The 144179-nt window shown below is 40.3% G+C and overlaps 4 protein-coding genes, 1 long non-coding RNA gene and 2 pseudogenes across 11 annotated transcripts; 1 reads left to right on the top strand and 6 right to left on the bottom strand.

The window, feature by feature from the left end:
* Positions 1-5407: 5407 nt before the first annotated feature.
* On the bottom strand, positions 5408-6512 carry LOC105068136 (alpha-actinin-1-like; annotated as a pseudogene).
* Positions 6513-15676: 9164 nt separating this feature from the next.
* Positions 15677-16833, bottom strand: LOC105067803 (olfactory receptor 2G3). The gene has a single exon (XM_010953448.3). The coding sequence runs from the start codon at positions 16831-16833 to the stop codon at positions 15889-15891; it is 945 nt and encodes a 314-aa protein (XP_010951750.1). The 3' UTR covers positions 15677-15888.
* An 8745-nt stretch (positions 16834-25578) lies between these two features.
* On the bottom strand, positions 25579-26889 carry LOC105068127 (olfactory receptor 2G2). The gene has a single exon (XM_010953900.3). It carries the CDS (start codon positions 26809-26811, stop codon positions 25882-25884), a length of 930 nt encoding a protein of 309 aa, XP_010952202.3. The 5' UTR covers positions 26812-26889; the 3' UTR covers positions 25579-25881.
* A 4858-nt stretch (positions 26890-31747) lies between these two features.
* Positions 31748-40574, bottom strand: LOC105067796 (olfactory receptor 2G2-like). 6 transcript variants are annotated; one of them, XM_074361063.1, is made up of 4 exons: positions 39122-40574; positions 36962-37062; positions 33075-33148; positions 31748-32998 (listed from the first exon to the last, which is right to left on the bottom strand). In XM_074361063.1, exons 1-3 carry the CDS (start codon positions 39930-39932, stop codon positions 33101-33103), a joined length of 960 nt encoding a protein of 319 aa, XP_074217164.1. In that variant the 5' UTR covers positions 39933-40574; the 3' UTR covers positions 31748-32998; positions 33075-33100. The 6 variants fall into 6 exon arrangements, 2 of the variants coding, with proteins under 2 accessions (XP_074217164.1, XP_074217165.1); XM_074361064.1 differs by having other exon boundaries at positions 31748-32994; XR_012505736.1 differs by lacking the exon at positions 31748-32998 and having other exon boundaries at positions 33112-33148; positions 38342-40574.
* A 1804-nt stretch (positions 40575-42378) lies between these two features.
* LOC141577123 (uncharacterized) lies at positions 42379-141769 on the top strand. Its single transcript, XR_012505739.1, has 3 exons — positions 42379-43408; positions 125762-126247; positions 138954-141769. It is a non-coding gene; the product is annotated as an uncharacterized LOC141577123 (long non-coding RNA).
* GCSAML (germinal center associated signaling and motility like) lies at positions 48859-80273 on the bottom strand. Of its 2 annotated transcripts, none has more exons than XM_074361060.1 (5): positions 80151-80273; positions 62680-62739; positions 59327-59376; positions 52101-52129; positions 48859-51202 (listed from the first exon to the last, which is right to left on the bottom strand). In XM_074361060.1, exons 1-5 carry the CDS (start codon positions 80177-80179, stop codon positions 50960-50962), a joined length of 411 nt encoding a protein of 136 aa, XP_074217161.1. In that variant the 5' UTR covers positions 80180-80273; the 3' UTR covers positions 48859-50959. The 2 variants fall into 2 exon arrangements, with proteins under 2 accessions (XP_074217161.1, XP_074217163.1); XM_074361062.1 differs by lacking the exon at positions 80151-80273 and adding an exon at positions 66094-66229.
* On the bottom strand, positions 93776-95764 carry LOC105076133 (putative olfactory receptor 2W6; annotated as a pseudogene).
* Positions 141770-144179: the final 2410 nt, after the last annotated feature.

Below are 144179 nucleotides of genomic sequence, written 5' to 3'. Positions count from 1 at the left end.
ATGTCAGGTTCTCAAACCAAACCCTTAGATATGCAAAGAGACAGAAATGTGTGACTTATGCTTAAGGAATTAAATGAAAATATGTTCAAATGATTAAAGCAACGTATGTTGCCAGTTAATCAACAATTAGGAAAAATGAAAAGAGAAATAGAATCTACAAAAAAGGAACCAAATGTTAATTCCAGAACTAAAAATGACAGTGATTTAAAGGAGAAGTTAACTAGTTGGTCTCAACAATAGATTTGAGATGGCAGAAGAATCAGTGAATTTGAGGATTTATAAATAAAAATTATGTAACTCAAGGAATAGTGTGAAAAAATCTTGATAGAAATATTGATGAGAAATATCAAGCATTTAAAAATATGTATAAATGAAAAACTAGAGAAGAGATCAAAGGGGCAGAAAAAGTATTTGAAGAAATAATGGCCAAAATTTTCCAAATTGGGTTTAAAACATTACTTTATATACTAAAGAAGCTCAGTGAACATCAAATAATATAAGCACAAAAGGAAACACATCTAGACTCATTATAGCAAATGGCTGAAAGACAAAGTTAAAGACAGAATCTTAAAAGCAGTAATAGAGAAAGGACACATTATATTTTGGAAACAGCAAGATTAGCTGATTTCTCATCCGAATGGAGGCCAGCAGGCAGCAGAGGTACTTACTCAAAATCCTGAAAGAAAAAACTCAAATGTTTAATCAAGATTTTTATATTCTGTGAAACTACTATCAAACATGGAGATGAAATTAAAGCATTTTAACATAAATAAAAACTACAGGAGTCCATTTCTAGCAGATCTCCATCACATGAAACAGTAAAAATAAATATATCAGGGCAAGTAAGTGAGAGTGGCAGAGTTGAATGAATGAAATATTAAATAGAATGGTCACAGTAGACGTTACTGACTGATGGCATTCAAAAACAGATGGAAATGAGCAAGGGATTGAGCTATAGAAGCATCTGGAATGGGTCCAACTTTGAAAATCAATCTAATTAATATGCTACATTAACTAAATAAAGAAAAAAACATGATCATCTCAATGCAGAAAAACCATTTGACTCAACACATTTTCATGACAAAAACATGCAACAAACTAGAAATGAAAGAAAACTACCTCAAAATAATAAAGGAAATTGATAGCTAATTTCATACTGAGTAGTGAAAGACTGAAAACTTTCCTTTCCAGATCAGGAAGGAGACAAGGATACCATCTTTCACCACTTCTAATCAACACAATATTGGATGTTATGGCCAGAGTCATTTAGGGAAAAGAAAAGAAATAGAAGATATCCAAATAGGAAAGAATGAAGAAAAATTATCTCTTTTTGCAGATGATATAACTTTATAAGTTAAAAACAACAAAGATTTTACACACACACACATTCACTCACACACACAGACCTGTTAAAAATCTTAGAAGGAAACACAGGGGAGAAGCTTTTTGACATTGGATTTGATGATACATTTTTGTATGTTATACCAAAAGCACAGACAACACAAGAGAAAACAGAGAAACTGGACTTCAAATTTAAAAACTAGGGGTAGAACTACTGTATCATAGCATTGGTATATGGACACATTGATGGATAATAGAAAATTGGTCTTCAGAGTGGTTGTCATGGTTCATACTCCTGTCAGGGACATATAAGAATTCTTTTTGCCTCACATCCTTGCCAACTCTGTATGCTATGTCTTGTTCATTTCAGGCATTCTAGAGTGTGCTTAATTATATCCATGGTTAAATTTGTATTTTCATGGCTTCTAATATTAAGACATTTTAAATACATGTGCGTGTGTGCATTGCCCTTTGAATTTTTTAGTTTTTAATAGTATGTTCAGACCTTTTGTCCATTTGTTTCTTTCACTGTCTGAATTTGTTTTTGACTTGCAGATTTTGTATAGTCTGAATATAAGAACTTTGTCAGTTACATGTATTGAAATATATTCACACACTCTGTGGTTTTCCCTTTTAATTATTTTATTTTTTAACATTTTAATTGATTTATAATCATTTTACAATGCTGTGTCAAATTTCAGTGTAGAGTACAATTTTTCAGTTATACATGAACATATATATAATTCATTGTCACATTTTTTTTCTCTGTGAGCTACCATAAGATCTTGTGTATACTTCCCTGTGCTGTACAGTATAATCTTGTTTATTTATTCTACATTTTGAAATCCCAGTCTATCCCTTTCCACCCCCCGCCCCCTTGTCAACCACAAGTTTGTATTCTATGTCTATGAGTCTGTTTCTGTTTTGTATTTCTGTTTTGTTTGTTTGTTTGTTTTTAGATTCCACATATGAGCGATCTCAAATGGTATTTTTCTTTTTCTTTCTGGCTTACTTCACTTAGAATGACATTCTCCAGGGACATCCATGTTGCTGCAAATGGCGTTATGTTGTCGGTTTTTATGGCTGAGTAGTATTCCATTGTATAAACATACCACCTCTTCTTTATCCAGTCTGCTGTTGATGGACATTTAGCCTGTTTCCATGTCTTGGCTATTGTAAATAGTGCTGCTATGAACACTGGGGTACAGGTATCATTTTGAAGTAGGGTTCCTTCTGGATATATGCCCAGGAGTGGGATTCCTGGGTCATATGGTAAGTCTATTCCTAGTCTTTTGAGGAGCCTCCATACTGTTTTCCACAGTGGCTTCACCAAACTGCATTCCCACCAGCAGTGCAGGAGGGTTCCCTTTTCTCCACAGCCTCTCCAGCATTTGTCATTTGTGGACTTTTGAATGATGGCCATTTTGACTGGTGTGAGGTGATACCTCATTGTAGTTTTGATTTGCATTTCTCTGATAATTAGTGATATTGAGCATTTTTTCATGTGCCTATTGATCATTTGTATGTCTTCCTTGGAGAATTGCTTGTTTAGGTCTTCTGCCCATTTTTGAACTTGTTTGTTTGTTTTTTTTCTTATTAAGTCGTATGAGCTGCTTATATATTCTGGAGATCAAGCCTTTGTCGGTTTCATTTGCAAAAATTTTCTCCCATTCCGTAGGTTGTCTTTTTGTTTTACTTATGGTTTCCTTTTCTGTGCAGAAGCTTGTAAGTTTCATTAGGTCCCATTTGTTTATTCTTGTTTTATTTCTATTGCTTGGGTAAACTGTTCTAGGAGAAAATTTTTGAGATGTATGTCAGATAATGTTTTGCCTATATTTTCTTCTAGGAGGCTTATTGTATCTTGTCATATGCTTAAGTCTTTGATCCATTTTGAGTTTATTTTTGTGTATGGTGTAAGGGAGTGTTCTAGCTTCATTGATTTACCCTTTTAATTATTTTAAACAGTTTTTTCAATTTTCTCTTTATGTTTATGATTTTGGGTTTTCCAGTTTATATTTTACACCTCAGGCTTATAAGAATAGTTTCTTTAATAGCTTCTAAAAGTTTTAACAGCCTAAATGTCCATCAACAGGTGACTGGATAAAGAAGATGTGGTATATTTATACAATGGAATACTACTCAGCCATAAAAACCGACAACATAATGCCATTTGCAGCAACATGGATGCTCCTGGAGAATGTCATTCTAAGTAAAGTAAGCCAGAAAGAGAAAGAAAAATACCATATGAGATCGCTCATATGTGGAATCTAAAAAACAAAAACAAAAACAAACAAACAAACAAAAACAAAGCATAAATACAGGACAGAAATAGACTCACAGACAGAGAATACAGACTTGTGGTTACCAGGGGGGTGGAGGGTGGGAAGGGATAGACTGGGATTTCAAAATTGTAGAATAGATAAACAAGATTACACTGTATAGCACAGGGAAATATACACAAAATGTTATGATAACTCACAGAGAAAAAAATGTGACAACAAGTGTGTATATGTCCATGAATGACTGAAAAATTGTGCTGAACACTGGAATTTGACACAACATTGTAAAATGATTATAAATCAATAAAAAATGCTAAAAAAAAAAAGAAAAAAGAATACATGAATAGATAAAGCAATGTGTATAATGTTGAAAAGTTAAAATATAAGTATTGTTAAGCAGCAAATAAATGAAATATATCTCTTACTCTTGTATGAAACTATTTTAACTTAATGTCAATAAAGTTTAAATTAGTAAAAAAATAAAAATAAAAAAAATAAAAGTTTTATTCTTTTTCTTCTACATGTAAAGATACAATTCACCTGAATTCTATTCTCTATATGAAATGAGATAAAGATCACATTCCTCTCTTTTTTTCTGTATGACTATATACAGTTGGTGCATCCAAAGTTCGTCTTTTGCCCAACTTGTTCGTAGTACCAAAATTGTCCTAACCCAGAGGCCACTACATGCATGGGTATGTTTCTGGAGATGCTGTTCTATTGAATTTGTTCCTCTGCCTGTCTCTGTATAAAATCCTTTGTCTTAATTACCGTAACTTTACCATATGTGTTAGTATATATATATATAGGAGAGCTCATCCTCCATTCTTGTTTTACTTCTTTAAGAGTATCTTTATTATTTTTGGTCCTTTATATTTCCATATACATTTTTTTGATTAGATGGTCATTTAAAGAAAAGTGCTAGAACTTTTATTATGAGAGATTGCATTGAATTTGTGAATTAATTTGTGAAGAAGTCACTTTTTTAAGTTTGCCTACTAATCTGTGAAAATGTTTTATCCTTCATTTAATTTATATGTCCTTTAATTATTTTCAATCACATTTACAGTTTTTGAGGTAAAATGCTTTTTTTCTGTCCTAACCATTTTTAATAAGCAACATATTTTTTTTAAATGGGTGCTTAAAAAGAGGGTAAGTACACTTCTGGACTTAAAAAAGAGAAGACAAGCTACATAAATTCTCTTCTGTAAAAAAAAGCCATTTCAAAAGATTTTCTTTAATATCATAAAATATTTTCATGGACAAGTGAGCTAGCAAACACACATGCACCAATGTACCTTTTGACAAGATTATCCTCTACCCCCACCCCCACCTCAAGGTGGGCATGAGATTGGAGAAATGAATAAATCAGATGGTACAGACAGAAAAAAATCGATAGAAAGGATGGAATATAACACTGTGCTTAGTTATTTTCCTGTGTCACAACAAAATTAAACATTTTGGTGCAAATAGTTAATTTTTCCTCTTCCATTTAAGTCTGGTGGAGGAGAAAAAATTTTCTGTAATAAAATACGTGGTTTTGGGGTTTCTTACTTTTTTTTAATGTAAGGTATTTGTTTGTTTTTTGTTTTTTTCAGAAAATAATTTTGTAAACTGTTACTTCGCGGGCAGGGAGGCTCGATGCCATATGGGTCCCGGGTCGCCCCCTTGGAGGCTGAGCACGGAAACGCAACCCCCCGGGCGGAAGAGGCGGCAGCGGAGGTGCAGGGCGGGGCTCGCATAGCAGATGCGGGCGAGGGCGCCGGCCCGGCGGCGCGGGTTAGAGGTCACTCGCCGTACAGCGCCGTGGAGGGCATGTAGTCCAGAGCACCAGGCACGGCGTCAGGGCCGATGCAGGGGGCCATTCGTGCGATGCAGTACACGGCCTGGCCAGGCGGTGGCCCACGGCTCAGCTCGTCCACCGGCCAGGATCTTGAAGGAAGCCACGATTTGGTCTGCTGTATCTGCGTCGGCCGTCTCACGGGACATAAAGTGGGTGAAGGCCTGGAATGTCACTACCCCCAGGCGGCTGGGGGTCCACAGTGCTCATGATGCAGGTAAATCCTGCCTCTCCGGGAGAGGTGAGTGGTGGGAAGTTTTTACCAATATAACCCAAGCTGATGAGGCAGTCTTTGAACTCCTCGCGACCCTGCGTGCTGGAGTGATCCCGGTCAAAGTGGTTGAAGGAGACCCGGAACTCGTTCATCTGCTCCTGGCTGATGCCCTTAGCATCCCTGGTCAAGATCTGGTTCTCCACCTCATTGATGGTCCGGGCCGTGGTGGTGAGGAGCTGCTCCCAGCCCACGCGGATGTGCCCTGTGGTGTAGTTGGTGTGACTGTTGTCGAAGATGAACGCTTCCTGGATGGGCTGGTGGTCAAACTCCAGCTGGTCAATCTTGGGCTTGTACTTGACGATGTTCTTCTCCTACCGCCGCAGGTGGCTGAGCTGGTCCTCCAGGGTCCAATGCATCTCAGTGGAGATCCTTCTGACCTCCTCCGTCTTGGTCTGGATCCAGGGCCCGATGACGTCGGCCTGGGCCCCAAACTGCTTGCGAACCTCTGGTTGTGCCGCTGGCGGGCATGCTCTTCCGTCAGGGCCTGGTCCACCCGAGGCCCCAGCTGCTGCACGTGGTCCCATTTACCATTGATCTGAAGCCAGATTGTTGTGTAGGGGTTGGTGCCCACCTTGTTGGTGAGGTAGGTCTGGACAATCTTGGACACCTCCTTGTGAATGCCCAGGATGGCCAGGCGGTCCTTGTCGGCATTGGGGAGGGTGGCCTTGAACTGCTCATGGGCTGTGGTCAGTCCCTGAATCTCCTCCTTGGTGGGCACGATGAAGGTCTCCTGCAGGTTTGAGGTAAAATTCTTGAATATCTTTTTATATACACTCATAGGTATTTAATATTTAGGTAGCATTGTACATGCTACTTACTTTAAAGTTTGTTTCTCTTCATTAATATTTAAATTTGATTAGTTTATATTAAATTCTAATACATTTTACGTACATTCTACTGAACTTTTTCATTGCAGAACCATACGGACTATGCCTAATGAGAGTGTTCTTTGTTTTAAAGGGATATATGTTCCATTATTTGCACCTAATTGGATAGGCTAACAGTTCAGTAGTACACACAATAAATGTCAGAGGCATCTTGGTCTCAGAATCAAGAGAAGCAGCTTTTAACATTTCTTGATTAAGTATACTATTTCTATTAAGTGTTTTTTACATACTCTTCCTTTGTCATACTAAGGGAGTTTAATTTGATTTTCAGATTGCTAATTTTTTTCATTAAGTATGAATAGCTTTTCAGTTATATCAATTTCACGTCCTTAAGGATATATATAATATAATATAATATATATGAGATTAGCCTATAATATTCAGTTCTTATCATGTCTCTGTTAAGATTTGGCATCAACTTTTGGCCAGTATATAAAACTAGTTAGAGTGTATTTTAAAAATTGTCTATTTTCTGGGTAATTCACTGAAATATTGGCACAATTCTTTCACTAAGTATTTGGTAAAATTCACAAGTATTGTTAGTGAAGTCTGGAATTTGCTTTGTGGGAATATATTTCTAATATTAATTCAGTTTATTTAAAATTATATGATGATTTAGGTTTCTGTCCCTATGTGGTCAGACTTTGTGAATTACATTTTTGTAAGGATTAATTTATTTAATCCATACTCCAAAATCATTGCCATTTTGTGTAATATGTTATTATCTTTGTTGACATGTTTGAGATTGATAATGATGTATATTATCATTTCTGGTGTTGATTATTTGTTTTCTGTCTTTTTTCTTGATCAGTATTCCCAAGGTTTTATCAATTTTATGAGTTGTTTTTTTTTTTCAAAGAGCTAACTCTAGATTTCATTGCCTTTGTAGAGCATGTTTGTATATTTCATTGATTTCTAGCTTTATCTTTTATGTTTTATTCTTTCTATTTTTTTCCCTGAAATTAATTACATAAATACTTATCTCAAGTTTAAAGGGAACAATAAATTAAAGCTCATATTAAAATTTTAGGAAAGCAAGTTTTCACTTCAAAATATTTTCTAGTATTCTCCATAATTACTCTTTACCCTATGGGTACTTTAGAAGTAGTCTCCTTAATTTCTGAATTGATGTTGTAGAAGTATTGTGTGATGTACAGAGTGATCAGAAGAAACATACTCTGAAGGGTTTTAAACCTTTGAAGTGTGTTGAACCTTGTCTGACATTAGAAGCAAAGAAATTTAGTAATACGGTTGCAGATGATTTAGTCATTAAAAAATATAAACAATGAATATATGGGAATAAACATATTTTAATAAATATCTCTGGTCACCCTCCACAGGAACCAGAGGCAGGAGCACCAGGGCCACCAGAGCCAGGCTGTACAGCTGTCCCCTGGCAGCAGCCACAGAAGCGGGGCCAAGACTAAACCCTTCAGCCAGTGAGTTTTGGCAACTCAGTAGCACACACAACACAGTATGTCATTGTACCTCTGTGGCCACAACAGCATTCACACATTCTCTGTAAATCAGCCCCAAGAATACAACTAGTCTGTGGGGACTTCGTCTCCTACAAAAAAAAAGTAATATTTATTGTATTATTCTTACAGTTTCCCCTTGTTGTTTATAACAGTGTCAATGTGGATTCTTACCAGTTATAGGGATTAAGTAATCTGAAGAAAGAAAAAGACATTTTGTGGGTTTCATCTCACAGTGATTTTTTTTTTATACCATCCTTATCTGTATGTATATAAAATCCAAACAGACTGTCTCTACAGGAGTTGGCAAATTTTTAGCCCTCCTTTATAAACTTGTCCCTCCCATTATAAACCCTCTAATCTACATCTTGAGAAACAAAGGTTAAAAAAAGGTGCAATAAAAAGGTTATTTCCCTGAAAGAAGGGGAGGAAAATGTAGCTTCTTCCTTGAAATCTTGGAACTTACAGCAAACTCAATAAAAAAAAATCAGAATCTAGTGGATAAAAATGTCTTGAAGTTCTTAAAGTCAATTGTACTTCTTATTAGAAATGCTAAATAATCCTATGTTGGAAGAAAACTTGTAAATCTAGACTAAACAACACATTTCACTGCTTGTTTCCTCCAGTTGCATAAAGACTTCTAAGTAGTATGAACTTCAGAATAGTCACTGTAAGTGTGAACTGACCGCATGTGCCATTTTATTTTTCTTACATATTTCAGAATCCATCATCTGTTTATGAGCCTTGTTCTTTGATCATCTCTTAGATGATGCTTTCATGTTCCAGATGTACATCATTAGATTTCATAAAATGACAAAAGCTGACATTTGTTGTGAGTATCATATGTGGTTTAATAAGGGACCATGAAATCAATTAAGAGAATTTGAGGACACTGTGTTTTAGCAAGAGCGGTTATGTAGCTTGACAGGGAAATATTATAAAACTCTGACTCTCAAGCTTCTTTTAATCAACCTTTTTATTTTGGGGTAATTGTAGATTCACATTCAACTCTACAAAATAAAACAGAAAGAAGAAGAACCTGTGAACTCTTTACCCAGTTTCCCAAATAGTAAAATCTTCAAAATTAAAGTACACTATCATAAGATGATATTAACAAATAATACAGCAATAACCTTTCATGTTGTCTTTTATAGTCAGTCACTTAGCTCCTGCCCTCCCCTTAAACCCCTGGTTCCATTAATCCATTCTCTTATTTCTATAATTTTATCATGTGAAAATGTTACATAAATGGAACTGTGGAATACATAAACTTAGAAGACTGGCTTTTTATTAACTCTGCATAATTGTCTCCAGAGGAATTATGCTTTTGTGAAACTAATAGTTAAATTGTTTTTAATTTGTTACTTGTGCTAAATTGTACACAACACAAAATTTACCATTTTAACCAATTCTAAGCATACAGTTCTGTAGCATTAAGTATAGTCATATTGTTGTGCAACCTTCACTACCATTCATTCCATAAACTTTTCCTCTTCCCAAACTGAAACATTGAACTTGTTAAGCAATAGCTCTCCCTCCTCCCCTCCCCAGCCCCTGGCAACCACCATTCTGTTTTCTCTCTCTACGAATTTGACTGCTCTAGGTACCTCAGTAAGTGGAATTACACAGCATTTGTCCCGTTGTGACTGGCTTATTTCACTTTGCATAATGTTTTCAGGGTCTATCCATGTGGCAGCATGTAGCAGAACTTCATTTCTTCAAGTCCAAATAATATTCCACTGTACACATATACCGTGTTTATTTATCCATTTATCTTTGATGAACACTTGGGTTGCTTTCACATTATGATTATGGTGAATAATACTGCTATAAAGATGGGTGTACAAATCTCTCTCCAAGACCCTGCTTTCACTACTTTCAGATATTTACCCAGCAGTGAAATTGTTGGACCTTATGTTAATTCTATTTTTAATTTTTTTGGAGGGGCCAGCATACTGTTTTCCATAGAGGATGCACCTTTTTACATTCCCACCAGAAATGCAAAAAGTGCTAATTCTCTGCATTCTCACAACCACTTGTTATTCGTTTTATTTTTTGTGGTCGCCATCCTAATGTGTGCAAAATATATTGTGGTTGTGCTATGAAATTCACTAATTTGGTGATTAATAGAGATCTTGACATGTGCTTGATCGCCATTTGTATATCTTCTTTTTTTGCCTATTTTTTCATTGGATCGATTGTTTTTAATGTTGACTTGTAGGACTTCTTTATTTAAGTATAGTTTATTTACATTATATTGGTTTCAGGTGTAAAGTATAGTGATTCAGTATTTTTGTGGATTATACTCCAGTGTTTTTATAGATTATACTCCATTTAAGAAAATATTGGTTGTATTCCCTGTGCTGTACAATATATCCCTGTAGGTTATTTATCTTATGCATTAGTAGTTTGTGCCTTTTTATATATTACTCATATTATCAGATATATCAGATATTTGACTTTCAAATATTTGCCTTAATTCTATGGCTTGCCTCTTCACCTTATTGATAGTATCTTTTTATGCCTAGAACCTTTTTATTTTGATTAAGTAATTTTTTCTTTTGTTCTTTGTTTTTGGTGTCATATTCAAGAAATTATTGCAAATCTAATGCCATGAAGCTTTCCCCCTATGTTTTCTTCTAATAAGTTTAGGTCTTTGATATTTTTTGAGTTAGTTTTTCTATGTGATTAAGGTAATAGTCTTAACTTTTTTTTTTTGCAAGTTGATACCCAGTTTTCCCAATAGCATTTGTTAAAGACATCTTTCCTCATCGAATGGCTTTCTGCTTCAGAAAGATAAACTTGGTGAGGACCACGTCTGGTTTCAGTTTAGCTATTCTTTTGATAACAGTTTTTGTAACAAAATGGTGGTTGATAACTAAGATCTAGTGAGAGAAAACGTTAATATTTTGAAGCCTCTGGAGAGAGAAGATTCCCTATGTTTTAAATACTTCCTGTATATTTCAGGCTAAAGGCAGCATTCTTTTACAACAGGTGTAGAGCTAGCCAAGATTAAGCCTAGAAAACAGGGCACAGGGTTAAAGCCAAAGGAACAGATCTAACATGGAGTCAGATTTGTTCTTTTCTGTTACAAATCTGGTGGCAAAAAGTTCTCTTAGATTTGATCAGCTGATTTTTGCCTTCATTCTCAAAGTATATTTTCAACTGACATAGAATTATGGGTGGATTTTTTTTCCTTAAACACTTTTAAAGTTTTGTGCCATTTACTTCTGGCTTTAGTGGTTTCTGATGAGAAGTCCACTGTTACTCAAACTGCCTCCCAACTACAACCCCTAGAGGTTAGATGCTGTTTCTTTCCCATGGGTTTCAAGAGTATTTTTGTCTATAGTTTGCAGAAGTTTGATTATAATGTGTTTTGGTTTTTAGATGTTTGGGGTTCACTCAGCTTCTCGACTCAGTTTATTTCTTCTATTGTTGGACATTTTTCAGCCATTATTTCTTTAAATTTTTTTAGCCTCACCCTCTTTCTACTTTCCTCCTGAAACATTCATGTTAGATCTTTTGTTATATTTACACAGGTCCCAGAATCTCTGTTCATCGTTTTCTTTCTTTTTTTTTTAAGTCTGACTTTTCTGTTTCTTGCTCAAGTTAGGTAAGTTAGTTGTTCTATTTTCCAGCTTTTGTCCTCTGTTCCATTTTTCTACTGTTGAAACCATTCATTGAGACTTTTTTTCAGTTTGTTACTGTACTTTTTCAGTTCTATAATTTTTTTATCTTATATTTTCTAGTACTTTGCTGAATCTTTGTTTCTTTTCTCAGACTCCACTTTTCCATTTATTTCAAGTGTGTTCAAAATTTGCAATTAGAGCATTTTTATAATGGTTGCTTTAAAATTTTGTAATAGAAATGGAAATTTTCAGTCATCTTGGTGTTGCTGTCTAGTGATTGTCTTTCTTCAAGTTGAGATTTTTATTGGTTCTTGATATGACTAGTGATTTCTAATTGAAACTTGGTATTATGTTACTAGACTCTGGAACTTTTTAAAACTCTTTTAGCTGATCTCCTCGTCTGAAACTACTCTGGCAGGGAAACAAGGTGGCTCTTGCCAAGTGGAGTGGATGTCTCTGTTTCCTCTCAGCCTTCATTGACACCTGTGTTATGAGGAAGGACTCCTCAAACTGTTGGGCTGGGGGGTAGTTTTAATATCCATCAGGCCTCTGCTAATGCCTCTTCGGCTGAATGAGCAGGGGTTCCACATTACTGCTTCCCAGCTGATGTCACTGACACCATAGTGAAGAGCCTTGTTATCACCAGGCTATGGCGAAAGTCCAGACACTTTAGTAGGCCTCCTCCGACACCATCCCAGCAGGAAGGGAGAGAGGCACAGCCAAGTGGGAGTGGAAGTTCAGGCTCCTCATGTGGTCTGGGACGACACTGTGGGGCAGTCTCATTTCTGTTCAGGGGGCATAAAATTCCTAGGGCCCTGTTGTTCTCTAACATTACTGTAGCTGGGCGGCTTGGAATGTCTCATTAAATTCTGAAAACGGTAAACATCTAAGCTCCCCATTACCCTGTTGTTGTGGGAGTGTGGGTGGAACTATATATTTTTTTCTGTGGTGTTTGAATAGAGTGAGTGAGTTATTGTCTAAAGTTTTGTCTTGCGTGGCTTCCCTTTCATATAACTAGAGAGAGTTGGGTTTGGTTGGTGCTTTTCTTTTTAATCTGTACCATTTGGCGTTTTTCAGTTGCCAGCTTTCCATGATCCAGCCTGGTATGAAGAGGAAGAAAAGCAACAGTTACAAGAAACCAGAGAACTCATCATTATGTTGTTCCTAAAATCCCAAGATCCCAAGATCCCAAGATCCCTAGTCGGTCTGCCTTCTCTCACCATTCAGAGTCGTCTTGTGTTTATTTAATAAATGATATCCAGTGATCTAAATTGAACATAACAGGGAGAATAAGAAAAAGTACTTCTACTCCGTCTTTCTAAAAAGCAAAACCCTTAAATAAACTTTTTTATTTTAAAATAATTTTAGATTTAGATAAAATTTTCTCTTTCATGACTGACCGTGCATCATGGGCTAAGCCACTATTAAAAAACAGAGTCAAAAATCACCACAGGTAATGGTACTTTAAATGTTGGTCTTCAATCTGCCTGCTACTATTTACTTTCCAGAGTCTTCAGGTCACTAATATATTTTTTGCTCTATCTAGGACTTAAAGATGCATTTCTGTAGAAGAGACAGGATGAAACACTTGCTCTATCTTATCTGGGATTAGAACCTCTGAATTCAAACTTTCTTTTACCCCTCTCTCCCAGGGAACCAGTTTCACGTTGTTTTCCTCACTCCTTTATCAAGGTCTGGCACAAAAATCTTAAATAACTTAATTGTAAAAGTAAAATAATAGTATTGTATCAGTGAGAAGTGTGATACTGTTTCTTCATCACAGTACCTACAACTTGCTTAATAAGAATAGCTTAAGCTAAACAATGTATGTTTTTTTCTTACTAAATTAGAGAAATATTACTTAAATGTATGGATTGCTGAACATGGAAACAGTATTAATGACTTTTTTTTTAAGAGTTCTGCTATTCAAATTGAACAAGGAATCTATAGGAAGAGATTTCCCCATGAAGGCTCATTTCCATTCATAAATTCCAAGTCAGTAAAATACCTAAATCATATGCCTAAAGTTGGAAATACTCTGTTCAGAAATCCTGGCAAACTAATTTGCTTCTGCTTATTTATGTTCTGTAGTATGTTAAAACATTAAATGTTTGGATGCTATTTCTAAGTAGCCAAATAATATTTTACAATTTTTAACCCAGTTAGTGAAAATATTGTCAAAATGTGGCCCATTTTTTTAAATCACAGGAAGCAAGCCACACATTGTTTGTATCACACATTGATTGTTTGAATAAAGTAAATTCTCAACCTTAAAGCTTGTGATTTTTCAACTTTGGGGTCATATTATCTAGTCAAAATTTAATTAAATGTGTAATAAGTTATCACTGAGCTTGGACACGTGAGATCATAGCCATATGCCTTTTTGGTTCCCTTCTCCTGCAGAGAAACTTGGTGTAATAAACAAGTGCTGCCCACACGGCTTATTTTTTCACTCTCAGTTCTCTAAAGACAGGTATTCTGTGACTCCAATTTAAACAAACCCGTAAGTTTCATTGTTTTCATTATGTTAGAAACAGATTAATAATCATAGTTTTGAAATTTGTCTTTACATATGTCTGTTATTAATCAGAGTGAAAAAGTCGTTAATTTCAAATCCTTTTATGCATATATTACACTTTCTTACAACACACAAAATTTGTGTAACTGTTGATCCTTCACTTCTTATCTCAAGGAATTTCTTTCAGTCTTCCCCATATTCAACAGATAACACCAGCTTTAACTTCCATAATAAATAAAATATCCTGAATTTTCCATTCTAAGGAAAACATGTTGAAATTGTTTTTCATTTACACGACACAGCTAATAGTTAACTATTTACACATTGATGCTTTTGAATTATCTGCCAACGTTGTTGCATAATTATTTTTTTTCTATATTTTAAGTTACTGATAGTGTGCAAAGTTCAGCATTGTCTTTTCATATCTAGATGACAATTGCTTATATTTATTTTTCTAAAATCTGGTTTTGGAAGTTTCATGTGAATAGAAACTCCCATTTCTAATTCCCATTTTTGCTATAAGGGATGTTTTCTTCTCCACATGTAATGATAAGAGTAATAAATTTCAATGGAGAATAATTTATAGACATCATTGTATGCCTATTTTGAAAAGAAAATTATTAATTTATCAGAAAGTTTACTGCTCTTTTAGAGATGACACGACAAAAAAAGCTTTGATAACTCATTGCACCCTTTATGAGACAACATACTAGGAACAATGAATTATCAATCTAATATAATCTCTTTTTTGCTATTTATCATTCCATATTCACTGTTCTTTTCCAGTTAGTATTACACATACACATGCACACATTTAAACACACATACACTTACAGAATTACTTATGCAGCCTGCACAGATTCACAGTAAGGAGTGAGGTCTATGTGTTTATGATGTAAAAAAAATCAAACCAACCATGGCCCAGCTTATATTAACTGCAATGTTTTCTTGATTTACAAAGATTCATTGGATAATCATTGACTGTGACAGACTTCTTTATTAAATTTAAGCAATAATTATTAAGAAAATAATGGTATCTTCTGAAGTGCAATTACTTTTATTTAATGTATAAAATGGTTTAAAACAAAATTACTGAATTAGTTTTTATTTTAGAAGTTTTGTATCTGCCATGCATGCCATGACCTACCAACCCAAAAAGGGACGCACTCACTGTTGTAAATTCACTAAAACTGGAAAATTATTTAGACAAGCTGGCTAAAAGTCCTCAATATTCAAGACAGAAAAATATATTGACAAGAATATACATTATTAATAAAGAACTAAAGATAAATTATCTTTATGAACATAAAATTTGTTTGAAAGAGCTCTTAGAGAAATCTATAAAGCTTCTTAACTTACAATGAATAATTGGTAAATATTCAACAGTTTATTTTTAATCCTTGAGAATAAATATTAGAAGCAAAATATGAACTTTGGCGATAATCGCAATTTATACCCATGAACAGCTCTTTCCCATGGCTTAAGCTCTGAAGTTAAATGAACATATATACATTTTGTTTATTTACACATAAAAGTGGGGGTGTCTCTTACACAGTTAAAGCAAGTGAACTAACTTAATTGGTGTAAAATTGAGAAAATTGGTTTGGCTAAATAGAAACTGGGTCACCACGTGACTTCTTGTACATCACATCCATAGGGAGCACAGTTTTCCTGAGAGAAGTTTCTTCACAGATTCTTTCACATCCTTGTTCCTTAAAGTGTAGATAACAGGATTTAAGGTGGGGGTCACCATGGTGTAGAAAAGGGAGATGAACTTGCCTTGGTCCTGGGCATAACTGCTACTCGGTTGCAGGTACATGTAAATTATGGTGCCATAAAAAATGATCGCCACCGTAAGGTGGGAGGAGCAGGTGCTGAAGGCTTTGTGTCTTGCCTCCACTGACCTGATCCTCAGCACTGCTTGAGTTATGAAGCCATAGGAGATAAGGATGGATGCGGGGGGAAGTAAGAGAAACAGGGCACTAACAACAAAAAGAACCAACTCATTGGTGGTGGTGTCCACACAAGCCAACTTGAGGAGAGCTGGTACTTCACAAATAAAATGATCCAGCCTGTGGTTGCCACAAAAAGGCGACTGCAAGGTAAAGGTAGCGTGGATCAGGGAATTGGCCAAGCCACTGAGCCAGGAGATGGTTGCCAGCTGCTGGCATAGCCGTGGGTTCATGATGACCACATAGTGGAGGGGTTTGCAGACGGCAACATAGCGATCCAAGGCCGTCACAGCCAGGAGGATACACTCGGTGGAGCCCAGTGCTAGGGAAATACAGAGTTGTACAACGCAACCACCATAAGTGATTGTTTTCTCTGGTCCTCGCAGGTTAACTAGGGTCTGAGGTGCAAGGCTAGTAGTGAAGCAGAGGTCCAGCAGGGAGAGGTTGCTGAGGAAGAAGTACATAGGGGTTTGAAGAGGGGGACCCAGGTATGAGATGATGATGATGGTGAAATTTCCCACAAGGGTCAGGAGGTAGAAGAAAAGGACAAACACAAAGAGCACAGCCTCCAGGCAAGGGTGGTCTGAGAAGCCTAGAAGGACAAAACCCATCACAGAACTCTCATTGGCTTTTTCCATCCCTCTAGAAGGAACTGCACCTGCTGTAAGAGGAGTGAGACCAGATACATTTGAAACAGCTGACCTTAGAATCACAGAATGCATGAGCTGAAAGGATCACGGAGACTGACTTAACCAACCTATTACTATTTTATGCCTAAAGTGTTTTTGACTTGGAACATTAATCCGTGTTACTTCATTCCAGTCCACTGACTCTTCTTTAAATTCATAAATGCTTTCAACTTTGAAGTTATCTGGAAACTGACTATTAAAGTCACACAAAGCAGACATGTGTATGTACATCAAGAAATGTGTAATGACTTACTACTGAAATTATGTGCCTCTTAAAGTGAACAGCACCTCCATGGTTTTTAACGTTGACAGAAATCTGCATACAAAATACAGTATTCAGGTTTTATTGTAAGTACAAATGGAAATGGAAAATTTCTCATCTTCCCCGAATATACAAATATTCTTAAACTCTTATCTCTGTGCACTGCCTCAACAGAGAAAGGTAAGGTAGTCATAAGTTTATCTAGAGAGACAAAACAAAATTGAATAGTTAGGTGATAAATAATTTAAATTTAAAAATAAAACTGAAAAGTATGATCTAAGTAAATAATTTTCAAATAAATTTTGCAAAATAACAGATGAGAAAGATTATTTTGAAATATGAAGACTCAATGACTGAACTGACAAAAAAATTTATAACTATACTTTAATGCAACATTATTTAAACAAGCTGAAATTTCTTAATATTCAAGACAAAAATATACATGAGAGATTATATGTTATTAATAAAGAACTAAATACGTATTATGGTAACTTCGTAAGTATAAAATCTATCTGAAATAGTTCTTAGATAATCATTTAAAAGCTCCTTAACTTTCAACATGATAAAAATGTAAAACAGATTATACACAGAAATGAAAAAGACTTACGTGAAAGGTGAAGAAAATATGAGGTCAGAATTCACTTGCCTTTATAAGGAGAAAGGTGACAAAGTTTGCCTAGAAAAAAGCATTTGGAGCCAAATTATAGAAATCATTGAGCAAGATAAAATACTTTGTTGTGCAGACAATGAAACACCACCTGATCTTTAAGGATATTAACACTTTTGTGCCTTTATAAAGATGACAAGTTGCAGAATAGAAAATAACATTTGTTTTGTTAGAGGTTTTGCAGGGGCACCATGACCTGACCCACGTGGACAGCTACAGGAACAAAGAATTCCTACAGCAAGAAGTTTGCACCAACCAACCACACTCCCTCCCCTTTTTAGTATAAAAGGAGCCTGAATTCTGACTTGAGAAAGATGGTTCTCCAAGATGTTAGTCTGCCATCCTGTCTGCCTGCTTTCTGAATAAAGTCGTTACTCCTTGCCCCAGCACCTAGCCTCCTGATCTACTAGCCTGTTGCGCGGGGAGCAGAATGAGTTTGGACTCAGTAGCAGGAAGATAAATGAAGACTAGGATTATACCATGCTTTGCTTTCAGAATGAGAAAACTAGAAAACTGTAAAAGGACAGGCTGTATTTCCCATTCTGATACATTTGTGCCCAACTTACAAAGACTCCCAATTCAAAACATGTTTCATGCCACCCTTCCCCCCATGCCTTTGGCCAGCGTTTTTCTTCCTGACAGATTGTAACATTTTAGTATCGGATTCAAGTAAGGGCATTGTATCCAGTGTGCTTATTTACTGAGCTAGATGTCCTTTCCTCCTTTCCAAAGGAGGTATAGCGGGAATGGTTTTGAATGCCAGTTCATGCTGACTTTTTTAGAAATGTCTAATGCCTATTTGTCTCCTGAATTGAGAATTATTACACTAAACATGACACAGGGATAAAAAAAAATGGGGAAAAAATAGGTAATAATACAAGAAGTAGGCAGAAAGCAAGCTGAGATTTTCAACAAAGACATAAATCAACAATTAAGAAAGAGGTTTGAAGCTGGACCAAATTGTGTGAGAAATTTAAAAGTGGGACTCTCCTTGTGTTTTCTTAAAATAACAATTAAGTTATTGTGTGAGTGAAAGAAATAATAAAGATTGTGAAGTACTATGTAGTTGAGATTGTGAAGGAGTTTGAAATCGAGGCTAAGAGTCTAGAAATATTGATGCTTTCGAATAAAGCTGTTTTAAAATGTCTAACTGTGTAGAACTGATGGGTAGAAAAAAGGAGGAGGAGAAGGGGGACAGGGAATAGGAGGACGAAGAAGAAGAAGAAAAGGTAAATGATAGGCAAATACAAAAATTGAGAAATGAGGTAGTGAGTGTCATGATCTCTAATTCTCATTTAAACTAAGCAGGAACCAGCCAACGGGATGAAGACCACAAGCAAAGAACTCAAGGTCCTTATTCTGCTGGTCCATGTCCTCCCTAACCCCTGCCTCCACCCCTAGAAGCCTGATGTCTTGTCCCACCATGCTGAGCAGTTTGCAGTCTCCTAACTGCCCTTTCACTTAGACTTTTTCTTACACTGATCCCTCTACAAGGATATTCTCTCTAGCACCCATCACCTGGAAATCATCTACACAATCTTCAAAACTCAGTACTTGCCACTTACATACAACCTCCGTTTTGACTATGACATACCTCCAGTCTCCAGTCTGGCAAGATTTATTTTGTGTCACTGCTACACCCTAAACCTATTTCTATCATAGAAACTGTAAGACACGACTGACCTAATTTTTACTTCTGTATATTTCTACGAAACCATAAGCTACTTCTTAAACTGAAGGGTCATGTTTTACTGATACTTCATGTAATTTTTATGATGCCTGACGTATAATAATTGATAACAGCTTGATGAAGAAGTGAATGCATTTTCAGGTGTCCTATTTCCCACAGTCAAACTTTTTAAAAAATAATTTTCCCTATAGCAAATATAAGAAAAAAACAACCTACGGTCAGATAAACTGAGCGGGGGTGGGGGGGTGGGGGGGTGGAGCTGAACTGCATTTGTAGAAGTAGCCAATTAAAGTAACAATGAGCCAAAACAAAAGTTACACTGAAGCCTGTAATCGCTTATTGTGATGGTGTAAACAAAAGTCTAAAACTGGAAAAAGCACCTGCTCCCTCCTGTTGTTTGTCCTCTTATGGAACCGTGCACCGGTGGAAGGTGAGGTAAAGCAAGAATAGGCGTGGAAATCACATCACTGTCGGTGGTACCCTGAACAAACAGCTCCTGTAGTTTTATGACCTTGGAACCAAGGGAAGGGAAAGAAGGAAATTGCTCGGTGTGGGAAAATAGAGTACTGAATCAGGGTGGAAGAAGTTGTCTTAGAGTTTTCCCCTTCTCCCTCAACAAGGAGGTCTCAGCAGAAGCACCTCTTCCCAAAGCCTCAGACAAACAGACCTAGGAAATGAAGACGCTTAGGATAGAAATACCAACGTGGAGAAGAACGTGATCAACAAGAGGGACCTGAGTCTCCGGCGGCAATCTTTCAGAGGCTACAATGCATTGGCTGTGCAGCAGGTCTGATGGAGTGATAGTGGCTTCCCCTCATGAAGCCTGTCAGGCAAAGTCTTTTTAATTGCCTGCAATCAGGCTTGAAAATAACACATAGATTTTTAACCAGGAATCAACTCCTCTGCTGCCTGTGCTGTTGTGCCGCTCAGCCCTTGTTCGCCACCTCAACCACCAGCCTGTACAAAGCATTGGAACAGCCTGAAAAATTGCAATCCTCTCCTCTCTCAATTTGGAGAAATCCAATGTAAGACAGATGTTTGTCTGATCTAGCATTTTGTCCATAGGCTCTATTCCTCCATGGCAACACTGTCTGTTGGTGAAAATACAAGACCAGTGGTTGTAGATTTCTCAGTATCTGTTTAGGTGTTTTAAAACTAGATTGGAAGTTGCCCTCCTCAGCAGTAAATGGCCTGGTCTAATGTGTAACCAAGTGTCCCCTACCCAAGAAGATTCTGATTATTGCTGACCCTCAAGTTTCAGTATAATAACAATCACATCCTATAAGGAAACACCAAAATGAGACCATAAAGTCAACAGAGTCAAGAAAGAATGGTTCTCTAGAAAACATTTCATTTCTCCTCAATGAAATCCCACCAATAAAGCAAACCCTCAGTTACAGTCATTAAATTGCACTTGCATTATTTTTCTGAACTGGTGGAGAGCTCCAGAGGTCAAAGGCTTGCAATGATGCGCTACTTAATGAAGCCTTCTTTATGGCATTTCTCATGAGTAAATTTTTACAGAAAGTTGAGTCACCGTGAATTGAAGTGCTCTCACTGAGCGGTGGAATTGTATGGAAGTGGAATTGAGTGTGTGTATATCTATCTGCTTACCTATCTATCATCTCCTTATCATTTTCATCATCATCATCTATAGTGTGCTTAAAAAAGAAGTTAACTCAAAAATTTTAGTCAGCTCTTCTTAAACAAGTCCATGGCACTAATTTGTACATAGGAAGAATAGTAAGAAATTGTTTTATTGCCTTATTTGATAGGCAAAACCTGAACTTCAGATAGTTTACCTGTCTCATCAAACATCATTATTATTTTAATGATAGAACAAATCCAGCAGTGATAGAAACTACAAGTTTCGTCTCATTAACTTTTATAAATCCCTTCAAGATCCAAGTGTATTCAATCAAGGTTGAACAGACAATTCATACTTACCATCAGGGCTATTTCCTTTTGTTCAAATTTCTCACATCTTTAGGAGAAAATCATAGAATATTTCTAGTTTGGTGTTTCCATGTCTAACTAGACCCTGACCAACAAGATGACTGGCTTCAAAACAATGTATATTGAAGAGTCGTATTTCAAACAGGAGCAAACCCTGAGGAAACTGCTAGTGGTAATGAGAATTCTGGCAGAAGAGGATCCTGAAATGGGGAAGTTGGCAATGTCATGAAAAGGTCATGATTTGTTTACAGTTAAAAATCTTCCAGGGGAAACCTGTGTCCTCAGCAGGCAATTAGCTAAGGAACTGACTAACTTCTGGGGATCATCCAGGGAAAATGAATACACGTATTTCCCAAGTGTGAAGTTCTCCTTTCTTCCTTTAATATTATTTTGAGACCTTATATTTTCTTAATGAAATAGGAGCCATCGAACTTTCCCAACATAAAATAAATGAACAGATAAAAACAGCCTACTTCTTTTTATTTTTTTAATTGAGGTATAGTCAGTTTACAATGTCATGTCAATTTCTGGTGTACCGCACAATGTCATACATGGATATACATATATTCATTTTCATATTCTTTTTCAGTGTAAGCTACTACAAGATACTGGATATATTCCCCTGTGCTTTATAGTATAAACTAGTTTATCTATTTTATATATACCAGTCAGTATCTGCAAATCTCTAACTTCCAGTTTATCCCTTCCCACCTCCCTCCCCACTGGCAGCCACAAGTCTGTATTCTATGTCTGTGAGTCAAAAACAGCCTACTTCTGTTGGACCCTTCCTCCTTCATTCCAGTTACAAGAGAGAAGACCACCCTTATTCTCTTTAAAGCTAATCCTTCCTTCTATATGTTGGATTCCATGCACCATTAACTTGCTCTATGAGCATCCTCCCCTGATAGTGGAAAGTAACTTTAAAATTAAAGTGATCTGAAGAAGTATCTGGATTTACTGTTTTCTTTGCAATCTCACTTTTTTCTCTTAATATTTTTAAAAATTTATTTTTACCTGGAGTATAGTAATTACAGTATCATGTTAGTTTCAGGTATACAACAGAGTGATTCAGAGTTTTTATAGATTGTACTCCATTTAAAGTTACTATAAAATATTGTCTATATTCTTTGTGCTATACAAAATATACTTGTAGTTTATTTATTTTATACATAGTAGTTTGTAGCTCATAAAAACATAACCCTATCTTGCCACTCCCTCTTTCTGTCTCTCCACTGGTAGCCACTATTTAACCACTCACTCTGTATCTGTGACCCTCTTCCTCTTTTGTTATGTTCATTTTTATTTTTTAGACTCCACATATAAGTGATAACATACAGTATTTGTCTGAAATATTTCACAAGCATAATACGCTCCAGGTCCATCTGTGTTGTTGCAATTGGCAAAATTTCATTTTTTTCCTAAGGTTAAGTAGTATTCCATTGTATATATTGCCACATCCTTGTTGTCTATTCATCTGTTGATGGCACCTTGGATTACTTCTGTCTTAGCTACTGTAAATAGTCCTGCTGTAAACATTGGGGAACATGTATCTTTTCAAATGAGTTCTTCTTCCCAGATTATATGCAGGAGTGGAATTGCTGAATCATATGGTAGCTCCATTTTTAGTTTTTGTGGAAACTCCATACTGTTTCCATAATGGTTGCACCAACATTCCCACTAACAGTGTACTAGGGTTTCCCTTCTCCACATCCTTTCCAACTGTCTTTATTTGGAGACTTCTTGATGATAGCCATTTCGATAGGTATGAGGAGATACCTCATTGTATTTTTGATCTGCATTTCTCTAATAATCAGCAGTGTTGAGCATCTTTTCATGCATATGTTAACCATGTGTATGTCTCCTTTGTAAAAATTTCTGTTCAGATATTCTGCCCATTTATTGATTGGGTTATCTAGGTCTTTTTTCTTTGATATCAAGTTGTATAAGCTGTTTATATATTTTGGATATTAACTTCTTGTTGATCACACCATTGCAAATTTTTTTCTCCCATTCCGTAAGTTCTCTTTTCATTTTGTTGATGGCTTCCTTTGCTGTGGAAAAGCTTTTAAGTTAAATTTAGCCCCATTTGTTTATTTTTGCTTTTATTTCATTTTCCTTAGGAGACAGATCCAGAAAAATACTGCTACAGTTTACATCAATGAGTGTTCTGGCTATGTTCTCTTCTAAGAGTTTTATGGTTTTCAGAGTTACATTTAGGTCTTCAAACCATTTTGCATTTCTTTTTGTTTACAGTGTGAGGGAATGTTCTAATTTCACTGCTTTACACATACCTGTCCAGTTCTCCCAGCACCACTTGTTCAAGAGACTGTCATTTCAACATTATATATTCTTGCCTAATTTGTCTTTTACTAATTGACCATAGGTGCATGGATTTATTTCTGAACTCTATTCTGTTCTTTGATCTGTGTGTCTGTTTTTGTGCCAGTACCATGCTGTTTTGATTATAGTAGCTTTGCCATACAGTCTGAAGTCTGGGGAGGTTGTACTTCCAACTTTCCTTTTTTCTTAAGATAGCTTTGCAATTCAGGGTCTTGTGTGGTTCTGTACAAATTTTAGGGTTATCTGTGAAAAATGTCATGGTTATTTTGATAGGAATTGTATTGAAACTGTAGATTGCTTTGGGTAGTAGGACCATTTTAACAATATTGATTCTTCCAATCCAAGAACATGGGATATCTTTCCATTTCTTTGTATCATCTTAAATTTCTTCATCAATGTTTCATAGTTTTCAGAGCATAGGTCTTTTACCTTCATATTACATTTTATTTTTAGATATTTTATTATTTTTGATGCAATATTAAATAGGATTGTCTTTAACTTTCTTTTTCTAATGTTTTTTCTGAAATTTTATTATTAGTGTATAGAAATGGAACAGATTTCTGAATGTTCATCTTGTGCCCTGCAAACTTGCTGACTTCATTTATTAGTTCTAACAGGTTTGTGGTGAAGGCTTTAGGGTTTTCTTTATAAAGTACTATGTCATCTGCAAAGAGTCACAATTTACCTCTTCCTTTCCAATTTGGACACCTTTTATTTATTTTTCTTTTTTGACTGCTATGGCTAGGACTTCCAACGCTATGTTAAATAGAATGGCAAGAATGGACATACTTGTCTTGTTCCTGAATTTATGGGAAGGCCTTCGGCTTTTAACCATTGAGTCTGATGCTGGCTGCGAGTTTGTCATAAATGGCCTTTGTTATGTTGAGATATGCTCCCTCTGTACACACTTAGATGAGAGGTTTTCTCATGGAGGATGTTGAAATTTGTCAAATGCTGTTTCTGCATCTATTGACATGATCATGTAATTTTTATCCTTTCTTTTGTTAATGTGATATACCACGCTGATTGATTAGCAAACCATTCTCATGACCCTGGAGTTTTAATGATTTCTTGAGGAAGGCCTGTATCACTATGAACTCCCTCTTAAAACTGTTCTATTGCATCCCATAGATTTGGGAAAGTTATGTTTCCATTTTCATTTCTTTTGCAGTATTTTCTGATATTCTCTTTGATTTCATCATTGACCCATTAGTTTTTTTTTTTAATAGCATGTTGTTTTGTCTCCATGCATTTGTATTTTTCCCATTTTTTTCTGTAGCTGATTTCTAGTTTCATAGCATTGTAGTCAGATAAAGTGCTTTCATAATTTCTATCCTTTAAATTTGCTGAGGATTGTTTTGTGATTGTATGTGATCTATCCTGGAGATTGTTCCCTTTGCATTTAAAAAGAATGTGTGAATACCACAAAAAGAGGCAGACTCACAGATACAGAGAAGAAATTAGTGTTTACCAATGGGGACAGGGAAGGGGGCAGGGCAATATAGGGATAGAGGGTGAAAATGGGTTATTATGGGGTTTTACGAAATCATGTTTGTGAAACTTTTGACAACTTAAAGCACTAAAGAATTTAATGAATATTTCATTCAATAAATATTAAAAAAAAAAAAACTTAAAACAAGCACACACAGAAGACAAGTAACAAAATGGCAGAAAGACCATACTTATCAATACTCACTTTAAATGTAAATGGAGTAAATGTTCCAATTAAAAGACACAGGGCGGCTAAATGGATTTGAAAAGAATACAAGACCCATCTATATAGGCAGTCTATTGGAGACTCACTTCAAATCTAAAGACACACACAGATTGAAAGAGGAAGAACATAAAACATTTTTCCATGCAAATGCAAATGAAAAGAAAGCCTGGTTAGCAATGCTCATATCAGAAAAAGTAGACTTTAAAATAGACCGTAGCAAAAGACAAAGAAGGGCATTGCATAATGATAAAGAGTTCAAACTGAAAAAAAAAAATCATAAATATTTATGTTGCCAACATAGGAGCACTTAAACACATAAAGTAATACTAACAAACATAAAGGGAGAAATTAACATTTTTGGACAATCATGTAAGGTTTACCAGCAGAATCTTCCATAGAAACTTCCTTAGTGCCCCCTTAATGTCTTTGTTCCACAGAGTATAGATAAGAGGGCTGAGCATGGGAGTCACCACAGTATAAAAGAGGGAGACAAACTTCCCCTGGTCCTTGTATGTACTCTTGGCTGACTGAAGGTGCATGAACATTATGGTTCCATAGAAAATGATGACAACCATCACATGGGAGGAGCAGGTTCCAAACACTTTCTTTCTTCCAGTAGCTGACCTGATCTTCAAAACTGCCTGGGCAATGTAGCCATAAGAGACCAGGATCAAGGAGACAGGCACTATAAGGAAAAGGATACTGGCCACAAAGAGCTCAGCTTCATTGAAAGTTGTGTCCACACAAGCCAACTTAATAAGTACAGGAACCTCACAGATAAAATGATCCACTTGGTGATGCCCACAGAAAGGTAGCTGCAGGGGAAGTGTGGACTGGACCACGGTGGTGGCTACCCTGCTAAGCCATGACAAAGACGTCAGGGCCATGCAGAGATGGGGATGCATTAAGGGAGTGTAGTGAAGGGGGCGGCAGATGGCCACGTAGCGATCATAGGACATCACAGCCAGGAGGACACACTCAGTAGATCCAAGGGCAAGAGAAACGTAGAGCTGAACCACACAGCTGACATAGGTGATGGTTTTCATGGGATCCCACAAGTTTACCAGGAGCTGTGGAAAAGCAGAGGTCCAGGAAGGAGAGGTGAGAAAGAAATACATTGGTGTATGAAGCTTGGGTTCTAGATGAGATATCAGAATGATGGTGGTGTTCCCCAAAATGGTTAGTAAATACAAGATCAAGATGACCACAAATAGAACCTTCTGTAACTGAGGATAATCAGAAAACCCCAACAGGATAAAAGCTGTTACGTTGCCCTCGTTGGTACTCCTCGCCATCCCCACATGCAGAGTACGTTCCAGAAAGCCGAGTCACAGCTGAGAAAGATGATGTATTACATAAGGCCAAGTGAGTGACAATGTCATCTCCCCCAAAAGTATTATATGTTAAATGATTCGAAGCTATGTCGTTACATCTAGTGAACTCAATCTGTCTATTTTACTATTGTGTACATTCTAAATAAATGCAGTGCATGCTCCCTTAATGTCTTAGCTGTTTTCTGATGCTGTGCAAAGCACAGGAGAACAGACATTATTTTAAAAATCATCAAGCTATAGTAATCAAAGCAGTACGATACTGGCATAAAGAGACATCTAGATCAATGGAGCAGAATAGAGCGCCCAGAGATGAACACACACATACAGCCAGCTGATCTTGAAATAACAAAAAGCCCTGAGAAAACACAATGGGAGAAAGAAGTCTCCTCAATAAACAGTGTTGGGAAAACTGAATATCCACCTGGAAAAGAATAAAATCGGACCCCTAACTTACACCATACACACAAATCAACTAAAAACGGATTAAAGACTTCAATGTATAATCTGAAACTAAAAACTTTCAGAAAAAAATTGAAGGAAAAGCTTCCTGGCATTGGTCTTGGCAATGATTTCATGGATATAACACCAAACCACATGCAACGAAAGCAAACATCTGGGGAATGGGAGAAAATATATAAAATCATATATCCAATAAGGGGTTAATATCCAGAATACGTAAGGGATTTAAATAAGTCAACAACAACAACAACAACAAAAGAGATAACCCAGTTAAAAAGTGGGCAAAGGACTTGCGTAGACATTTCTCCAAACAAGACATACAAATGTCCAACAGGCTTATGAAAAAGTGCTCAACATCAGTAATCAACGGGGTAATACAAACAAAAACCACAATGAGGTATCACCTCATACCTGTTAGGATGACTTATCGAAAACCAAAAAATAACATATGTTGGAGAAGTTGTGGAGAGATTAGAACACTTATACAGCGTTGATGGGGATGTAAAAGTGTGCAGCCATTATAAAAAACAGAATAATAGTTCTATAGAACTATCATATGACCCAACAATTCCACTTTTGGGGAAACATCCGAAAGAACTGAAATCAGGATCTTGAAGTGATGTCTTCATTCCTGTGTTCACTGCAGCATTATTCACAATAGCCAACTTAAGTGTCCATCTAAGGATGAATAAATAAAGATGTGGTATATTATTCAATCTTAATTGATGAACTATTATTAGACTATTGATTAAAAAATTATTCAGCCTTAAAAAGGAAATGAATCCTGCAATGCACAACACCATGGATGTACCTTGAGGACATTACACTAAGTGAAATAGGCCAGACACAAAAAGGACAAAATCTTCTAAGAGGTATGTAAAATAGTTAAACATAGAAACAGAAAATAAAACAGCCAGGGGGCAGGAAGAGGGAGAAATAGGGAGTCGTTCAATGGTTCTAAAATTGCAGCTATACAAGGTGATTAAGTTTGAGCGAGCTGCTGTCCAGCATACTGCTTATAGTTAACAGATATTGTATTGTGAACTTAACATTTGTTAAAAGAGTGCATATCATGTTAACTTTTCTTAGCCACACATTCACACAAAAAGCAAACGAACACAAAGAAGCTTTTGGACCTGAGGAATAAATTTATTACCTAGATTGTGATGGCAGTTATCACGGCTGCATACATATGTCCAAACTCATTGCATTGCATACATTAAAGAAACTGTGCATTTTTATATATCGGTTATACCTCAATAAAGCTGTTAAAAAATAGGCACTATAATCTGTTGTAGGAAATAAATTATACCAACATTTCCATCCAGCTACATTTTCCCCCTTTATGTTGATGTCCTTCTGGTCAGAGGAAGGGAGAAACTTAGTTAATTTTAGAGAAAAAAACCCCTGAGGTTTATTTAAGCAATTTTCAGTAACAGGGTTTCAGTAAAACCATTCATCACACCAAAAGAGTGGAAATTAGTTTTAAGTTTACATTTTTGAAATATGCCAGATGCAATTGGTATTCATTAAAAATCAACTCCTCAGAGCTTATATGACTCAAAAGCATATGCGTATTTAGTAAGTGTTTAAGGCAACACTTGGATCTGTTTCTTATGACCAATCTCATGCTCCAGTTAATTCTATACTCTTTCTTCTTCCTTCCCTCAGTGTTTGTGTGCTTTTTAAAAGTTTCTGCATGTTCCTTTTTTCCAGAGACCCAGGGTCATGCAGGCTCCTAAAGCAGTTTTTAGAAGTGAAGTGCGACCCATGCAATTTTAGATTTCTTTTTTCTGTAATCATTTGCATTTTCATCATCAGCTCAAAGTTCGGGTACAAAATGTGATTCCTGTTTTGGAAGCAAGTCATTAAGGGGTTGTTTTATTTCCAGTGAGGGCATTGTATCTGATTTATGAAACAATACTTCTCAGGATGCTAGTAAGCACGGCTTCGTTATTTTTTAAAAAACCAGCTATTCCTTTATCCCCACAATTACCAAAGAAACCTCCTTCAGAAAAATATTACTTTACTACTGTACAAACTACAAAAATCTTTGTTCTTAATTATATAGGAACCTTGCTAGGGGATTCATGTATTTTTGAATTTGACGAAGTAGTGTATGTGTCTATTCACAACAGCTTGTGATATTCATGAAGTCAGGAGTCATATAAGATATTATTTTGCAGCCTCTAGCCATTAGTGTATTCAGCACAAATTAGCGTCTCAAAAATTATTCAGCAGACCACTCATATTATATGCATCATATTACACCACTTTCATTTTCCCTGGAGAAACTAACACATCGCTAGTGAATTAGTAGATAGTAGGTATCTTATCAAATAAATGAGTGATCAGACCTTACCAACCTTCCCCAAAATTGGAAATGTCTCAAACGTGTATAATTCTGCCGTCTATTTGAATGTGGCTTTATCAAAAGCATTCATGTGAGGAGGAGGGCCTGTGGTAACCAGGAGTCATGGCCACACAGGGCTCTCTTCTTGATTTTGATGTACTTCACCTCAGTCTTGTAATTACAAAATGGAAACAATCTTCAATATCCTCATTATTAGTCTGTCCATTCCCCCCTATTCTTTCCCAGTAAGAAATATCACGTATTTTATGTTTATTATTCAAATAAATGTGTATCTTTTACTAAAGCAAATGTTTCCTTTTCAAAAAAAAAATTTAGTAAATACTATGCAGTATTAACTATTAGTAGTTCTGTCTTTGTCACTGCAGGTCAGTACCCTGCAAAATGTCCACCCGCCTCTTCACTGGTGAACTCCCAAATCACTGACTTTTTATTTGCATGGTAAACAATTGCTGTTTCAGTTTACCATCCATCCCCCTCATTCTGAACCTTGAAATCCTTCAGAGTAAACATGGATGAGTGAACTTACAGAGAAGAGCAGCAGTTCCAGGCACCTTCCAAAGGCGCATTGCAGAGTTCACAGTAATTAATTCCACTGATAGGTAACCACTGATCTTGGACCTACTTAGTAACAGCAAATTTTCTGAGCAAGCAAAACATCCTCATTGCTCATTAAGAATACCACACATTACTAAACATAGAAGGTTTGAAATAAGTTCTAAAAAAATATTTTTTAGGATATAAATATTGACATTGAATGCAGTATGCCCACTTCTCCCTTTAAAACTATTAGTTTAAGCACAAATAACAGAAAACTTGAAGTGAATACTATTCTAAACAAGAATAGTTCTAAAACTGTGGAATGCTTATAAGCAGACATTGCATATTCCTCATATCATGTGCTTGGTATGTTGAAATTTGACAAAATCACATGAACAGAGAGTGAAAGTCTCTTCTCTAAGCACCATTCTATACATGACTCATCTTGGAAAAACATAGTGTAAAATGTAGCCAGCCATACAAACTAAAATATCCTGCTGGGGATGCAGTCCATATAGAAGATGTCTCCATAGCTGGGAAGATTAGCTAGTTTCATAAATGAGTGACAAGGCTAAATGCCAAGTTAAGCTGGGCATGGTCCAGAGCAGAGATATCTTTCACTAGGGGAAGAAATGAATAGAAAGACTATATTGGAGTGAATATTCCAAATGTCCTCTATACCTTCCCACCAAATGATTACAGGATGAACACAAATTTTAAATTACCAACTTTGAATTCTCCATCTTACATTCTAAAAACCCAACTAAAACAGCACCCACATGGAAAAAAGAGATAATAAAATACAAAATGACTCTATTATATTCGGGAAAAGACAAGCCTAGATCACTCTCTACATCAAAAGATGATGGATAGATAAGAAACATAAAGTACTGAACCTGGGGTTTATGCATTTCAAAATCTATAATAAAAAAAATCAAAGGCAAAGAAAAATAAGAAAAGGAAAGGTCTCAAAGAAACAAAGTTAGATGAAGAACATACACTTGAAGGAGAATTTCTCCAAGAAACAGCGTAAATATGTAGAAAGTAAAAAGTATTTCTCCACACTCTCAAAGAATTTAAGACAACCTGCAGCTACTAAAACAAATGATTTAAATCAACAGCAGATTTTAAAAGAGAGGATGGCTGAACTATGCGAAAAACATTAAGGAAATCTGTAATGGTTACTTTCTAAGTTATATTTAGAAAGTAAGTGAAAAAAAGGTGATTAAGGAATATGCTTGAGTAACTTGCATAGAAAGCAATCAAAAGGGAAAAAAATAGTTATTAAGAAAGACAGACAAAGGACATGAAAAAATCAGAAACACAATATCCTAAAGTTCTCACAATAAATTTTCTTAACATCAAAAGCTCACAGTTTAACACTATGAAAGCTAATATTTAAGCTAAAGTAATCATTCTTACAGTTGCCTTATGAATATATATAACATAATCCACAATGAAGATATGTCACTGTTAGATTTTCAGACTCAAGTAAAATAAACACAGAAAAAGCAAACATGTTGGTAATACAAAGTTTATTTCATTGACCAGCTATTAAGCTTTAATGAAAACTTTGATTATGTATAGAATAGAATCCTTACGCATTATATCCTCTAACTTACTGCTGTAAAACTGCCATCAGTAAGTAGGAAATTAGGTGAAACAAGATGTCAAAATTTCAATTGGAGATTATTAAATGTATCATTTTTTTAATCCTAAGCATCAAAATATGAGAATTTTATAGTTAAATACTCTTTTTAAACAAGAAAAATAAGAAAAGAACAGGTAAGTAAATTAGAAAAATACCAGAATATAAAACTTGAAAAAAGTAACATTTTACATAAATTAACAAAATTAATTCTGAATAGTAATAAAACATCCATTTAAAAACATAGAAAAGACTCTAATAGCATAATAAAGATAAAAATACAAAACTAACAAGTAGATAATTTTGGAAATATTTCAGAAACATCTTAATCAAGTTTACTTCACAAAGAAATTTTCAAAAAAACCCCAGCAAATTAACAAGTTATATTGTAAGTAATGTCTCCTTTATTACAAAACTGTAAAACATCTGTACTGCAAAATACCATCATTAAAGTTTTTAACTAAAGTAGAAATATATTTGTAAACAAAGACACATTTCTTCAAATACAGACACATCATGGAAAGAATCAGGTTGTCTAGTTGGGATTCAATGACACATGCTAATAATTGTTCCTTCCACCAATACCTAACGAGTGTCTTCCAAGGTTCAACCAACCTTCCCTTCTAGATCCCTGACAAATGCTGACTGTGCTCCCTTGCAGTTCTATTTCTTCTTTCTGTGCCCCCAGCACACTATGGTATATGGTCCACTGTACGAAGCTAGTTTTTGGATTTGGCAGCTGAAAAGATCTCCTGACATGGGCACTTTTGGTCCCTTTGTTTTGAGCCAATCCACCATGATGACATGGGACATCCCACTGGATAGGGTCCTCTACATCCTCGAAGGTAATGCTGTGTCCCTACAGCTACCTACCACCTTTAAAAACCATTGATTACCTGTACTACCCACCAAAAAATAAGGTACTCATAGTCGATGGTGTCTTGGCTTGTCACCCAGTCAGTGTTGTCACTTGCAGTCCAATCATCTATCCAAACAGCCATCTTCTGGGTGGTCTCATATTATACTGATTATTCGTGCCACCCTCAGAGAACAAGATGCATCTCCAGCCCATCTATCTTAAAGTATGGAAAACTCCTGGGTGTTGTCATATCACACTGTGTCCAGCCTGACTGTAATAAAAAAAAACTTTGATGAAACCCCTCCCCCTGCTTTTGCTGAACATTCCCCTCAGCACCTCACACCCACCTGTTCATGGAATTCCAGCTCCAGTGTCACATCTCCAGTTTCCTCTCCTCAGCTGGCCCCATCAGGAACACCACCTGTATCAACAAATGTTGTAACTCTCATATTGTGCCTTCTTCTCTAACACTCACATTTTTTTCCCTCTTTGAAAATATCTGGCATCTATTATTTCACTGTGTGATTATAGGGCGGGAGTTCAAAGTGCTATCATAGTGTTGAGCCCATGAATTATTATTCTCCTTAAAATACCTTCTGGTATAATAATGTTGCTATACACCATTCAACTTTCTACTCTATTTTGGTAGATTCTTTTTTTTTTTTTTTTTTCATTTGTAACATCCAATAACAAAACACAAAAATTAGTTTATTTTTAAATAAAGGAAACACAACTTTCTTACAGAAATAGAAAAGAAACAACTCTAGGCTAAAGGTCACAAATATTGTCAGCCAACTACCTGTACCTTTAAAAAACAACAAAAATTGCACTCAAAGAAAATTTTAAATTGAGCTCAAATGTCCTTTCAGAATAAGGAGATTACAGGATGTACCATGAGAGGAAGTAGCATGCCGTTATGAAAAACAAGCACTTTAATTGTCTATGGGGTCAATCAGCTCCAGAGCAGATCAGAAAACTGAGACTGCTATTAAATAAAGGGGTAGCAGAGTGGTAAGTGGAGAAGCGAGGCATATGCTAATCTTTTAGAAATGAATTTCTGGAAATTTATTTGTAGTCAAAAGTAAGACCAGTTGGTTGAGCAGATAATGTATATCTTGATATTATTCCCTTTTAAGTCAGTAAGATGGTCTCTAGACCTTGGCAAGATGTTTCAGAAATGTGTGTCACTGCAAAAATATTTGGGTCAGGGGACTGGTTTTTTTTTCCATTTTGAAGAATATAGAAAGCTTGCATTAAACCCATTTGTTGCTGCCTTTGAACAGGGAAGATATTAAGCATCAAAAAGGAAAAAGAAAGAAAGAAGGAAGGAAGGAAGAAAAAAAGGAGCCAAGGCAATTTTATGAGAAAGAAAATTTTGTGGAATAATCAGAGACAACATGAAAAGATTAATTTGAAATCCAGTCTTCACAAGTCTGTTTCTTTAATTTCATAGTTTGCTCTATCTGCAATAAAACATACAATCTAGTCAGACGAGATGAGATGCTGGTCTAATGACAGCAGCTGGTGCCTCCTGTCAATGTACCTGTTTCAGGACAAGAACATGAATTCTAGCCTCCGGAATTACTTCCTTGTCCACACTATCTCCAGCAGCCTGTGTCTTGAGAATAAATAAATAAGTGTTCAGTTTATGCTCCCAGAAGCACAGGAGCTATTCAAGAAAAAGCAAATGGGAACCAAATGAGAGGTTCCAAGAAAAGGAAGTATTCAGGATGTTGTAAAGTCCGACTTCACACTGACTACCACCCAAACCAATGTCATTATGCCCAGAAAAATAATACCTTATCTTCTTCCCCTACCTGAAAGAGGATGCAAGAATGTTGAAACTATCTTTGGAAGTTTGGTGCACAAATGAAGTTTGATCTTCAGTTATGACTAAAAAGTTATCACAATGGCTACAAAGCTGCTTCTCTGGAAGATGAATCTCTCTGCAACAGCTCTAAAACATGTTGCTCCTGGTCCATGCAGTTTGTGGTACAACATGAAAATATCCATTCTGAATAGTGGAAAAATTAAATGTTTTCTAAACCAGGTCCTGGGGCTTGCACAGTAATGTATCAGAAGAAAGTGAGCTACCCCCAGTGACCCCACTTCTTAAAAAAATTAACTTGAAAGAGAGAAACCTCATTGACTTACTTCCTCCATAACGAGATGGTTTATGCTAGGAAACAAACAACAGACTTTGTTAATGTGGCATCATCATGTCCCCAGAAGGGTACAAGAATTACATTTCCTCTATGGAAAACATGGGTCTCATTAAAATGTCCATAAGATCCCGGACCATGATCACGAAAAAATGCCTTGCAATCTTTCTTTCTCTTACTTTATGGATTTATGTAGTAAGGTATCAGGGGCTTACCTTGGCACTTTCCAAAACATTTGCCAATTAAAATTCATCCTGATTACCCCTTTATAATTCTTGCATAAGGCAACAGAAAAATACTATCATTCAGTAATTACAGAGAATTCAGAGAAATTACAGTAATTCAGAAAAATAACCTCATGAGTAAATTTCTTGAATAATTGGCCCAGAATATCAAGGTGGCTGAAGACTGAGTTGCAATCGAACAACAAATATCAGGCATTGTTGTACTGCTCTGTTCTCACTATAGTAAAATGCCACTTTGAATTTTTGAGCAAATTAATCATGTTCTTATTTCTCTTTTCTACCCTTAGAGTACTTCACGTGTTCTATAGAAGAAAAAAATTAATTGCTGCTTTATTGTCATTCAGAATTGGAGAGCCCCCATTTTTCCTTGATTATCTAAGTCTGATCCTGCTTACCAAAAATTTCCAGATTCCACATCCTGCATATTAAGTTGTTTTATACTGGTCTCAGCCTATCAACAGTTAACACTGTGACTGGACCAGAGATTATAGTAGTTACAATGCTTGCAAAACACCCTTCAGTGGGGTGGGGAGGATATAGCTCAGTGATAGAGTGCATGCTTAGCATGCATGAGGTCCTGGGTTCAATTCCAAGTACCTCCATAAATAAACAAATTAAAAAAAAAAACCCTAATAGCTTCCCCCTCAAAAGAAATAAAAATAAGTAAAAATTAAAAACAAATTAAAACCTTCAGCAATCATCAGTAAACTTTGGGGAAAAAAAGCTTTATTACTGACAAGACCTGAAAATTACACAACACACCGGGGCCACATGATGCGGTGGGGGGAGGGGACAGCAGTGGGCCTGAGGTTCTACTCTTGTTAGGCGCAAGGTTGGAGACCTAGGATTTCTTGGATTCACACTTTTTTTAATTGAGGTATAGTCAGCTTGTAAGTTGTGTCAATTTCTGATGTACAGCAGAATTCTTCAGTCATACATGAACATACATATATTCATTTTCACATTTCTTTTCTCCATAAGTTACAAGATACTGAATATATTTCCCTGTGCTATACAGTATACGCTTGTTTATCTATTTTATATACACCAGTCAGCATCTGCAAATCTCAAACTCCCAATTTATCCCTTCCCACACCCCTCCCCTCTGGCAACCACAAGTCTGTATTCTACGTTTGTGAGTCTGTTTCTGTTTTATATATGTTCATTTGCCATTTTTTTTTTTTTAGATTCCACGTATGAGTGACATCATATGGTATTTTTCTTTCTCTTTCTGGCTTACTTCACTTAGAATGACATTCTCCAGGGACATCCATGTTGCTGCAAATGGCATTATTTTATCATTTTTCCTGGCTAAGTAGTATTCCATTGTAAATATATACCACACCTTCTTTATCCAGTCATCTGTTGATGGACATTCAGGTTGTTTCCATGTCTTGGCTATTGTAAATAGTGCTGCTATGAACATTGGGGTGCAGGTGTCTTTTTGAATTAGGATTCCCTCTGGATATCTGTGGATTTTTGAAGGACAGCCATTCTGATTGGCGTGAGATGATACTTCATTGTAGTTTTGATTTGCGCTTCTCTGATAATTAGTGATACTGAACATTTTTTCATGTGCCTATTAGTCATTTATATGTCTTCATTGGAGAATTGCTTCTTGTTTAGGTCTTCTGTCCATTTTTGGATTGGGTTGTTTGTTCAGTTCACTCTTTGTTGGTGAATTTAAAACATTAGAGCCAGAATTTGAAGTGCCAGAAGATTTGGGGAAAAAAATCCAACCAGGAGCCCAAAATGTCAGTTACTGAAATGAACTAAAATCTCTAAAACAAAGGCACCTCAGTGGGAGAAGGTGGCCTGATTCATTACCTTGTCAAGTGGCTGGCAACGTGTCTGTTGAAGAGAGCCATCTTTGAGGTGGATTCCCCATTGAAATGGATCCCCCACTGAATCAAACCGCAAATCAGGCACTCACATTACAAAAGAGAAAAAGAAAAAACCTGTCAGTGCGTGTGCTCCATAAACTGATTTTCTTTTCCTACATATTTTTCTAGATTATTAAGCCCCAGTTTACTTGGAGTTCAGAGATGTTTGTGCTCTCCTCAGCATGAGGGAGAACATTCTATTTCCAACCATATCCTGCTATGTGTATATATATAAATCTTCTAATAATTTTTTTTTTAAATGTCCTCCCTGTCACTTAAAATATATCACTTGAAAACTATTTGGCTTCTGTTATAAGCTGTCAGCCCCTTTAAAACTCACTCATGGATTCTTTCCTTTCTTATACACATATTAACATATTTGTGATTTAGCAAGTAACAATATAAACTCTTTCCTCTTTCTTCAGGGTGGGGTGCTACTGCCTAGATAATGTTGTTTAGCAACCACATCAGTTTAATATCAAAAATCCAAATATAATAAAAACACATAACCATTAATATTATCACTTCTTGGAGACAGATTTGATTCTACAGTCAATATGCTGAAAGTGAGGGTTTTTCCCCCTAATGTCTTCTATTGTTTGCCAATAGATACCATCACAGAGGGAAAATCTCCCAATCGACTGAGTTGGACCATTAGCATATAAAAGTGTGGGTGCTGTTTTGTTCACATCTGCATCTTCAATGCCTCAGTAGTTGTTAATAAACAAATGCATTTCATAAAGGAGATAAGACAAACATAAGATCCATGATGCACTAAAAATTGCATGTACCTAGCAACATCCAAAATGATAAAAGGTATAAGGGAAGACGTATTTAATTCACTTAAATAAATATCTTCTGTCTAGTAAGGAGATCATCTTAGAAGTGCACTGGTGGTAGAAAATTAAAATGGAAAGAAATGGTTAGACTAGAGAGATAGCTAAAAGGTAAAATCCACAGGATTGTGTCTAGGTTACGTACAGCAGGCGAAATAGGAGACAGGAGTTGGGATGATGTATGTTCCATTTTGTGATACTGGGAATAGCGGGGGGAAAAAAACAAAATCGGGGAGCTTTTGATTTAGTTTGGATGTGGTGATTTGAGGTTGTTTTAATACACCCAGGTGGAGAAGTGAAATACATAGTTGAACATAGACTATGAAATATCCGTGTTGGAACAGAAATCTGGGAGTCACCTGTGTAAAGACTTTAAACTGTGATGACTCCAAAAACCTACTAAGGAAAGAAATACAAAAAATCAGAAACGTGCAAGCAGGAGGGAAAACGCAGCAATAGAGGTGAGCTCAGTGTATAATGGGACTCACTCAGGGGAACTTCCCACAAGCTGAGGGGTCCTGGAATCCATGGCTAGTTGAAAGAATAATGCCACTGACATTTATGTTTTGCTCTTTCTTTTATGAGCAACAGGTCAAAATATCTCTATCTCTGCAAAAGAAAAATTACAATTATACCCATATAGCATATGGTTATACCTATTAAATAAATTGATTTTATGAATAAACTTTATACACAATAAAACGTCTAGAATAATCTAATTTTAGTTTGGGTTGCTCAATATTATGCAGCCCAGTTTATAGATAACATACAGGTTATGCAAATTGTACAGGTCACACAGATGTTATGTGGTGGAATGGGTATTCAAACTCAGGTCCGTCCAACTGGAAAATTCAAACTCTGTTTACAATTTTTTCTACTAAAACTCACTTATAAAATTATGAACATGAGCAAATCATTTACTGAGTCATTATCCATTAATCAGTCTAAATAACTCTCTTCTAAATGTCTTTTAATAATCATGTCCCACTGAATCATAAAGTTATCCTCAGAATTTTTTTTCCTTTTTTAAAATATTTCGGAGGGAGGGAAGTAATTAGGCTTATTTATTTGTGTGTTTGTTTAATAGAGGTACTGGGGATTGAACCCAGGACCTCGGGCATGCTAGGCATGCACTTTACCACTGAGCTATACCCTCCCCCTCCTCAGAATTTTTTTCAGTGCTGCCTTCACTTCCTTATTTCTCAGAGTATAGATAAGGGGGTTAAGTATGGGGGTCACCACAGTGTAGAAGAGGGACACAGACTTACCCTGGTCCTTGGATCTCCTCTTGACTGGCTGCAGATACATGAAGATAATGGTTCCATAGAAGACGATCACAACCGTCAGGTGGGAGGAGCAGGTTCCAAATGCTTTACGTCGTCCAATGGCTGACTTTATCTTTAGAACTGCTTGGGTGATGTGCCCGTAGGATATCAGGATGAGTGACCAGGGCACCACCAGGAATAAGACGCTAGCCACAAAGAGCTCTGCCTGGTTGAAGGTGGTGTCCACACAAGCCAACTTGATGAGCACAGGAACCTCACAGAAGAAATGATCCACATGGCGATGCCCACAGAAGGGCAGCTGCAGGGTGAGAGTGGACTGTATGAGGGTGGTTGCCAGACCACTGAGCCACGCCATAGATGCCAGGATGTGACAGAGCCGAGGGTGCATGACAAAGGCGTAATGCAGAGGACGACAGACTGCGACATAGCGATCGTAGGACATCACAGCCAAAAGGACACACTCTGTGGATCCCAGGGCAAGGGAGACATAGAGCTGAACCACACAGCCTCCATACGTGATAGACTTATCTGGACCCCCCAGGTTGACTAGAAGCTGAAGAATAATACTGCTGGTGAAGCAAAGGTCCAGTAATGAGAGATGGGAGAGGAAAAAGTACATGGGATTGTGGAGTTTAGAGTCCAAGAGGGATACTAGGATGATGGCAGCATTGCCGAGGAGTGTCATGAGGTAAAGGGACATGATTACCCCAAAGGGAACCAGCTCCAACTGAGGTCGGTCAGAAAAACCTACCAGAATGAACCCAGAGAAGGTGCTGTCATTAGTCCATGGCATTACTCTTACTTTGATTACTCACTCCAAAGTGATTAAATCACATTAAACAGAAACTGCAAGGATTTTATGTCAATTCCCTGGCAGTTAAGATCTGGATGTTGAGAAGTAAGTTTGTAAACAGTTAAAGAGAAAAGGTCAAAGCAGAGAACACTGGTGTGCGATATCGTTGATTATCTCATGAAGTGGCATTCCTGGTCTCATTGATCACAGGTTTTCCATCTACCTTGAGGATGAAATAAAAGTTAAAATGCATTAACGCTGAGATTTTTCACACCTTTTCCTCAATATAATTTTTTATATAAAGGTAATGGAATTTCACAGGAAATACAGGAATTACAAACACCATAGTACATTCTCACAGTCTACCAAATGGATACATAAATAAGGCAGGAATGTGATAAAACATGTGCGAATATGCATCTTATGATCAGTGTAAGCGGTTCACTGTGAGGATGCAGAGTTGGGAGAGTAATCTGCAGAGGAGAAGGTTTGGACTGTATTCACCTTGCTCTTAAAGAGATGAGAAGGAGAGCAATCCAAGACCAAAGAATTTCTTGATAGTAAGAAACAAATATAGAAATGGAGAGTACATGGTAGGGTTTTATTTAAAAAAGGAAAAAGAAACTAAATTGGAAGCATGATTATTTCATATATTAACTACGCCACGTAACAGGATACGATACTTACAAGGTAAATTTGAGTCACTTCTTTAAGGAACACAAACATCAGTAGATATCATTTGGATAGCATAGGCCTTGTAGGAGGGTTTTGGTTTTGTTTGAATTTTCCTTTTCAAGATAAATATGCCTGCACAGTATAGAATAACTTAAAACCAAAGAAACTCCAGTCCAGAAACTCTGTACACAGCCAATGCAAAGTGGACAATCACAATTAGAGACTGAATGTCATATCAATAGAATGCAAGAAATGCTGCAGAGGGCTCAGTGAAAATCATTAACATTTAACTCCCAACAGGATATTGAGACAACAAACAGGAAGAAGCTAAGATTATTGAAGTTTTACATATGATGAAATAAGGAGATTAAGTAGTTAAAAACCGTGTGCATCCATTTAGTTCCAAGTCAGCTGAAGCCGGGAAGAATCAGACTGATCATTTCTACAATTGAGAACCATTGTTTCGACATTCTTCTTGTCCTTAAGACTTTAACCCAGAGTCCCACTCAATCTGTGACACATTAACACTAGCTACTCATTTGACACCATACACAATTTACAGTATCTAATGTCCCACATGCATGTGCCAAAAAGAAGAGTTGCCCAGCTTAGATTTACGTTCCTTCCACTGCAGGAGACTGCATGGGTATCACTGCGCCCACCTAAGACTAACTGTACGATTAATACTGTCACATATAGTCCCTGAGTTAACGAGTTCCCTTGTGATGTGATTAACTCCAGGGATTCTGGGCAACAGGAGCCAGCGACAAAGGGCAAACAAATTAACACTGGAGGACAAAAATGAGGCCAGGGGAGGTCAAGCAGCTGGCCTGCTGGCCACAGAGCCAAGTGCAATGAAAATTAAAGTTCCACTAATGGGGACCTCTTCCAATTGAATTTTGTGATTTTCTTTCCACTTCTCCTGTCCTTTTCTCTTGAGTTTATGTATATGGAGTGGTTGCGGGGGTAGGAAAGAGAGAAATTGTTATAATTACACAAACACAAAAATACGCTAAGTGAGAATAAAAATATTTTGCAACTTAGAGTAGAGGACACTGTTTAGCAGGTAGATGCCTGAATACCTGGAGGGACCCTCAACAGGAGGAAACCACATGTTCTCAATGAATCTTTGTTTCCTCAGTTATAGGGAGCACAGAGGATATGGGCCCAAGGGTAAAGAAGCTGCTTTTCTGACAATGTTGCCATCCATCCCTAATATATGACACAAAGAAAGATTAAACAGAAAAACATCTACAACAAAAATGAAATAAAAATAGCTGATAAAAAATAATGATGCCAGTCCTACAGTTTATGGAACTAAGTTAAGAAAAAGACTTTCCTAGAATCAATAAATGATACCTCAAAATTCTCCTCCTGAAAATTACCATAGGCAATCTGGAAAAAAAAAATGCTCCTTGACTTTTTTATAGCTTTATATTGATGTAAATGATTACTAAATGGCAAAAACACTATAGAGTATAGCCCCCTGGATGTGTTCTAGAAATTTAAAATATATGCTGATATTTCAGTACAACGTTCCATATTAAGGATAAATGCTAATGATTTTTACAGACTAGTGAGAAAAGTCAGTAGGACACATGGAATATACTGCTTCTTCCATTTGGGAGAGCAAATGTAGAGACACTGAGGAAGGCAGACGATCCCCACCCCCATTATATAGTTTAGGACACACTGATCCAAAGAAATGGTGGTAGCAGTTTGAGGAAAAAGGCTCCCAAGTAATTCAGCGTCTTTGAACCACATTGTAAACTGTATGTCACAAAACGTAGTAGTTAAAGCTCTTGGATAACTGACATCCAAAATAAACCCACTTTGACCACCTAACGATCTTGGAAACAGCTGACGGTAGCAATTAGAAACCTTACAGCACACACAAGTGGCATGCAGCCCTTTTGCAGATTCACAACAAACATTATCATATTATACAATGTGGGAAACTAGGGAGTGGGGGGAAAAATTCCTCTCGTACTTTGTGAAAACCACAACTCCCTGCTCTTCCTTTAATCCACGGGAGAAATATTTTAAGATGTGTTGGTTTATGGTGTGCATATTTAGAGCACCCGTTTACTGAAACACTCTGGTGTGAGTGGACCCGCACACCTCACGCCCGTGTTGCTCAAGGACCTACTGTCCCTACGGACAACCATGTGGAGGCCGCGCGGAGGGAGGGGACACAGGTTACCTTTGGCCTTTTGGTGTGGTCGCCCCTCAGGCTGCAGCTCGGAGGCCTCTCGTCCACGAAGAGGAAGACGAGGCTCCTGGCTCTGTGGCCTCCCCTGTGTGTCGCAGGTGAGGCCGCTGAAGAACTCCTCCTGCACCGGTCACCTCCGTGGGAGCCAGGGGCGGGAGCGGCCGGGCCACCAGAGCCAGGCAGTCGAGGTGGCCCCTCGTGGCAGCCACAGAAGCGGGGCCCAGACTAACACCTCTCAGTCGTAAACCCCCAAAGCCGAAAAGCCCCCCAAGTCGTAAAGCCCCCCAAGTCGTAAACTCCTCCAAGTCGTAAACCACCCCCAAGTCATAAACCCCTGCCGTAAACCCCACAGACGTAAACCCCACACACGTAAACCCGTGACCCAGACGTTCCCAAGATGCATTGAGGGCCTCAGACGCCAGTCCAGTCGCTGGAAGCTGCGGTCTGGAGCGGAGACCGAGGTGGCCAGGCCCAGCGCTGCTGGTGTCAGACCTGCCGCCTCCCTTCCCCCCGGGGCCTCTGACAGGACGTCGGCCCCTCAGGAGACGGTTCCCCCGAGGAGCCTCTGACACGACAGCCTCCACAGAGGGTGAGTCTGCAGTTCTCTGAGCTTCTCAGAGCTGCACGTGGTGGGGGCGCGGGCCTCGGGTGCGGGGTGTGCCGGCGACCCTCGGTCCTGGGGGTGAGGTCCCTCTCGACTGGGCTGGGGTTGCGGGGCGGGACCACCCGCCCTCTGGCCTGCAGGCCTCTGGGAGCCCTCGGCCTGGTCGCGCTTCTCCAAGGAACCAGGTGCACGGAGGTCGGAGGTCTGGTCCTCCTGCGGCACCGTCTGGACCGGAGCCCCGACGACCATGCGTGGTGTTCCTGGTTTTCTTGTGTTGCGGTTTCGGTCGTGAAGGTTGTGTGCAAATGTGTGTATCCCGCGTCTCGCCTGTATTTTTCCACTTAGGACATCTGCTTGAGGAGTTAGTCTTTGGTTTGAGATTGCGTCACATCTTCTGCTAGTTTTCTTATAATTTTATTTACCTCCTACCTTGTTTCTCAACTCAGAATTAATTTCACTTAAAGTATGAATTATCCAAAGTTAATATTTTTTCCCGTTGGCTCTACAGCAGTAGTTACTGGATTACTGATCCTTTCTCGCTGATGTATCTGTTTGGGTCTCTGGGGACAGTGTGTTCAGTAAACTGTTGGGCTGGTTGTAATTCTGTGCTTTTTGGAAGAGGCACCACGCTGTTCCCCACAGTGGCCACAGTAGTTTACATTCCTGCCCCATCGTCAGGAACACATTATTTTACACTTTTCTCCGTAGATTTTTTAATATGTTTTTGTTGTTCTCGCTCTCTCAGTGAGTGTGAAGTGATGTATCATTGTGACTTTGAATTGCATTCCTCTAATGACCAGTTATACAGAGCATCTTTTCAGATGGCCATTTGTATAACTTTGGACTTCAATAAGTCCTTTTCCCGTATTTTAAGTGGGACATTTCTCTTTTCGTTCTTGAGGTGTAAACATTCTTTGTATATTTTGAAGACAAATCCCCTTTACATTTGCTATTTGTCTTTTCACTTTTCTGATCATGTTCTTTAAAGCACAGAGGTTTTCCGTTTTAAAGTCCAATTTATCTGTTTTTTCTTTTGTTGCTCATGTTTTGGTTTTCGTATCTAAGTCTTCATTGCCAAATACAAGGTCATGAAAATTTACTCTTAAGTTTCTTCCAAAGAAGGTCAGTCATGTTAGCCTTCATATTTAGGTTACTGATCCATTTTGAGGTAATTTTTGTATATGGTTGTTGTAGGCAGCCCACCGCCGTTCTTTTATGAGTGGATATCCTAGCGTCTGAGCGCTATTTATTAAAGAGACTATTTGAACCCATTGACTGGTGTTGCCATCCTTGTCAAAAATCAGTTGGCCATGGATGTATGAGTTTATTTTCGAATTCTCAACTCTGTTTCACTGGACTAGACTGTCTATTCTTAGGGCGAAACTATACCATTTTTGATTATCTTTCATTATTTTCCAGAATTCTGAAAGTGTTGATTATGATAATTTTTGCCAGGTGTTTGTTGCTTTTGTGGAGTTGCCAATTTCAGAGGTGGTTTATACTGCCGTCTTCATGGTTGACCAGTTTGTACATTTGCCAAATTGTTAGATATACATTATGGATTTCCAGTTTCATCATTTCATGTCTCTCTCTCATTTTCTTTTTCTGTCTCTCAAATAAAAGTTTGTCTGATTTTCAAGGTGTTACTCGGGCTTTTTTTTTTTTTTTTCTTGATTGAAATGTTTTGTGATGTCTTTTATCATTCTTTTTAACTTGGAAATTAACTGCAATTAAAGACATCCTATCCTATTTGTAAAAAACTTTTAGTTTGCCTTATAATTATACATAGAAGTACAAATATCTTAGAAGTGTGCCTTCTGAAAAACTTTCACAATCTTTACACATTTATGGAAACAGCATCCAGCTCAAGGGAGTAATACTACCCAAACCTCAAATATCTGCTCACATATCCCTTCAAGTGTCTTCACTCATTAAGAGGAAACTTAATCTTGACTTCTAACCGTATAGATTCGTTTTGCCGGGGTTTTTTTTAATACTGTATATAAATTGTATAATCATTGTGTTTTGTGTGAGTTAACTTTGCTAAACTTTATGTTTGGATGTTTATCTCAAAGGTGTGTTTTTGTAGAACATTCATTTGTGTTCTGAATATTATTCTGTTACGTGAATATATCATGATTCTTCCACTATTGTATTGAAGGGCATTGTGGAGTTGACATTTTATAGATATGAGGATTAGTTCTGCTGGGAGCATGCTGATCTGTCTCATGGTGCATATATGTTTGGGTATGTATTTATTAGGTGTAATCTAGGAGTGTGATTGCTGTATATGAGTATAGGTATGTTCAGTTTTAGTAGGCACAAAGAGTTTTCCAGCAGTTTCCAGTTTATTCATATGCCCTGTAATACTTAGTATTTTAATCTTTTATAAATTTTAGCTGCTCTCGTAAGTGTTGGTATGTTTCACTGTGTTTTTCATTTGCATTCCTCTGACTATTAATCAAGTTGAGTGTCTTTCATGTGCTTTTTTGCTATTGGCACATATTTTTTCAACTGCCTTCACAGGTCTTTTGCCCACTGTACCACTGAATTTTCTGTGTTTCTCATAGTGATTTGTAGGAATTCTTTACATGTGGTGGATAGACTCTTACTGGTTGTATATATAATTACAAATGTCTTCTCACAACTTAGATTTTTATCATGTTTTTAATAAACAAGAGTTCTTAACTTTGAAATAGTCCAATTTATTATTTTCCTTTGTTAGTATTATTTTACCATTTTAGGAGATATTTGTCAAAACCAAGATCACTAACATAACATATTGTCCTACATTTTTGTTAAATCATTTTTTTTGACACTTAAATCTGCAATCCATTCATTTTTGTTATAAGGTAAGATGAGAATTGGGTTTTCTTTATAGTGTGAGGAAGGCGTTTAGCTTCTTCTTCTTCTGTTTTCTTTTCCTTTCTTTTTTTTTTTTTCTTTCTTTTTTTTTTTAATCTCTATGGGTATCTGACTGTGGTGAGAAAATTCTGAGATGTCCTGTAAGTTTCCTGCCCTTGGTATTCAGTATAATCTCGCCCCCGAGAGTATGTAAAGAATGATTGTCATGATGGATTTTACTTTTGATTAGGTTATGTTATAGACAAAAGTAAAGTGATTTTTCCAATGTCGTTAAGGCCTCAAGTCAGCCGACTTTGATTTAATTAAAAGGGAGACTATTTTAACTGGATCTGATCTACTCAGATGAGTCCTTCAGAGGGACTTGGCCCTTTTTGAAGGAAGAGCTTCAAAGCATGAGAGAAGTTCTCCTGTTGGCTTTGAAGGAGCGAACTTCGATTTTGGAGAGGGACCCATATGTGAGGGAATAGCAGATGGTCTCTATCAGCTGAGGGCTTGAGCTCAGCAACCAAAAGAAAATGAATTCCAGCAACAACCAGGTATGTACAAGAGGACACAGAAACTTAAATGAGTCTCCAGCCCTGACAGCAAGCACCTCCTATGCAGCCTTTTGAGTTCCTGAGCAGAAGATCCAGTTCACCTATACCAGTACCCAGAGAAATGGTGGGTAGTAACTTTGGATTGTTTTAAGCCAGCACATATGTGATAATTCTTTATGGTACCATAGAACACTAATTAATGCCTGGTTAATACAAAACTACTTATTGAAAAATGTACCATTGTCCCCACTGCATTATGTGGCCACCTTGGCCATCAACCACATACACTTCTGTCTATTTCACGATTCCCTATTGACTTTCATTGACTACATAGTCAATGCTTGTGCTGATGCCACATTATCTTTTTATAATAAGTCTTGGTATCTGGTCGTGTTCAGTCTTTGAGGTTTGTTACTTTGCTTTCAGGTGCCCTTGGCAATTCCGGGTCCTTTGAGTTTCTGTATGAATTCTAGAATAAGACTGGAATTTTTGAAAAATAAGTGCAGGGATTTTGATTGGGATTGCATTGAATCTACAGAGCTAGCTTTAATTCTGTGTTTTACTTACAGTTCCTTATTTAATGTAGTAAAAATTGATTCACGCTGTGAGCAAGTAGTAAATATATTTCTTTTCCCTTTGTATTCCTGTCTTAATTTCACTACCAAATTTCAGTATATGAAAACCTTTTCCTTACTCTATCTTTATACTAGTATTTACTTATAATCTTTCTAATTTATTATTGTTGATTAATACCATTCATTTCCTTGCTGTAAAAGATGATGAAATTGGTATGTTTACACCATCTTCCACTTTCCTTAGTTTTTTCCTCAAAACTTTTGTTTTATTTCTGCATTATTATGGCTTGTGACACAAATATTATGTTCTTTACCCATAAATATTTGTTTTTAGTTGGCCCTAAAATAAAATAAATTCCATGATATTGCCTTTTTTCTTTCTTGTTCTTTATTGAGTTATAGTCAGTTTACAATGTTGTGTCAATTTCTGGTGTACAGCACAATTTTTCAGTCATACATGAATATACAGATACTCATTTTCGTATTCTTTTTCACTATGAGCTACTACAAGATCTTGTATATATTTCCCTGTGCTATGCAGTATAAATTTGTTTATCTGTTTTATATCTACCTGTCAGTATCTGCAAATCTCAAACTCCCAGTCTGTCCCTTCCCAACCCCCTCCCTCCTCGCAACCACAAGTTTGTATTCTATGTCTGTGAGTCTGTTTCTGTTTTATATTTAAGTTCATTTGTTTTCTTTCTTTCTTTTTCTTTTTTTTCAGATTTCCCAAATGAGTGATATCATATGGTATTTTTCTTTTTCTTTCTGGCTTTCTTCACTTAGAATGACATTCTCCAGGGAGATCCATGTTGCTGCAAATGGCATTATGTTGCCATTTTTATGGTTGAATAGTATTCCATTATATAAATGTACATCTTTATCCAGTTATCTGTCGATGGACATTTAGCCTGTTTCCATGTCTTGGCTATTGTAAATAATGCTGCTATGAACATTGAAGTGAAGGTGTCTTTTTGAATTAGGGTTCCTTCTGGATATATGCCCAGGAGTGGGATTGCTAGGTCATATGGTAAGTCTATTCCTAGTCTTTTGAGGAATCTCCATACTGTTTTCCACAATGGCTGCGCTAAACTGCATTCCCACCAGCAGTGTGAGAGGGTTCCGTTTTCTCCACAGCCTCTCCAGCGTTTGTCATTTGTGGACTTTTGAATGATGGCCATTCTGACTGGTGTGAGGTGATACCTCATTGTAGTTTTGATTTTCACTTCTCTGATAATTAGTGATATTGAGCATTTTTTCATATGTCTATTGGCCATGTGTATGTCTTCATTGGAGAATTGCTTGTTTAGGTCTTCTGCCCATTTTTCAACTTGTTTGTTTGTTTTTTTCTTATTAAGTCATATGAGCTGTTTATATATTCTGGAAATCAAGCCTTTGTCGGTTTCATTTACAAAAATTTTCTCCCATTCCATAGGCTGTTGCTTTGTTTTGCTTGTGGTTTCCTTTGTTGTGCAAAAGCATGTAAGTTTAATTAGGTCCCATTTGTTTATTTTTGCTTTTATTTCTATTTCTTGGGTAGGCTGCCCTAGGAGAACATTTTTGAGATATATGTGAGATAATGTTTTGCTATATTTTCTTCTAGGAGGTTTATTGTGTCTTGCCTTAAGTTTAAGTCTTTAATTCATTTTAAGTTTATTTTTGTGTATGGTGTAAGGGAGTGTTCTAGCTTCATTGATTTACGTGCAGCTGTCCAGTTTTCCCAACACCATTTGCTGAAGAGATTGTCTTTATTCCATTGTATGCTCTTGCCTCCTTTGTTAAAGTTAATTGACCAAAAGTTTATGGGCTCATTTCTGGGCTCTCTATTCTGTTCCATTGATCCATATGTCTGTTTTTATGCCAATACCATGCTGTTTTGATCACTGTAGCTCTGTAGTATTGTCTAAAGTCTGGGAGGATTATTCATCCAGCCTTTTTCTTTTTCTTAAGTAATGCTTTGGCAATTCTAGGTCTTTTGTGATTCCATATAAATTTTATTACGATTTGTTCTAGTTCTGTGAAATATGTCCTGGATAGTTTGATAGGGATTGCTTTAAATCTGTAGATTTCCTTGGGCAGTGTGACCATTTTAACAATATTGATTCTTCCAATCCAGGAGCATGGAATATCTTTCCATTTTTAAAGTCTTTAATTTCCTTAATCAATGTTTTGTAATTCTCCATGTATAAGTCTTCACCTCCTTGATTAGATGTATTCCTAGTTGTTTTATTACTTTGGGTGCTATTTTAAAAGGAATTATTTCTTTACTTTCTTTTCCTGTTGATTCATCATTAGTGTAAAGAAATGAAACTGATTTTTGTACATTAATCTTGTATCCTGCTACCTTGCTGAATTGTTTTATTAGTTCTAGTAGTTTTTGTGTGGAGCTTTTAGGGTTTTCCATATATAGTATCATGTCATCTTCATATAGTGACAGTTTTACCTCTTCGTTTCCAATTTGGATCCATTTTATTTCTTTTTCTTGCCTGATAGTTGTGGCTAGGACTTCCAAGACTATGTTGAATAGGAGTGGTGAGAGTGGACAACCTTGTCTTGTCCTAGATTTTAGTGGGAAGGTTTTCAGGTTTTCATTGTTGAGTCCTGTGCTGGCTGTAGGTTTGTCATAAATAGCTTTTATTATGTTGAGATATGTTCCCTCTATACCCACTTTGGTAAAAAACTAATCATAAATGTTTTGTCACTTACGGCCTTTGTGTCCTAGTTGAGAAGCTGGCATATCATTTGGAATATCCTTGGGAATGAAAGTAAAATAGATGGATTACTTATGAATTTACCTAAATTTTAAAACCAGACACTATTCATCCTTCCTCATTTGAGATAACTAGTCATAGGTTAAATGAAGTAGTATGTTGTGAACAAAACTATAAGCATGTATACTTTCATTTTCTTAGTAATCTTCAAGCAGAATTCTGTGATTTACTATTGGAAAGAAAGACCCTAACCCTTACTCATTTATTCCTCTTTTTTGTCTTAATGACACTCCCAGTTTCTCCTTTCAGAAAGGCCAGTTATCAAAATGTGTTAGTTTTTGAACTACTACCTCAAATTTATGGCAAGAATCTCTAATACATGGAAAAGACAAGATTGAAGTAAATATCAGGTTAGCAAATGGTCTAGTCACTCGTCTTAGATTTTAAGAGTTTATTTCATATATTAAACCTCAAAAATTGAAATAGATGATTAGGAGTATGAATGTTGGCTTTTGAAATGTGGAAAGCAGGATTGAAACTGGATATTCTAAGTTGTATATCTGTGGGTGTTTACTGTCTTAGGAAGGTTTTCCCACCACCTCCATGTCCTCAAACCTTACAAACAAGAGGATGCAGAATACTCTATCTCATTATGTCAATCTATATGGCTTTACCCAAACCACAGAAATGCCGTATTTCAGAGTTTCTCGATGCAAATATAGTAAAAGGACATAATTTCTAAGATTTGGCCAGAAATGAATGTTTCATGAACTGCTGAAAGCGAAGCTCCCCTGGAGGCCACTATGCTGTATCATCTTTGTTACTGGAAGACGGTGAGGAATGAAGGTTCTAGTGAGGAAGTACAAATTCATAATCATTCTCAGGGGTACAGGAAGAAGGCCTACTAACAGAAGTTGTCCTGAGACGGGCATATTCTGTTTCTGACCCTTCTCTTAATGGTCTCCCTCTTCCTGTGGTAGACAGAACGTTCTCATAACCGTCATCATTGGAGCTCAGAGAGGGTCTCCGATAGGGCAGGTGATTAATGACAGTGTAGCTCACTTCTTCAGAACCACTGCCATTCTCATTTTCCTGCCAAGAAAAAAAAATAAATCAAGGATCGAATCATCCATCAGGTTTTAACTCAGTGACCCACGCCTCCTTTCTGCTTGTCTGATGGTGATCTTACACCTCAAGTGTTCAAAGCCCTTTCTCCAAGCCTCTTAAAGACCTTATTTTAGCAACATGAACTGTGCTCCAAACTATTACGCATTCTGCTTTCATTTCACCTCAGGATAATAAAAGAGGAAAAAAAGTCACTGTTGTCTCCCTGAATACCTAGAGAAAAGCAGTCGTATATTTTAGGTCACACGTATTGAGATGCAATATATGCAGCAATCAGATCTCAATAAGTAAGTATTCAAGTTACATAGTGATACATTTTCATAGGATAAAATGCAATTAATAAAATTTACAGTTTAAATACATTGTCAGTTGCATAGACCCATGAAAGAAAATTTAAAACATGAATACTACATGTTAATTAAATCAGTATAATGCTTATGTATTAAAAATAATAGACATTTTAATATGTTTATTGATATTCACAATGTCTATAAATATAAACGCTAATTCCTGGACATACGGATTAAAGAGGAATGTGAAAAGATAAAAAGAATTGATGCTCTCACATTACAGCTGTGAATTTGATTTCATTTATTTTTGTTACAAGGTTTTTGAAAATGAAAATAATAGATTTCAGTAGACTTGGGACAAGAATAAGAATTTACAGATTACCTAAATCTGTTAAAATATTTCAATATTTTAATTTCCTTTTATGTCTGCATTAAAATGAACAAGAATATTATTTAAAATATGAAAAATTTGACAAATCCATTCAGAAGTCACAAGTAAAGGAAGAGCTACAACTAGGCTTATATGAAGTTGTATTTTGACATTTCTCAGACAAATGTAATAATTTTTCTATTACCTGATTAGAAGTGGATGGGACATCTTTACCTGGAGGATAAAAAATAAAAAGGATAAATTGGGAGTTCAAGATTTGCAGATACTAACTATAGATAAACAGTAAGTTTATATTGTATATCACAGGGAACTACATTTAATATCTTATAGTAACTTATGGTAAAAGAGAATATGAAAATTAATACATGTATGTTCCTATATGACTGAAGTACTGTGCTGTACACCAGAAATTGACACAACATTGTAAACTGAGTATACGTCAATAAAAATATATGTATACATATAAAAAAAGAAAGCAACCTAAGAGTTTTAGAACTTCACAGGCTGGTGGTAAGGAGATGGTGAAAGAATAAAATACAGTGATAAAACTTCATCTAAACATCAGACATGATTCCATATTATTACTACGTTCTCAAGGCTATATGACAAAATCAAGGAAAAACAAATGTTCTGAGGCAGTGTCAATACTGTTCCTATGTAAGCAACACACACCAAAGCTGGTGAATAAAAGTGGATTTTGGAACTGAGTAACACAACTTTGTCCAGAAACATGCTATGACAATAGAGTTTGGCGAATATTTTTTTAAAGAGTAATTATGGCTGTGATATTTAAAATATAAATTGTATAAAATTATCACAGGAAAAGCACATGATTTTTAAGATGAACAATTATTATAGAGATAAGTATTAAGTAGCAATCATTATAGAGAAAAGTACATTACAAAGAAAGTACTAAAGTAACAACAGTATCTCCAGTTAAATCCAGATTCAGGTTGATTATACCTATGAATACTGGAGCAACTTATACATGTGTTAATCTGAGATCCACTACTAGTATTTTAAAAAAGAAGTTATTAGAGAGGTCACAGAATACTAAATATATCAAAATCCCAATTTATTAAAGGAACATTGACTAATTCTTAAGTCTACAGCCTACTAAACTTGGTAGTGATTCTTAGCAAAATCTTAGAATATATTAAATAAACTAAACATACTTTGTATAACAAAGTTTGTTAGTAATTTCTAATAGCTCACTGTTCTTCACAAAAAAAAAAATCATGTCCAATGCATTGATTTCAAATATTTGCAGCAACATGGATGTTCCTGGAGAATGTCATTCTAAGTGAAGTAAGCCAGAAAGAGAAAGAAAAATACCATATGAGATCGCTCATATGTGGAATCTAAAAATACAAAACAAAACAAACAAAACATAAATACAAGTCAGAAACAGACTCATAGACATAGAATATAAACTTGTGGTTGCCAAGGGGGTGGGGAGTGGGAAGGAACAGATTGGGATTTCAAAATGTAGAATAGATAAAACAAGATTATACTGTAACGCACAGGGAAATTTATACAAGATCTTATGTTAGCTCACAGAAAAAAAGTGTGACAATGACTATATGTATGTTCATGTATAACTGAAAAATTGTGATCTACACTGGAATTTGACACAACATTGTAAAATGATTATAACTCAATAAAAAATGTTTAAAAAATTTTAAAATATGAAATCCATATAATCACATATCTTTATAAATATAATCATACATAATTTAATTAACAAATGTTTTTAATTAATATCATCTTATAAACTGAGGGAATTATGTAGCCTGAATACAATTCAATTAAAGCATTAGAGGCAAGAATCTGGGGAACTAAGCATCAATATGAAGGGCATGAAGAAATCAAACGCTGTTGGGTGAAGTGGTTGCAGCTTTTGGTGCTGAAGGTGTTAAAAGAAGTATCATATTTATTCTCAGAGTAAAGATGTGAAACATGCCATCACTATGCTAAAGGTCAGCTGAATTAACATCCTTAGTAGATTTCCTATTTGAGGTTAAGGCATTGATTGGAAAAGAATATGAACCTTAGAATTAGAACAGGAATATCAGAAAATTTCTGATGACTGCAATTAACCTGAATTCCAAAACCAGCAAGTAAGACTATGTTGTTAGATGAAGGGCTGCCTCTCATCCTGAATAAATAGTGAGACTCTTCCTTCCTTGATTAAAAACCCTGCGGAAAGTCATCTTGCAGAGGAAAGCCAGCCAGTGTCCCTCAACAAAACACATCATTGTATTCAGACTGAAAATAAAAATCAGATCCAAGCATGCCCTTGAAATGGAAGAGATTAGAACAGAAAGAGAATATATGCCTTTTTATTCTTTAATATTTATTAACTACCTGCCCAAATCAAATAAACAACAGGGTGAATTCAACAACATGGTAGTTTATTGAATTGATTCCGTGAGTCTTAAATTATGAAGGAAAACACACACGTTATGGGACTGAATGAGTATCTAGATATTGGTGCACGTACCAGAAGATCTGGACTCAGTATTTTAGCTCAGAGTTGAAGTTATTAACTAGAGCGGCTGCCTAGGAACTGACCTCAGTAATGACCCTTATAAAATAGCATTACTATTTCAGGTTGTAATTGTCTCCTATTAATGCTGTAATAAATTACCATAAACCTGATGGCTTAAAACAACACAGATTTATTATCTTACAGTTCTACAGATCAGAATTCTTAAAAGACACTCACTGGGCTAAAACCAAGGTATTGACATGGTTGCATTCCTTTCTGGAGGCTTTAGGGGAGACTCCATTTCTTTACCTTTTCCAGTTTCTATAGACTGCCCTTATTCCTTGGATCATGGACATCTGCATTGCTTCAAACCAACTATGGCTATTTGAGTTTTTCTCATGCTGCATCACTCTGACATTGTCTTTTCTGCTTCTCTCTTCTACCTTTTAAGAACCTTTGTGTTTATATTGTGTTAACCTGGATAATCCTGAATACTCTCCCCACCTCAAGATTTTTTTTTACTGTCATGTAGTCAGTTACAGTGTGTCAGTTTCTGATGTACAGCATATGTTCCAGTCATGCATATACGTATATATATTCATTTTCATATCCTTTTTAATTAAAGCTTATTACAAGATATTGAATATAGTTCCCTGTGCTATACAGAAGAATTTTTTTGTCTATTTTTATATACAGTGGTTAACATTTGCAAATTTCAAACTCCTCAATTTTTCCCTTCCCACTCCCTTTCCCTCACTAACTATAAGATTGTTTACTATGTTTACGAGTTTGTTTCTGTTTTGTAGATGAGTTCATTTGTGTCCTCTTTCTCCTTTTTTTTTTTTTTTAAGTTCCACGTATAAGTGATGTCATACGGTATTTTTCTTTTTCTTCCTAGCTTACTTCACTTAGAATAACATTCTCCAGGGACATCCATGTTGCTACAGATGGCATCATTTTATTCTTTTTTATGGCTGAGTAGTATTCTGTTCTATAAATATACCATAAATTCTTTATCCAGTCGTCTGTTGATGGACATTTAGGTTGCTTCCATGTCTTGGCTACTGTATATAGTGCTGCTATGAACACTGGGGAGCATGTGTCTTAAAATTAGAGTTCCCTCCAGATATATGTCCCAGAGTGGGTTTGCTGGGTCATATGTTAAGTCCATTTTTAGTTTTTTGAGGCATCTCCATACTGTCTTCCATAATGGCTGTTTTCCACCAAACTGCGTTCCTACCAGCAGTGTAGGAGGATTCCCTTTTCTCCACAGCCTCTCCAGAATTTGTCATTTGTGGACTTTTGAATGATGGCCATTCTGAATGGTGTGAGGTGATACTTCATTGTAGTTTTGATTTGCATTTCTCTGCTAATTAGCAATATTGAATATCTTTTCATGTGCCTATTGGCCATTTTTATGTCTTCTTTGGAGAATTGCTTGTTTAGGTCTTCTGTCCATTTTTGAACTGGGTTGTTTGACTTTTTTTTATTAACTTGTGTGAGCTGTGTATATATTCTGGAAATTAAACCTTTGTCAGTCACATCATTTACAAGTATTTTCTCCCATTCCATAAGCTGTTTTTTGTTTTACTTATGGTTTCCTTTGCTGTGCAAAAGCTTATAAATTTAATTAGGTCCCATTTGTTTATTTTTGCTTTTATTTCTGTTGCCTGGGTAGACTGCCCTAGGAGATCATTGCTAAGATGTATGTCAGAAAATGGTTTGCTATGTTTTCTTCTAGTAGGTTTATAGTGTCTTGTCTTATATTTAAATCTTTAAGACATTTTGAGTGTATTTTTGTGTATGGTGTGAAGGAGTCTTCTAACTTCATTGATTTACATGCTGCTGTCTAGTTTTCCCAACACCATTTGCTGAAGAGACTGTCTTTTCTCCATTGTATATTCTTGGCTCCTTTGTCGAAGATTAATTGACCATAAGTCTCTGGGTTCATTTCTAGGCTCTCGATTCTCTTCCATTGATCCATGTCTGTTTTTGTGCCAATACCGTGCTGTTTGAATTCCTGTACCTCTGTAGTATTGTCTGAAGTCTGGGAGGGTTATTCCTCCAGCTTAATTCTTTTTCTTCAATATTGCTTTGGCAATTCTAGGTCTTTTGTGATTCCATGTAAATTTTAGGGTGATTTGTGAAATTGTCATTATATGGGGGTGACATGGTACTATACTCTAAAGGCTGTACACAAAAACTACTAGAGCTGAAAAAAGAACTTGGCAAGGTAGAGTACAAGATCAACATACAGAAATCAGTGGCACTTCTTTACACTAACAGTGAAATATCAGAAAAGGAAAGTAAAGAAATAATCCCTTTTAAAATTGTATCAAAAAAAAAAAAAAAAAAAAAAACTTAGGAATAAATCTGACCAAGGAAGTGAAATATTTATATGTGGAGAACTACAAAATGCTGACTAAGGAAATTAAAGATGACTTAAAGAAATGGAACGATGTCCCATGTTCTTGGATTGGAAGAATTAATATTGTTAAAATGGCCATACTACCCAAAGCAATCTATAGATTTAATGCAATCCGTATCAGATTACCCAGTACATTTTTCACAGAACTAGAACAAATCATCCAAAACTTTATATGGAATCACAGAAGACCCATAATTGTCATTGTGGTTTTGATTTGCATTTCCCTGATGTTTAGCAACATTGAGCATATTTTCATGTGCTTGTTGGCTATCTGTATGTCCTCTTTGGAAAAATATCTATTCAGTTCTTCTGCCCATTTTTAAATTGGGTTGTTTGTTTGTTTCTTTGATGTTGAATTGTATGAGCTGTTTATATAGTTTGAATATTAACCTCTTGTCAGCCATATGATTTGCAAACATCTTCTCCCATCCAGTAGGTTGTTTTTTGTTTTGTCAGTGGTTTCCTTTGCTGTGTAAAAGCTTTTAAGTTTAATTTGGTCCTATTTGTTTATTTTTGCTTTTATTTCCTTTGCTCTAAGAGATAGATTCAAAAAATACATTGCTGCGATTTATGTCAAAGAGTTTTTTGCCCACATTTTCCCCTAGAAGTTTTATAGTTTCTGGTCTTACATTTAGGTCTCTCATCCATTTTGAGTTTATTTTCGTATGTAGTATTAGAGAATGCTCTGATTTCATTTTTTTACATGAAGCTGCCCAGTTTTTCCAGCACCACTCATTGAAGAGACTATCTTTTCTCCTTTGTGCTTTCTTACCTCCTTTGTCATAGATTAATTGATCGTAAGTGTATAGGTTTATTTCTGGGATGTCTATTCTGTTCCATTGATCTGTGTCTGTTTTTATGTCAGTACTATGTGGTTTTGATTATTGTAGCTTATTGTCTGAAGTCAAGGTGCATGATTCCTCCTGCTCTGTTCTTCTCAAGATTGCTGTGGCTATTTGGGGTCTTTTGTGTTTCCATACAAATTTTTATTTGTTTTAGTTCTGTGAAAAATACCAAAATTAGTATTTGAATAGGGGTTGCTTTCAATCTGTAGATTGCCTTGGGTAGTATCATCATTTTAACATTATTTCTTCCAACCCAAGAACGCTGGTATATTTTTCCATCTGTTTGTGTCATGTTCAAATTCTTTAGTCAGTGTCTTTAAATTTGTGGTTCAAGAACTGATTAAGGGACCAAGGAGACTGCCCTGAAAGAATCTTCTTTATATTTTGGCCTTAGTAAAGGATGGCTAGGTCTTGGACAGTTTCTCAGATTTAATTCGGTGGCAACTTTGATTGCATTTACTGTTGGGATAAGGTCTGTTTACTTCACTAAAGCAACAGAATGACAGATATCTAGATACATTTGCTTTCATGTGGAGGGACACCAGTGCTGCTTCATTGGTGTGTCTCAGAGCTTCATCAGTTTCTGTCTCTCTGTCAAAATCTGAGTTGCACAAACATTGATCATTTCATATATCCACAGGACATACTAATGGTCTACTACATGGAGAACATAAGGCTGATAGGTCCTAGTGAACGGAAAGGAGCAGGTACCTCAGGCCACTTTAAACACATAGGTTGCCAAAGGAAAATGAAAGAATCTGCACCTTACGGAAGTTTGAGGGGGGTTAGTAGCCTGAATTATTTCAGGATAACCACATTGGATTCAACTTGCATCTCCTCTTCTTATAAATCAAAATAGCACAATATTTGATGAGCCTCTTAGAATTTCGGTAAGCTATATACCAGTTGGAATTAGGCCCAGAAAGAGAGCATCTCTTGTGATAAATGATTAATTAGTTACAAAATTTGATTCCATAAAATATTAATGAAATAAAGGAACTCTAGTAAAACTGATTAATCAAATAATAGAAAATCTGCATGTGCACACGTGCACACACACACACACACACACACACACACACACAGAAACAATGTTAGAAGTCAGAGGGCATCACTATAGATCCTGCAAACATTAAATACATACAAAGATATGATGAACAATTTTAAGCTAAGGGCTTCTGAATTTTAATTGAAAAGGACAAATTTGATAAGAAATGTAACTTTCAAATCTGACAAGATGAATTAGAAAATGGAGATAGTCTATAACTGCAAAAGCATTTACATCTATATGTTAAAAAATTATTCACAATAAATATGACCTCCCCTAGATGATTTTTACAAGAAAGTTATACCAAAGAGTAGAAGAAGTAAAATCATTCATACACAAATTCCTCAAGAGAGTAGAAAGATTCTAAATCTGGGTCACCTAAGAAGCACTGGCATCTTAGATGTACCCAAGAAAGGGTAGCACTGGATCGTAGAGAAGTGGCCAGCAATTGAGAACCCAAACAGTGGAATGTGGTGTCAAAACAAATGGAGGAAGGAAGAATTTCAAGAGGGAGATGTTGAGCAACATTTGTAAGTGCTAGAAATAGAGAGATTTACAGCATCCCTAGTATGAGAAATATTCTGAAGCAATGACTTACTTTTCTTATCTTGACCTTGATTTTCTCTCTCAAGTGTAGTCATTTCCTGCCTACAAATGAAAGAGATAATAACATGAGACACTCCAGTTCTCAAAGCTAAAATTGCACTTGAAAGGAATGTTTCTTTGCTCTTAACCTAAGGTCATTGCTAGATTACATTTCAAAGGTTAAGTAAAATTAAAAGCCTGCTTACTTTGTCTCTTTCTGAAAAAGTATGAAATATAGTTAAGAACACCGTATTATATAATTGAAATGGCTAGAGTAAACCTTAAACGCTCTCACATAAAACAAGGCAAATATGTGAAGTGATGGATGTGTGAATTACTTCAGTCGAAAAATACTTTCCAAATGTGTACATATATCAAATCATCAAATACTCTAAATATCTTAAAATTTTATATGACAAGGTACTTCGGTAAAGCTGAAAAAAGAAAAACCACAAAAATCTAGGATAAGAATGATAAATGTGAAGAACAGACTCCATAATTTATGAAACTTTAGGAATTACTAAATTCTTAGACCATGCATATTGTATATTATCATAGTACAGAGAACATATGTGCAGTATGGTGAAATCAGGAATGATTCAATGAAGAGTATTAAAATGCAATTTGTTTCTCTGCTATTCTTCATGAGAGAGTACATATCTTCAAAGACAAATGAGAAGTCTTAGAAATTCTAACTGCCAACTTGCAGTGACAGACATTATGTGGGCTAATGATGAGAGAAATAGAGATTATTTCCATAGGGACACAATTCTTTACCAAACAAGAGAAGAGACAAAGGGGCTGGGGTTGCCAACACATCACCTTTTGTTTGCTTCCCGGACTGCTAAACTTGAGAGGAAATATGGAGATAACAAAGGATACAACCTGAAATGACCTGTCCACCGCAAAGAAGGTAATACACACAGAACAGAGATGTGCCCAGGGCAGAGGGAGAATACTTGGTGAGGAGGCAGTCTGAGATTCATACTAAAATCAAAGCCTGAATCTTAAGTTACTTCTCCTCTGCACCCTCCCCAAGCAAATGCCCAGGTGGACACATACATATCACTTTATCTCAAAAATGACCTGCATAACAAACATAACACAAAAATAGCAGAAACAGTGTATTAAAGGCAGATAAAGAGTGATTGCCTGTTATTAAATATTAAGAATAGTAAGACATGGAGAGGGAAAGTGGGCCAGCATAAATCAGGAAAACAACTGAAAGAAATGACAACATTTTAGAGAAATTAAAACAGCATTAAAAACATGGAAAAGTAAAATCAGTTCCTCTAAAAACAAAGCAGGAGCATGTAAAGCACACTGGAAAATTAAATGGTATAAAATGAGGAGGTCAGGTCGTTAATTATGAAAAAAGAAGGCCTAATATAAACATAGTTGTTATTTCTGGAGGTGAGAACCAAACAAATAAAACAAAAGTGTTCAAATATATAAAAATAAAACTTAAAGACTTGGAGCTGAATATTGATTTTATAGGGAAAAATGCACAAATCATATGGAACATTGTTATGTAATGCCTTCTGAACTTCAAGAATAAATAATGAATCCCAGAACATCCGTGGGGAAAACACCGCAGATAAGAATCAGAAAGTTGGTTCTATAACATCACCAGATACTTGCTATCTCCTTTCCAACCACAAAATGTAAAGGAGAGTTGCAAAGAGTCACAGGGCAGGCATAGTCACTCTACTGTTTCTACTTTTTCCTTTGTGCAGAGAAAGCAGATACGAAACACGTAGGAAATTACTGATTCCTGCAAACATTGTTTCACATCACCAGCAAACACCTAGGCCTTCCTCTCAATCCCTCATCCTTTTATGCTTTGTAGCTGCAGGAGGGGCCATCTCAGAGGTAGAAACGCAGACCTTGAAATGAAATGATTAGGAAAGAGGTTGAGTGCAAAGATATGAAAAGCCCATGACCGATAAGCAAGTCAGGGTGTTTCTGTTCATCTAAGCCAAGGCAAGATACCGGTGTCCAGATATAGATTGTTTTTTTCACTGCTTCTTTTTTTTTTTTTTTTTTTTTTTCCTTTTTTTCCATTGAGTGTCTTGTGAGGGTTGGGCAACAGATAGGCACTTACGAGTCAAACAGTGGTTAGTGCTTTGACAAACACATGGCCTGTAGAGGAAGATGGACTATAAAAAGCTAAATTAACAAATATAAAGTTACGAGGGAGGAGTAAATAGATGGAGCACAAGAGATTTTTAGGGCAATGAAAGTATTCTATATGCTACTATAGTGGTGGCTACATGTCATTATGCATTTGTCAAAACCCATAGAATGTACAACATCAAGAGTGAACCTTAATGTAAACTATGGACTTTGGTTGATAATAATGTGCCCATGTTGGTTCATCAGTTGTACCAAATATGCCACACTGATGAGGGATACTGAGGGTAGGGGAGTATATGTGTGTGGGTGGGGAGGGCTATGTGCCAACTCTATTTTCTGCTCAATTCTGCTGTGAACCTGAAACTGCTCAAAATAGTCTATTAATAAATAAATTATATGTATGTGTGTGTGTGTGTGTGTATATCTAAGGTCTAAGGTCTAAGATATATATATGCATGTATGTATGTAAAGTTACAAGTTAAGATAAAGGCATGGCAAATATAAGTGGGGGAGGTGGGGTGGGCAGTGCAGGAAATCCACCAGGTGTGGAAAAAGCATTACCGCATAGTCTAGTCAGGGAGATTTTTCAGAGAAATCACAAGAGCCAGCATCTCCAGTAGAGATGACATCAAGCCCAAGCAAGGAAAACAAAAACCATGAGCCCTAACAGAGCTGTATGTACCAGGGTCCTGAGGTGAAAATGATTGATGGCTTGAGGAGTGTGACTCCCTGGGGGATAATGGGTGAGCGTGCAGGGTGAGAAAGGAGATTGGAGAGGTACACAGGAGTCAATCCTCATTGAAGCCCCAGGTGAAGAATTTGGATTTTATTCTGGATGTAATAGAGAACCATTAAAGAGTCTTAAGGGAAAGTCATAATTAGACATATATTTCCCAAAGACTATTCTGGCTAAGCATAAAGAATATGGTAAAAGTGTGGTCATTGCAAATAGCCAACCAAAGCCAAACATCTTTTATTTCAGCTATACATTCATGCATTTGCTTTATATAGCTATTAAAAAACAAAATATGTACACCCACTAATACCCCATCTTTCGTGTTTAGATAGAGTCCCCATCCAACATTCTGCGAAGGTCTTAGAAGCAATCACCAAAGAATTGGATCATTGTGGTTCTAAGAGGTCTAAGATAAGGTGTTAGCTCTCTTGGGACAGAGATTCTGGAAGTTAATCTTTGGGAGAGGGAAATGCTCTGATATGCTGTGTTCTTACCGTTTACTTTTCACATCTGGGTTCTCCTTCCCGAGCTGCTTTTGATTGTCTTTCAGGCAACTATAGGAGAACACAAAGAAAGAGACTGTTACCTCCCTCCAAATATTTTCATCTCCTTTTCTAGCTTTCCTTGCCATGAAAACCAAGCCTGCCTTTCCATTTTGTCAAACTTCTCTTTTCCTTTGAAATTGGCAGTCGTAGTTACAGAATGCAATTTGGAAATTGACCACAGGGGCCAGGCTGATGATGGGGCAAAATGTCTGTAGTGTGATCTTTGATCTCAACGTCTCATTTTTAATAATCAGGAAAGTTCCAAGGTTGTAACTGATCATAATTGGGAATGCAAGTTTCCTGAGTCACCAGAAGAGGTAGGAGGGGACAAAAAGGTAGAAGGACCTTAATAATGGGGAGGTGCAGACTCTCCATTGAGCCCAAGTAGCATCAGCAGCTTATGAACATCCATGTGTAGTAGTAGGACTATCGACCCTGGTCCTGAGCCAGACCAAGGTCCTCCAAACCCTGCTGTCTTGCCATCCATGTACATATAGGGCAATGTAATCTTCACCAGTATTCAAGAAAGTTTGGGGGGAGGGGATAGCTCAAGTGATAGAGCACTTGCTTAGCATGCGCAAGGTCCTGGTTTCAATCCCCAGTACCTCCTCCAAAAATAAAAGTAAATGAATAAACCTAATTACCTTCCCTCAACAAAATAAATAAAAAAGGAAAAATTTTAAGAAAGAAAGAAAGGAATTTTTGTTGTACATACTACTCTTAGGGTTTTCCCAAAAATTAAAAATCATTCTTATGAGAATCAAACACAGACTGAATGATGAAGTTGTGACCAGAGTGACAACGTGATTACACTGTGGTTATGCAACAGTTAGCAATAGAGCCAGGCTCATAATTCAGTTAATCAAATCTTTCACTACACCTGTTGTACAACAAGCATAGCATTACTTTGGTCTTTTTCCGCTGTCATCAAATCCCCAACGTTGGTCTCTTGTCCTGTTTCTATATAGGGCTGCATATAAAATATCTCAGACTATGAGCTTCACACTTGTTTACTGGCTTTATTCAGAGAAGTCATTTCCTCAGTGTTGGTGTTTACAGTTAAAGAAACATTGTTAGATATTGACATATAGGACCACTAAGCAGGGAATAGAATTTGTTAAATACAAAGTAAATCAGATTTGCAGAGGAAGGGACCCTTTTCTTTTACAGAATATATTCTGTTATAGAGATTTCTGGATAATACTCAAAAGTGGTCAGATTTTGATACAATGATTATTAGTAGGATAGATTGTAAAATCAGGTAAAATTTAATTTCAGCATCGCCGTCTTCTGTTCTTTTTCTGCCTTCCTAGAGTCCAGTTTTCTCATGATTTCATTTTCCTAAATTGGTCAATGAAGAAAGAATCTACTAAAGTAATTGTCCTTGAGGTTATTAATGATTCACAGATTTAACCTTCCAAGGGATGTTTGTATTTTAAAGTTTAAAAAAAGTAGGAGCATAAACTTCTTAACTTAGTAGGAACCTAGTTAGAGTTTGATGTCATTAATATTACTGAACATAACTGGGCATTAAATTCTGCTGTACATGAAGTAAAAGATTTTTTTAAATCAAGCAGAATTCAGGTAACATCAGACATTGGTGATATACAAAGATTTGTTGACTGAATTAATAAATTATCAATATTCTATCATTAAAATAGCAGATACTAAGTTAAGCCTAGAAATGTATGTTTGCCAGAGTACTGAGATAATGGCTGATTTTTCCATATTTTAAGACCTACATGTAAGATCCATAACCAAAAAATTCCTAGAAGGGAATATAAGCAGAATACTCTTTGACATAAATTGTAGTAATATTTTTTGGATCAGTTTCCAAAGGCAAAAGCAATAAAAGCAAAAGCAAACAAAATGGACCTTATTAAACCTGAACATTTTGCACAGCAAAGGAAATCACTGACAAAATGGAAAGACAACCTACAGAATGGGAGAAAACATTTCCAAATGATGTGGCCGACCAGTGGTTAATACGCAAACTATATAAAAAGCTCATACAATTCAGTATCAAACAAACAACCCATCAAGAAATGGGCAGAAGTTCTGAATAGATTTTTTTCAAAGAAAACGTACAGAGGGCTAACAGACACATGAAAAGTTGCTTGACATCACTAATTAGTAGAGAAATGCCAATCAAAGCAGCAATAAAATATCACCTCACACCTGTCAGAATGGCTATCATCAAAAAAACTACAAATAACAAACGTTGGAGAGGATGTGGAGAAAAGGAAACCGTTATACACTGTTGGTGGAAACATAAATTGCTGCAGCCACCATGAAAACCAGTATGGAGATTCCTCAAAAAGCTGAAAATAGAACTACATATGATCCAGCAATCCCACTCCTAGGTATATATTTGGAAAAAAACAAAAACACAAACACTAATTCAAAAAGACACACATATTGCAGTGTTTATACAACATCGCTATTCACAATAGCCAAGAAATAGAAACAGCCTAAGTGCCCTCAACAGATGAAAGGATATAGAAGCTGTGAGACATACATATTTATACTATATCTACTCTGTCATCTAGATAAAATGGAATATTACTCAGTCATAAAAAAGGATGGATTTCTACCATTTGCAACAAGATGGACGGACCTAGAGAAAATTATGTTTAGTGAAATGTCAGACAGAGAAAGAGTCATACTGTTTATATCACTTATATATGAAATCTAAAAAATAATACAAATGAATATATAGACAAAACAGAAACCAATTCACATATACAGAAAACATTCTAGTGGTTACCAAAAGGGAGAGAAAAGGGGGAGGGACATGTTAAGGGTATGGGATTAAGAGAGATAAACTACTATGTATAAAACAGATAAGCAACAAGGAGATAGCACCGGAAATTATAGATACTTTCTTGTAATAACTTTGAATAGAGCATGATCTATAAAAATACTGACTCACTATCCTGTACACTTGAAACTAATATAATGTTGTAAATCAGCTATACTTCAATAAAAAGGAAATCAAAACAACAACAAAAAGCACATGACAATCAATAAGGTTTTATACCAAACAGGGTAGATCATCAGTACAAAGTCTATTAACATAATTTACCACCTTAGAATCTAAGAAAAAAAATTACACGATTTTCTCAATAGTTTCAAAAAATCCATTTGCTAATATTGAGCCCCATTAACAATAAAAATCCTCATAAAATGTAAGTTTGAACTTCCTTATTTTGATAAAAGCAATCTATCAAAAACATACAGCAAGGTTAATAAAAACGAAAGAAGAAACAGGTAGGCTTTGCAAGAAATGAAAAGGAAGAGAAAAATCTTTAACTTTATAGTTGATGTGTTAACTATGTAGAAAACCCAGTAACATTAACAAACCTTTAAAATAAATGAGAAAGTCAGCAAGGCTGGTGGACACAAAATGACCTTACAAAATTCAGTAGCACTTCAACAATACCAGGCTAGAGAATAATGTACTTCATAGATTTGCTGTTTTAAATGGTATCTCGAAATCAACCTAACAAAAGAATGCAAGAAAAAAACAAAAATTACAACTCTATTAAAACACATTAAAGAGTTGAATAAATACAGTTACAAACAATTTTTGATTGGAATAGTGTATTTGCATTAACATCGCATTTTTTGCCCTCTAGGTAGTCAACGTTATCCCAATCAGAATTCAAAATGGCACTTCTGATAAAATTAACAAATTAAGTTTTTAATGAGTATGGGAGGGAAAAGTCCTCAAAGAGCTAAATCAATTTTGAAACGAAGAGTGATGAAGAGAGCAGGTTCTGGACACAGTTGATGGGCAATGTCAACATCTATTCTACCTTCTTTTCAGAGAAAGGAAAGCAATTACCATCTTCCTCTGACTCACTTGCCACCAATATTCAAGCTGCAAATTAGGTGCTGCCCAGAGTGAGAAGAGGCCTTTTTATGGCTCTTCCTCTGAAAATCAGGCTCACAGAGAGGAATTTTCTCCACATAAACATTCTGGTGTCCATTCTCCAGCCTCATAGACATTGTTGGTAGGGGGTGCAGAATTCTTAAGTGGACAGTCCTTCTAGAAGCCTCCTGGGCAGGAGGAGCTCCCCTCAGTCAGTTCTGTAGGGTGAGAGTATCTTTATAAGAGGCCCAGCCTCAAACCTACAACTTGAGTCATTCCAATGATTTTGTAAGAACCAAATTCTTTATATTAAAACCCATCTGACTGGGGGAAAAAAGCTGCTCTGTCTTGTATTTCTTATGTCAAACCTCTATGATGTCATTGAGGATAACATCACACCAGATACCAAGTCATACTACAAAGTCATAATAATAAAAACTGTGTGCTGCCAATAAAGATATAGGCCAATTTTTTTTAAATTGAGTACAAAGAAACAGAACCATCTATATGTAGAAACTTGAATATAATAAAGAAGGAACTACAGTTCAAAGAGAAAAGAGTGGCTCTACTAGTAGATGAAATCGCAAAGTGTGGCTTAGTATGAGAGAGAGAAAAAAGCAAAATTCCTAATTTAAGCTATATACTAATAGGGATTGATGATGTAAATAACAAAGTCAATCAAAGAAATGTCAGAATAATAGCTTTGTCATATAAGAATGGGGAAAAACTTCTTCAGTTCCACTCCTAGGAAATTACTCAAAACACATATCCACAAAAGCATTTGTACGTGAGTATTTTTAGTAGCTTGATTCATTATAGCCAAAAATCAGAAGCAACTCAAATGCTATGAATGGAAGAATGTATAATCATAATCTTGTATCTTTGCACATAAATAAACTCTGGAACATTAAAGAATAAAAAAAGAATGAACTTTGGTACATGCAATGTGGATGAATCTCTTTCATTAATGTTAAGTAAAAGATAAATGCAAGAGTATGTTCTTTTGTATGGGACCATTTACAAAATGGCAAACATGGGAATAGAAATCGGAACAGTGTTTGGAGGTGACTGACTGACAAGAGGCATGGAAACTTTCTGGGATAATGAAAAAATTATATATATTATATATATATATATATCATGATTGGGGTACCAGTTATATAGGTATCCACATTTGTAAAACTCACGTCTTACACTTAACATTTGCTTGTTTCACTATATGCAAATTTTGCTTTAATATAGAAATCAATGAAAGGAAATTTAATTATTTTGAAAGCACCAAATCACGAACCATGAGGCAAAAAGATGACAAATTCTATAATATCAACATTTAGGATTTCCAGTAAATAAAAAATGTAACTAATATATAGATGCTCAGTAAGAACAGGTATTTGTAATAGCTAACAGAAATTCTTTGTGTGAGCCAACATTAGTCAGTCTCCTGAACCTCCTCCTAGTCCCATCTATGCACTTCCTTGTAAAATCCAGTTTTAACAAGAATCTTGCTATGAAACTTTTACTAGAAACCTCGCCCCTGATAGCTCAAATTCTTCATCCTCCACCATCCCCCAAGTAATATCTGATCATCCCGGCCTGTCTTCAGCAAGAATTCACTCACGTTGGTTTAGCCGAATCACCTTTATCCCTATTTCTTCTTAGCAATTTTTCACCCACTGACCACCCCCCCAACTCTGTTCCATAGTTATAAATCCCCACTTGCCCATGCCATTCTTGGGGTTGAGCCCCATCTCTCTCCTAGACTGTAAAATCAGGTCTTCTTTGCCATCTTTCACATGTGTCATTGAGTATTTTTTACTTTAACTTGGTTAACACTCAAGAGGTGAGTCTGCAGTATTCAAAAGGTGCTTGCTAATCCACAAGAATGCAAGAAACCAAATTAAAAAAAAAAGATGAGTAAAGGATTTGAACAGTAAACATTTGAAAGAAGCTTTGGTGCCTAACGAGCATATGAATAAATACAGAAAATCACCAACAAACAACCAGAAAAATGAAAATTAAAATAGCACTTGGATACAAATTTATATTAAAATGAATGAATGGCAAAATTAGGAAACATGCGTATTCCAAGTGTAGGAATGGATGTGGAGATTCAGAAGCTATCCAGAAAGGGGGAGTAGAAGGTGCAGCCTCTTCTTAGAAAAGAAACAGGGTGTATTCCAGGTCACTCCTTCCAAAGGGATATAAGAGGTGTGTTCTCAATGTCCACAGAAAGACTTTGGTGTGAGGGTTGGCAGTGAATGAATGGTATGAAGTGAGTGCAGATAATGAACACGCAGAAGCAGCTACATAGCAGATGCACTTACTCTAACAATTATAGATCTCAAAGATATTGATGAGTAAAGAAAGTAAATAATAGACTCATCTGACATCATATTATCATTTGTATGTATTCAAATTTTAGATAAATAGATCCATTCTCCCTAAGGTTACAGGTGAAATATGCTAAAATTGATACTTATGGGAACAGGAGTGAGATTGAGAATCAGGGAGGAAGGAGAAAAAATAGTGAGAATGGTCTTCCATAGGTGAAAGTTGATAATAGGTTAAGAACTGCGGAGTATGCAATGGACCTTTAGGGCATTATGCTAAATAAAAAAATCAGACAGAGAAAGACAAATACTATATATGTGATCGCACTTCAATGTGGTATCTTAAAGTCACCAGCACATAGATACAGAGAAGAGATTGATGGTTGCCAGAAGTGAGGGGTGGCAGGGAGTGAGAGAAATATGTGAAGGTGGTCAAAAGGCACAAAATTCCAGTTATAAAATAAGTAAGTCTTGGGGATGTAACGTACAGCATGGTGGCTACAGTTAATAACACTTTATTATAGATTTGAAAGTTGCTAATAGAGAAGATCTTAAAAGTTCTCATCACACACAGAAAACTGCAACTGTGTGAGGTGATCAATGTTAACTAAACTTACTGTAGCAATTATTTTGCAGTATAAACAAATGTTAAATTATTAGGCTGTACGCCTGAAACCAATACACTGTTATATGTCAATTACATCTCAATAAAACTGGGGAAAATAATAACAAATAATAAAATAATAAAGAATATAATATATAATAAACATTACATATTATATAATATACATTATAAAATATATAAAACAAATATATCATAATAACATAATAAATTAAATAAATAAGAACTAGGGAGTATGGTTAATTTTAAAAATAGGCAAAAGAATCTCATGACAGGGGCTTAAACTAAGGACATCTTACACTTGCTACCACTTTCTACCACGCCTCAGTTTCTCTCTTTGTGGTGATTTCCTTATTCTTTTCTCCACTTTTAAAGCACCTACAACTTTATTAAAAATTGAATGAAAATGGCAATACAAAATACTTCTCAGTGGTCTCAAGGACGAGTTAGTTTTGAAAATCTCTAGTCCATTCTTTATTTTTTTTTTTGGAAAACATAACAGCATCACCAAAATTCATTACATTCTACCGTTGCTTAAATATTAGCTAATGAGAATAAAGAGGGGAAGTCTACGTGATCACCTACATGAGGAAAATTCACCTGCTTCAGCCTTGGAACTTTGCCTCAGATGCTCCAGTCTCTAATGTCTGGCCAAGCACTTGGTGCATTTAAAATGTAATGGCAGAATTCATCTTCATTTGTAAACTAACTATACTTCAAGTAAAAAATAAATTAATTTTTAAAAAAGTAATGGCAGAATTGATGAGACGATGAATCAAGTTTGTCTTAAGGCCGATTTTCCTATATTTTGTTTACTGTCTCTGCTTTCTAAAGTCAGGGGCACACTAAAGCTTTATTCTCTGGGAAATATCCAAGGTTTTAATTTGATTATTTTAGTCCTGAGCAGGAATGCATGGCTTCTTTATGAACAGTTATAGAGATTCAGTTATGAAGATTTCTCCAAAAAACTTCTACAAGTTCTAAATCCATCTTGTCTGAGGAAATTAAGACTGTGTCTAATTCCACCAGAGGTAGTATAGATTTTCTGTTATTGAATCTTCCTTTAAACTATCACCTTTGAAATTCTGGGTCATAGAGAGATCATGAGATATTCAAGATGATCAAGAATAATAAAACTATCAATCTATAGTTCTAAAGTTTTTTTGTGCCATTATTAAGAAATTGTCCTATTATTTTTCATCAATTAGGGCCCGTTTGCATGATGTGTTCATAGGTACACACAAACTTCAGATAGATAGTTAGATGATGTAAAGGAGGAAAACTTATCCTCTGCTTTCTTTAGGTCTCTGGCTGGGCCTAAAATTAAATTGACATAAGACAGATTAACAGGAGAAAAGCATACAAATTTTATTTAATTTTTGCATATACATGGGAGCCTTCACAAGAGAATGAAGACCAGAAGAAACAAGCAGAACAGGAAGCTTTTATACCTTTTAGACAAAGAAACAAAACATCTGTGAAGAATTGACAAGGCAAAGGGGTTTGGGCTAAGGGAAATAAATGGTGACGATGTAACACGGTTTATTTATATAGCTTTCTTGGTCCTCAGTTCCTTGTCTCTGGTGATAAGAATTTCTCCCTTCCTCCTGGTACAGGAGAGCATGTTTCAAGTGAGCGATTTAGTTCATGCTTTCAGGGAAGAACGGAAAGGGTGAGGAGGTCAGAATAACTGTCCTGCTTCTGCTGTTTCCTCAAACTCCTTCAGCTTAAAATAGTCAATATACCAAGATGCTGCATTTGGAGGTAGGACATTGTGAACTCCATCACTGAGTAGATGGAGAGAAGATTCATACATTCTAAACGTAATGTGTGTGTCAGGTACAGATTTCCAGAAGAAGGAAACATTCCTGATTATCCATTTAATATTGAATCCTTTAGATGAGCAGCAGGCAGAAGGCTAACCCTGCATCCCCTCGGTCCCCTCAGAGAACCATCATCAGGCTTCACACCCTCCCATGTTCCAGAAGGCCTAGAGCACAGCCTGGATATACCTTCTTCTTGAAAAGAAGTCTTACATAAGTCCTCTCTCAAGTAAGCAGACAAGGCTTGCAAGCTTTGGCGTCTTGCTGATTTTGTGTCTAATGACTTAAACTGCCTCTGCTAACTGTGAGTCTGAAACCTTTGTGCTCTAAATTTCAAAACTTGTACAAATGGGGATAACAATGTCTCCTTCATTGTATTATTAGGAGGATTTAACCCAACTGTACAATATGTTTGGCACTCTTCAGCTGCTTGATAAATATCATTTCCTTTTCCCCTCAGTACCATTGGAGTAGAGTGGCTGAGAATAGATCTGGAAAACCCTTGGTGCAAGACTCATAGCTCTTTCATTGGGTGAATGACCACACAGAGGCACGGGGTCACGGTTGCGTCTGGAGAAAGTAAAGAACGTTATCATAGGAAAAGGAAAGGGAGTGGGTTGAGTCTGATTCTTATCATTTCTGTTTCCTCCATCTGGCAGATTTGATAGGGATTTGTTTGACAGCTGTAAGAGGAAGCTGGGACTCTCCAGTTCCATCTCACCTAAGATCTATCACTGCCTCTCTGTTTCTGTGTTTCCTCCATCTCCAAATATATACAGCATCTGCCAAGATTCTCTAATTACGGAAAGGTCCCCTGGAAACACCAGGAATAATCTTAAATTTCATTTGGGGGAATAATTTTATCCTTCTCTCACATCACATCTGTGATCTAAATGACTGCCAAGCGTTGGAAATGCAGTTACTTTCACCAAACGTCTTTTTTTCATTTTGGTTGTTCCTGCTGAATTTTAGCTCTTCACCATCTGTTGACTGGTGTATTTTAAGAGTTCCTTAACTTTGTCCATTTTTTCTCTTTCATTTCACCTTACACACTGAGGACATACAATTCTCTTTAAAATATAAGCCACATTACATCTTTCTCCAACTCATAAATTTTCACTACATTATCATTTCCCAAGTGCTTTTGAAGACTTTTTATATTTTGTTGTCTAATGAAATGTATTTTTTACACAAGAATGTTTCTTTTTTTTTAATTTTCGTGAGCTATGTTTTATCGTGTTTGGTTTTTTATTGAAGTATAGTCAGTTTGCAATGTTGTGTCAATTTCTGGTGTATAGCATAACGTTTCAGTCATAAATATACATACATATATTCTTACTACAAGATATTGAATATAATCCTACAGAGAAGAAACTTGCTGTTTATTTTATATATAGTAGTTAGTATCTGTAGAAGACTTTATCATCAAATGCTGAATCTCATTTTCAAGTCCCTCTCCAATTGGATCTGTTCATGAACAATTTGTTATAATTACCAGACAATTAATTAATTGTATTTCCTGAACCACCATATACTTCAAACTCATACATTTTCGCACACTGTCCCTGCACTTTAGAAAGTCTTTTCCAGTTTGGTCAACGTTCCTAACATTTGCAGCACAATCCAAACAGCAGTTCCTCAAACATGTCCTTCCTTCCTGTCTTTCCAGTTCAGAATTCCATTCATTCTTTCCTCTTGTTTCTACAGCACAGTATTTATGCTTCTACCTAGAACACATTAACGTCTGCCCTATCTTGAAAAGAGGCTGTTGTGATGTAGTGGAAATTACACATGACTTGACATCAGAAATCACACCCTGGTAATCATTTTGCAACATATACATGTATTAAATCATCATTCTATACACTCTTAAAAATTACACTTTATAGCAGAAGTCAACTTGAAAAGTTTTTATCCTTTCTCAGCTATATAATCTCTAATTTTTTAAAGTTACAGAACAGTGATTAAGTACAGTGCTTCTTGAAGTGGTTTAGCAATTTTTTCATCAGCATCAGAGGACTGTAATCTGTCCTCTGTGTTAATTTTTTCTTGAGGTCAAGAGTGCTGTCACGTATAGGCTTTCCATAAATACTGATTGACCTTGAGAAGAAGGAAGCATTTTTCATTGCAGAACATATTTGAATTAAACTCTTTAAGAACGGTTGTATCATTTTTCCCTCCATTGCCAAAGAAGACATACAGATGGTACATGAAAAGGTCCTCAACATCACTACTTATCAGGGAAGTGTATATCAAAGTCACATTGAGTTATCACCTCACACCTGTTAGAATGGCTGTTATCAAAAACATATATATATAAATAAATCTATCTATACACACACACACATGCACACACACGGCAGGTGTGGAGAAATTGGAACCCTTGTGCATCATTGGTAGGTAGCCAAATGGTGCAGGTACTATGGAAAATTATGTAAGACTCCTCAAAAAATTAAAAACATAATAACCATATGATCCAGTATGTACCCTGCTTCTGGATATATATCAAGAAATCAAAATCAGGATCTCAAAGAGGTATCTTCACTCTTAAGTTTATTGTAGCATCATTCACAATAGCCAAAATATAGAAACAACACAAATGTGTACTCATAGATGAATGGATAAAGAAAACCTGGCATATGCATACAATTGAATATTACTCATCCATAAAAAAGAAAGTACTCTACCATTTACAACAACATGGGTGAACCTTGAGGCTATTATGTTTAGGTGAAATTAGCCAGTCACAGAAGGACAAATAATGCATAATTTCAATTTACATGTGGAATTGAAAATAGACAAACTCATAGGCACAGAACGTAGAGTGGTTGCTGCGAAGGGCTGGGGAGAGGAGGAAATGGGGCGTTGTTCAATGGATATAAAGTTTGGTTATGCTACATAAGTAAGTTTCAGAGATCTGCAGTAAACATAGCACCTATAGTCAATAATAAGGTATTGTGCACTTTAAAATATGTTAAGATACAATAAACCTCCTAGAAGAAAATGTAGGCAAGACATCATCTGACATAATCTCAAAAATGCTCTCCTAGGGCAGTCTACTCAAGCAATAGAAATAAAAGCAAGAATAAACAAATGGGACCTAATGAAACTTAGAAGCTTCTACACAGCAAAGGAAACCATAAGAAAAACAAAATGACAACCTACAGAATGGGAGAAAATTCTTGCAAGTGAAACTGACAAAGGCTCGATCTCCAGAATATATAAGCGGCTCATATGACTTAATAAGAGAAAAACAAACAACCAAATTCAAAAATGAGCAAAAGACCTAAACAAGCAATTCTCCAAGGAAGACATACTAATTGATCAATAGGCACATGAAAAAATGCTCAATATCACTAATTATTAGAGAAATGCAAGTCAAAACTACAATGAGGTATCACCTCACACCAGTCAGAATGGCCATCATTCAAAAGTGCACAAATGATAAATGCTGGAGAGGCTGTGGAGAAAAGGGGACCCTCCTGCACTGCTGGTGGGAATGCAGCTTGGTGCAGCCACTACGGAAAACAGTATGGGGATTCCTCAAAAGACTAGGAATAGACTTACCATATGACCCAGGAATCCCACTCCTGGGCATATATCCAGAAGGAACCCTACTTCAGGATGACACCTGCACCCCAATGTTCATAGCAGCACTATTTACAATAGCCAAGACATGGAAACACGCTAAATGTCCATCAACAGCTGACTGGATAAAGAAGAAGTGGTATATGTACACAATGGAATACTATTCAGTCATAAAAACCAACAACATCACACCATTTGCAGCAACGTGGATGTTCCTGGAGCATGTCATTCTAAGTGAAGTAAGCCAGAAAGAGAAAGAAAAATACCATATGAGATCACTCATATGTGGAATCTAAAAAAAATAAAATAAAATAAAAGTAAGTTCAAAACAGAAACAGACTCATAGACATAGAATAGAAACTTGTGGTTGCCAAGGGGCCGGGGGGTGGGAAGAGACAAAGTGGGATTTGAAAATGTAGAACAGATAAACAAGATTATAGTGTGTAGCACAGGGAAATATATACAAGGTCTTATGGTAGCTCACAGAGAAAAAAATGTGACAATGAATATATACATGCTCACGTATAACTGAAAAACTGTGCTTTACACTGGAATTTGACACAACATTGTAAAATGGTTATAACTCAACAAAAAAGTTAAGAAAAAAAAAACAGAGAAGAAAACACAAGGAAATTGGAGGTGAGGAGTATATTTAGCACATTGATCAGGGTGATGATATCACAGGAGTTTACATATGTGACAACTTAACAATATGTATACTTTAAATATGCAAATTTTTACATACGAATTATATCTCAATACAAAGAGAAAGAAAGGAGTGCAGGACAACCAGCTATAAAATACGGAGTTGTCGAGTAGTGATTCAGCTCACCTTAGTAACCTCATGTCCTCCTGTGCTCCTAATCCCAGTGCACACCATACTCAGACCCTCCTCAGGGCCTTTATATAGTATATATAAAGACTATATATATATATTCTCTCTGTCTGGTAGTGAATCCCACAGATTTTTGCCTAATCTGGTTATTCTCAATTATCCAGGTCTCTCCTCAGAGATTAGATCTTCATAACATCACACTCCTTCCTCTGCTATATTTAATTCATAGTACTCTTAACTACCTGAACTGTATAATTTATATAATTGTCTGTAACTCCTTTCTGTTAATAAAACAAGTTCTATGAGGTGGAATGTTTCCATTTTGTTGTCAGTCTTATCTGCAGTGCATGGAATTTGGTTCCTTGTGAACCAAATAATTTCTATGAGTAATTCACTAAAGCAAAATACACTATGGCTCAAGAACCTGAAAAAAATCTGACTTCAGAGTACAAAAGTAATTGAATAATAGCCATCAGTGATTAATAGCCTACAATGTCCCTGTTAACATACATGCATTGTTTCATTTATCTTCACAACTGAAGCTAGGATCTGGCAACATTATTATCCCCATTGTGGACATAAGGACATGGAATCCCAGAAACCAAGGAATTTGTCCAGGATTACAAGTAAAGAAGGACTATTATCAAATATAAGTTTAATCCAGCTTCATGATTTCCCAGTGAATTATTTATCAGAAACTATCCATTTCTTTTATCTGATTGTATGACCTTCAAGAAATGCTGCTAACCTGCCTTACCAAGTTCGCCAATAAAGAGTGCTCTAGACAGGAATTACCTATATTTTACTCACTGAGAATAAAATATCTCCCATCACCAATTAATCAGCGTATCCAACTATGTGACACATTTTCATATTTAATATTGCATTTTCCCAAGATCACAGTATGTGAGGATAATAACTACCACTTTGGATAGTAGATACGGAAAAATAATGAGATAATCTAATAAATTTCCTAAGAATGTGCAGGGCAGAGATAAAGCCTGAGATAATTATCAGTTGTTACAATCAATGTAAGTTGAGTACTTCACTCAGCCTTGTGAGTTCCTTGAGTACTGCTGAATCTAGCTGTCCTGAGTGTAGCGGCATGCTGGACCTAGAAAAGCCCCTGGACTGCAGAGGCATCATTCATAGATGCCAATCATGAGAGCTCCAGAGGGTACCTCCACCCCTTTCCTCTTCACATCAGCCTGGATTTTTAAAATAGAACTGAAATCCAGCCAATAGGCTTCTCCAGGAGTTGGGTATAAGATCCTAAACAGGAATGGCTGAAGAGCAGAATGAGAAGGGGTTTTTCCAACCACAAAGGTGAGCAAACCAAGACACTCCTATCTCTCTGAGTCTTAACTGGCTTCATTTACAACATGGTCTAATTGAATCAGCATCCTCTTGCTGCTTTACTATTAATAAAGTAAGATAAATTCAGGGTTGTTCCAAAAGAGATCACCAACCCTATCACAACACAGTAATAGATACATGTCAGAAATTTTGAAAATCAACATAAAGAGGGAGACAAAAAAAAAAAAAAAAGAAATCTCCTTTGGGTCTCAGTATTCTGAAGCAGATAAGTTTACCTTCTGCTTTTCTTGAATGAGAATCACATGTGCTTTTTCATATCAGCCAGAAAACATTTATTGAGAGCCTTCCTTCAGAGTATGAGCAAGAATTTCAAGGGTTTCTCAAAGAGTTCAAAGACACTGCCCTTGTAGTCAAAGAATCCACTATCTAAAAGACTTACACACATGTAGTCATGACACTAGGCAGGATGTGTTTACTGTCATCAATGTATATAACTGTTTACAAGGCATAGAATAGTAAAAAAAAATAAAATAATAATTTCTGGCAGAGATCAGGAAGATGTAGCATTTGGCCAGAGCACTGCAGAATGAATATGGTATGTAAAAATGATTGAAAAGTGAACTTTGGAGCAAGAGTTCTGACAGCCAAGGCAGGCAGGGTTGAACTCAAAAAATTAACAAGTGGTCAGATTGACAAGGGTATAAAGTCCATATAACACATTTATGACACAAAGGGAAGAAAAGTTTTTTTAACTAAACTAAGTACACATTCTTTAAATCCATGTTTTGCTCTAAATTCTAGGGAGTCACAGAGGCTGCAAAGATATATTCAAAGTAACAATTGCCTTTGAGAGACTTCTTAGTAACTTCATTAGAGGTCAGCTGCTACATAAGACAGTGGAGGCAATGCCCAAAGTGGGAAGAAAACAAGGAGGGAGTGATTAAAACAGAATATATAGGACTTTAAACTCCAGAATGAGTGGTCTACATTTCAACTGCTAGCTAGTGGGAATGGATTTGCTCATTGAAACACAGGAGTAATGTGATTAGAGCGCTGTGTCACCAAATCAACCTAGTTGTATTAAAAAACACATCCAAATGAACAACAGGTACAGAAAAAATGTTCAACGTCACTGAATATCAGGGAAATGCAAATTAATCAAAATCACAGTAAGAGATCACCTCACACCTGTTAGTATGGCTACTATCAAGAATGAAAGAGAAAAAAAGGAGGCAAGAGATAATAAGGGTTGGCAAGGATGTAGAGAAGAAGGAACACTTGTACACTGTTGGTTCAGCCACTACAAAAATTATTTTAAAATTAAAAATAGAATTATCCTAGGATCCAGCAATCCTGTTTCTGGGTATATATACAAAAGAAATGAAAACAGGATAGCCAAGAGATAATCTGCACTCCCATATTTACTGTAGCATTATTCACAATAGCCAAGATATGGAAACAATATAAATATCTGTCAACAGATGAATGATAAAGAAGATGTGATGTAAATATGTATACATATATACACACAGTTGACCCTTGAATATAATATTGTTATATACATATGTATATACAGTTGAACCTTGAACAACCATATAGGTCCAACTACAAGTAGATTTTTTTTCAATAAATACTACTACGGTACCGCGTGATCTACAGACACAGAACTGTGGATATGGAGGGCTGACTATAAAGTTAAATGTGGCTTTTTGACTGTGGAGTGGTCAGTGCCTCTAAACCCTGCATTGTTCAAGAGTCCATATAGATATGTAATGGAATATTATTCAGCCATGAAAAAGAAGGAAATCCTGCCACTTGTGACAACACGGGTGGACCTTGAGGGCATTATGCTAAGTGAAGTAAGTCAGACAGAGAAAGTCAAATACTGTATAATCTCACTTATAGGTGGAATCTTAAAAAGCTAAACTCATAGAGACAGAGTAGAATGGTGGTTACCTGGCTGAGGAGTTGTGGAATTGAAGAGATGTTGTCTAAGGGTACAAACTCGCAACTAGGAAATAAATAAGTCCTAGAGATCTAATGCACAACATAGCAATTATAGTCAACAGTACTGTATTATAAACTTCACAGCTATTGAGACTAGATCTTAATTGTTTGTAGCACAGAAAAACAAATGATATTATGTGAAGTTATCTGACATGATAGAGGTGATGGGGTATTAGCTAAGTCTATGGTGGTAATTAGATTGCAATATACAAATGCACCAAATCAACACTTTGTACAGCTTATACTTAATGTTATATGCCAATTACATGCCATTTTTTTTAAACCTAGTTTTTTAATATAATATAATAAGACTGTATGGGAGGAGTTCGGGAGAGTGGATGGGTGAATGGGGTGCTGCAGAGACAATCTTTAATATTAAGCAAGGTGTAAAAAGAATGATACTTATTATCCATATCTGTTCTACAGCTTCAAAAGCATTTGATGAGGATAGGGATAAAAAAAAAAAAACTCAAAAAAGTACTATTTAAATTAAAAGCATTTCAGTGAACTATTTTGCTTCTGTAATTTTCAAGAACCTGACAGTTTAGTCTCATATTGATTCCATGAAGCTGACGAATGAAGAGAGAAGCCTTTTACTCAGATGAGGAAAGAGAAGTGTAGAGATTCAGGTGACCATAGGCCAAGGCTGCCAGATAAAATACAGGATGCAGAGTTAAATTTGAATTGCAGGTAAACAACACAATTTTTTAGTGTAAGTGTGACCCATGCAATAATGCTCCAAATATTGCATGGGGATATTTATACTTCAAAATGTATCTGTTTATCTGAAATTCAAATCTGACTGGCATCTTGTTTTTTTACTTTGTAAATCTGGCAACCTACCATGATTGCAAAGTAAGCCAAGAGAAGGTGAGCTGGGAGGTCTCTGTGTTCTTAGAGGATGCTGTCTTCAAGTTCAGCCTTCTTCAAGTCAAACTGCCCCCCTATTCCAAATGCATACACCTAGCTTCCTTCTCCCTGCTCTCTTTCTCCAAGAAGGGCTGTGCCCAGAGTCAGGACTCACCTGAATTCTCTCAGGAGATAATTTCCCATCCTTCACAGTAACTCTGTTTCTCAGATCCTGGGTGCCTTGACCAAAGTAACAACAGCCACAATACAGGGCAGGATGTTGCATCGGACCACTGGCCTGTGCTTTCACCAATCACAAGCTGCCTGGGGATGGGCATAGGCATGGTAAAGTAGACAGGGATGGATCTGAAGGGGAGGGGAACAGGAAGGGGCGGGGTGTGTGTGTGTGTGTGTGTGTGTAATGTTGGGGGAAAATCAAGCTGAAACGTGAGAGAATAAATCTAACACTTTGGGTTTACTTTGCTTCCAAGGAAATTCCAGGATTTCAGGCTCAGACATGGCAGGGGCCATCCTATTTCTCAGAAATCTGAGATTTCAAGACTCCCAATATTTTGTCCTCTTCCAAACACACAAAAAGAAACTCTCTTGTAAGGAAAAAGAATGATAAGTTAAAAATAAAATGTCTGTTCTTCTATTCGTAAAAATCAAATCAAGTGTAAATATCTTTCTTCAGCAGTCTGATGCTTCAGAAGACTAGACTGCAGAGAAAGTATGAAAATAGAAAGGTCTGAACGTTATTCGAGGTAGGTAAAAGAGCAATTGGTCTTCCTGTTGTTCTAAGGCTAGTATTACAAGAGGGAAGGAGACAGGGCCTAACATACTCATCTCCACCATCTGGTCCCCCACTTCCTCCCCTACACCACCCATCAGAGCCACAAAGTACAAGCTGGCCATAGTGATAATTTCAAAGCAGGCGATTAGCTGACTGCTGACTCTGAGCCACTGCTGTTGGGGGGGTGAAATGGCTTATTCGTTACGTTTCCCCCCAAGTGGAGAGCAGAACAGGTAACTGATTTTCTTCAGTTTGCATCCAGCATGAAATTGATCTGCTAAATTCAGAAACTGTATGTTCATCTGTTCCAATTCCTTTTTTTTTCCCCCAAATTAAAATACCATGGCTGAAGATGTTTAAGTTACTGCTCCCCATCGACAGAGCTCATGGGTCTCAAGTGCCGTATAATCATTTCTAAATTTTGTATTACTAGTTATGTTTCAATCACCAGAGTGAGAGAAATATATTTGAAGCAGGATTGTCTCAGACCCCATTCTGGGTTTATGGTTTACTTAATTCATATTTAAGGACCTATGTATCAAAGCCTTGTTTCCCAAACTTTCACAATCATCTAAGGACCTTGTAAGTGTGGGTTCTGATTCTTTCAAACTGGGGTTAATGCTTTGTCTTTCCATCAAGCTCCCTACTGATGCCACTCCTGCTGGTCCTTTAAGGAGGAAGGTGCTAGGCCAGGGATTCTCAAAGCATGGTCCCAAGACCAGCGGCATCAGTGTCACCTGAAAACTTGTTAGAAATACAGATTTCAGGTCCCAGCTCACACCTGCTGAATCAGAAACTCTGGGCATGTGCTATTCTATTGCCTGCTAAGATTTGAGAGCCAGGTGTAATAAACCATTTATTACTCACAGATAAACTCATCATCCCCTTGGACCTCAGACACTAAATGATGGAGATGTGGTAACACCAAAGGTCTCTAGTTTCTTCAGCCTCTTTAACTTCCTCTCTGCTCACACTAGCATGAGTCCATCTGGGAGGACAAGACTTTAATTCTACTACGGAAGGCTAACCAGTGAACCTCCTGGAACTTGCATCCCATGGATAGTATATAAGTAAAAGTGAGTTTTAGTGAACTGTAAGGTATTCCACAATGATGGTGGCTGTGAAAGTTGACCGAGCACAGCAGACGTGCACGTTATAGGAGCTTCATTTAGCACTCTCAGTGCTGTGCAGAAGAGATACCAGTCATTTCAAAGCCAGTGCCTCAACTTACCCACAGATGCAGGTCATTTCTATCCTCTGCAAGAGTCCTCCCTGTCAGTATTCTCTACTTGCTTTTTCACTCTACTTGGTCTCCTGCCTACCAACAAGTTCAGCTTTCATTTGTTTGGAAAAGGACACAAAATGCTTTCCATTTATTCTGATAGTCAGAGAACAGTCATCTCACTTTGTGCTTTCAAAGTTAGACATTTAATAACATGGATTTTTCCTATTATTAAATTACTATATGCTTGGTGTAGAAAATCTGGAAAGCACAAATAAGAAAAAATAAAAAAATTAAATAACCCAGAATCTTACTCCCCAGAAGCAATTCCCACGTGTATTTTAATGTATATTGATAGTTTTTGCTCTGTGAACACATACATGCACTCATTGGTTTAAAAAAAATTCCGAAAAGGTGATCATCCTTTGCACAGATGTCTTTCTATACTATTAAGTAGATTTTCAAATACCACTTTTCCCTTTTTTTCAGCTTTTTTGAAGTATAATTGGTATACAAAAAACAAATATATACAATTTGGTGAGTTTGGACATATATACACTTAATAATATCACCACAATCAAGGTAAATGATCCATCACCTCCAAAAGTTTCCTTATGTCCTTTTGGGTGTGTGTGTGTGTGTGTGTGTGTGTGTGTGTGTACACGCACATGTGTATGTGTTACCATGAGATCTACCCTTTTAACAAATTCTTAAGGGTATAATGCCTGTTGTTAACTATAGGCATTATGTTATAACAATCAACAGAAGGAAAAAATGAACTATAGAGAGGAGAAAATATTTACAAACTGTTTATGTGATAAGTTCCAAGATTTATAAGGAACTCTTACAACTCAGTAGCAAAAATAATAATAATAAATTAAAAAACCTGACTGACAAATAGGTTGAGTATTTGAATAGACATTTCTCCTAAGAAGATTTACAAATGACCAACAGATACATGAAAAGATGTTCTGCATTACTACTTATCAGATAAATGTAAATCAAAATCACAATGAGATTTTACCTCATACCGGTTAGGATGGCTATTATTAAATTTTCATAGTATCATTAATAACCAATGCAAAGTATCACATTGTATAATCATATAATGATTGTTTTCAGTCCCTTTTTTTGGTTACTTCATTTTTTCTATTATAACAATGCCGTATTTGGCATTTTTACAGATAAATCTGAACATAGTATTGCTGATAATTAAGATTTTTTAATACTAGCTGGAAATTTCCCTCCATGAAAATTGCAGATATTTGCAACATTCAATTACATCAGCCCATCCAGGGTGTGGGAGATTTGATTTCAGTTGCTTCTATAAGGTTTGGAACTAGACCTAGTACGTAAGACAGGATTCTTTTCTATTAATAGCTAGGCCCTGCTTATATGCAGATAATATTAGAACTGGGAATAAAGGAAGCACCCGATTATTTTACTTGGAAGGAATGACCAATAAGATGAGAATTAACCATTGGAGAAGTTAACACACCAACGAATCAGATATTTGGCTTAAAATGTTTTCAAGTCATGGCTTGACTAAATTTAAATTTTATTATATTTATGATGTGAAAGAAAGAAATTATCTCCAATTTAGGAAAAGGTAAAATGGTGAGTGTATAGGAGATCAAAATATGCCACAAAAAATGCCACTTTTGCCATAATGAAGACATTTAATAATCAACAAATAAAGGAAGAAGCTTTCTTTGAATGCTTTTTATCTGCTTAAAAACAGATCCTCCAAAAAAGAACTCAACTTTCACAAATCCCCTCCATGGGAGTTGTATCACAGGGAAGATTGATTCTTATCATAGGAAAAAAGACAAGAAGTCAGTACTACATTTAGGCAGACATTATCACGAACTGTCATACCTCCCGTTATCCTCCTAAGAACCTAAGATTTATTTGCTCTCCCAAAGTGGCCTTTGTCCCCTCCATTTCTCCTATTAAGATGATAATACTGACTGGTATATATAGAACAGATAAACAGGTCTATACTGTATAGCACAGGGAAATGTATTCAATATCTTGTATCAGTTTACAGTGAAAAAGAATTTGAAAATGAATATATATGTTCATGTATGACTGAAGCATTGTGTTATACACCAGAAATTGACACAACATTGTAAACTGACTATATACTTCAATAAAAAAAATTTTTTTTTAATTGAGACAACATCCTAAAAAAAATAAGATGACATGCAAGCTCTCATATATCACTGCTTCTTTGGATACTCATTTTCTTTCTGTGATGCCTCCATGCACACAACATTAGAATTTAATAAATTTGCATGCTTTTTCTTCTGTTACTCTGTCTATTGTCAGTTTAATTCACAGGGCCTCAGTCACTACCCTTGATTAGAGAAAGACAGAGAAAAAAGTTTTCCTCCCCTACAATTGCCTAGTTGGTGATGATGAGAATGATGAGTTCATGCTCAAGAATGTTGTAATTAGCTCGACTGATCCTTATCTGGAACTTGTGACGGGTGTGCCCTTGTTGCCACAACACATTTTCAAATGTAGAAGGGAAATTTCCTTTTATGACACTACTTGCGGAAATATATCACAACGAAAGCTATTTCCTCGAGTTATTTCCTCATTCCTTCCAGAAATGACCAGAAACTTTGAAGGATTAAAAAAACCAAAGTTAATAGTGTTGAAGAATTTGAGGTCTTGTTTACCATCCCTTTTAAGACCAGACCTAACTAAAAACATATTCTGAACAATGAAAAATTCAGCTTGGTTTAACAAACTGTGTACAGATCTGTGGCCTCATTCTCCCTAATCAAAATGCAAATGTTCAACCTTTAATTAGCATACTCAACATGAACATCCTTTCTATCACCTCCTAGGAACTTTCCCCTAAGGCAAACTTCATGCTGCATTTCCCCCTGGCATTTGGTCTTTACTAGCAGTTAATAAGCTCAACTTCCTAGAATGAACTGGCAGTCGTTGACACTAAGAATTGGCAAATCTTAATGGTTCTGATGTTTACATCCTGCTAAGATTAGAGGTTAAGTTGCAGAAAACTGATGTCGTTATGGATTGATAGTTGGCGTAGAAGCAGATGACTTTATTATAAGCAGAGAGTTAAACATACATAGTTTAGTAATCTTGATATCAGCATTCTTTCTGGAATTTATAAAATAAAACATAAATAAAATATAAAATAAAAATCTTTATTATTCAAATGCTCTTTGACCCATGCTCAATAATAACTTTGGACATTTCGTTCTTATAATCTGTTTTCAATTGAAAGGCACACCATTCAGAAGACAATTAGCTGGTTTATATGGTTAAATGCCAGATAAGATCTAGTCTCTTAGTAACTTTCAACTACACAGTATAGTATTGTTAGCTATGATCACAATGCTGTCTGTGCATCAGGTCCCAAAACTTACTTGTCTTCCAAGGGCAAGTTTGTACTCTTGGGCTAACATCTCCCCATGGGACCCCCATGACAGGGGAGTCCGTGCCATTGCTTTGCTCAGTGATGCATGTGGAAACTCAAATTCTTAGAAGCTCAATGCCTGTGCATATGGAATGTATTGTTCTAACTAATGAAGTGTATTTGTTTTTGTTTTATTATCTTCAATATGGAAAAAAAAATGTATGAATTGAAGAAAATTTTGGCCAAAAAACTCCAGTATTACAATTGTAAAAAAAAAATGTTTTAAGATTAAACTAAGACTACACAGGTCTTTGAGAAATCTGTGATGGCAGCTTACAAGATACGTGAAGTAGCACAATAATTGTAAAGTATTGCAGATAAATAGAAAAGAAAAAAAGGAAACTGCAAAACCTAGTGTGAGGTCTTATCTCTCTTTTGTTTTATTTGTCTAACTTTATTGAGGTATGATAAATAAAAATAGCATCTATTTAAGATGTATGACATGATATTTTGATGTATGTATATACTGTGAAACAGGCCCCACAGTCAAGCTAATTATCTCTTCTAACAGCGTGTTCAGCTCTGGAATGGGCAAGTTGAAGAAAAGACTACTTGTTTTCAACAGAGAGAGAATTCCTTCTTCCCTAGGGCTGTTTGCATTCTCCAGGCGGCCGCTGTCTCACACTGTGCAGTTCAGCGTATTTATACACACGAGCATTAAGCAGCATCTGTGTGACCATGCTCTGGGAGCTGGCGATGCAGAAGGAAATGAACAAACCATTGCCTTTATGAGCTTCCATTCTGAAAGAAGGAGGCACAGATGTGGAAATGAGGAAATACGCATCTAGAATGTGAGGTGGTGGAAAGTACTCTCTAGGGAAGCGGAGCAGGAATGGAGAAAGGGTGGGTCTGCCATTGTGAGTAGCACAACAGGGAAAGTCACTCCCCAGGTGAAACTTGAGGACAGACATGAGGAGAGGGTAGTGGTTCTAGGCAGAGTCCTCAGCAGGGACAAAAGTAATGTGTCAGATGAGTGCCTGGCATGTGTCAGGAACAACAGAGACTCCTGTGGCTACAGTCAGGAGAGAAACGGGGGAAGTGTGGGCCATAGGGTCAGAGAAGTAATGGATATGGAAGAGTGAAGGGGCAGCTAGTATAGGGCTTCATGGGTTATTACGGCAATGTTGCGTCTTTATTCAGAGTCAGGTGAATGGGAGTGAATGCTTTCGAGTAAGATACATACAGTGTGACTTACATTTTAATACAATGATTATGGTTGACACGGGGAGACAAGTTGTGAGAAGTAATTGTAATCTGAATATTTTAAAGATAGAGCCAGTAGGATTTTCAGAGAGATTATATGTGCTGAGTGAGGGTAGGGAGTGAAAAAGTGAATGGTGAAAGTTGACTGTGCGATTTCTGACTTGAGAACCTAGTAGAACAGAGTTATTGTCAACTGGGATGGGGAGGGTGAAGCTAGAGCAGATCTGCTAGGGAACAGGGCTCATTTTCTGAAGCGTTAAATTTGAAATTGGTACTAGCCTGCGAAAGAAAATCACACATTGGGTGGCTTGAACAACAGAAATTTATTTTCTCACAGTACTGGAAGTTGGAAATCCTAGATCAGCGTGTCATCAAGGTTGGTTTCCGGCAAGGTCTCTCTTCCTGACTTATAGATAGCCTTCCTGTTACTGTGTGTTCACATGCCTTTCCTCTGTGCATGCTTGGGGTGGGAGAAGGAGATGGGGGGAGAGAGAGAGAGAGGAAGGAGAAGCAGATTCGTGTTTTTCAACTTCTTATAAGGACACGAGTCCTATGGGATTAGGGTAGTACTCTTACAACCTCACTCAGATAAACTTAATCATTCCTTAAAGGCGCCATCTCCAAACATAGTCACAGTAGGGTTAAGAGCATCAACATATAAATTTTGGAGGAATGCAGTTTAGTCCATTCCATCTTCCAAATGAAGATACAACATAGACAATGAACTGTATGAGTCTGAAGTTGGGTGTGGGTGTGCTGGGCAGGGGTATAATTTGGAGAATCTTCACGATATAGTTAGTATTTGAATCCATTAGACTGCATTAGATAACTAAGGGAGTGAGGGGATGGGAAACATATTATTTAAGGTGCAAACCCATGTGCACTCCTTGCTCTACTACTTAATAACCACATAGCCTTCAGCAAGTCACTTACCCACGCAAAGCCTCAGTTGCCTCATCTTTAAAGTGGGGTTCATAATAGCTCCTTGCAGGTCAGTCAGCATTAATTTGCATTATATAGTGTCAAAATCAGTTGGATTGACATCCAGCTGATGTAAGAGAATCATTTGGTGCTTTGGAGAGAAAACACATGTTGGAACATCTTAAAACTTACACAAGGTTATATGTCAATTATATCTCAATAAAGCTAAGAAAAAAAAGATCATTTTATACTCTGATTAACAGACTACCTCCAGAATCGTTCATTCATATAATGATGATGATGATGATGATGATGATGATGATGATGATGATGATGATGATGATGGAGAAGAAGAATATGTATTAGGTGTTGTCAACATGCGAGGTATCAGGCAAATATATGGGACAGTGGGGAATGTATTAGTAACTATGACAGGCACAGATCTTACCTTACAAATTAGAATAATGCTCTGAAAACCCTTTGAAATACATATCAAAAAACTGAAAACAAGTAAACTTAGAGGCTTGACTAACAGTCCGAACTAATTAGTGCCAGTGTAATACACAAACCCAGTCCTGACTAATTTCACAGGTCAAATTCTTACTAACAATCGTCTCTCGAGGCTCTTTTTACTATACAAATCAAAGAGTACAGAGGGAAACAGTTCAAAATGAATTTGTTTTTTAAATCAACAGATGAATAGAGAACCATAATGCGGTAAAGTCACACAATGGAATATTACTCAGCTATAAAAGTAAATAAAATACTAATACATGCTACAGTATCCAAGAACCTTGAAAACATTATGCTAAGTGAAAGACGTCAAACATAAAAGACAGCATACTGTATGTTTTTATTTGTATGGAATATCCAAAATAGTCAAATCCGTAGAGACAAAGTAGATTTAGTTGTTGCCAAAGACTGGAGAAGGGAAAGCAAATGTAAAGTGATTGCTTAAAGGGAGCATGTTGGGGGTGATAAATAAAAGTTTTAGAACCAGATACTAATGATGGTTGCACTATTTTGTGATTGCACTTAATTCCATTGATTTGTACACTTTAAAGTGGTTACAGTGGTAAATGTATGTGTTATATGTGTTTTACCATAGTAAATATAAACTTGATCTAGCAAGAAGAATATTAGTTCATCATTGTATTGTACACCAATAATAGAATAATTGGATTTCAAAAAAATCTTTAAAACCTGTACCAAAATTACGGTAATAGGCAAATATTTCAGACTCTCTCCTCCACTACATGATAAATTTTGTGTAGACATAACTGATTCTTATGTTCTGCAATCAATGTTTGGCAGTATAAAAACCTAAAATAACATTTTTCATGAAAAGAATCAATTCTGTGTATACAGTAATTTATAATAAAATTGTAATCACTCAATGGGGAAAAAAATCCCCGAAGCTTCTTTCCTTCCAATTTCATCTTCCTGACATCATTACCCTCTGTCTCTCTCCTGATTGCTCCAGGGGATAAAATGAATGTCTTGTGATTTTAAGGGTTTTATGACACACTTGGTCCTTCGGGGTTGGCATATATTTCTCATTCTGAAAACACTATGAATCATCCTCACTATTTTTGCTGACAGTTTTCTTAGGGGAAAAAAAGTGCTTCTTTCTAATTTAAACCTATTCTGATTTTAAAACTTAAGACTCGATCCTTACACATGCATTTGAAGACAATCTAGCACACTTGCCACTACTGGCTTGGAGATTACCAGTATTTCTATATGGCTTCTAAATCCGTTGGCTGCTTTCCTGCTTTTTAATGTCACATGCCCTGAATTTGTGGATCTTATCGATTCTTGAAATAAAATACAGCCCATTGTATAATATTTGCACCTGAATGCAGAAAGAAGATGCTGCTGTCTCACCATCAGTAAGTGACATTCTTGGGTCTATTTGTTTTTCATGGTATTTAAGATAAAACAGAACACAGAGTTTCTGGCAATTTCAATTAAGATTGATGAACACTGATCCATTTCAATAATCTAATTCGCTCTTCTTGTAGTCTTTGGTATTTTAGCAAGTTGCCCGCATTCATGGGTAGAGTTTGTGACTGCATAATTGACTCACAGAATTTGAACTCATCCCCGTAACTGTCACCATGCTACCTTTCTTTGTCATAATGTCACAGGACTTGGGGTGGGGGCCACATTTTCAAGAGTGATTTTTTTTTAACTATAACAATTTTGGTGAATCACTGAATGAACAAAACTCTTCCTTTACCAGGAATGTTACTTTTGTACTAAGAATCTTGTTGTCTTGAGTGTGCTCCAGGGAGCTCTGAGGAACTCTTGGCCTTTGAGTAAGCCACTGATTGTCACAAAGATCTCTATGTCCTCAGAAATTCTACCAAACTATTACTTCATGACCACGACTGATCTCTTGGTCCCCATCTCTTGGTGACATTCAAACATTTTCTTCATATGTGGGTCAACAAAATTTTCATATCTCCAGAGGAGATACTTAACACCCAGGGGGACAATGCAGTTTTTGGTTTACTGTTCTACTTTTTGATGTCCTCATCAGTTTGTCTGAGGTGACTGTCTGTACAGGGTGATTACTTTATTGTGCCATGACTCAGTTACACATAACTATCCTCACTCACTTCTCCTCTCCCACATCCACACTATGAAACCACCCGTGTTCTGACAGCTCTCCATGCTTCCTGAATTTGGAGGGGGTCAGAATCCATCTCCTGGGTGCTTTCTCAGAGTTTCAGTGCTGCTCAAGTCTTCTCTACGCAAAGCAGGGGATTTTCTCTGCATTCTAACTCAGTAAAGTCCACACCATTATAACTTCTATGTGTGAATTTTGGCAAATGCCTGAGGCTCTCTGAGCTCCGTTTCTATAAAATGCACTGGGAAACTCTCCATGTATTTTAAAACACTGTGAATGTACGTGTCTTCAAGTTTATTTTGCTTCATCAAATTCCAGTTATAGAGATGAGTAAGTTTCACTCTCTGGGACTTTAAAAGGGTTGACAGTTGAATTTACAGCTGCTCTGTTCCTCACATCTGAATGGGCTCTAATTTTAATGAATTTATTCTTCCTTTTAAAAGCAAGGGAAGAAAAAATTCATGTTTCTGTAAATAAGGGCTCCAGAAATGTTCAGGGACAATGGAAGCAGATTGAGATTATTGATTTGCTTCTTTGGGGGCTTCTGGCTTCACACCTACTGGCTCATGGTTTGTTTTACTTCCCATGTGTAAGATGAAGAGATCACTGGAGTCACCTGTGACTCTGACAGTTCCAAGAGTTCTTTCTTGACAATACTGCTGTGAGATTGCCCTGTGAGTGAGTGAGAATCAACTATACCTTTCCATTTCTTTAGTTCTGCCTCCCATGACCACATACCAGCCTAACAACCTGTCTCACAGTTTGCTCATTCAGTGGCTATTGATTAAAGGACTTCTGTGTATTAGACACTAGGTTAGTGTCTAAATGCAATAAGCAAAATAACAGGAAGCCATGGCTCCATGGAATTTATACTGTAATGGAAAGGGACAGGTAATGGACATAATAAATTAGAATAGCGTGTTTATTCTATGGTGATAAGTACTATAAATAAAAATAAAACAGGGAAGGGGGAGAAGGGAGCTGGGTGGGTTTTCAGTATTAAATAACACAATGAAAGATGACTTTTGAAGACCAACCTGATGGAGGTGAGAAGGTGAGCATGTGGCTGTTTTGGAGGGAAAGCCTTGTTCCACAATAATGGGGGTAGTGAGCAGTAAAGCAGTGTGACCATATCGTCTCTCTCTCTCTCTCTTTTTTTTTTTTTTTTGGCATTCCGTGCTTTATTTTTTCCTTATCCCTTTAAAATACAGAGGACTTTTGTATCTCAGTATAACTAATTTATTTTTATAACTTTGTTGCATGGTTATATTTATGTACAATAAAAATAGAATTCTGTTTGAGGCTTTAGTATGTAGAAATACGATACATGCTTGTACCTTTGTGTGTAAATTGTAATCTGTTTTGCTTTTCTTTCTTGGATTAAAACTTCTTACAGCAAGTATTCCTCAGCTAGTACACTTACAAGCTTGTAGTCTAATGCTGTGTACACAGGGTAATTCTTTTTTTTTTAATTGAAGTATAGTCAGCTTACAATGTTGTGTCAATTTCTGGTGTGCAGCACAATGCTTCAGTCATACATGAATATACATATATTCATTTTTGTATTCTCATATTATCTCTTAATGTAATCTTCAGGCTGCTGTGTTGAGTATGCTTTGAAGGGAAGTTAACAGGGAAGCAGGAAGACAAGTCAGAATGTAAAGTCAGTTGTTCAGGCAGTAAATAATAACAGTAAGGGCCAGGGGAGTAGCAGCGTAAGTGGTGAGAGGTGATGAGACTATGGTTACATATACATATACATGTGGAACAATTCTCATAGAATACCTAATAAACTCTGGTAGAAGATCTTATACAAATAAAGCCACAAGGAAAATCTTCGTGGAACCAGGTAGGAAAAAAAAAAAAGAGAGAAAGAAAATAGTTGGAACAGGATCTATGCCCTGGGGAGAGAGCATTGAAAAAGTGCCCCCACTCTGGGAAGCCCCTTCACTAGCGGGAGATCAGCTGGGTCAGAGTAGGAGCTTCAGAGGCTCAGAGGAAAACACAGCAGCTGCTTTATGGCAAACAGAACAGAAAGATACTGGCACAGAGGATATGTGCTGTCCCCAGCCCAAGACGCGAGCCTGCTGGTGCAAGCTGGGCCTGGATGCTGGAGCTCAGGCTTCAAAGGATGGACCCAGGGAGAGAACTGGAGTTAGCTGTGTGAAGGCAGCCAGATGAGGCTAGAGTGTGGTGAGGACCCAGGCTGGGAGTGTGTGTGAAGGAGGCCGGATTTGGTTTATGTGGAAGCAGGGGTAGGACCCCATCAGAGCAGCCTCCCTCTCAGCAAGCTCACAGGGCACGGCCCTGCCATAAAAGCACCATTATTCATGCATGCTTTCGGAGGGAGGTATGGGAGCCCGCCATAGCAGTCTCCCTCTCAGCTTGCTCTCAAAGCGCACAATCCCTGGTGGGTTTCCCCCAGGTGGAAGTGGGGCTGAAATCTGAGCCACGTCCCAGACAGCGTTGGCAGATTTATGCTGCTGGTACTTTGTAAACTCAGTTCCTGTGGGACATTCAAACACAATACTGATGTGCAGCTGGGCTGATTGGACATTAACAGCAAGTGTGTGCATTCAGAGGCAGGGCTGGGATCAGGGTGGACCCCATAGTGGCAGCTGGAGTCTGAAGGCAGTTTGGTGGCAGAATTCCCTCTTCCTCTTCCTACGGTGACCTCAGTCTTCCCCTTAAGACCTTCAGCTTACTGGATGAGGCCCATACACTTTATGGAGAGCAGTCTGCTTTACTCGAAGTCTATTTGTCAGCGGATAAAGGAACCCCAAGTTGAAAAGCCCACCAAACTTGTGTGCAAGCCCACCAAGTGGGTGGCAAACCTCCCCAGATGTGTGGGTCCTTGTCCACCACATAGAGGTAGAGGGACAAAGTGAAAAGAGAACTGCTTTTATTGCTCAGAGAGCGAGGAAGAGGAAACAGTCGAGTGGGAGCCATCAGCCAGGTAGCCTGTTGAGACAGCTCTGGGCACTTACTGGGCTGTGGGAGCTTTTACTGGAAGGCTCTGCCATTGTTTCCTTCATTCCTGTAGTGCGAACCGTCCTCTATTGGCTACTTTCTCCCATGGAGCTCAGTCCTAAAACAAACTTCAGGGGTGGGAGAAGAGAACAAAGAAAGAGATACTGGGGTATGTCCTTAGAACTAATGCAACAGTTGTGGGACAGAAATTGTCCTGTTGTAGGACTGTGTCCTTGTAATTAAGAAGCCAGCTGTGGGATAAGAGGAGTGTCCTGCCTTTCATCAGCCTGGCACTTTACTTTCCCTCGTTAGTCAGCCAGGGTCAGTAACACTACCTAATCACCTCTCATATTGATTTAAATGTTAATCTCATCTACAAATACCGTTAGAGCAACATCCAGACTGCTGTTTGGCCAAATACCTAGTAGCTACTGTGACCTAGCCAAGTTGACACCTAAAGTTGACCATCATGGAGACTGACTAGTTCCTGGAAACAGTTGACATTTTATTAACTTTATTATTTAAAAAAAACTTAATCAAAGAATCTTATTTTCCCCTTCTATTGTAAATTTTAAGAAAAAAAGTAATGTGAAGTAAGCTATGACTTTCCACTAAATCTTGAATCATAGCTACTTCAGAATATCTAAAGGAAAATACATGAGTTGATAAAATACAATTCTATTTTCATCATAATTAGCTTCATTTTCAGCATTGTCATCATCATCACCATCGTCATGTATCCTGGAAAACTCTCCCATAGTTAGCAGTTGTGGTTCCCTTCTTTCCCACACTCCTCCTGTCCATGTGCTACCACACCACTATTCTCCTATGACCCCCTGTTACTGAATTATTAAAAATTATATCCCCAGTTTTCCCCCTGTGCGGGCATACTGCCTACTTGGGAGCTTTTCCAATACAGACTCTTTAAGACAGTGACCTTCAAACCTCTGTGTCCATGGTTCACTCTGAGGAATACATTTGACACACATACACATTCACATGCACACAGCAGAACATTGTTCTGACTGAAGTCACTACAAATTATTTGCATAAGACAGAAGGCAGGGAACGGCCTGAAGAAGTAAGAAAATCATCTCTGTGGCAGGATCTGGAAAATTCAGAACTAAAAGGAAGAGGGAATGGAATAAATGTGCCCCCAAAATACTGGTTACACCCCCCACCCACCCTCAACACGCACACTGTTCTGCCTTGATGCCTCCTTTCCTGTGTATCTGACCTGAAATTGATGTTACAAATGTTGCAAATCTCTGGAATCAGAGTGCCTTAGCTGCAAAGAAATTATTATCTCCCTGTAAAAACCCCACTGAGCAAAGAGGAAGCTGCATCTCTCCACCAGCACATTATCTTTTGTGATTAACTCTACCACTTTGAAGAACACAGAGGGTTTGTGCACTTGCAAACAAAGATACAAATTACTGAGTCAGATCCCTGAAGGAGAGAAGACCATTTTATAACATTTCAGCATTTTACATGCCATTGTGCATTGTTACTGCCTGGAAACGGAGCAATTTCCATGGATGATAAGAACCTCAGGATGAGTACTGACTGCCTACATCAGTGCCCTCCAGCATCCAACAGGCTGCATGGGTCTTTTCCAAGAACCTTCCTCGTGGCCCCCTTCACGTCTTTGTTTCTCAGTGTATAGATGAAGGGATTCAGAGTGGGGGTCACTAGGCAGTAGAAAAGGGTGAGAAACTTGCCCTGGTCCTGGCTTGCCATGTTCCCAGGCTGCATATACATGTAGATGATGGTGCTGTAGAAAAGGGACACCACCACCAGGTGGGAGGAGCAGGTGTTGAAGGCCTTTTGCCTCCCGGCTGCAGACTGGATCCGTAGCACTGCACTTGCAATGAAACCGTAGGAGACGAGTATTGTGGTGAGAGGCACAAGCACAATGGGAATGGCCAGGAAGAAAGCCAGGCCTTCAACATGGCCGGTGTCGACGCAGGAGATGCGGATGATAGCCGGCATCTCACACACAAAGTGGTTGATGCGACGGTGACCGCACCGCCCCAGGGACATTGTCAGTGGGGACATCAGGATGGAGTTAGCAATCCCACTGAGCCAGGCAAAGGCTGCCAGCTACAAGCACAGCTGTGGCTGCATGATGGTCAGGTAGTGAAGCGCCTTGCAGACAGCCACAAAGCGGTCATAGGCCATGACAGAGAGAAGAATGCACTCAATGCCCCCCACAAACAGGAAGGCAAAGAGTTGGATGACACAACCTACGTAGGTAATGGTTTTGTGTGGACCCCAGAGGTTGACCAACATCCGGGGAATGCTGCTGGTCGTGTAGCAGAGATCCAGGAGAGACAGGTTGCTGAGGAAGAAATACATAGGCGTATGCAGTCGAGCGTCCAACAGGGAGAGAAAGATGATGGTGGAGTTGCCCGTGACAGCCAGAAAGTAAAAAAGCATGTTGACAAAAAACAGGACCATCTCCAGCTTTGGCCGGTCAGAGAATCCAAGCAAAATGAAATCTCCAGAGCTTTCGTTGCTTCTCTCCATCACCCTCAGCTTGATAATACCTATTTAGAGATATTAACACGTGTCCTATTATTCATACAGAAAGGGTGCACCTTGTTTTATCCCAACAGTGAGAATGCTTTTTATTTTACCAGCCACACTATTTCACTGGGCCATGTTGCCTGCTGATTGCCTGGAATTGCAGGGCAAGGTGTTAAGTAAAGATATTTGGTTATAAAGCAATGGAAGCTATAACGTTTGCTTCAGTAGCCTCTAATCTGATCAAGTAAGTTAACTGGATAATCCTTTAAAGTAATAATTAAAAATTATTGATATAATCATAAATTAATTGGGAGGGAAGAAAACATACTTAAAAAAAAATAGCAAACGTGCCAGATTCCATTAACATTGAGCCTGTTTCTTTGCTGATACACATTCCTCCTTAAATTTGTGGAGCAATAGCTCCAATGAATATGGTCAGCTCTCAAATTTCCATCACTGTAACTTCAAGTGAAAAATGTATTTGTGACTTACTATGTGCGGACCCTGCACCATCTGTGAGCTACAAGTATAGATGGGACTTATAGTATCCATTTAAAGGATAGTCACAAAACTGATACATCGTCAGGAAAGCAAGGCAGGGTGGAGGGTTGAGACAAGAGAACTCCAAATTCACTTGCCGCTAATTGTTCGTGATTTGATCCAACCATGATGACAAAGACATTACCCAAGAGACCAAAAGGAGCTTTGTTTGTGCAAAGGCAAAAGGATTTTTTTTCCGTGCCAGGTGCATTCACAAAATGAGCAGAAAAGTGAGGGATTTTTTTGTGTGTATGTGCATTGCAGCTCAACACAATACCATGCACAGAGATCAATTAAAAGGAATAATCAGGATCATTCTGCAGGGTTATTTTTGCAGTAGGTTTGTTTTCTGACCTGCATTTCAGTGAGAGTTTACATTATCAAATAGATACCAGTCAGATATTTGGTCTGAGAACACAGAACTTGCTTAGGACTCAAATATTAACAGGAAAAAAAATGTATTTCCTCAATATCAACAATTAAACCTTAGCTATATGGATGTAATTTCCTACCATCAGCATATATCGGGTTCACAATACCCAGCTGCTGGAAAAACTGGTATATGATATAAATGGAGTGTCTGTAAAACCATCCCTGTGGTTTCCCACAGTTGTTCTGTCCATATGTGGGGCATGTCCAATTGTGGTCCAATCAGAAGGGGTTATAGACTCAGAAAAGAGTTATTGCCTGATATGAAGGCACATGCAAAGAACAACTAGAACCAGAGTTTTCATATATGAACTTGAAAATTGTAGTGAAACACTTAAGGAATAGTCTATTATGAGTGCAGCGTATCTACAGATCATAGTGAAAATACATACCTAGAGCTAAGCTGGGTCAACACCAACTGCAAGCTCAGAAGTTGTAACATGGACACACGGCATTTTTTTTCCAGTACGAGAATCTTTAACTACATTTAAAAAAAAACCGCTTTGTAATGAAACTTAACGTGTGATTTGTAATCACCACACATAAAAGAACAGCCATTTTATTTTTCTTTCTTATTTTTGGCTCAAGAGGGATGCCCTGAAGACAAGGGCTTTTTATTCAGTTAGTTTGTTAATTATTTAACCATCCTTATCATAAGAACATGTGCATGTTTGTTACAGAAAAACAAGAAAGCAAAGACAATTAAAGAATATAAATTCCATAATCCCATCCACTCGCAGACAATAATAGTTACCAACCTCATGTATGTACCTTTTTCCCTACTTTCTTCTTCCAAATTTGTTTTATTATATATGTGTGTAAATAATTTCAGCTTTATTGGGAAATAATTGACATACAGAACTATAAGATATTTAAAGTATACATCATGGTAAGTATACATATATATAGGTATATAATGAAAAAATTCCCTCCATATAGTTAGTTATAACACCTATCGCCTTATGTATTTTATCTTTTTTCTTTTGGTGAGAACATTTCAGTTTTATGCTTTTATTAAGTCATTCAATATTTATTCTATGTATTTACTAACTGTTCTGTCCCAGCCCCAACACCTGGTATTGTAAAGGTACTAAGCCAAAATCTGTGATCTCAACAGGGTCACACTAGTTGTTTGTATGGAATTTAGAAAAGGGAGAGTGGGAGCTTAAGAATCCCCATGTGCATTTTTAGAAATAGGCAAAAAAGAAGTAGTCCCACTTCATTGGCATGACAGTTCTTATTGTAGGTGGCAAACTTACCTAATGCACCTTGGGTCATCTAACATCCTGTTCTGCCATCCTTGCTTTCCATCTAATGGCATAAATGCTGTACCCTAAATGACATTATTTTAGCCCTCCTTGGGGCCCATTCAGTCCTCAACTAATAAATAGTATTGTCTTATCAACCAACTGCATGGAGATTTGGTTTGTAGAAGTATGCTTCCTGAGTCTAATCACTGCTGGGTTAACTGAAAATCAGGTCCGTGAACACAAAAACTTGTTGGACCTAAGATGACCTCAGCAAGGTACTGAGTCCTCATATTGTTCTTACTCTTTTTCATAATCAATATTTTTAGGGTTATTTATAAACCTGCTACAGTGCAAGTGGGTCTGTTCCACAAGCTTCACCCAGGAGGAAGATTCCATTTGTATAATTACCTTGGCAAAGGTTTAGAGGAACTTTGCCCACTTCACATGTCCTCATTATTTACTGTTTCTATCTGGCTGCCTTGTCTAGTGGCCCTTAGCTTATCTCTGGCTCATAGTTCACATATTCTTGTCCTGTGACAGTCAAATGGTGGCATTTTTAAATAGTGGTGGTGGTGTAGAAAAAGGGGTGGGAGTATCTAAGAGGAGGGAACACTCCCAACTCATTTTATTCACATTATTCTTATACCAAAACCAGAGGAGAGCACTACAAGAGAAGACTGCAGGTCAACATTTCTAATGAACACACACACACACTTTCAACAAAAATACTAGTAAACCAAATTCAGCAGCACATTAAATGGGTCATTCACCAAGATCCAGTGTGACTTATCCCTGGGATGCAAGGATGATTCAACATATGCAAATCAATTAAAATGGTACATCACATTAATAGCAGGAAAGAAATATATCGTATGATTATCTCAATAGATACAGAAAAAGTTGTTAACATTTAACATCTATTCATGATAAAAACTATTAACAAATTTGGCATAGAAGGAACATATCTCAACATGATAAACCCCATATATGAAAAGCCCTCAGCTAACATTATACTCAGTGGTGAAAGATTTTCTTCTAAGATCAGGAAGAAGACCAGGGTGCCCACTATTGCCACTTCTATTCAATATAGTATTGAAAGTCCTAGCTAGAGCAGTCAGGCAAGAAAAAGAAAGAAAAAGTTTCAGAATTGGGGGGAAAAAAGGAATAAAATTGTCTCTATTTGCAGATGACATATATATATATATGACATGTATATATATAAATACATGATATATATTAATGTAATATATATAAACATATATACATACATATATAAAACATGTGAATCTTCCTCCATCTTGCTTGCTCTTATTCTCTTAACCTGACTAGTTAGGCTAACTGATTCTGCCCTTTGTGTGACCCTGTCCCCTGGACTCCAAGTTAGGCCACTCGCAGGTTTTAGGAGCTTACCCTCTGAGAATTTCTTTTTCTTTTCTTTTCTTTCTTTTTTTTTGTATAATGCAGCCACTAAACTCGAGCTAGCTGCTTCATAGCCTGACTATATAGGCTAACCCAATAGATCTTATCAATAAATTCAGTAAATTTGCAGAATGCAAAATTAACATACAAAAACCAGTAGTATTTCTATCACTCTGAAAATAATTTAAAAATTGATCCCATTTATCATAACATCAAAAACAATAAAGTACTTAGAAATAAATTTAACTGAGGAGGTAAAAGATCTTTATGTTAAAAATGGTAAGAAATTTGTCAAAGAAACAGAAGAAAACAAATAAATAGAAAAGTATGTTGTGTGCATGGACTGGAAGGGTTAATATTGTTAAAATATCAATACTACAAAAAGTCATCTATAGATTCAGTACAATCATCACCAAGATTCCAATGGCATTTTTTTTTACAGAAGTTTAAAACAAAAGCTCCTAAAATTTAAATGAAATCACAAAAGAACCCAAATGCCAAAGAAATTCTGAGAAAAAAATAACAAAGCAGGAGGTATCACACTTTCTGATTTCAAGCTATACAATAAAGCTATAGTCATCAAAGCAGTGTGGTACTGGCTTAAAAACAGACAAAAAGACTAATGGAACAGAATCCCAAGCCTAGAAACAACCCCAAGCATATAAGGTCAACTAATAATTAACAAGGAAGCCAAAAATACTCAATAGATTTATCATATGATTCAGCAATCCCACTCCTGAGCATATATCCAGAGGGAGCTCTAATTGAAAAAGATACATGTGCCCCATTGTTCACAGCAGCACTGTTTACAATAGCCAAGACTTGGAAGCAACCTAAATGTCCATCAACAGATGCCTGAATAAAGAAGTTGTGGTATATTTATATAATGGAATACTATTCAGCCAGAAAAAATAATGCCATTTGCAGCAGCATGAATGGACCTGGAGATCATCATTCTAAGTGAAGTAAGCCAGAAAGAGAAAGAAAAATACCATATGATATCACTCATATGTGAAACCTTAAAAAAAAAAAAAAAAAAAGAAAAGTAAAAGAAAAAAAAAGGACACAAATGAACTCATCTACAAAACAGACTCACAGACAAAGAAAACAAACTTATGGTTACCGGGGGTAAGGGGATGGGAAAGGATAAATTGGGTTTTCGAGATTTGCAGATGCTAACTACTATATATAAAATAAACAACTAGTTTATACTGTATAGCACAGGGAACTATATTCAATATCTTGTAGTAACTTAGGGTGAAAAAGAATATGAAAATGAATATATGTATGTTCCTATATGACTGAAGCATTGTGCTGTACACCAAAAATTGACACAACATTGTAAACTCACTATACTTCAATAAAAATATATTTAAATTTTTTAAATAAATAAATAAATAATAAAAGTAAACCGATCATAGAAAAAAAGATCAGACTTGCGGTCATCAGAAGTGGAGAGCAGTGAGAGAGGAAATTGGAGGAATGTGGTCAAAAGGTACAAACTTAAAGTTACAAAATAGGTAAGTATTAGGGATGTAATTTTCAACATGATGACTACAGCTAACACTGCTCTATGACATATAGGAAAGTGGTTAAGAGGATAAATCCTAAGGGTTCTCATCACAAAGATTTTTTTCCCTTTTTTCTTTTCTTCTTTCTTTTATTTTAATTGTATCTATACGAGAAGATGGATGTTAGCTGAACTTTTTGTGGTAATCATTTCACGATCTCTGTAAATCAAACCATCCTGCTGTATACCTTCAACTTTTACAGTGATGCAAGTCAATGATTTCTCAATAAAGCTGGGAAAAAAAGGAAAGTAAAATGGGGTAGGAGAACTAAATGAGGGAAAAAGACCTTTGTGAGCTCAGGAAAGGTACCAAATTTGGAAGAAAGATAATCTGCACATTTCCCAGATGACAGATGCTTCCCAAGGAAGCCAGTCATGGCAGCCTGAGGAGCCCCAGAATTGTCCGACATTTGTTGTAATAAATTGGGCACTGGAAATGGAAGTGACAGTCTAAGTCACCCAAGGCAAGTTACCATATCTTAGCGATCACATCTGCCTGAGGATGGTTCCTTGAATGAATTTTAGTTCTTTGTACCCACATTTCCTCCACCACAGAACAGGGTTAATAATAACCAGATTTGCTCTTTGTCAGGGCTCTCTGAATACTATATTAATGTGAATACTGTATTAGTTTGCACTGGTTGTTCAAAAGACTCAAGCTTTTATTTGAATTCATGTTCTCACAGAGACTACTAAATATTGAGAAAAATGTGTAGAAATCTAGAAAGTTTATTACACACTTGAAAAACACTTTTGCCTAACAATAGACCTCCCTGATTACCCATTATAGTGATGGCTTATTAGTTAGATCTGTAAGACTGCAAGAGGAATTGATGCCCTTTATCATAGGATCTGAAACATAGACCCACACACCCCAAGACCTGTGTATAAACATGAGAATTGGTTTCATCTTATAAGGGAACTTTAACAATTATATCACAGGGTTTTAAAGAGCGTTCCCTGAAATACTTGTATTTTAAAATACAGAAATATTTTGGTGAAAGTCAGAAAATACGTTGGGAAAAAATAATGAAATAATTTTTAGAAGATAAGATTCATTAGATTATGCTAAAACTTACAAAAGCATCGGTATTCTTGGACACTTTTCTGGGAGCCCATGATCTCAAATGACGTACATCTGTCCACAAGACAAGTCTTTTTCGGAAACAATTCGTCATTACCGCAGCAATATCATCCATTTATACTGACCTGCGTCAAATTCTCAGAAGAGATAATGGGTAGGTCTGGGTTGAGAGATTGTCCCCAGATTGATGAAGTTCCCTTCCCAGAGTCATCTCCTTGTACTAAGGTGACAAGTGGTAGACATGGGGAGCCAGGGCATTTCTCCAAAAAGACAAACAATTACCGAGGTATGGCACATGCTCAAGGCCCACAGCCCAGAGGTTGCCTTTGTCTTCACCAAGATCTTGAAGAAAAGCTTCAGGTAAGTTAACGGGTCACAAAAGCCAGCAGCTGACCTCTTGTTCATCCTATTATGTTGGCAGACCAAGAACAGCCAGCCATTTATCTTTCTTTTCTACATTTAACAATGTCCTGGTTCCAGTTTTAGAAGGAGAAATCTGGAGGTATAATGAATGGAAATTAGAGGAGTGTAGAAGGTAGATGGGTTTGTCCACAGATACTAAAACAAAACAAAAGTCAAGAAGAAACACCTAAACATCTTGATTAAGTTGTCCTCTAATAAGAGGTGGCCAAAAGAAATGTAAGCTATTGCACTGATCAATAAATATTTGGATATTGAGTACCCACAACAATCTTGGGAAAGAACGGAGCTGGAGGAATCATACTCCCTGACTTCAGATTATACAACCAAGCTACAGTAATCAAAACAGTATGGAACTGTTACAAAACAGACACACAGATCAATGGAAACAGGACAGAAAGTCCCAAAATAAACCCATGCACTTATGGTCAATCAGTCTTTGACAAAGGGGGCAAGAATGTGCAATAGAGAAAACCATCTCTTTGATAAGTGGTGCTGGGAAAACTGGGCAGCTACGTGTAAAAAAATGAAATTAGACCATTTTCTCAAACCATATTCAAAAATAAACTCAAACTGGATTAAAGACCTAAATGTAAGACTGGATACTATAGAACTCCTAGAGGAAAAAAATAGGCAGAACAATCTTTGACATAAATTGCAACAATATTTTTTGGACTCGTCTCCTAGAGTAATGAAAACAAAAGTAAAAAAAGAAACCAACCAAACAAAAAAGCATTTAAACTTAAAATCTTTTGCACAGCAATGGAAACCACAGCAAAATTAAAAGATTACCTACAGAATGGTAGAAAATACATGCAGATGATGCAAGTGACAAGGTATTAATATCCAAAATACACAAACAGCTCATACAGCTCAATATCAATAAAACAACCCAATTGAAAAATAGGCATTAGATGTAAACAGACATTTCCCCAAAGAAGATATCCAAATGGACAACAGGCACATGAAAAGATGCTCGTTTAGTGATGTGCTAATTAGAGAAATGCAAATCAAAACCAGAATGATGTATCATCTCACAATGGTCAGAATGGCCATTATCAAAGAGTCTACAAATAAATGCTGGAGAGGGTGTGGAGAAAAAGGGAACTCTCTTACAGTGCTGGTGGGAATGTAGTTTGGTGCAGCCACTCTGGAAAACAGTATGGAGATTCCTCAAAAAACTAAAAATAGATTTATCATGTGATCCAGCAATCCCACTCCTGGGCATATATCAGGAGGGAACTCTAATTCAAAAAGATACATGCACCCCAATGTTCACAGCTGCACTATTTAAAATAGCAAGACATGGAAACAGTCTAAATGTCCATCGACAGGTGACTGGTTAAAGAAGTTGTGGCAATACACACACACACACACACACACACACACACACAGGACTACTACTCAGCTATAAAAAAGAGTAAATAATGCCATTTGCAGCAACATGGGTGGACCTGGAGACTGTCATTCTAACTGAAGTAAGACAGAAGGAGAAATGAAAATACCATATGGTATCACTTATCTGTGCAATTTAAAGAAAAAAAAACCCAAATGAACTTATTTACAAAACAGAAACAGACTCATATACATAGAAAACAAACTATGGTTACCAGGGAGAAAGGGGGTGGGAAGGGATAAATTGGGAGTTTGAGATTTTTCAGATACTAACTACTATATATAAATAGATAAGCAACAAGTTCATGCTGTATGGGAACTATATTCAATATCTGATAGTAACCTACAGTGAAAAAGAGTATGAAAAGGAATATATGTATGTATATGTACAATGAACCATGCTGTACACTGTATACAACATTGTAAAGTGACTATATTTCAATAAAAAGCAAACAGAAAACACGGTAAGCTCATCACCTGTTTTTTTGTTGCTCTGTATTCTGGTTGTCATCAACTATTTATATTTTATAGTTTCCTGACAGCTCCTCTGGGCTTTATACACAGATTTTATAGGTGCATTTAAAGGAAAATACAGGGCAGAGTATGCTTACTTCATCTTACCCAGAACCAGAACCTTCCCTTCAGATTTTGAGGCTGGGTGTTAGTTCAGCCTTGTTGAACAGGATGTATAGGCTAGAAAGAGCAGGCATGTAAGTTTGCTTGGTATTTTTTTTAAATTATATTTTGCTCCATGTGAAGCAGGCGTGTGAATGTGGAACCATTATTTGTTACATGCCCTGAGCTCCTTTTATGCGTCTATGTGGTTTAGTAAATAACAGAATGAATCAGGCAATGACATGTATCCAGATCACAGTCATTGAGAGTTGGACTGGGAGGTAAAAATCAGGGTTATCGATTGATAACATGACTGTGTCCCTATGAGACTTCTATTTTAGTACCAGTAGATGGAGTCAGTTCTCTTTAACAGGATGGATAGATTTGCTCAGGCAACATCAGCAGCCAGACTGTTCTCCACAATGGCTCTCCTTTACCAGTTCTAGATCTTCAGAGACTTTGGGAGATTATGGAATCCAACACTTTATGAATGACGTAGAGGTACAGGAAGGTTGAGAGATGCCAGGTTCACACAGCTCATTCCTGTTAGAGTGAGGAGCAGAAACGAGACTCCTGGCTGTCTGCTGTTGCTTTTTCCCATCATAAAGACGTTCTTTACTCTGTCTGTCGCATGATACTGCTGGTTCAGTGGATCAAAGAGATAACAGCTCATGTGAGTCCTACCATTGAGAGAGTCTGGACCTTGTGTGGACTTTCTCCTAGCTTTTGAAAATCAGTATGTGGAGATTCTGTCTCATTGCTTCATTCTTTTGGGTGAGAAAAGGACTTTTTCAGTGGAGTATTTCTTTGAATTTCCAAGCCACTGACTTTTTGAGCAGACTATTCGCAGAATTTTCTAAAAAGTGGATGTAACAGTCTGACCAAGTTTTTCCTTATTGTTAACACAAGTCATAGGAGTGACTTTTTTTCGTTACCATACTGCACTTTCTCTGATAATATTTCTCTGAAATACTTCTTTCGAATTTTTTGGACATTTTCCCTTACCTGGTAATTTAAGAATTCTATTCATTTATTCTCATTGAGATTTCGTTTAAATAAATGATACTACATTCTCCAAAGGAATTTGTGAATGAGGGGGCTGGAAATAGAAGACCTATCTGATCCTTAGATATAATGAAGTTCTGAATCCCAAAGGAAGTTGGAACCGGAGATTAAAAGATGGGAACTGAACATAATAGGAAACCTAATTTGTCCATAGTCAAAGGGCTTATGAATGGTAGAGTGTGAATTGAATCCAAATCTACAGAGATGTGAAGTCTGGTTCTTTTCTGTTCTACCACTGGATGAAGATATAATGAGTTCTGTTGATTAGGGAGTGAAAAAATAGCTTACAATAGTGCTTAAGACAGAAAAAATGTTGCACAACTGTTAGTTAAATACATAACAGAAATGCTGCATTGTTTGCTTGTGAAAGGCAGAAAATTAAGTTTGTTTATATTGCTTGGTAATTAATATTTTTTCTTATTATAAGCACCACCTTCTCTTTCCTATTCAGTGACCCTCTCTGGTCAATTTCTTTTGCCTTCCTCAAGACCCAAATAAAAATCTGTCTCCTCTCACCATTGTTCTATTCAGAATATGATTGTATTGTCTTTATTATTTTGCAGTATGAACCAAGTTTATAGAACATAATTTGCTTATTTTGGAAATCTTCTTTGGAATTGGTCCCAAGGATTAGGTAATCGTGTGTGCAAATGTTCAAGAAAGCAACTCTCCCTCATGAATTTTCGTATGCCAAGCACTGAACGAATTGTTGACTATTGGGTCAGGGTTAAGGCTTGCTAATTTAAAGAGTTTGTACTTTTGTATTCCCCCTGTAAATGCAATGTAGCATTCTTAAATACAAGAGAATTCGAATTTAAATACAATGGAAATGTTAGTCCAATTATTCTGTGACTTCAGGTAAGTGTTCAATCAGCCTTTTGTAATTAACCAATTAATGCTTAGGAAGGATTATTTCTCCTCTCATCTGTAAATTTGAATCATTTTAGTGATTGGTCTGAAGTGAAATAATTGCTTATACTATTTCCCTTTTTCTACATTCTTCACAAAAAAATCTCTTGAGACCCGTTTCCCTGTAAGACATTTCTTTCATCTCTAGGGAATAGGAGGCGCCCTTAGGACTCAGGCAATTCAACAGCATAAATTAAGCCTTACTAGGAAATCCACAAGGGCTTAATCATAGTTTCGTAACAACGCGAAACATTTTAAAATTCCTTCCAAAGTAGTATGTGACAGAAACACTGGGATGGGGTTGGGGATTAATATCAAAGACTCCCTTTCCTAGGGAGCAAGTAGAGGAAAGGTATTTCCTGGAGTGTTAGCATTTCATCCCCCTATTTCAGTGAGTGTGATGCGCTCACAACCCCTTGTACTGAGTTTGTTGGACCCCTAAATACTTCCTTCTTCCCCTGGGTTGGTGTTTCAGAGGAAGTTAATTTTTTTTCTCCCCTCATTTTTAGGCTATACCTGGAAAGTAATATAAAATCAAGTGCCAGTATCGACTTGGTCAAATAGTTTGACTATTTTCATTTTTGTTCCCTAGACATTTGCTATTTTAACTTTAAAATTAGGCTTCCCAGTTAACAGGTAATCAATTTTTTTCAGGAAGCCTTCTTACCTCAATGTCCTTGTTCCCCAAAGTTACCCTCCCAAGCTTCTCCAAATTCATTAACTTCAGGATAAGCAGATGGGGGCAATCTCTTAAATTAAACTAAATGCTGCTATGAAAATAATCTGTATATGTTGTATTGCTATTAGCACAAATTGAATCCATTAATTTCATTTATATAGCAATTATTCAAAGAGCTATGCTTTGTACAATGTACAAAGTATGACCGAATCCTAACTTAAATGATTTTGCAGTTTGTTTTTCCTAAGAGGAGTATAGATCAAAGCATAAATTTTGGATATAAAAATTTTTGTTCTAGTTCTGTGAAAAATGCCATTGGTAATTTGATAGGAATTGTATTGAATTTGTAGAATGCCTTGAATTTTATGGTCATTTTTACAATATTAATTCTTCCAATCTAAGGACATGGTGTATCTTCCTACCTGTGTCATCTTCAGTTTCTTTCATCACATCTTACAGGTTTTGAAGTGCAGGTCTTTTACCTCCTTAGGCAGGCTTGTTCCTAGGTGTTGTATTCTTTTTGATGTGATGGTAAATGGGATTGTTTCCTCAATTTCTTTTTCTGATATTTGTTAGTGCGTAGAAATGCAGCAGACTTCTGTATGTTGATTTTGTATCCTCCAACTTTACAGAACTCACTGATGAGCTCTAGTGGTTTTCTGTTGGCATCATTAGGATTTTCTGTGTATAGTATCGTCATCTGGAAACAGGTGGTTTTAATTCTTTCTTCCCTCTTTGGATTCTTTTCATTTGTTTCTGTTCTCTGATTGCTGTGGCTAGGACATCCAAAACTGCTTTAAAGAAGAAGAGTGAGAGTGGGCCTCCCTGTCTTGTTCCTGATCTTAGGGGGAGTGCTTTCAGCTTTTGGCTACTAAGTATGATGTTAGCTGAGGGTTTGTCACATACGGCCTTTGTTATGTTGAGTTGTGTTCCCTCTGTGCCCAATTTCTGCTGAGTTTTTATCATAAATGGATGTTGAATTTTATCAAAAACTTTTTCTGCATCTATTGAGATGATAATATGGCTTTTAGTCTTCAATTTGTGAATTCACATTGAGTGATTTGTGGATATTGAAAAATCCTTGCATCCCTGGGGTAAATCCTACTTGACCATGCTGTATGGCCCTTTAGTGCATTGTTGGAATTGGTTTGCTAGTATTTTGTTGAGGATTGTTGCATCTATGTTCAGTGATACTGGCCTGTAATTTGTGTGTGTGTGTGTGTGTGTGTGTGTGTGTGTGTGTGTGTGTGTGTGATGTGCTTGCCTGGTTTTGGTATCAGGTGATGGTGGCTCATAGAATGAGTTCAGAAGTGTTCCTTCCTCTGCATTTTTGGAAATAGTTTCAGAAGAATAGATGTTAACTCTTCCCCACATGTTTGGTAGAGTTCCCTTGGGAAGCCGTCTGGTCCTGGACTTCTGTTTTTTGGGAGGTCTTAAATTACTGATTCAGTTTCAGTGCTGGTGATTGGTCTATTTATATTTTCTGTTTCTTCCCGGTTCAGTCATGGGAGATTGTAGCTGTCAGAGAATTTGTTCTATTGCTTTTTTAGTCTCCATTTCATTTATTCCTGCTCTGATCTTTATAATTTCTTTCTTTTGCTGACTTGGAGTTTTGTTTGTTCTTTTTGCTTTAGGTGTAAGATTAGGTGGTTTACTTGAGATTCTGTTTGTTTGTTTACTGAGGTAAGCTTGTACCACTACAAACTTCCCTCTTGGAACTGCTTTTCCTGCACCTCACAGGTCTGGATCACCATGGTTTCTTTTTTATTGGTCTCTAGGTGTTTTTTGATTTCCTCTGATTTCTTCAGTGATCCTTGGTTGTTAAGTAGCACATTGTGTAACCTCCACGTATTTGTGTTTTCTGCCTTTTTTTCCTTGTAATTGATTTCTAGTCTCATAGCGCTGTCGTCCAAAAAGATGTTTGATATGATTTCAATTTTCTTAAATTTACAGAGGCTCATTTTGTAGCCTCTACTAGTATGTGGTATATCCTGGAGAATGTTGCACGTGCACTTGAGAAGAGTAGGTATTCTGCTGCTCTCTGATGGAATGCTCTGTAAATATCAATTAAGTCTACTTGGTCTAATGTGTTATTTAAGGGCTGTGTTTCCTTATTGATTTTCTATCTGGATGATCTGCCCATTGATGTAAGTGGGCTGTTAAAGCTGCTGTTTTACTGTCAATTTCCCCTTTTATGTTTGTTAATATTTGTCTTATATATTGAGGTGTCCTGTGTTAGGTGCATATTTATTTACAATTGTTCTATCTTCTTGGATTGATCCCTTGATCATTATGTAGTGTCCTTTGTCTTTTGGAACAGCATTTTAAAGTCTGTTTTGTCTGATACAAGTATTGCTACTCCAGCCTTCTTTTGATTTCCATTTGCGTGGAATATACCTTTTTCTATCACCTCTTTCAGTCTGTGCATGTCTCTAGACGTGAAGTGAGTCTCCTGTAGACAGTGTACATACAGGTCTTAGTTTTGTATCCATTCAGCTGGTCTGTGTCCTTTGGTGATGTAGCTTGTGTACATTTAAGGTAATTATTGATGTGTCTGTTCTTATTGCCATTTTGTGAATTGTTTTGGATATTTTTGTAGGTCTTTTTCCCCTCCTTTATTCTTTTGTCATCTTGTGATTTGACAACTATCTTTAGTGTTATTTTGGATTTTTGTGTGTGTGTATATCTATTACAGATTTGTGGTTTGCAGTTACCGTAAGGCATTGCTTAGCAGTCTCTCCATGTACGTGATTGTTTTAAGTTGCTGCTCTCTTAATTTCAAATGTGTTTTAAGTACCCTGCATGTATACTCTCCTCCCCTGATGATTACTGCCTTTATATTTTATTTGAAGCCATACCGTGGTGGGCTGACAAGGGGCACAGGTGGGGAGCAGGAGGAGGAGTGTGAGCAGCAGAAGATCCAGCTGAGAAGGAGCCAGCCGTGGTTATTGTTTTACATCTAATTGTTTTGCGTATCCCTTAACTGCTTATTGTGGATACAGGTGATGTTACTACTCCTGTGTTTTAACCACCCTACGTCTTTTTGTGTGGATGTTTACCTGCCTCTACTGTGTGCCTGCCTTTACTGGTGAGCTGTTTCATTTTGTAATTTTCTTGTTTATAGTTGTGGCCTTTTCTCTCTTGCTTTGTAAAGCTGGCTTCATGGTGCTGAATTCTTTTCGCTTTTGCTTGTGTGTGAAGCTTTTGATTTTCCATGAAATCTGAATGAGTGCCGTGCTGTGGGAGTGTTCTTGGGTACAGGTTTTACCCCTTCATCACTTTCTGTATGTTGCGCCACTCCCTTCGGGCCTGCAGAGTTTCTGCTGAGAAGTCAGCTGATAGCCTTGTGGGAGTCCCTTGCATGTTACTGGTTGCTTTTCCCTTACTGCTTTTAGTATTCTCTCTTTATTTCTAATTTTTGCAGTTTTGATTATGTGCCTTCGTTTGTTCTCCTTTGGGTTAATCCTGTGAGGACTCTTTGCACTTCCTGGACTTGGGTACCTGTTTCCTTTCCCAGGTTTAGGGAAGTTTTCAGCTATTATCTCTTTGAATGTTTTTTCAGGCCCTTTCCTGTCTTCGTCTACTTCTGGGACCCCTATAATGCAAGTATTAGTGTGATGTCATCCCAGAGGTCTCTTAAACTGTCCTCATTTCTTTTCATTCTTTGTTCTGAGGTAGTGATTTCCACTACTCTGTCTTCTAGCTCCCTGATCCATTCTTTTGTGTTATTTAGTCCACTACTGATTCCTTCTAGTGTAGTTTTCATTTGCATTATTCTTCGTCTCTGTTTGGTTGTGTTTATATTTTCTAACTCCTTGTTAAAGATGTAAAACTTCTCGCTCTGTGCATCCATTCTTTTCCTGAGTTCTTTGATCATCTTTGCAATCATTACTCTCAACTTCTCAGATAGATTGCCTATCTCTGCTTCACTCAGTTTTTCTTCTTGGGTTTTATCTTGTTCCGTTGTCTGGAACATAGTCCCCTGCTGCCTCATTTTGTCTATGTTACTATTTGTATTTTTGTGTATGTGGCAGGTTAGTTACATTTCTCGACCTTGGAGATGTGGCCCTCTGTAGGAGACGTCCTATGCATCCAGCAGTGCACTCCCCTCTCACCACCCAAGATACATGCTCTAGGGCTTCCCCTAAGGGGGCTGCATGTGTCCTTCTGTTACGGCACGCTGACTCTATAGGTTGTCTGGTAGGCTTGGTTGGCCTCTCGTCTGGTTGGTTGTGGGCCCCGCCTTTGTGCGGATGGTGCTGGCTGCTGTTTAGCAGGGCCCGTGTGTGTGGTGGCTGGCTGCAGAACCCTGGGGGTCCTGGGGCTAGTGATGGCGCACGGGTGGGCAGAGTCAGGGTCCTGAGGAATCTGAGGCTGTTGCCTGCCCACTGGCAGCTGAAGCCACGTCCTGGGCTTAGTGTTGGTTGGACTACTGGCAGGCAGAGCTGGTTGCTGGATTCTGGCTGCAGGGCCCAGGGATCCTGGAACTCATTTCACACTGTTGGTTGGGGGAGGGGGTCTGGTTCCTGACACAGTTCGTTTGGGGGACGGGGTGTCTTGAAGATTGCGCTGTCTTGCTAGTGGGCAGGGCCGGAGCCCAGCTGGTCCCAGGGCAGGGTCTGGCCTTTGTTGCGGGATTGTAGTTTTCTTGCTTCTAGTGTCTGCTCCCTGTGGCGTGACACTGTTCTAGAGACTTGAGCAGGCTTCCTGGCGGGAGGGCTGGTACTCCCCTTTGGTAGGTAGAACTGTGTCTTCGCCCTCAGGTGGGCAGGGCCATGCTTAGGGGTGTGTCTAGAGGCAGCTGTGGGCCTTAGAAGTCCAAGGCAGCCTGTCTGCTGATGGGTGGGGCTGTGTTCCCGCCTGGGGAGTTGTTTTGCCTGAGGTGTCCCGGTACTGGAGCCTGCAGGCTGTTGGTTGGTGCCAGATCTTGGCACTAATGATCCGCTATGTCAGCCGCCAGGAGTGCTCCTGGGGTTGAATGTTCCCCAGTATGTCTGCCACCAGTGTCTGTGCCCCCAGGGTGAGCCACGGCCAGTCTCCCACGTCTCCAGGAGACACTCTCCAGGACCAGCAGGTAGATCTGACCCACGCTTCTATCAGGTTACTGCTTTTGCCCTGGGTCCTGGCGGGTGTGAGGTTTTGTGTGCGCCCTGTAAGTGGGAGTCTCTGTCTCCCCCAGCCATGAGGGGCTCCCGCAGGAACGTCCTACTGGCCTTCAAAGCCAAACGGTCTGAGGGCTCGTCTTCCTAGTGCTGGGCCCCCGAGCTGGGGAACCTATGTGGGGCTCGAAGCTCGCATCCGCCTTGTAATTTTCCTCTAGTTTGGGGGTCGCCCACCCGGGGCAGTATGGGATTTGGTTATATCACGATTTCTCCCTTCCTACCCATCTTGTTGTGATGCCTTCTTTATGTCTTTAGTTGCAGAAGATTTTTTTCTGGTGGGTTCCAGTCTTTTCACTGATGGCTGTTCTGCAGATAGTTCTGATTCTGATGTGCTTGTGCGAGGGGAGGTGAGCTCAGGGTCTTTCTGCTCCGCCGTCTTCCTCTTCCACTCTGTGCTGCCCCAAGCTGAAATTTTAAATTCACCTGAGAAAAGTTGGTAGGAATGAATACTGAGAAAGAAGGAAGTTCAGCAGTATGTATCCAAAGCCTCAAAGTATTTGACTCAGAAATTCCAGTTCTAGGAGCTGATCTGAAAGTAGGTCCCCCCGAGGGCCTCACAGGGCAAAGCCTAGTCTAGGGCCCAGGATCTGTGTGGTTCTGTACCGTATACTTTTTTAAACTAAGAAATTAAATAATTATTCATTTTGAAAGTACAATGATAAACCAATGATGTAGTAACATAGGTAACATTTTTTAATGAAAAGTAACTTTCATAAAGCAAAGCATGGTCAGTGAGAAGAGTGGCACCGTGTGAGTTTTTTGCTCGTCTCTTTAAGGTGAGGCTTAGGAGAAGACGGCTGCATTCTCTTGCCTGCTTCTGCGGTCAGTCTGCTTAATGTCACAGGTCGTGTGGCCTCTGGAAACTCCGCTCTGCACTCATGAGAGAATGAGAGCTAGCGAGCCAAATGGTGTTGTGGCGCTGGAGGAAGCAATTTTGACCCCCCAGGCTCCCTTGCAGGGTCCAAAGACCACACTTTGAGAAGCACTGCACTGACTATGAGGTGTGTAAAGTACGTCAGGGATGTTTAATATATCTTCAATACGTATCAGAATATAGAGACTAGGATTTTAGAAGACTGTTCATATGCACTGGAAATCAAAGAGATGCACATTAAGATAATGAACATCTAGGTTTCAATGTCAAACTAACAAAGATTAAAAGAATACACAGAACCACCTGAGGACAGTGAATCAGCATTTTGTCCCACTGCTCGTGAGGTGCGGCAGTTGGTGTAATTCTTTAGGAGAACGATCAGGTGATTTGTATCTTTTGACAAAAGAGAAAGCAAAATGATGAACCTGAGGTTGGGAGAAAATATTTGTGATACCTGCCCGTATCCCAACAAAGGGTTAATATCTAGCTAGTTAAAGACAAAATGAGAAAAAGAGAACTCAACAGAAAACTTTATAAAGGCTGTTGACTGGCATTTAGGCTAATGAGCTGCTATAACAGATCCAAAAATACTGAAATAAGCGAGAAGTTTATTTCCCTCCATATAAGGGTCCAAAGGAAAGAAGGTGTCCCAGGCAGATGGAAAGCTCTGCTTCAGGTCATCACCTAAGGCTATGCGTTAGCTAGAGAATCTCCCATCTTATCACATGGCAGCATCACTGTAGCAAAAGTTGCTGGTGGCCCTCACTCCCAGGGAAGGGGGAACAGAGAGGGAGGCCAGGGCACGCAGTCTTATCTTTAAGAAGATGACCCCAGAGTTGCACATATCACTTCTGCTCATATCCTGCTGGCAGGACTGAATCACATAGCTACACCTAGGAACAGAGAAGCTGGGTCGTTGTGAGAGATTACTCACGTGTCCCATTAGGAAACAAAGAAGAGGAGAGTGGATGCTGGGGACCATTCATCTCTGCCACAGTGCCTCACAAATGAGAAATCCCCAAAGACCAATGAACTGCAAAAAGGATTTCAGCATCCCTCGTGATGAGGGGAAGTATCAGTTGAGCAGCACCAGCTGTTGGTTAAGAATTGGGGTGATGAGAACTCTGATGTTTCTGTCAATAATATAAATTAGTTCAACCACTTAGAGCAGTTGTCAAAACTAGTGAAGCCAGAGGTGCACACACCCCATGACCGTGCCCTTTCCCTTTCCGGTGTGTGTCCTAGAGACACACTGGCACTTGTGCACAGCGTGTGTGGATGTGAACATTCATTAAAGGACTGTGGACAGTAAAGAACAATTGCAGTCACTTGCTTCTGAAGGAGGATGGGATAAGCTAAGGAGGATAAGCTGTGTTTTAGTCACAAAATAGACTCATTCTTTTATGTTAACTATTACGTGTTAGATCTATGCACATCAACTTGGATAAATCCCAAAGCAGTGCTAAAAAAAAACCAACATCAAATTGCAAAGAGATGTATACAGCAGATTGCCATTTATAAGATGTTTTTAAAGTGTTTTACAGGAAAAATATAGAGTTAAAATATGACAACATGAAGAGGGAGGGTGCACGCAGGGCCCCACACTCCGCAGCCTCGGGGTGACTTAGCCAGAGCGCGGCGGGCCGGTGTGCCCAGAGCGGTGTTCTCGTGGTGCGGGACGCTCCTCGGTGCGAGGCCTTTGCAGTCTGCTGTGGTAGCCCTCAGTTTGTCCGTCGGAGCTGGGAAATTGCCTCAGTTATTTCTCTGATGATCTTTTTCCCTCGGTTTTTAAAGTGTGTTCCTTTCAGAACGCCTCTTTTTTTGTTGTTATCTGACTTCTTGGACTGACCTTCTAATACTGTTCTCATTTTCCTTTCTCCTTGGCCTTTTGTTCTACTCTGACTTCTTGAATTTTATGTTCCTACCCTTGGTGAATGAAAAATGTCGCCTGCCGTGTCAGCAAACACAGGATGCTGCATCAGCCAGTGCCGCAGCCCCCGAAGGAGAGCCTCGGGGAACGCAGGATGGGGGCAGCCATGCCCACTGCCAGGCCCTCAGCCCCTGCAGCCGCCCCGATGGCGCCCCCTGAGGGGGCTCGGGACGGGGAAGATCAGGATCGCGGCCCGTGGTGGAGGAGGTGCACATCGGAGGACTGATTTCAGTGAGCCCAGACTCTTGCATCTTCCCATAAATGGGGAAGCACCAAGTCCATTAACTTGGGATAACCTGGCTTTCTTTAATTACCAGTAGTCTTTTGATGTTCCGACTGCCTGGTCCTTGTTGCAGAATCCCGTTTATCCTGGCTCCCCACTCCCTTCTTCAGAGCAGTCCCTCAGAGCTATCTGAGAGGCTGCCTCCGGGGCCTGAAGTCCTCAGAAAGTCCACCTAATAAAATATAGTTCTCAACTTTTAGGTTGTACTTTTTTTTTTCCAGTCGACACCTTCTATTTCTGTTACCATATTTTTAAATTTCCAAGAATTACTTTCTGTTCTCCAGATGTTCTATTTGAATAGCAGCCTGTCACTGCTTCTGGAATGCCCTATTTGCTGCTCTCTCGGGATGTTATGGGTAGCCTTGTCTTAGGATGTTGTGGATGGTCTTGTATGGGAAAGCCTGGACTGTGAAGTTTTTGGTTCTGCTGAAAAGGGCTATTTGTGGTCAGTGTTTGAGACCCGTGCTGTGTGGTCTGAGAATGTCTGGTGCTCTTCCCATGACAGTTCAAGATTTAAGCAGTCATAGTGCCTTCGGGAGTCCTTGCAAAATGTGGTCCTCCTCTTCCTCTCTTTCTGTTTCTCTGCCCCTTCCTCCCTTCTTCCTTCTCTGTCTCCCTTTCTGTCCCCTTCCCTTTTGATTTCTCTTTCTCCATGTTTATGTGTGTGCTTGTGTATGTGTATCCTGGTGGCTTTGTCTCTCTGGAGAACCCTGACTGATACAGATTCTGGTAGTGAGAGTAAAGAGGGAGTTCTGAATCCTACAGGTTTTGGAATCTCTGGTCTGATTAGAGACAAAGAAAACTAGTAACTCTCTGCCCCGGCGGTGTGGAGGGCACCGGTGGTGTGGCAGTGGTGATACATAGCATCCCGTCCCGGGCTGATCATAGCCAGATATTTCAGAGAGGCAGGGCACTGCGTGACCATGTATTTGATACCTGATAACACTTCTGTCAAACTAATGAGTGTAATGAGATTGGCTGGCTACCCTGACTCCACTGGACAACGTGTAGGAAGGAAAGCATGAGTTCAGGGTGCCCCATGAGGACTTGAACATTTCTGTACGTGCCCTGAAAGAAAACCTTAGCTCCCATAGCAACAGCTCTGAGATTTCTGAAAACCGGATCCAGAGCGTCAGCCTGTCAGTGGCTGAGTTATAATGTAAATTGAAATCCCAACTTCACATGGTGTGTGCTGTTACACCACGGGCATCGATAGGGAAGAAATGGGATCCTGAAAATTGGAATGTGGAAATGTAGGAAGATCCTGATGAAACTGGGAAAATAGAGCCCCTCAATTCTGATGAGTCTTTGCCAGTAGAAGCCCTTACACCCCTATTTGGTGTCTTGGAATTGCAATTCAGGGAGCACAGATTCAGGTAGCAACCTAAACTTTGTCCCACTGAGGAGTAAAAGTCAGAGATTTTCATTATCAGGAAGAGGAAAGTTTAGAACCATCACCTCAGTTTTTTGTCTAAAATTATGGTTGGAAGATACAGTCACAGTTTACATTTCATTGGGGTTCTGAGCACTTTGCATAGGTTACCAGGAAATCTATTGTTAGGGTGTCCCGATTTTATCTTAAAAATGTGAACGCAGCAGTTGTGTGTTTCGCCATCCGCCTTAGCCCAGTTCAAGAGTTAAGTTTAGTTCCTGCTTTATCAGCACAAGATGGAGTTTGACTCCAAAAATGGAACCTGTTAAGCACACAGGTCACACGTGGCTCTTTTTAAATGAAATGAAGACAAGCTGGTGACCCAGATTTGATCACAGGAGTTTGCTGGGGAAATAATTGATCTGATTGTGTTTTCATTGGGATCTACGAGTAAGTAGTATTGTCTCAATCTTTATATGTTGGAAAATACCTTTATTTTACACTCTGAATGATAATTTCACTCTTCACAATTGAACCAAATTGAGCTCAGCATTTTGAAGATGTTTTTCTGTTGTCCTCTTTTTCACTCTAATGTGTCTGTGTAGATTTTTTAGAACAGCTTTCTAGTTTACGTACCAAAAAATTCACTTGCTTTATGTGCACAGTTGGTAATTTTTAGTAAATTTACAGTTGGACAAACATCATTATAATCCAATTTTAGGACCTTTCCATCACCCCCTAAGGTTGCTTCAAGCCCGTCTGCCGTCACTCTCTGTTCTCACCCTAGCCCAGGTCACCACCCATCTCCTCTCTGTCTGTATTGTTTAGGTTTGTCTTTTCTGGAGAATTAATGTGTGCCTGGCTTCTTTCACCTAGCGTTGTTGTTTGTGAGGTTCATCCCTGTTGGAGGATAAAGTACATTCCTGTATATTTCTGAACAAGAACTCTGCTGTATGGGTCTGTCACATGCTGTTCGCCCACTGACCGGTTTTGATGGACACGTTGTTTTTACTTTGCGGTTACCATGAGGAGTGCTCCTGTGGACACTCATGTACAGATGTTTGTATGGACATATATTTTCATTTTCCTTGAGAGGGAGATTGCTGGGTCTCTGTTTAACATGCTGAGAAACTGAGAGATTGTTTTCTAAAGTAGCTGCACCACTTTGCATTCCTGCCATGATGTGTGAGGGCTCCGTTTTCTCCGCATGTTCGCCAGTGCTTGTTATAGCCTGTCTTTCTTATTATAACCATCCCAGCGGGCGTGAAGTGGCATCTCACTGTGGCAGTCATTTTCACTTCCTAATGATAATGAGCATCTTCTCCTGTGTTTTTTGTTCATATGTGTTTTTATTTCCAAATCCTTTGACCATTTTTTATGGTTAAAGGTTAAATTGTTATTACGGAGTTGTAAGAGTTCGTCATGTATTCTGGATACAAGTCTCTATCATATACCTGATTTGCGAATATTTTCTCCCTTTCTGTGGATTGTCATTTCACTTTCTTGCTTGTGTTCTTTGAAGTATGAAAATATTGAATTTTGTTGAAGTCTAATTTTGCTTGGAACTTCACAGTCTTGTCAGCCCGGTGAAGAGAGCTTCCTTCCCACTGTGGCCTCTCTCGTTGTGTCTGTTGGCACCTCTGTTTTTACTGTTCTATGTTGGAAACTACAGAAGCAGTGGAGGTGGAAACCATGACTTTGAAATCTCATAAATACATTCCCCTCCTTGATGAGCTATTTTGGTAAAATGTGTGGCCAGAAGGTGGCGGTCTAGTAACAGGGGACCAGTGTTTGCCAGGAGTCAGTGTCTAGAAGAACTTTCCAGAGAGCTGTGTAGTAACGTATAGTGTGGACAGGTGAGGGCCTGGGGTGGCCCAGCCAGCAGCTGGGGGAGGAGGAAGTCCCCTGGGCTTCAAGAGCTGGAAATGGCTCAGGTGGACAGATTTCATCGTAGGGAAGTTACAGATTGCTGTTTTTCTGCAGAGCAGCTTTAAAATAATCTTTTAAATTTTACAGTAGTTTCAGACTTGAGAAAAAGAGGAAAGTACAGACAGTTCCCCCGTCTCCCACACCTAGTTTCCCCTAATGTAAACGTCACCTTGCGTTCATGTCGTTCACTGTCACAACTAGTGCACCTGCCCTGATACGTCTCTATTCACTGAAGTCCGTATTTTATCCACATTTCCGTATGTTTTACTGTTCCCGAATCCCATCCAGGATCCCACGTGACATTTCGGCGTCTCGTCTCCTTGGACTCTTCTTGACTGTGGCAGTTTGTCTGACGCTCCTTGTTTTGATGATCTGGAAGAGCTTTAGGTGTGGTGGTCAGGTTTTTGTAGACCCTCCCCCAGTTGGACTTTGTCTCGTGTTGCCTCATGATCCACTGGGGCAATGAGTTTCGGGAGGAAGGCCACAGTGTTCTCATCATATGAGAGCAAGGGCTGTGCATAACATGTTTTAAGAGTTTTTTTGTGCTGATTTTTGTTTTCGCCGTTTGCCAACTGTACCTTCTGAGGGGCCTTCACCTGGTTTAGGAGGACTCTGGTCACCCGCTCATGGACCTTGCAGGCATCTCGCCTCGCATGTGCCCTCTGGTGCCGCCGCCCTCGGGTTTGCTGCTTGGCTTTCTGCCCTGGGACGTGTGCTCCAGAATCGGACCCAAGTCTGTCTTCTCCTACCCCACCTCTAGCACCCAGGACAGACCTGGGTAACCAGAAGGCACTCGCATCTCTGTGTGATGGTAAACTTCTGGGGCATTGAAGTCTCTGTACAGGGTCATTAATTTAAGACCATCTTTTGAAGCAGTGAAGTTCTGGTCCTGGGATATGGCACCACGCTTGACCAGCAGACTCCATGTGGTCACTAGGACGTGGGATTGAGGCTGAGCACCAGCAGACCCCTCCGTGTGGTCACCAGGATGCACCACTGCACTGACTCACTGACTACAGACAGGCCCCATGTGGGCACTAGGATGTGACCCCTGATGACCGACAGACCCCTGGGGGCTGCGTGGCCCCCATCCGCTTGATCCTTCCAAGGCCCCGTGAGTCTAAGCTGCACACCATATAATTTTGTAAATTTGTGAAGTTAAGTTTTTTAAAGTGTAGTCAGTGGAGATTGCTGTCTCTCCCCGTTTCAGCTTTCTCTCTCTTATACTTCCTGTTGTGTTGAGGACTTAGGGTATTTTGTGTTTTTTCTGAAGGGGCTTCCACCCGGTTATATAAGCTTCTGGGTCCATCTCTGGGTAAAGCTGCCATTTTCCTGTGTCATCAGTGGGGTGTTTGGGGCCTAGAGACAAGGAGAGAGCTTTGCCCATGGCTGGACCGGCTTGAAGCAGTTTTTCTGCTCTCAGGTCAGGCCCTGGTGGTCTTTGTGCAGCACTTATGGTGAAGTCTGGAGTCTGTGTCTGATGCGTAAGGGAGACTGGTGTCCTGGCGCCAGCCCCACCAGCCCAGCCCGCGCTCAGGTTTCCCCCAGATGCCTCCTTGTTCTTGGAAAGTGGCATCATCTCTAAGTTCCCATGTGGCTTGAGCAGTTTGTGCTTATTTTGTTTCACTGAGATAACTAATGACTTTTGAGATAAAAATCACCTAATACTAAAGCAAGTTAATTTTTTTCAGAAGATATTTCAAAGCATTGAAGTAACTGAGTCAGCCACTCAGGTCTCAGCACAGAGGCCTGGGAGTGGCCGAGCCTCGCCAGGAACCTGCTGATCCCACGGCTTGTTGCATAAAACATCCCTGATTAGTGTATTCCAGGAAGAAAAATCCTCAATTTTGGCTTTCTGATTGTTTAAGCAATCCGTTCTGTTAAACATTCAAAGACAGTATGTCTCTGTAATAATAGGTGTTAAAATGGACACCAGAGTGAGAGAACAGGAGCGCAGTGTGAATCAGATGCACGGCTTGCTCTCAGAGAAGCTAGCTGGGGGGTCCCAGGTTGAAAAGATACGGGAAAAAAAAAAGCAGTGCAGTACAACGCACGTTGCTGTCAAAGGTGTGCAAACTGAATGACGCCAGGACACACTAGGGAAGATTGCTGCTGATGGAAGGGCTGAGCGGAGAACATGCCTCCTCCATACTTGAGCTGGGGGACATTTGCATGACATGTACAAGCAAATCAGTGCTGAAAACAAGGCACATCTTTGTCATTTACTGTAAAGTAAACGGAGTCAGGGCTGGTGGAAATGTTCTTGGTCTGCTTTCCTCCGAGGTACTGCCAGCCAGAGGTGGTGACCAAGTCCTTGGAATGTGGCTGAAGAACTGAATTTTCAGTTTACCTACTTTTGACTAATTTCAATGCGGACACACGCAAACCCAGCCTTGAACGTGGCCTTTGCTTTCCAGCTTTTACGGTCTGACAGCCCTCCCTGCACAGGCAGAAAGAAGGCACTTCCTGTGCAAACAGGGCAGGAGGCTGGAGGAAGGGATGGCACCAGTGTCCCCAGAGCCCCAAAGTTCTGAGCAGTGGCCCTGAACGTGCTGCTGGGTCACCAGCTCCTTCAGAGCTGATGACACCCTGCACCACACACGGTCCAGCCACCCTCCAGGAGAACGCACTGCGGAGAGAAAGTTTACTTCCAGCGTCACAGGGGTGACAGAACTCCCAGAGCCCCACCGTGCACCCAAAGGTGGTCAAGCACAGGGCGCCCTTCCCAAGTCCGGGGCCCACAAACAGGGGAGGGCTCCCCCGACTGCGGTGCCGTCACCTCAGGGCAGAAGACAAGCATGAGTTCCCGCGCCTCCTACTCTCCACCCACCCTGAAACCGTTACAAAGCAGATTATTAAACAGAGAAGTGGGCATCAGAGAGCTGAAACCTATACTGACTGCGGAGAGTTTCCCTTGAGGAGCTCCGCAAGGTGACAACAAAGCTAAGACCAAGAGGAGGGAGAGAAGGCTTTCTGTCCCCATCAGGTGAGGGTCCCATTGTCACCTAACAGACACCCAGCGCAGCAGCCAGCCAGCCAGTCCAGCTCCACCAGAACCCTCCAGAGGGATGCTGACCCCCCAGCTCCTGGTCTCCTGTGCCCGAGTCCTGTGCGCAGAATACATGTGACCAGCGCCCTCTGGGCCAGCACGCACAGGACCTGCTCCCGGGCCTCCTGCCCTAGGAGGTGTGTGTGGGGGGGGGCATTCAGGAAAGGAAAGCATCGGACGGTGAGGCGCACCCTGCAAACACAGGGAGGAGCGTGGTGTCTGTGGGAGCCTATGCCGCTACCAAAAGGCTGAGGAACGTCACCACTTACTCATGTGCTGTGGTCTCCAGGACATATTTACTGTCAAGTGGAAAATGCAAAGTGGAGACGGGTGATCGGCCCGCCTGCACCAACAGGGGGCGGGAGGGCATCTGGAAGGTGACTGAGTGGCTGCATGAAAGTGGCCTGGCCAAGGGGTGGCATCGCAAGGGCAGAGCCACGCAGACAGGGGTCTCTAATAGCGGTGAAGTGCCTGCCCGCTGGCAGTGTCACTCCAGATGGGCCACCTGGCCATGTGTGCTGCTTCCTGCTGCTGCAGCCAATGAGCTCAGATTTTACCCCCAAACCAAACCACAGAAAGAGAGCTATAAAAATCAGCATTGAAGTGTCTAACACAGGATCACAGTCCTTCCAGAAGCCAACAAGTGTCCAAGTGTTGCCCTGACAATTCCTTTGAGCTGAGAAGAGATAACAAGTCCTGCCCCTCCAGCTTCAAACTCCTGTGGTTCCAGAATTATATTTTTCTCTTGTGGGACAGAATATGAAGCTGGAGGGTGTAGCACAGTGGTAGAGCGGGTGCTTACCATGCACGAGGTCCTGGGCTCAGTCCCCAGTACCTCCAGTTAAATAAATAAATAAATAAATCTAATTACCTCCCCCTACAAAATAAATAAATAAAAATAGTGATGAAATATACTTAAAAAAAAAAAACTTTGGAAAAGAGATGTCTGGAATCGATGAGATCCTTACCTGCCCAGACCCTTAAATTCCCCTGTTGTCCATCTCTGAACACAAGCACAGCCCTTCTGAGGTGTCTGGGACTCTCACAGGCCCCCCGAGCCCCAGGGGACCGGCCCCCATGGTAGACGGACCTTCCAGCTCTCAGGAGGTGGGTGAGGGCTGGGCCTCGCTGCCCCACTGACACACATCCTTGGTGTCTCCTCCCTTCTGACACCCCAGTCTGGGTCTCTACACCGTGTACTTACTCCCCTGGTGAGAAGCGCAGCGCTGGGCACCTAGAAAAGGCATTATGAATCGTTGTCAGTTGATCTTAGAGCAGACTTTGGCTTATGAGTGGATGGCTGCTTCCAGCCTGCAGATCAGCTGAGTGCTGTCTCTTCTCAGCTACGGCCTGGAATTCTGCATTGACGCTTTGGTCTTTTTGGAAATAGGGGTAATGTCTTCCAGTAGGTCCACCTGGGTGGACTCTGGAAAATGGAAGATGCCTGGCTCCTCGCACTCCATCTCATCATACCCAGACTCCAGACACTGACCTCTCCTTGGTGGTTAGTTTGGTGTCTCCAAGGAAGGTGGTGGTAAAGTATGTTTGGCATCCAGGTGGGCTCCCACTAATATAGATGGAGATGCTAAGGGTAGGTGCGGCCTTCAAATTGTCACGAATTAGACAAGTGGGTTAGCCATCCCCCAGCTGCCAGGGACTCTGCGCCTTTGGTGAGGCCCCAGGGTGGTGGTGGCCCTGGCTGGCACCAGGAATTCGTTCAGTAACCAAAAATGTTGATCTTGCTCTGCATCTCTGCATTGGATGAATGCTGCTTCCAGCTTTCTGGGGAAGGGTGGCTTCATTTTGGTTTTCAAATTCTGCCGTCTAAACCCAACCTGAAAGTTTTGGTATTGTTTTTTGGTAGTGTTTTTTTTTTTAACTTGTACGTGTGTATGCTTACTAAACTTTTTTTGTTTTACAGTAATTTTACATTGCTTTTTTAATTGACATATAGTCAGTTATAATGTGTCAGTTTCTGGTGTACAGCATAGCGTCTCAATCATGCATATACATACATACATTCATTTTTATATTCCTTTTCATTAAAGGTTATTAGAAGATATTGAATATAATTCCCTGTGCTATACAGAAGAAATTTGTTTTATATCTATTTTTGTATATAGTTAATACCTGCAAATCTTGAACTTCCAAATTTATCCCTTCTGACACCCTTTTTCCCCACCATCAGTAACATAAGATTGTTTACTAAGTCTGCAAGTCTTTCTGTTTTGCAGATGAGTTCGTTAGTGTCCTCTTTTTTCTTTTTTCAGATTCCATATATGAGTGGTATCACACGGTGTTTTACTTTCTCTTTCTGGCTTCACTTAAAATGATGATCTCCAGGTCCATCCATGTTGCTGCACACTTGTTTGCTTTCAATGCTGATTTTCATAGCTGTCTTTCTGTGGTTTGGTTTGGGGGTAAAATCTGAGCTCATTGGCTGCAGCAGCAGGAAGCAGCACACATGGCCAGGTGTTTGTGAAAGAGTTTGAAGATTAACAGAATAGTTAGGGCACATCTCAGGGTCCCAAAACTGCTACCCTTCTATAGGATAACTGGGGGATGGGAACCCAGGAAACAGAACCACGTATACATATGCTTTAATCCCCAGTTTTGCTCTTCTCTGAGAGCGTGTGGACGTTGGGATGAGAAAGGCTGAGCCACGTTATCAGCACTGCTTATCTGACAGGCACTAATTCGGAATTGGATGTTGCAGGACTTTTATTTTCTCCTCTAAATTCTGTTTCCGAGTTTTCTATGTGCACAGTTATTACTGGAACAGAACAAGACAGCTGACAATCTGCCTAAAGGGAACACATGGCTGTCTTGCTGAAAACTTGTCTCCTGCCATCAGCACATGTACAAATGGTGATTGTTTACAGTTGGGGACCTTGTGGTCTCTAACAGGCCTCTAGAAAGCAGGGGGTGGGACCCTGCTGGTGACCTCTCTCTGTGAGTTAGCTCTGAGCGCTCTGGGCCTCCTCTTCTCCTTATCCATCACTTGGGGGGCTGCCCTGTGGAATTGATCGAGTTAGTGGCAGGGACTCCTTAGAGGGTGGTGTCTCTTCTGGTCCTGCTGCCCTTTCAGGAAATAAGATAAACTGTCAAAAGCTTTTCTTTTACAAAACAATGTTCAGGATGCCTTGTATGAAAAAAACTAATTATGGAACCAAACTCCTAAATTAGGAATGTGGGATTACCAGATGCTCACTGCTATATACAAAATACATAACCACCAAGGGCCTGCGGCATAGCACAGGGAACTGTATTCAGTCTCTTGTAATAACCAATAATGGAAAAGAATCTGAAAAAGAATAGATATATATATATATATATATGTACATATAACTGAGTCACTTTGCCGTATACATGAAACTAACACAACCTGTAAGTCAACTTTGCTTCAGGTTTTAAAAAATTCTAGTTTCCAGGTGATTGATTTTCTTTAGTAAATGTTTCCTTGCTGACTTTTCATTGTTTGCCTAAAATAAATGCAGATGGATCCGGTTCACTGGTGACTAACTTACACGTGGGTAACCTTGATGACAAGATAATCTGAGTACATCTCATTACAGCGTAATGTAATGTAATACAACACAATAGCACCAAGAGGGGTGGGCAACTTGCCCGAGCTCCCGGGGTCCAGCTCCCGGTGCGGCCCTGACGTGACCACTGCATGGACAGCAGATGTCATGATGAGGACGCAGAGGTCACATCACTGAGACACTGACAGAAACTGCACAAGACCCTTAAAAATTGGCAAAAGGGCTCTCACTAGGGATGGGCAGTCTATTTACACACCCAAGGGAGGCCACGCCCCAGAACCTGGGCCAGCTCTTAGAGCCCCGGGCAGCTATGGCAAGGTGTGCCGTGTAAGGAGGGCCACCCCTGTAATTTTAAATTTTCTGATACTCACATTTTAAAAAGTGAAAAGTGTGATTAATTTTAATAATATACTTTATTTAAACCAATCAACCCTAAGTGTTATCATTTTAACATGAAGTCAATATAAACAATTATTATTATTATTATTATCATCATTATTATTATTATTTATGACTAGTATGAATGTTATACTTAAGGGACATCTTGACTCGGACCAGCTGCTTTTTAAGTGCCCGGAAGCCACGTGTGTGGACAGCACAGGGCCACATGGCCTCACGACAGCACTTCCATCAGGGGCCCTCTGTGTGACTGACCCCGTGTGTCCTACGCTTCCATCAGCGATCTTTCCCTAGAGCAGGAGTCAGCTGCCTCTTCCCCAGCCCAGAGCGGAACAGTGGCCAGAGCGAGACAACCTGCACTCCTGAGTCTGTGCACGGCGCTCACGGTAGTAAGAGGCGCGCAGAGATTCAGTCTGTGAGCTGGAGCGGCTGGCACGCCTGCAGAAGCTGAGCGTTCCACTGAGCGTGCAGTCCAAATAAAGGCTGGTTCCTGTTGAATTTTATTTGGGAAAAGCTTCACCAAATGATGGCCTTAAGAACAGCACTCAGTCTCCGCAGCCTGTTGAGCCCCGCGGTCACCCTGCCAAAGCTGCACTGAAACCAATCAACACGGCGAAAACACAGGTGAGCTCCTTACAGCTACTAAGTCTGCAAAGAAAATCACTGAGTAAATGCTCAGACTACTGGTTCCCCTGGAATATGGTCCAGTGTCTTCTTCCTTTAAGAAAGGGACTGAAGTAATTAAATGGCAATTAAATTAAATCTTGTGCATTCCATATAACATGGGATGGAAGGAATGGAGTATATGAAGTCTGGCCAAACCTTGAAAACAGCTGTTACCTCTGTGGCCTGGCATGACAAGCTGTCTCGCCACCAATGTGCCGTGCCCCAGCCCCGGAACATCAACGGGCCTCACAGACGAGCCTTCATTCAGCTCCCAGTCAAGGCCCAGGGTCAAAGGGACTCTGAGTTTATGTTTGTGTATGGTGTGAGGGAGTATTCTAACTTCATTGATTTACATGCTGCTGTCCAGTTTTCCCAGCACCATTTGCTGAAGAGACTGTCTTTATTCCATTGTATGTTCTTGCATCCTTTGTCGAAGATTAGTTGACCAAAAGGTTGTAGGTTCATGTCTGGGCTCTCTATTCTGTTCCATTGGTCTGTATGTCTGTTTTTGTACCAATACCATGCTGTCTTGATGACTGTAGCTCTGTAGTATTGTCTGAAGTCTGGGTGGGTTATTCCTCCAGCCACTTTCTTTTTCTTTAGTAATGCTTTGGCAAATCTAGGTGTTTTGTGGTTCCATATAAATTTTATTATGATTTGTTCTAGTTCTGTGAAATATGTCCTGGGTAATTTGATAGGGATTGCACTAAATCTGTAGATTGCCTTGGGCAGTGTGACCATTTTAACAATATTAATTCTTCCAATCCAGGGGCTTGCAATATCTTTCCATTTGTTTTAAGTCTCCTTAATTTCCTTAATCAATGTTTTATATTTCTCCATGTATAACTGACCTCCTTGGTTAGATTTACTCCTAGGTATTTTATTACTTTGGGCGCTGTTTTAAAGGGGTTTGTTTCTTTACTTTCTTTTCCTGTTGATTCATTGTTAGTGTAAAGAAATGCAACTGATATTTGTACATTAATCTTGTAACCTGCTATCCTGCTGAATTCTTCAATTAGTTCTAGGAGTTTTTCTGTGGACCTTTTAGGGTTTTCTATACATAGTATTATGTCATCTGCATATAGTGACACTTTTACCTCTTCTTTTCCAGTTTAGATCCATTTTATTTCTCTGTCTTGCCTGATTGCTGTGGCTAGGACTTCCAAGACTGTGTGGAATAGGAGTGGTGAGAGTGGACAGCCTTGTTTTGTCCCAGATTTTAGTGAGACTCTTTTAGGTTTTTCACCGTTGAGTACTATGCTGGCTGTAGGTTTGTTATATATAGCTTTTATTATGTTGAGATATGTTCCCTCTATACCCACTTTGGTGAGAGTTTTTATCATAAATAGGTGTTGAATTTTATCAAAAGCTTTTTCTGCATCCATTGAGATGATCATGTGGTTTTTGTCCCTCTCGTTGATGTGATGTATTGTGTTCGTTGACTTGCATATGTTGAACCACCCTTGTGTCCCTGGGATGAACCCCACTTGGTCATGATGTATAATCTTTTTTATATGCTGTTGGATTCTATTTGCTAATACTGTGGTAAGAATTTTTGCGTCTATGTTCATCAGTGATATTGGCCCGTAATTCTCTTTTTTGGTGGTGTCTTTGCCTGGTTTTGGTGTCAGGGTGATGGTGGCTTCATAGAACGAGTTTAGGAGTGTTCCCCCCTTTTCAGTCTTCTGGAAGAGTTTGAGGAGGACTGGTGTGAGGAGTTCTTTTTATGTTTGGTGGAATTTCCCCGGTGAAGCCGTCCAGTCCTGGACTTTTATTTGTAGGGAGGTTTTTTTTAATTGCTAATTCGACTTCATTTCTAGCGATTGGTTTGTTCAAGTGGTCAGTTTCTGTTTCTATTAAGGATGGTTCCTCTCCTGGCATAAGAATAAATGAATTTAAACAGGGGATATCGACGGAGGCACTCCCTGCGGTTGCTGGGGATAATTCCATGGCATTGTGCTGTAATCTTTGTTCACGCTGGCCTGTACAGGGAATGCTCCCTTTTGTCATGGGGCTGGGAGTGAGCTGCTTTTGAAGTTTTCCTGATGCATTGTCCCATCCTTATGCAACACGGACCTACATTGATTAGCCCAATGATTTCCTTTTTCACATCTTGGACAGAGTCCAGAAGATTTTTCCTTTTTACTTCTCATAAAATTTCCTGGTGCAGCCTTCTGTTTTGTATTTCTGCATTCCTTTTTTGTATGACCAATTTTTCCACAGTTAAAACATTTGCCTTGAATTTTTTTCCCTAATTTCAATCCTGCCATGGCTTGTGCCATCATATTGGCCTTAACACTTTCAGTTCCCACTCCCTGGCACAATCTTACATATTCAGTCATTGGAGCCTTCCCTTTAAAGGGACCAATGGCCTTTTTGCAGTCGTCATTAGCATTTTCATAAGCAGGAAGTTGAAGAATTGTGTTGGCAGTCTCCAGGCCAGGCTGCGGGGGAGATGGGAGAAAGATGACCAGAGCAGAGCATCCGGGGCAGGCCCCCTACACCCGCCTTCATCGCTGCCCACCCTAGACCCCTGACTTCACCACACAAGCCTCGCAGGAGCAAGCTAACCAGGAGACATGCGTCCTGTGAACCTGGGAAGAGATGGAATCGCACCCCACTTGTCATGCGGATGCTGTGAGGCCCTGATGTGATGATGACGGCAGTGGGGCTTGAAGGTGCCGACACCATGCTGGGCACAGTACTCAGTAATTCCCTCATGTACTCTAACCCTCACAACTCCTTTATGAAGTTGATGCCTTTACTGTTTCCCTGTTTGACAGATATGGAAGCTGAGGTTGGAAGAGGAGTGACTTTTCAAATACTAACTACCGATGATGGAGGTGGGGCCCAGGTCGCCCTGCTCCAAAGCATAAAGATCTTAACACACAGAGGATCCAGGAAAACGGGCAGAGACTGTGATGGGAGACCCTTGTCCACTTGGTTATTTCTTCACTTGGTTTAGCAAGGTGTTTTCACGTTCTTACTTGAAATGTTAAGACTATATTGACCTCTTTGCAAATTACCAACTGGATAGAAGGTTAGACACCAGATGGTCCCGAGGTCCCTCTGACTCTATGACATTGTGAACTGCTATAAATAACAGCCAGATACCCTTCAAGCTTCCACTTCAAAAGGATAAGCCTGCACCTTATGTTCAGTCATTAACTCCCAACAGCATAGGCTGCCTTCTCCCAGCTGACGCCCCCCGTTGGTGGATGTGTACAAAAATGATGTCAGCCAAACCAGAGCTTGGGCTCCAGTGACATACCTTATATGCATGGCATTTACATATTTTACATGCATTTCAGTAAACTCATGAGTGTCCCGTTTCCTAAACTCCAGCTGGTAGAAATGAAAACTTGCAACATAAAGGAAACTTTGGAACTGAAAGTTGATTCACACCGCCTCCTACATAAAACTCTGTGCTGGTCAGGAGTTGGTGAGGAAAACTATGATGCAGTAAGTGTAGTTCCTTCCCTAAAATCACTTGTGACTTCATCGATGAGATAATATATAGAGAAGAAGTCAAAAAGCCAGCGTTAATACGTGAGTGCTGTGATAAGCTCTGTGGAGATTGTCTCAGGCTGAGCTCCCCTAGAAGCAGATCCTAAGACAGAGACGTGTGTGCAAGCCTGTTTGGGGTATGTTCTTAGGAAGTTCCTGGGGGGAGGTAAAATGAAAAGTGGAACATGCTATTTCAAGTGAAAACAAAAGAATTCACCAGCCTCCGCTTAAACGATGTGGGCAGGCACAAAACGCCACCTTTCCTATGGTTTCACTCATAGGGAACACCCATGAGAGGTAAAGACGCCTAGAGAGGAAGAGGACTCGGGGTTGTCAGGGGGTGGGGGAGGAAGGAAGGGGAGTGCGCGCTTTGGATCCAGGGTTTTATTTTGAAGAAAGACATAACGTAAAACTAGATGGTAGTGATGGTCGCACAGCATGTGAATGCACTTAATTTTTCTGAATTGCACAATTTAAAAGGGAAAAAATCTGTATTTTATTAAAGGAAATGAAAAATGGAAAAATAAAGGATGATATAAAAGATGGGAAACAAAAAAACTACACTAAAGAAAAAAAAACCAGAAACAACTTCAGGGGTAAGGAAGTGTACTTCGGGTGGGGGATGGGATTCACGGTGGGATTTTGGAGAAGGTGTAGGTGGGGGCAGAGGGGGCTCTGCCCTAGGGGGTGATGATGCCTGGACTGGGTCACAGCCCAGTGGTGCAGGTGCAGGTGCAGGAGCGGCAGGCTCTTCAGGAGCGGCAAGATCAGCAGGAGCGGCAGGCTCTTCAGGAGCGGCTAGATCAGCAGGAGCGGCAGGCTCTTCAGGACTGGCTACATCAGCAGGTGCGGCAGGCTGTTCAGGAGCAGCTAGATCAGCAGGAGCGGCAGGCTCTTCAAGTGCGACAGGCTCTTCAGGTGCGGCAGGCTGTTCAGGAGCGGCAGGCTGTTCAGGAGCGGCAGGCTGTTCAGGAGCGGCTAGATCAGCAGGAGCGGCAGGCTCTTCAGAAGCGGCTACATCAGCAGGAGCGGCAGGCTCTTCAGGAGCGGCTAGATCAGCAGGAGTGGCAAGATCAGCCAGAGAGGCAGGCTCTTCAGGAGCGGCTAGATTAGCAGGAGCGGCAGGCTCTTCACGAGCGGTTAGATCAGCGGGAGCGGCTGGCTCTTCAGGATTGGCTAGATCAGCAGGAGCGCTAGGCTCTTCAGGATCGGCATGATCAGCAGGAGCGGCAGGCTCTTCAGGTGTGGCTAGATCAGTAGGAGCATCAGGCTCTTCAGGAGTGGCTAGATCAGCAGGAGCGGTAGGCTCTTCAGGATCGGCATGATCAGCAGGTGCGGCAGGCTCTTCAGGTGTGGCTAGATCAGTAGGAGCATCAGGCTCTTCAGGAGTGGCTAGATCAGCAGGAGCGGTAGGCTCTTCAGGATCGGCATGATCAGCAGGTGCGGCAGGCTCTTCAGGTGCGGCAGGCTCTTCAGGAGCGGCTAGATCAGCCAGAGAGGCAGGCTCTTCAGCAGCGGCTAGATCAGCAGGAGCAGCTAGATCAGCAGGAATGGCACGCTCTTCAGGAGTGGCTAGATCAGTAGGAGCATCAGGCCCTTCAGGTGTGGCTAGATCAGCAGGAGTGGCACGCTCTTCAGGTGCGGCAGGCTCTTCAGGTGTGGCTAGATCAGTAGGAGCATCAGGCTCTTCAGGAGCAGCTAGATCAGCAGGAGTGGCAGGCTCTTCAGCAGCGGCTAGATCAGCAGGAGCAGCTAGATCAGCAGGAGCGGCAGGCTTTTCAGGAGTGGCTAGATCAGTAGGAGCATCAGGCCCTTCAGGTGTGGCTAGATCAGCAGGAGTGGCACGCTCTTCAGGAGCGGCAGGCTGTTCAGGAGCGGCTAGATCAGCAGGAGCGGCAGGCTCTTCAGGTGCGGCAGGCTCTTCAGGAGCGGCAGGCTCTTCAGGTGTGGCTAGATCAGCAGGAGCGGCAGGCTCTTCAGGTGCGGCAGGCTGTTCAGGAGCGGCTAGATCAGCAGGAGCGGCAGGCTCTTCAGGTGCGGCAGGCTGTTCAGGAGCGGCTAGATCAGCAGGAGCGGCAGGCTCTTCAGGTGTGGCTAGATCAGTAGGAGCATCAGGCTCTTCAGGAGTGGCTAGATCAGCAGGAGCGGTAGGCTCTTCAGGATCGGCATGATCAGCAGGAGCGGCAGGCTCTTCAGGTGTGGCTAGATCAGTAGGAGCATCAGGCTCTTCAGGAGTGGCTAGATCAGCAGGAGCGGCAGGCTCTTCAGCTGCGGCAGGCTCTTCAGGTGTGCCTAGATTAGCAGGAGCGGCAGGCTCTTCAGCAGCGGCAGGATCAGCAGGAGCAGCTAGATCAGCAGGAGTGGCAAGATCAGCCAGAGAGGCAGGCTCTTCAGGAGCGGCTACATCAGCAGTAGCGGAAGGCTGTTCAGGAGCGGCTAGATCAGCAGGAGCGGCAGGCTCTTCAAGAGCGGTTAGATCAGCGGGAGCGGCTGGCTCTTCAGGATTGGCTAGATCAGCAGGAGCGGTAGGCTCTTCAGGATCGGCATGATCAGCAGGAGCGGCAGGCTCTTCAGGTGTGGCTAGATCAGTAGGAGCATCAGGCTCTTCAGGAGTGGCTAGATCAGCAGGAGCGGTAGGCTCTTCAGGATCGGCATGATCAGCAGGAGCGGCAGGCTCTTCAGGTGTGGCTAGATCAGTAGGAGCATCAGGCTCTTCAGGAGTGGCTAGATCAGCAGGAGCGGTAGGCTCTTCAGGATCGGCATGATCAGCAGGTGCGGCAGGCTCTTCAGGTGCGGCAGGCTCTTCAGGAGCGGCAGGCTGTTCAGGAGCGGCTAGATCAGCCAGAGAGGCAGGCTCTTCAGCAGCGGCTAGATCAGCAGGAGCAGCTAGATCAGCAGGAATGGCACGCTCTTCAGGAGTGGCTAGATCAGTAGGAGCATCAGGCTCTTCAGGTGTGGCTAGATCAGTAGGAGCATCAGGCTCTTCAGGAGCGGCTAGATCAGCAGGAGCGCCAGGCTCTTCAAGTGCGGCAGGCTGTTCAGGAGCGGCTAGATCAGCAGGAGCGGCAGGCTCTTCAGGTGTGGCTAGATCAGTAGGAGCGGCAGGCTCTTCAGGTGTGGCTAGATCAGTAGGAGCATCAGGCTCTTCAGGAGCAGCTAGATCAGCAGGAGTGGCAGGCTCTTCAGCAGCGGCTAGATCAGCAGGAGCAGCTAGATCAGCAGGAGCGGCAGGCTCTTCAGGAGCGGCTAGATCAGTAGGAGCGGCAGGCTGTTCAGGAGCGGCTAGATCAGCAGGAGCGGTAGGCTCTTCAGGATCGGCATGATCAGCAGGAGCGGCAGGCTCTTCAGGTGTGGCTAGATCAGTAGGAGCATCAGGCTCTTCAGGAGTGGCTAGATCAGCAGGAGCGGCAGGCTCTTCAGGTGCGGCAGGCTCTTCAGGTGCGGCAGGCTCTTCCGGAGCGGCAGGCTCTTCAGGAGCAGCTAGATCAGCAGGAGTGGCAGGCTCTTCAGCAGCGGCTAGATCAGCAGGAGCAGCTAGATCAGCAGGAGTGGCTGGCTCTTCAGGAGCGGCTAGATCAGCAGGAGCGGCAGGCTCTTCAGGAGTGGCTAGATCAGTAGGAGCATCAGGTTCTTCAGGAGTGGCTAGATCAGCAGGAGCGGCAGGCTCTTCAGGTGTGGCTAGATTAGTAGGAGCACCAGGCTCTTCAGGAGCGGCAGGCTCTTCAGGTGCGGCAGGCTCTTCAGGTGCGGCAGGCTCTTCAGGAGCGGCTAGATCAGCCAGAGAGGCAGGCTCTTCAGCAGCGGCTAGATCAGCAGGAGCAGCTAGATCAGCAGGAATGGCACGCTCTTCAGGAGCGGCTAGATCAGCAGGAGCGAAAGGCTCTTCAGGAGCTGCAGGCTGTTCAGGAGTGGCTAGATCAGCAGGAGCATCAGACTCTTCAGGTGTGGCTAGATCAGCAGGAGCGGCAGGCTCTTCAGGTGTGGCTAGATCAGTAGGAGCATCAGGCTCTTCAGGAGTGGCTAGATCAGCAGGAGCGGCAGGCTCTTCAGGTGTGGCTAGATCAGTAGGAGCATCAGGCTCTTCAGGAGTGGCTAGATCAGCAGGAGCGGCAGGCTCTTCAGGTGCGGCAGGCTCTTCCGGAGCGGCAGGCTCTTCCGTAGCGGCAGGCTGTTCAGGAGCAGCTAGATCAGCAGGAGTGGCTGGCTCTTCAGGAGCGGCTAGATCAGCAGGAGCGGCTAGATCAGCAGGAGCGGCAGGCTCTTCAGGTGCGGCAGGCTGTTCAGGAGCGGCTAGATCAGCAGGAGCGGCAGGCTCTTCAGGTGCGGCAGGCTCTTCAGGAGTGGCTAGATCAGCAGGAGCGGTAGGCTCTTCAGGATCGACATGATCAGCAGGAGCGGCAGGCTCTTCAGGTGCGGCAGGCTCTTCAGGAGCGGCTAGATCAGCCAGAGAGGCAGGCTCTTCAGCAGCGGCTAGATCAGCAGGAGCAGCTAGATCAGCAGGAATGGCACGCTCTTCAGGAGCGGCTAGATCAGCAGGAGCGAAAGGCTCTTCAGGAGCTGCAGGCTGTTCAGGATCGGCATGATCAGCAGGAGCGGCAGGCTCTTCAGGTGCGGCAGGCTCTTCAGGTGCGGCAGGCTCTTCAGGAGCGGCTAGATCAGCCAGAGAGGCAGGCTCTTCAGCAGCGGCTAGATCAGCAGGAGCAGCTAGATCAGCAGGAATGGCACGCTCTTCAGCAGCGGCTAGATCAGCAGGAGCGAAAGGCTCTTCAGGAGCTGCAGGCTGTTCAGGAGCGGCTAGATCAGCAGGAGCGGCAGGCTCTTCAGGAGTGACAGGGTCTTCAAGAGCGGCCAGATCAGCCAGAGAGGCAGGCTCTTCAGGAGCGGCTAGATTAGCAGGAGCGGCTAGATCAGCAGGAGTGGCAGGCTCTTCAGCAGCGGCTAGATCAGCAGGAGCGGCAGGCTCTTCAGGAGTGACTAGATCAGTAGGAGCATCAGGCCCTTCAGGTGTGGCTAGATCAGCAGGAGTGGCACGCTCTTCAGGAGCGGCTAGATCAGCAGGAGCGAAAGGCTCTTCAGGAGCTGCAGGCTGTTCAGGAGCGGCTAGATCAGCAGGAGCGGCAGGCTCTTCACGAGCGGTTAGATCAGCGGGAGCGGCTGGCTCTTCAGGATTGGCTAGATCAGCAGGAGCGGTAGGCTCTTCAGGATCGGCATGATCAGCAGGAGCGGCAGGCTCTTCAGGTGTGGCTAGATCAGTAGGAGCATCAGGCTCTTCAGGAGTGGCTAGATCAGCAGGAGCGGTAGGCTCTTCAGGATCGGCATGATCAGCAGGAGCGGCAGGCTCTTCAGGAGTGACTAGATCAGTAGGAGCATCAGGCCCTTCAGGTGTGGCTAGATCAGCAGGAGTGGCACGCTCTTCAGGAGCGGCTAGATCAGCAGGAGCGAAAGGCTCTTCAGGAGCTGCAGGCTGTTCAGTAGCGGCTAGATCAGCGGGAGCGGCTGGCTCTTCAGGATTGGCTAGATCAGCAGGAGCGGTAGGCTCTTCAGGATCGGCATGATCAGCAGGAGCGGCAGGCTCTTCAGGTGTGGCTAGATCAGTAGGAGCATCAGGCTCTTCAGGAGTGGCTAGATCAGCAGGAGCGGTAGGCTCTTCAGGATCGGCATGATCAGCAGGAGCGGCAGGCTCTTCAGGTGCGGCAGGCTCTTCAGGTGCGGCAGGCTCTTCAGGAGCGGCAGGCTGTTCAGGAGCGGCTAGATCAGGCAGAGTGGCAGGCTCTTCAGCAGCGGCTAGATCAGCAGGAGCAGCTAGATCAGCAGGAATGGCACGCTCTTCAGGATCGGCATGATCAGCAGGAGCGGCAGGCTCTTCAGGTGTGGCTAGATCAGTAGGAGCATCAGGCTCTTCAGGAGTGGCTAGATCAGCAGGAGCGGCAGGCTCTTCAGGTGTGGCTAGATCAGTAGGAGCACCAGGCTCTTCAGGAGTGGGTAGATCAGCAGGAGCGGCAGGCTCTTCAGGTGCGGCAGGCTCTTCAGGAGCGGCAGGCTGTTCAGGAGCGGCTAGATCAGCCAGAGAGGCAGGCTCTTCAGGTGTGGCAGGCTCTTCAGGAGCGGCAGGCTGTTCAGGAGCGGCAATATCAGCAGGAGCGGCAGGCTCTTCAGTAGTGGCTAGATGAGCAGGAGCGGCAGGCTCTTCAGGAGTGGCTAGATCAGCAGGAGCGGCAGGCTCTTCAGGTGTGGCTAGATCAGTAGGAGCATCATGCTCTTCAGGTGCGGCAGGCTCTTCAGGAGCGGCAGGCTCTTCAGGAGCGGCTAGATCAGCAGGAGCGGCAGGCTCTTCAGGATCGGCATGATCAGCAGGAGCGGCAGGCTCTTCAGGTGTGGCTAGATCAGTAGGAGCATCAGGCTCTTCAGGAGTGGCTAGATCAGCAGGAGCGGTAGGCTCTTCAGGATCGGCATGATCAGCAGGAGCGGCAGGCTCTTCAGGTGCGGCAGGCTCTTCAGGTGCGGCAGGCTGTTCAGGAGCGGCAGGCTGTTCAGGAGCGGCTAGATCAGGCAGAGTGGCAGGCTCTTCAGCAGCGGCTAGATCAGCAGGAGCAGCTAGATCAGCAGGAATGGCACGCTCTTCAGGATCGGCATGATCAGCAGGAGCGGCAGGCTCTTCAGGTGTGGCTAGATCAGTAGGAGCATCAGGCTCTTCAGGAGTGGCTAGATCAGCAGGAGCGGCAGGCTCTTCAGGTGTGGCTAGATCAGTAGGAGCACCAGGCTCTTCAGGAGTGGGTAGATCAGCAGGTGCGGCAGGCTCTTCAGGAGCGGCAGGCTGTTCAGGAGCGGCTAGATCAGCCAGAGAGGCAGGCTCTTCAGGTGTGGCAGGCTCTTCAGGAGCGGCAGGCTGTTCAGGAGCGGCTAGATCAGCAGAAGCGGCAGGCTCTTCAGGAGCGGCAATATCAGCAGGAGCGGCAGGCTCTTCAGTAGTGGCTAGATCAGCAGGAGCGGCAGGCTCTTCAGGAGTGGCTAGATCAGCAGGAGCGGCAGGCTCTTCAGGTGTAGCTAGATCAGTAGGAGCATCAGGCTCTTCAGGTGCGGCAGGCTCTTCAGGAGCGGCAGGCTGTTCAGGAGCGGCTAGATCAGCAGAAGCGGCAGGCTCTTCAGGAGCGGCAATATCAGCAGGAGCGGCAGGCTCTTCAGTAGTGGCTAGATCAGCAGGAGCGGCAGGCTCTTCAGGAGTGGCTAGATCAGCAGGAGCGGCAGGCTCTTCAGGTGCGGCAGGCTGTTCAGGAGCGGCTAGATCAGCAGGAGCGGCAGGCTCTTCAGGATCGGCATGATCAGCAGGAGCGGCAGGCTCTTCAGGTGTGGCTAGATCAGTAGGAGCATCAGGCTCTTCAGGAATGGCTAGATCAGCAGGAGCGGTAGGCTCTTCAGGATCGACATGATCAGCAGGAGCGGCAGGCTCTTCAGCAGCGGCTAGATCAGCAGGAGCGGCAGGCTCTTCAGGAGTGACTAGATCAGTAGGAGCATCAGGCCCTTCAGGTGTGGCTAGATCAGCAGGAGTGGCACGCTCTTCAGGAGCGGCTAGATCAGCAGGAGCGAAAGGCTCTTCAGGAGCTGCAGGCTGTTCAGGAGCGGCTAGATCAGCAGGAGCGGCAGGCTCTTCAGGTGCGGCAGGCTCTTCAGGTGCGGCAGGCTCTTCAGGAGCGGCAGGCTGTTCAGGAGCGGCTAGATCAGCCAGAGAGGCAGGCTCTTCAGCAGCAGCTAGATCAGCAGGAGCTGCTAGATCAGCAGGAAAGGCACGCTCTTCAGGATCGGCATGATCAGCAGGAGCGGCAGGCTCTTCAGGTGTGGCTAGATCAGTAGGAGCATCAGGCTCTTCAGGAGTGGCTAGATCAGCAGGAGCGGCAGGCTCTTCAGTTGTGGCTAGATCAGTAGGAGCACCAGGCTCTTCAGGAGTGGGTAGATCAGCAGGAGCGGCAGGCTCTTCAGGTGCGGCAGGCTCTTCAGGAGCGGCAGGCTGTTCAGGAGCGGCTAGATCAGCAGAAGCGGCAGGCTTTGCAGGAGCGGCAATATCAGCAGGAGCGGCAGGCTCTTCAGTAGTGACTAGATCAGCAGGAGCGGCAGGCTCTTCAGGAGCGACAGGGTCTTCAAGAGCGGCCAGATCAGCCAGAGAGGCAGGCTCTTCAGGAGCGGCTAGATCAGCAGGAGCGGCCGGCTCTTCAGGAGCGACAGGGTCTTCAAGAGCGGCCAGATCAGCCAGAGAGGCAGGCTCTTCAGGAGCGGCTAGATCAGCAGGAGCGGCAGGCTCTTCAGTAGCAGCAGGCTCTTCAGTAGCGGCAGGCTCTTCAGTAGTGGCAGGCCCTTGAGGAGCGGCAGGCCCTTGAGGAGCGGCTAGATCAGCAGGAGTGGCAGGCCCTTCAGGTCCGGCAAGAGCAGCAGGAGCGCCTGGCTCTTCAAATGCAGGTGGAGCAGCAAGATCTTCAGGAGTTGCAAGATTAGCAGGAGCTGCAGGATCTTCAAGAGCAGGAGCAGCAGGAGGGAGCTCGCGGTCTCCTGCTGGATCCTTGTGGTCCTGTTTTTGTTCTTTGGCATGTTCCCCTGTCCCCGCCTGCTCTGGACCTGTAGCTGTTGGTGTGGAGAGAGCTTTAAGTCTAGTGGTTGTGGTCAGGCTGTGAGAAAGGAAAAAGGTACCCACATGCCTCCCTTTCCATGTGCCTTTTCAAGGAGAGAAATATTTCCATAGCTTTGCAGACAGCTCCCACCCAGCGAGTGCCCACAGGATGTGTTCTGTGACTGAAGTCTTCCAGACAGGTGGTCTGAGGCCAGTCTTTGCTCTGGTCCCAACAGCAGCCTTTGGGGACGCCTCCCTGTGTGGCCCAGCCCTTCGCCCTCCCTCACCTACACACGCACACCAGCCCTGCCCTTCTCACCTTTGGGCTCTGCTTCGGGGGGCTCCTGGTCCTCTACCTGACTCCCCGGGAGGTGGGCACGGTGCTCCAGGTCAGAGCTGGGGGTGCTGAGCTGCCCCTCAGCCCCAGGCAGGATCCTGGGGAGAGACCTGGGCGGTGTGTAGGCAGGAGGCCGTGGTGGTGAGGAGCCCTTCATACCCAGACTCTTCTGGAGCCTGCGCTGGCCTTCCAAAGTGTGGCACACCATCCTCTCGCTTGGGCAGGTGTCATGGGTGTCCTGGTCCCCCGGATCCTGTGGTGTCCGGCTCTGCAATGACAGTGACCGGCAGCCGGCCCGGCCCGGAGGTCTCAGAGCCCTGCCTGGCCAGGACCACGCCTGCTTCTGCCCCACTCGACCCTCTGCTGCCAGATCATACTGGGACCTTGGACCAGTCACCCGGGAGGCAAGAGACACACCCAGAGGGCATGGGCGCCACCTCGGGCAGCAGGGCCCTGCCCTGGTTCTCCACATCCCAGCCAGCCCGCTTGGACCCAGGTTGTGGACGTGATCGGCCCCCCAGGCCTCCCACCCTTCCTCAGCCTGCTCTTGCTTGAGGCAGGACCCCCCCCAACATGACTGCCCCACCTCCACCAGTCAGGAAGGGGCCGTGGGGCTACCCGGGTGGGATCTGAGTGGTGGCCTGGCCTGGGCGGGCCTGCCGTGGGCCTCCCTGTGTTACCTTTCGGTCCCTCTGGCCAAAAGGCCAGAGGTGCCTGGGGTGAGACCTGACCCACTGTCGGCACTGTTGGCGAAGGCCGTTGCTGTGGGCTTTCCAGGGGCCGCGACCTCGGGATCTTGGGATGCAACAAGACATGTCTGAGTTGAGCTGAGTTCACCAGCCAAGTCAGTTGAGAAGGGTTCTTCTCTACAGGCCTGGTGACCTGGATTCCAAGTTCTGTTGGGCTCTGTTGCCAGGGAAGTGAGGTCACTTCCTGGGGTTCCCTTCCCCAAGCTTCCTCCTTACACAAAGCTCCCCAGGGGCCTCTCTGGGCTGCCGATGGCTCACTTCCCACCCCATGCCATGTCCACACAGTGACACCAACTCGGCCCCTCCTATAGCCCTAGGGAGGCCTGGATGCAGCCAGGGCCACAGCTGTGAGGACACAGCTGGGTTCAGACCCGGCTCCTCCACCAGCAGTGCTGTCACGCTGGACAAGCCACCTACCTCTCAGGGTCTCCCCAATCCCCCATCGGCCCAGTGGGGATCATTCTGGACCCTGCTTCCTAGGAAAGCCATCCTGTCTCTAGAACCACAAACACCTACTGCACCTGTCACCTCTGCGGGCTGGCATCACAGGGAGCTCGTGCACAGACTCAGCAAAGGAAGGGCCCCACAGAGGGCTGGTGGGGAGCAGGACACACCCCACACAGGCCGGGGCCTTCCCTGGGCTCTGGGGAAAGTCACCCTCCTTGCCGCCTGCTTCCCAGCTCCCTGTCGGCGGGTTGCAATTAAACACAACTCTGACATCGTCTGTTCTGGCATGAGACCTCCTAGGTCATTCTGTCAGGTCAGATTCAGGCCCAGTGCCCCATCTCGGCCTCTGGGGTGGGCTGCCCCACAGTGGCTCCCTCCTTTTTTGCCCTCTGGTCACACGTCCTTGTGTGATCCCCACACTCTCCCCTGCAGGGTCGTGGGCACTGGGACCGGGTTCTGACATGTAGACTGACTTGAGACAATGTGCGTGAGTTCCACTCATTCCCTGCTCCAGTGTTCCTTCTCTCTCTGTCTCTCAGTGCCTCTCTCTCTCCCTCTGCCTCTATGTTTCAGCCTGTCTCTTTCCTGTATGCGTATGTGCATACGATTATGTGTATATGTATGTATTTATATGTGTGTATTTTTAGGGCCCAGGGCAGGCACTTCTGAAAATGCCTTGATGACATATTATTTTGAATTCATGTTACTGAAGAAAACACATCTTTGAAAGCTGTGCAAGCACTTTGGGGGGATCAGCTCTAAGGACCAGCACTGCTGGGGAAGGGATGCACCTGTGGCCCTTTGATGTGTCCTGCTCACTGTTCCCCCAGAGAGGAGTGTCTTTTCGCTCTTCCCTCCAGGGGATCTGCTGGGGCCTCTGCCTCCTCACGTTGTCACCAGGGCTGGTTGTCACCAGGCTAAAGACCTGCCAGTGTGATGGTGACCAGTGCTGTCCCCCACAGTGTGTCTGTCTGCCTGTGTCCTCACCCGAGAGGTCAATCACCTCTAACACACACTGGCCACCTGCAGTGCTTCTTGTTGGAACTGCCTGTGTGTGTTCTGTGTCTTTTCAGAACACTGGGTTTCGAGAGGTTTTTAGACCACATGGGTGTGAAACCTTTCTCTGACCTTGCGTCAAGAGGAATGCTTTTTCAGGTTGTGGTTTGTCTTTTGAGCTGTCTTTTCTGGTCTTTGTTTTTTGGTTTTGTTTGGTTTTATTTTGCCACAGGAAGAGCTAAGCATCTCCCTTTGGTTCTGGTTTCACGCTTAGAACAACAGTGCCTACCCCGAGATTATGCACAGTTACTAAAAGGGCTTCATTTAGTATATCTCATCTTTAATCCATCTGGAGCTTCCTTTCAAAATACAAAATGCTAATTCACGTAAAAACAAAAAGATTTACCTGTCCTAACTTAAGAGATGTGGGCAGACCTTTTATATGATGTCATTGATAGGGAACCTCCAGGATAGGTAAAGACAGAGAGCAAGGGGATGAGGGCTTGTCACAGGCTAGGGGAGGGAGGACGTGCGGTGTGCTTCGGATACAAGGTTTTACTCTGAGGAAGGAAGGAGTCTGAACCCAGACAGGTGCTGATCCCACAGCATTGCGAGTGCACTTAATGCTCCTGAACTGCGCAGCTTAAAGTGGGAAAAGGCTAAACTTAATTCTTGTAAACTTAAACCATAAAAATAGATGATACGTAATAGAAAAGAACAAATCTGACTCCATACTAGATCTCTTCCTGTGGCTTTAACCCGTGCCCTGTTATCTAGGCTTAGTCTTGTCTGTCTCACAAACAGGAGAGCCTGTTCCTCAAGGCTCTGATCTTCAAGCACATTAACACTTTTGCACTGATATAAAAACAACAAGTTGCAGAATAGAAAATAACTTGTTTTGTTAGAGGTTGTACAGGGGCACCATGACTTGACCCACGTGGACAGCTATAGACCAAGAACATGGTCGACTAATGTCCTGGAGAACCATCTTCCCCAAGTCAGACTTTAGGCTCCTTTTCTACTAAAAAGGGGAGGGGCTGTGGTTGGTTGATGCAAACTTCTTGGTGCAGGAATTCTTTGTTTTTGGAATCCTTTGCAGCTGTCCATGTGGGTCAGGTTATGGTGCCCCTGTAAATCCTCCAACAAAACAAAGGTTATTCCCTATTCTGCAACTTGTTATCTTTATAGGAGTGCAAAAGTGTTCATATCCTTAAAGGTCAGAGCCCTGAGAATAGGCTATCCTGTATATTTCAGGCTAAAGGCAACAGGGCAGAGGCGGACAGGGGACTTCTCATTGGCCCATCAACAGTCTCCCCAATTCAAGGGACTGACCAGCGTCGTGGTGGGTTCCAAGGTGGCCTGTCCAGCGCAGCTGCCTGCTTGGCTCTCCAGCCTTGGGCTCCTAACAAGGACACTTTCAAATCTTCTGTCCTTTTCCCCTCTGCCCCGGGGCAAATGAACGCAGTCCCTGCACCCACCTGGGCTGAGCCCAGGCCACACACATAGCCCGACTCACATAGCCCACTGCCTGCTGTCCATCCCCAGGCTCAGCAGCACCCTCACACCCCCACAGGCCCCTGTGTCTCCGCTCTCAGGGTCCGGATCACCATCCGGGCCATCAACCACCCAAGGCCCACAGGCCAGTGGCAGGCAGCCTGGGACCACCGTGACCCCCTGGCTCAGATGAGGCGCAGGGCGTGGAGGTTAGAGTGCCTGAGCTGGAATTGGAACTGCTTCCTGCCTGGCCCGCTGCGCCCTGTAGCCTCAGACTGTGCTGTGCCTCACTAGGTCAGATTCCCGCTGGTGGCAGTCACCATGGTGACCAGAGCCCGGACTTCCTCGCCCCACCCGCCGGGGTAAGGGGTGAGGGTGTCAGCTCCAGGTAGGGGTGCACTCTGAGTGAGGGGGATCCCGCGTTGAAGGAGGACAGGCTGAGGGGTGAAGGGGAACGCATCAGGATGTGGGGGGTCCTGCGGTGAGGCATGAGGAGTGTGCTTGGGGTGTGAGGGCCACAGGTGAGTACTAGCAGGGTGGCGTGTGGGGGCGGGGACTTCCTTGTGACAAGAAACCCTGTCTTGGGGGTGCAGTCTGAGACTGGGGGTGGCGGGGCAAGCAAGGGGAGTGGGGCTGGGGTGTGTGGCCTGGCCCAGGGCCGGTGCTGGTTCTGGTTGAGTGCCAGGACCTAGTCCGGTGACGGGGTGGGGTCGCTGGTGATGGAGACCCGGTGGGGTGGGCAGAGGGGTGGGCGCGCTCTACCGCCCTACCGCCAGGCCCCGCCCAGCCCGGCTGGGCCCACTCGCAGAGAACCAGACAGCGGGAGCCCCACCCCGAGCGTCCGCGCTGCGGGCGGGAGGAGGCGCGGACACGCAGATGCCGGACCCCGCCCGGCGCGTGTGGAAGCTGGACGGTAGCCGGGCGCCCCTGGACCTGCTCCCGAGGAGGAACGCGGCTTGGGGTCTGGGCCGCCGCTTGCCGTCGCCTCCGCTGCCATCGCCGGGCAGGTAAGGGGGCGCTGGTGGGGGCGCGCAGGTCGGGGAGCCGGGTGAGGTCTGGGCTGCGCAGCTGGGGAGGCGCACAGGGAGGGGGGGCGTGGGGTGAGGTCCAGGCCGCGCGTCCCGTTATGACCCTGAGGCGGGTGCGGGGCCGCCGCCATGGTTCGTGGTGCCTTCCCCCGGTTAGTAGCCCCTGAACCCCGTTTCTTTGCTGCCGCTTGTACCCGGGTTTGGGTAAGCGGGTGCAGCCCCGGGAGGTGGGAGGGAGCCGGACTGCCCTTGAGCACTTCCCACCGGCCCTCAGGTCATGGCCTGCCTGCGGGAGGCGGGTGCGAGGCTGCCAGGGTGCGGGGCCGGCGGTATCCGCGGCAGCAGCAGGGAGAGGGGTCTTCTCCTGGGAGCTGTCGAGTTGTTCCCATCTACCCCACGGCCTGTCCTGGGGGCTGTCTCTAAAGCCCCAGATTTGCAGGACCCAGGTTACAGGTCAGTCTGCTTTTGAGAGGAGGGCGCGGTGCGGTGAGTGTGCAGGGATGGCGGTAGCGACAGCGGGAAGTGGTAGCAAATCCCCGCGCTCACACAGGGCAGCCCCAGTCCCGCCATCGCCGCCTCCATCCCCTGACAGCACAGCTCCCGCCTCCGGGGAGCAGGCTGATCTGTAAACTGAGTCCCACGAACCGGGGGGGGGGGGGGGGGGGTAGCAGAGGCCAAGGCCAGGACAGACTGCAGGGGAGTTTGAAGCAAATCCATAGACTCGCATGGGCAGATC

The sequence above is a fragment of the Camelus bactrianus genome, chromosome 3, assembly GCF_048773025.1.
Source record: "Camelus bactrianus isolate YW-2024 breed Bactrian camel chromosome 3, ASM4877302v1, whole genome shotgun sequence".
Lineage (NCBI taxonomy): Eukaryota > Metazoa > Chordata > Mammalia > Artiodactyla > Camelidae > Camelus > Camelus bactrianus.
The sequence above is the reverse complement of the archived record's forward strand: the minus strand, read 5'-3'. Positions and strand labels throughout refer to the sequence as shown.

Coding starts and splice junctions, on each gene's coding strand:
- LOC105067803 (XM_010953448.3), bottom strand. CDS start 16,833: ATGGAAAAAGCCAATGAGAGTTCTGTGATGGGTTTTGTCCTTCTAGGC.
- LOC105068127 (XM_010953900.3), bottom strand. CDS start 26,811: ATGGCGAGGAGTACCAACGAGGGCAACGTAACAGCTTTTATCCTGTTG.
- LOC105067796 (XM_074361063.1), bottom strand. CDS start 39,932: ATGCCATGGACTAATGACAGCACCTTCTCTGGGTTCATTCTGGTAGGT. Junction 37,063..39,121: donor GAGGAGATCCAAGGACCAGG/GTAAGTCTGTGT, acceptor TTGTAATGTGAG/TGCCTGATTTGCGGTTTGAT. Junction 33,149..36,961: donor GTTGCCAGCCACTTGACAAG/GTAATGAATCAG, acceptor TTGTTGATACAG/GTGGTGTTCCTGATGGGGCC.
- GCSAML (XM_074361060.1), bottom strand. CDS start 80,179: ATGGGAAATTATCTCCTGAGAGAATTCAG. Junction 59,377..62,679: donor CCAGATGTGAAAAGTAAACG/GTAAGAACACAG, acceptor TTTCATTTGTAG/GCAGGAAATGACTACACTTG. Junction 52,130..59,326: donor TCAAGGTCAAGATAAGAAAA/GTAAGTCATTGC, acceptor TTTATCCTCCAG/GTAAAGATGTCCCATCCACT.